Consider the following 105710-nt stretch of genomic DNA (forward strand, 5'->3'; position numbering starts at 1 on the left):
CACACACACACACACACACACACACACACACACGTACATCCTCTCTTCTGTCTGTCTCTTCTAGACCCAAATATGTCCCAACACACACACACACACACACACACACACACACACACACACACACTTCTTTTCTCTCTTCTGCCAAATGCCTTTCTCTTCTCACCACATAAACACATTCCTTTTCTCACTTGTGCTTTCTTTTTTCTCATCCCTCCTCACATACACATACCTCTCCCTTCTCCTCCCACAGACAGACACACACACATACACACACACACACACACACACACACACACACACACACACACACCAGATTTTCCACAACCCTGCCTTTTCTATGGTGCTCATTAAAAACCTAGACTCAAAGACCTTCCCTTGCACCCCAAACCATCTCACTGCACTGTTCCTATCTATGGTTAGACAACTCATTAGGACACAGCCCTCTACCCATGTCCCACTACTCCGCTCCTCCTGTGGGTCTACCTTGACCTTACAGTACATATGCTCTTGCTTACTATGGCCATACCATGACGGAAGCTCTCAGTGGGGAGGTAGTTACCATCTCCTTCCCAACCCAGTGGCCTTGTGTGACAGCAACCCCTGTAGAGCATATATGGATCCCAGTAGAAACACTGAATGAGACTGGCTAGTATCTGGGCAAGGCTGGATCAGTCCTTTGCCACTCTCAGCCCTTCAGCAGTCATCTCACAGGCTGGAGAGGAATTAGGTCCAACATGACCATGACCTATGGGGAACATATCTTTATCTTGCTGATCTCAATGAGTGGGACGCTAGTCTGCGGACCTGCATAGCATCCCAGAGATGCTCTGTTGCTGTGATAAGACACCTTGACTAATGCAATTTATATATACTTTAAAAAAAAGAGTTTAATTAGGATTTCAGTTTCAGAAGGTTGGCGTCTATGATGGCAGAATGAAGGCAATGATGGTGGGGCAGAGAGAGCACAGTGGGAATGGGGGTCTTTGTGAACCTCTAAGCCAGTAGCATACCTCCTCCAACAGAAAAGGAACTAATGCAGAAGCTGGTACTAAGGAGTGGACTACTGCCGTGACAGGCCTGACCATGCTGGGCTTGGGAGGAAAGTGGAAGACTTTGGGACTTGGAACTACGAGAAGTAGTCGAACACTCTAAGCAGAGCTCAATGGACAACCTCAGTAGGACCTTGGAAGGCTATATGCAGACTTTAGAGGCTGGCTAGAAGGGATCCAGAGGGGAACAGTAAAAGCAACTGGGCTAGAAAACATTCCTGCGATTTCGGCTAAGAATGTGGCTGCCTGCTGCCCGTTTCCTACGAGTTTTCCTGAGGTTAAATTGAAAAAGTGATGCGCTCACTTCTTTAGTGGAGGAAAAGAAAATGTTAAGAGCTCAATATTGACTCTATCACAGTGTTATTAGTAATCACTGCTAGTCAGGTCTACAATGAGAAGGAGCACACAAAGGAAAAAGAAACACAAAATACACACAGTCAGAAGATAAAAAAAAAAGGGCAACGGGAAATGTAATGTTGGACCCAAGACATGTGCTGGGAGAGACAAAGAGATTAAAGAGAGAGCTGACAGGAAATGGAATAAAGAGAAGGGTACCCCTTAAATCAAGACCCACCCAACGAAGCTTCCAGTTGTGAGAGGAAAAGGCCTAAGGAAGATTTGGCTCCTGAAAAGACTACAAAAACAAAGGCTGCTGCAAAGGGGGCTCAAGGGGTCTAGGTTCCACACCTGGTTGTCAGCCAAACCTGGTAGTGGTGTTCGCAAGGTTCTGGCTTTAGAATCATGACACTCCATGAGTAAAGGGTTATGGAAGCTTTCTCTAGGGCCAAGGAGAGCAACTTAAGCCAGGTGTGTAGAGGGGAGTCCCTGCAGGGAGACCCTGAGAGGCCATTTTGTGAACTGTGAAAGTGGAGCTTGGGTTGTGTTGGAGCCACACAAAATGCAGAAGGCCACAGGGCCATGGAATGTCTGCCCAAAAGAACTACACACAAGAAGTAGAATCAGCTTCGAGATGGAGAGATCTGTATTGCAGTCAGCAGAGCCGGAAGGGGAAAGGCATTACGCCCTTTGCCAGTGGATGTGGAGTCACAGAATTTGGAATTTGCCCCAATGGATTTGGGTCTTGCTTTCATCCAGTGTTTCCTTACTATGTGCCTCAACTCATCCCTTTTGGGATGGTAATATATGGTCTGTGCCATCTTATGTTGGATGTCATTTATTTTTTCACAAGGGGCTTACAATTAAAAGATTGCCTTGAATCTCAGAAGAGACTGAACTTTCAACTTTTAAACAATGCTGAAGCTGAAAGACTATGGGGGACTTTTGAACTTGGACTTAAGTGAATTTGGCATTGCAAGATGGCCACCAGCCTACAGGGGTCAGAAAGTGTAATGTGGCTGTTTGAATAAGAATGGCCAGGCCCAAAGGTTCACATGCTTACATACTAGGCCCTTGCCGGTTGTAGTGTTCAGGAAGAATTAGGAGGCGTGGTCTTATTGGAGGAGGAGTATCACTGGGGGCGGGCTTTGAGGTTTCCAAAGACGATGTCATTTCCAGTGTACTCTCTGCCTCCTGCTTGTGGATCAAGATGTGACCTTCTAGCTGCTCCAGCCACTTGCCACTGTGCCTTCACTCTACCATCATAGACCTATAGAACCGTAAGCCAAACTAAGCTCTTTCTTTTATAGATTTCCTTGGTTATGGTGCCTTCTCACAGCGATAGAAAAGAAAGTAAGACCTTATGCCTTAGGCCAAGTGCAACAAAAAGACCGTCTTTTCTTTCACAGTACTTTTCTACACTTGTGTTTGAGTGTGTGCATATAATATATGTACATGTTCACATGTGTATGCATATATTATGCAGACGTGTTCTTTCATATGTCCGTGTGTGGTGTCCAGAAATCAATGTCAGAAGTATTTTTCTACCACTTTCACCACCTAATTTTTTGAAGCAGGCTCTCTCTCTCTCTCTCTCTCTCTCTCTCTCTCTCTCTCTCTGTACCTCAAATTCATCAATTTGACTAGACTGGATGGCCAATGAACTCTAGCCTGACTTCACTCACACACACATACACAAACACACACACACACACACACACACACACACACACACACACACACACACACAGGGGTTACATCTACATAGGACCATGTCTGGCTATATATGTGGGAGCTCACATCTCAGGCTTGTGCAGTGGATACTCCACTAGCTGGGAGAACTCTCCCCCCTCCTTCTGTATGGCTTTTTCTTAATATTAGATTTTAAGGGCTGTGAAGGTAGAGAGCAAGGCAGCTGGGTTTACCAGAGTCCACAGGAAAGACATATGGAATTCATAGAACAGTAAGAGAGATTTTATGGAGTCAAGTCATGGAGAATGGAGACTCGTGTGGCTGCCAAGGGCCTCCCTGCAGTACTGCTGTGTCCTTCCCTGCTCCATAGGCCACCTCAGGGCTTTAACACACCTTTGAAATACACATCTTCAATTAATTAATCATCTCTTCCTTGCACCTGTTGCTGATTGCTGCTGAGGGCTTTGGGACAGTCAGAAAGTGATGCCTCAAGGTGGCCTAAAGACTGAGTTCACAAACAGAGGGACACCCTGTACAGTCCTTCAAGAGAGACAAGGAGTCCTTTCCTTCTCCCCCCATTCCCCCCTCCTGTAAGCTACGTCAAGTGCTCCTTCCCCACCCTACAGACTGCAGTGGGAAGATGAATCTGATATCTCACAGTCCAATGTCCCCATGGCTATTTTCCAGCTCTGGGCTTATCTTAACATTTTGAGCATCAGTTTTTCCATCTGAAAATGAGAAATGACTCCCATCCAGGAAGAAGTTACTTTATGAAATGGGAAGCGATCCCCCATCGTGGCAGCCATGCCTGTGCTAAACCCAGCCTTCTCTGAGGCATCCTACGTCCTCTTTTCTCCACTGTCCTGGGAGCACCTGCCTTGGCCCTCCTGCCTTTACTCTTTTAGTCGGGGAAGTTGCTGAAAGGGGGAAAGGAGCAGTGGAGGGTGGAGGGTGGAAGGAAGGCTACTCCCTCTTCTGTGCAGCGAAGAAGATGCCCTCGTGTCTGGCTGGAACCAGAACTGGCTCTGTCTTGTACCTGCATTGGTTTCATGTCTACAATATGAGATAATTGCACAGCACACAGCGCACAGCGCACAGCGCACAGCGCACAGCGCACAGCATGTGCCGTCCCTGTGCCGTATTTCACCCCTCACACAGCACTGATTGCTCTCTGGTGTCTGAAACGCCTGAACTTGCAATCCTCGAATAGGCTTTAAGCGCTGTGTTCATGGTTGGCTTTCCTTCTGCCATGCTCTTTTGGAAGGGTTTTCTAAAGAAAAATGAATCCATCAATGAATTTTAAACCTTTCATACCTTATTACCTAGTGATAAACATCACTAATGTGTTCTTAGGTAACCTGCCTGTATTTCATAGGAATTTATCACACACATCATTTTTTGTTTGTGTGTGTGTTTGTTTGTTTGTCTTGTTTTTCAAGACAAGGTTTCTCTGTGTAACAGCCCTGGCTGACCTAAACTCACTTTATAGACTTGGATGGCCTTGAACTCAGAGATCCACCTGCCTCTGCCTCCCTAGTGCTAGGATTAAAGACATGCATCACCATGCCCAGCTAACACACATCATTTTACAAGGGGGGGCAGGGCAAAAGGAGAGATGGCAGCACCTCCTTTTTCATTTGAAGCCATACAACAAATGTCTTCTTGTGTTATTAACCATCCTTGCACATGTTCTGACTGTTTCTACGAGTAGGCAGGATATATATCCAACTGCTGTAACAGAGGCCATAATGATGCTTAAACACAGCCGTTTATATCCCTCTAAAGTGGATGTCAAGGGCACCATAGCTCTGCTGTGCCCCGTGAGAATGTCAGATGACTCATCACCTTATTTCTCTACCATCCCTGAGGCAGAGCCACTATCCATATAGTCTAGGAGGTCACTCCCAGTTTGCATTCTAACCCTTGGAGAGATAGGAAAAGGGCCCCAAAAGACATAGCCATACTTAAAGGACACACCTTTCCAAGCCCTGGAGATGTGATCTCTGTTTTCATCCCATTAGTCACAACGATGACCACACCCCATTGCTAGGGAAGCTTAGAGACTGTGCCAGGGCATGCACATGCTCAGATAAAGATAGACAGACAGATCAGCAGTCCAAATGAGAGTTGCTGAGCATGCCCCTCCCCCAGTCCCTGATATATATATATATATATATATATATATATATACACACACACACAGAGAGAGAGAGAGAGAGAGACAGAGAGAGAGAGAGAGACAGAGAGAGAGACAGAGACGGAGACAGAGACAGACAGACAGACAAACAGAGAGAAAGAGAGAGAGAGAGAGAGAGAGAGAGAGAGAGAGAGAGAGAGAGAGATGCTGTCTGGGGAGGACCAGGAGTCAGCATTCACAAGGAGGCCAAAGGACTCCTAGTGGGGAGTTTGAAGGCTTTAGGACAAACACAGGGTCAAAGAGATTCCCAAGACCAAATACTATAGGAGGTAAGAGCCCACCCAGGCCACCTCTCCTTTAGCAAAAGCAAACGGCAAAGAGTACACCGTGGGCCTGTGAGCCCTCAGTGCCTTTCCTAGGACAAAGGGGCTGTTACCAGCAGATGGGGCTGTCTGCCTACAGTCCTAAAGACAGCTCCCTCGGTGCCCAGAGTTCTTGGGTAACTAGGCAGTAATGTAAACTCCACAAAATGTTAATTCAGAATAGCATCTAATGCCAAAGGAAGTGTGTGTGTGTGTGTGTGTGTGTGTGTGTGTGTGTGTGTGTGTGTGTGTATGTGTGGTGGGAGGGAGTGCAGTAATCTAGGCAACTTTATTCTGGGACACGGAGGCAGACAGTGATTTCTGCATCCCCAATGTTTTCACAGCTCCATGTGCCCAGATGGGACCTAGAGAAAGACAGGAATCAACAAACAAACAACACTGCAATCAGGAAGTCAGGGAGTCACCCAGCCCAGAATCACACCCACCTGTTTCATCCATAACCACTAGCTGCCACTAGATGGTACCAAACTGCAAAAGGGAGCTATATATATATATATATATATATATATATATATATATATATATATATATATTTTTTTTTTTATTTTTATTTTTTTTTTTTTTTTTTTTTAGGCAGAGGCCGCTTCAGGACAAGACAACAGCAGGTTTATCTGGGTCCCGGGACAGTGAAGCTCAGAAAAACTGCAAATGTCTGCTGACTGGAGAGGAGGGAAGGAGAAAAGGAGGGAAGGAGGAAGGGAGGGAGGAAAAGACAGAGGGAGGGAGCTCACCATGCTATTCATTACAGCCCCAGAACTAACTGGTTCTGCATACAAAGGGGCTAACAAGCCCCACTTCTCCCAACCCCAAGATTCTACCAACACCTACAGCACTGTCTGTGGTTGAGTGTGGCTTTTTTAAATACCAGAAGAAGCCAGCACACCTTCACAGTACACAAGCACATCCTGGTGACCCTACCAACCTTGAGGCCTGTAGTCTTCAGCCTCATTTCCTTACAATGGCTAGAATAAACAGACTAAATATAACTGTAGTTTCATTTTCTCCATTCAATGAGCCATAATGAAAGTAGACAAAAAGATGACCTTCATAGACACCTCCAGGGCCAGGGCCAATGGTGAGGGACCAGGCAGAGTCCCTGGTGATAGAAGCCTCAAGATTCAGATTTCATTAACTGTAATTCTGGCTGACTCTGCCCAGAAATCCCATCATTTATTCATTCCTTTGCCTTTGGCTCCGAGTCTGCCACCCTGGCCGGATAGTTGCCCTTCTAGAGAGCCACCAGGAGGAGCCCAGGGACACTGGAAATTTCCCAAGGGCCAGGTGCCTGGAGCTGTTGGCCATAGTCACAGAGACTATAGACAATTTTTAGAGTAAAGTCAGAAAGCCAACAAGCCATGTAAAAGGCACAGCCCTTCTTTCATTTTTTCCCCTCATTTTTATGGGTTTAGTCAGTTAGTTGTTTCTGTCATCTATATTTCTCTCTCTCTCTCTCTCTCTCTCTCTCTCTCTCTCTCTCTCTCTCTCTCCAAAATAGAGAGCCTTCTCATCCCCCCTTTTTTTTGGTTGGGGTCTTCACAGTGTGTAAGAGCTCCCCATGCAAATAAGGGGCTTAAAGATCCATAGATTTTTGACGGTTGTGAATATCTAGATACCAGACAGGTCCTGATGGGTAAATGCACGCAAATAAAACTACCGTGCACTGCCCCTGCAGTCACCCAGCACGTTGGTTTGCCTTCCCTTGCAGCCTCTTTTGTGATTTCTACACACTGTGGTGGCCCTGTTGTTTAGTGAGGGGAGGGCTGAAGGTGGGAGGCTTTTTTTTTTTTTGGCATCTGCCATCTAGAGAGATTTGTGGAGGCTGTACCAGCTGCAGAAAAAGTGGTTGAACCCTGGAGAACTGTGAGCTGTGGGTGACAATGGGCTCTGAGATGTCACTCACAGCTGATCCTAGAGAGCCCAAGTCCCAGAAGAAGAGCCAACCCCTCTGTGTGGATTTTTCTGGCTCATGAAAGATTGGAGGAGGTGTAGGTAAGCAGGGGACCTACCCGACTCCTACTAACAGCCAAGGGGCTATGGCACATGCGTCTAGCTACTGCATCTACAAGCTGTGATCACATCCAAGGGATGGAGATATGTCTAAGTATCTGCCAGGGTACCTCTGACATGGGTGGTAAGAGCCTATAGAAGGCTGCTAATGAAACTGTCCCCTTTGTGTGGTTGGGTACTTACTATGGAATAAAGAAGCTTCTCTCTGGGTACATTGGTAGCTGGCAGCCTGAGAACCTGTAGGCCAACAGCTCTGTCACTGAGCTCCACATACCTCCAGGCCCCACAGAAGGTAGGTGAGGCGGGTAAGCCCTAGCAATAGAAGGACAGTGCTGGGGTGAGGACCACTCATACCACTTCCACCCCAATCACCACCACCAGTTCCTGGATACATGCATGGAGATGACTGAGCTGAGGCTGTCAACTCAGGAGTTATGCCTCCAGGAGGGCCCTGTAGACACTGCTGGGAACCAGTGATGGAGAGAGAGAGAGAGAGGAGAGCTAGCCTACGGGAAAGTGGGAAGGGGCTGAGCCAAGCTCCTTCTCTATTGAGGCCAAAGGCCAGCACTACCATGCTTCGTACCTCCTGTTCATGCGACCTGCACCACCCTGCCCTCAACGTCCCTGGAAGACTTCTACTCTTTCCTAGACCAGCAACTCTCAGTTGGGAGAATTTGGTTGGCCAGTGAACACTCGACAGAGTCTGAGATGATTTTGTGTCTCCTGTGGGGTTAGGGAGGCAAAGACTGATGCCGGCATCTAGTAGACAGAGGGCAAGGATGCTGCCAGGCAATGAAGAATCATTGTCCACCCACCTGATGGGAAACCTGTCCCCAGGACCATTCATTCCCGCACATTGCCTGGATGCCAGCTCACAGGTCCCCTCTGCTACCTGCCTCCCCTGCCCCAGGTGCACACACAGGGTGGCTTCTCTCCCTTCTGACGACCCCTCAACTGCATCAAGTAGAATCCCTCCCCTAAATGCCAGCTCTCTGGTGGACCCGTCCGCAGAGCCACTGCTCCCGCCACATCATCTTCCTTACCACTGTTGATTCTTCCTTTGCTAGAGCTGAGGGTCACATCCCCTTCTGTTCGCTTGACAGCACCTTGCTCCTCTGTGAGCACCGAGAGATGCAGTATTTCACACTCTATACGGGCGATCTGCTTGTCACTCAGAGACACAAAGGAATTTCCCTGGTTGAAAGGGCTACAAGGAAGCTCAAACATGAGACTTTTTGACCTTGTCCTCGATGTAGCAGGTCCGAGACATCACTGTCTTCACTTATTGGGTCCTGAGGAAATTAAGATACAGTCTTCAAGTGGGTTAGTTTGGGAACCAGAAAATCAGAGTGGCCTTAGTGGCTTAAGTGAAAAACTCCCCCTAGGAACTGGTTGGACCTCCATTGCACTCTTTCCCTTTAAATTTGCACGTGCAATAAAGGAGTATTAGTAAGAATGAAAGCCTGTCGTCAGGTAGCCACACCGACAGAGCTGGAGGATTTTGTTTAGTGAAATAGGCCAGGCACAGAAAGCAAGCACTGTGTGTGCTCATCCATCTGTGAAAGCCAAAAAAGTCTGATTCCACAGAAGCAGAATAGCTGTCACCTGAGGCTGGAAGGGAAGGACAGGCGGAAGCTGGTGAATATAGCTGCATTAGAGGAAGCTGTCCCAGTGCACGGTGGGCGACCTGCGAGGGGACCTCAGCTCACGATTCACGGGGAAGCTTATAAAACATGTAGACATGAAGAGCTCACAGCTTCCCAAGCAAAAGGGAAGCATTACATACTCCGATTTGATCTGTACATACTATGCACCAAGGAGCCACACTGTAATGCACAACTATGATGATTACCATGCATTAGTTAAATTATCAAGATAGAAAGGGACACGTAAAAGGCCTTTAATAGCAGCCGGTCCTTCTTAAGGCAAACTGAACAGTGAGTGATGGTGCCCTGCCTCAGTGACGGAATGTGCACCTCGTCTTGGTGCATCAGTGATGCAGACGACCTTCTTGTGCTGCTCCAGCATACCTCTTCCCAAAACAGAAACCCAGGGCTCAGCACTCCTGGACACAATTACTGATGAGTTCCTGTAGCATCAAAGAGCCCTGTCTCACTGTGTGACCTGCGTGCCTCAGTTTCCCCATCTGTATGATAACCAAGTGTGCCGGTTAGCTTTTGTGAACTAGATGCAGACTAGAGGCACCTGGGAAGAGAGCAGCTCAGATGGGGGAACCGCCTCCTCCATCAGATTAGCTTGTGAACCTGTCTTGAGTAGTCATGGGTGTGGGAGGGCCCAACCCAAGATAGTCGGTGCCACCCCGGCCAGGTAGTTTTGATGTCTATAAGACACCAGGCTGGCTGAGCAAGCTGTGGAGAGCAAGCCACTAAACAGCATGCCTCCATGGTTTCGGCTTCAGTTCCTGCCTTGAGTCCTGGCCCCGACTTGTGTTAATGATGAACTGTACCTAGAAACCTACAAGAAGAACATTATGATGGGCGGATCTGGGCCCAGGAGTTCTGCTCAAGCTATGGCACCAACCAAGGACAATATTTGCAGTAAACATTGAACCCCTACCCAGATCTAGCCAATGAACAGGGCATTCTCCACAGATGAGTGAAGAGTGGGGACTGAGTTTCACATGAACTCTGGTGTTCCATATTTGACCACATCCCCTGGATGGGGAGGCCTGGTGGCACTCAGAGGAAGGATAGCAGGCTATTAAGAAGAGACTTGATACCCTATGATCATATACAGGAGGAGGAGGTCCCCCTCAGTCACAGTCATAGGGGAGGGGAATAGAGTGAAAGTGGGAGAGAGGGAGGAATGGGAGGATAGAAGGATGGGATAGCAATTTAGATGTACTATGAATGAATTAATAAATAGTAAAAAATTAACTTACTAAAAAGATACATAATTCAAAATATTTTAAATGTCATACACAGTTTACATTCTATACATTTATGTAAGATTTGTGATGTATTTTACACTTGTACACTGGGTTTTTACATTGCTGCTTATGTTGTATACATATATACACATATAGACACTTGTACATGGTACCTTGTAATGATTGTGAAATAGGCAATAAATAGAGTTGATATCATAAAAGAAATGATGAACTGTAGCCCATGAGCCAAATTAAGCCTTTCCTCCCCAAGTCCCTTTTGATTAGAGTGTTGTATCATATCAACAGAGCACCAACGAGGGTGGCAGTAATGATGCACACGCCTCATAGGCCTGTGGAGGGTACTAGACTCACATGAGATGGCAGAAATGGGCTAAATCTTTTGGTCCACGTCAGCTTTCCCAACAGCTAAACGTGTGCTGCTGTGAGAAGATACCAAAGTCCCTCTCTCTACTTTGGAGGAAAAAAAAAAAAAGAGTCCCGCAACACCAGGCCCACGGCTTCTATGGCATCTTATTTCCACTCTCAGACATCAATCATTTCTGCCCCGTCGTTGCAGTGTTTATTGCATCCAGGATCTACTACTGATTTCATGTTTTTCTTCCTTCCATTGGTCATCAAACATTTATCTTAAATGACAGATGCTTTATAACAAGATCGTAAACTCAGGATCCATTAGTTCATAAGGATAGACAGAAAATAAGCCCAGAAGTGATAGACCAATGGCAGCAAGTACACAGGGTGATGCTTTGGAACATCTTCCCCAACGAATTGGGAGCCAGCCTGGCAAAGGCTATACAAGTTCAAAATTATTCCAGAATAAACAGTTTAAAATGAGGAGGGGAAAGGACATGGGGAAGAGGAGGAGACATGACGCCTTAGAGAAATGACTGATGGCTGATTCCAGCTAAGGCAGCAAAGTACACAAGAAGCCAGTGCCAGGAAGGAAGGCAGTGGCCCAAACCATGGGGCACATCCAAGGCCACAGGGGCCAGCTCAGATCAGCCCTAGCCACAACTGGGTCTATCAGAACCTCAAAATAAAAACACCACCAATGGATTACAATCTCCCAAATGGTAAAAATGTTACAACTCCATTCTGATGTAAGTAAATAAATAATAGGGCCAGCTCTTCCTTCCAGTAAATGCCAATAAATGGTGAATGCGAGTCAAAGGGTCCTTTGGCAGGCACCGTGGCCATAATGGAGTTAGGAAAAAGCCATCAATGAAGGTTAAAGTTGTGGGTAAAGTTTGATGAGGAACAAAATAGTCATTTATTCTCAAAAAATATATTTTTTCCACATGTCACCTACTAAGCTCAGAGGGGACAAGAATGGCTGATGGCGAAAGAGCCCTGAGGAGTCCTACACAGGGCTCGACAGGAGCATCAGCAGTCCGGGGACAGAGGACACTAAACTGAAGGCATCATGCCAGGCCGGTTCACCCTGATGGCAAGGAGGTGGTCCAGCCTCATCCTGTGATGGGCACAGGGGTGAGGACCGTGGGTGCTGTCTTAGCCACAGGTAGCTGCAGACAGGAGACCAAGCACAGTGCTGTGGTTTTAGGCAGACAGCAGAGCATCTGCAGAGGACGGCGTCCATCCGGGTAGCCGGGGAAAGCTGACCGTGGCCATATCTCAGATGCTAGAGCTGCCTGCATTCTATGTGCTCCTTTGCTAAGCACTGTGGCCGTCTGAGAGACTGCCTTGTTCTTGAGGAAAATAAACAGCACTGAAATGTCATGGTGTGTCTGTATGGAGCCTATGACTTACTCTGCAGGACTCAGGGGAGTGGGCCGGGGAGAGAGGAAGAAAGAAAGGAGCAAGAGAAGGCAGAGACGGAGAAGCAGGAAGGGAGAGGAGAGGAGAGGAGAGACCTCCAAGAGAACAGTAAGGCAGAATCATCTGGCTCTTTTTTTTTTAATAGGGGGTATCTTTTATTACTTTTTGAAATTTCATCCACGTGTACAACGTATCTTGAGCATGTCTAAGCCGCATTTTTGCCTTCCCACTCCCCCCCCCCCACACCCACAAGCAGGTCCCCCTGCCTTCACACCATTTCTCTCTCCCTTTCTTCCTCTTAGCCTCCTCTATAGGTTTGTTTGTTTGTTTGTTTGTTTGTTTTTGCATTGAGTAATACCTTCTAATACAATAATTTAAGTCCACTTATGACTTTTCCACTGTGCCTCTGTCACTTTTATCTTAGTGGTTGTTCCAGGCCTTAGAACACACACACAAACCAGAATCGACAGCAAACCTGAACTGTTTTAACAGCCACACTATACAAGCGCGTCACTTCCGTAAAGATCTGTCTCCTCTTCCCCTTTTTAATGATACTATGGTTGGCGACGTTTCATCTACTTATGTTAAAAATGCAATACATGGTAACAATTACCTCATCAGTCATTATTTATTCAAACTAACCCACCTCCTCCCTGATGCTCTAGCAAACATATTAAACATACGGTGTGTGTATTGGAGGACAGCAATGCATCAGATACATGCTAGTTTGTGCGGCTCCCTTCAGAACAGTTTAGAGAGGAAAAAGCAAAGATACAATGTATAGCGCCCCCTATAGCTTCATACATTCATCTGCAGGTGTTCTCTGTGTGGCCTTGAATTGTCTCAGATGGGGTCCCCTGCCTTCAAGCCGGAGTGCCGCCTTTAGTTTTTCTTGCTACATCTACTAACAACCTCTGCTCCATTTTCTTTTCTTTTCTGGGAAAGCCTATTTCGGCTTCACAATAGGATAAAATCTCCCTGGACAATCTTCCTGGGTAGATCGTTGTTGTTTTCTTAGAGTGCTGTCTTCCGGCCTTCACCACTTCTTTCCCCCAAGAAGTTAGTAGTATTCATGTTACCGAAGGTGCCTTGTAAGTGGTTTGTTTAATTCACATTGTTTAATTCACTTCCGGTTGTCAGCATGGTCTCACTGTGCAGCCCAGACAGGCTTGGAACTTGCTATCCGAGCAAACTAAACTGACCTGGGAGTCCTAGTCCTCCCCCATGTCAGAGGTGCTGTAATTAAAGATGCACACACTGCATCTGCGGCCCCTTTCTTCCTCCTCCTCCTCTTTTTTATTTGTTTTGTTTTCTTTTTGTTTTTTCAAGACAGGGCTTTTTTGTATAACCTTGGTTGTCCTGGACTCCCTAGATAGACAGGCTGGCCTTAAACTTCTAGAGATCTGCCCGGCTCTGCCTCCCTGTGTACTTGGATTACAGGCATGTGCCACAGCACCTGGCTTCCTCTTCTTTTTTATAAGTGAAGACTTAGTCCAGGCATTAAGGGGAAAATATATCACCAATCCCAGGCCAACCCCGTTTAATGTTCAAACAGTCTTGCTAAGTGTCTCAAGTTGATTCCAAACTTGGAATCCTCCTGCCTCAGCTTTCCAAATAGTTAGGATTACAGATATGCTATACCACGTGTGGATTTTCTTTACCCTAAAAAAAAAAATTATGTGTGTGCTTGTGTGTGTACACATGTGTGAGTGGAGGACAGAAAGGGACATTGGGTCGCTGGGAGCTTGAGTTACATGCATCTGCAAGGATACCTGGCTTGTTAGATGGGTCCTGGGATCCAAACCCTAGTCTTCACGGTTGTGGCACAAGCACGCCTTACTGCTCAGCCATCGCAACATCTCACCAGCCTGTGGGATGATCTCTTTACTATGTGATTAATACATTTCCTGGCTGTTTCCCACCCTCCACCCTCTGCCAGGAAATCTAAGGAGTTTTCAGTCATTTCTTTGAATGTTTTTCTTTTCATCTCTCATTATTCCTACAAGCCCACGTTGGACACTTGTTTGATGGTGTGTGTCCTAATGGTGCCACAGTGTGGTAACTGTTTTGCTTCCCATTTTCCTTTCTATCTCTGGAGAGCATAACATTTGTCTACAAGTGGCAAAATCTTTCCTCCGTTGAGCCCTGACAGTGTTTTCTGACGTAAGGTCTCACTCTGTGGCTCAGGCCAGCCTCCTCCTTGCTATGTGGCCTAAGATGGCCTTGAACTCCTGACTCCTTTGCTTCTACTTCCTAAAGTACCAGGTCTACGGGTGTGTGCTACCATGCCCGGCTCTTATGTGAATTTTAACCAATCTTTAACTTTCTGAATTTTCTCCCTACAGCCTGGAGCTAGAAATGAGAAAAGTGGGCAGCCCACCCCTCCCACTGAGAGAACTCACCCCCCAACTGGAGTTGACGGGAAAGACTACTTTCTTGTTCTACCCGCGTGGACTACATTCTCAAGGGAAAACCTAAACAAACTTTTCAGCATCACCAACTCTCAGCTGTCTTAAACATCACTAATTTGGCAAATGGGGGTGTCACACAGGTTTGCAACATGGTGCTAGTCTCCAGCTAGCTTTGCAGCAGGTATTGCCTCTGCTGGCTGTGCCCTGGTTCTGCCTAAGTCACCTTGGGGGCACTTGAAGGCTGCTCTTGCTTTTGAAAACACTGCCTCACTCCCTGGGCTGGGAGGTGACTGACCAATCACAGAACAGAATGAAGACATGGGTATCTGTCTTCATACTGGGTCTGTCCTCTCTTCAGCTCTGCACATAGGCACGTTAGTCACTGAGACCATTTTAACCAAGATTGTAATAGTGTCCTTGACCCAAACTTGCCTTCTCTCTCTCTCTCTCTCTCTCTCTCTCTCTCTCTCTCTCTCTCTCTCTCTCTCTCTCTCTCTCTCTCTCTCTCCATTCCTGCTGGGTGTCTGTAACCCTTCCACCCACAGAGCTGAGAAAAACTCCGGCTTTACCCTTTGGCCACTGAATAGTCTTTCTTTCTCTCTGGCTGTGGACTGTTGGGCACTAGTTTTCATGTGGAAGAAGCCGAGTGCAGACATGACCCTGACAGCACCTAGCGTTCTGCCATCACACCGAGGAGGGGTAGAGACAGACGGGCTGTAGTTCACATCAGACTCTCTGTTCTCACTAAGAACTGATAGATCTGCTTGCGTGATATGCATTTTCTATATGCTCTAAAGACACGTTCCAAAGACATTACGTGGCTTTGCTTGGGCAGAGTTAGCATCCCAGTTCCATGTTATGGTTGATTTTTGGCCAGTACATCGTGCATCACCCCCATGCCACCTCCCAACTGACTGACGCTTAAGAGAAGTTTTGATGTTGGAAGACTTGACTGTGTACTTCACCAAACTAGGAGAGAGTATTAAAGAAGAAAACTGTCGATACAAGCTGGAGAAACATTTAATGAAACCCAGCACTGGATTTAAAACTGGGCAGACTATTCCCTTAGCCCAATTTAACCATCTATTAGAAAACAGCATCAACTGTAGGCTTTACAGCTTCTCGTCAAGGGCAAGAAAAAGAGATGCTAACCAGGGTGCCAACTGTGAGCATTTGTACTCCTTACCATAGAGTACAGATCTGAACAGCTCAAACAAAAGCTGATCTGAGGGTTACAGAACAATTTATAGATCATCATTATAAGGTCAGCAAAGTTACTAGAGGGATATACCATCAGTTAGCAAAGCCAACTTACAGAGGACCAAGAGACGAGCCTTGGTAAATGAGAATGTGTCCTTTATTATGGGAAAATAGGGTCAGGACACAGTCTAAGTTTTATACAACTCTGTTACAAAACGGGAGACAAATTATAATTATTCTTTATAAACAGATAGGAAAGATAAGCAACTGTGACTTATTCAGAGATACATGGAACCCAGCATCATAAATAACCCTCAACAAGTCTGCACATTCTTAGTAATCACAAAATCGAAATGTGACAAGATGATCCAATACATACAGAACAAAGAAGAGCCAAGACTTGTTCTATAATTTCTGACAACCAATTAGAAATCTACATGATTAAAAGTGGCTTATTGGAGCTGGGTGTGGTGGCGCACACCTTTAATCCCAGCACTCGGGAGGCAGAGGCAGGCAGATCTCTGTGAGTTCGAGGCCAGCCTGGTCTACAAAGTGAGTCCAGGAGAGACAAGGCCACACAGAGAAACTCTGTCTCACACTCCTCCCCATCCCCCCAAAAAAGGCTTATTGGTAAAGAAGAGTGGACAAAGTCTACAAAATATAGAGCCCAGAAATATCCCCGTAATTACATGGACATGGGACATAATGGTGGTGTGGAAGCTTTATAAATGTAAACATCAGGAGGGAGAGAGTGATCTGTTTTCCAAATGTTAAGAAAATAGCTGTGTCTATATAATTGTATCTAGTCATTTTCCTTATTGCTGACAAAAATACCAAAACAAAAGAAGCTAAGGAAAGAAGGGTTTATTTTTGGCTCACAGTTGCAGGTGATGCCGTCCCTCATGGCAGCTGCAGGAGGTCCACTGGTACACTGCATGGGCAGTCAGGAAGGAGCAGAGAGGGAACAGAAAGTGAAGGTGGACTACGAACCTCAGGACTCATGCTCAGGGATGCACTTCCTTCAGCAAGTCATTATGTCCGGTTTTACACAATATTCCACCGAGTGTCTCCAGCTAGAGACCATGTGTTTAAAGACATGAGACTACAGGTGGGACGTTTCACATTTAAACCACATTGGTATCTTGGGCTTAGGTTAAGGAGTGGCGTATTAAAGGAGACAAAATGAAAAAACTAATGTAGAAGCTTTAAAAGGAAAAGCTTCCCGGCAATAAGCAATACAGAGTTAACACAGGAATGTTCCAATTATCCAGATTTTTATATGAAAGTAAGATTTTTAACCTAAAATTCATAAAACAGCTAGAACAAAGCTAGTTTAAAATGTGAAGACCCTTGTGAGGAATGTTACCCAAGCATATAAAAGAGTTAAATAAAATGAGGCCTATCATAATACTAATGGGAAAATTATACTAATTATGAAGCCTATTATCCTCCAATTAATGAACAAATTAATGCAATCCCAGCCAAAAGAGCAAGACTTTAGTGGAACTTAATAAGCTAATTCTAGCATTTGCTTGGAACAGAAAATGCACAAAAATAAGACACAGAAGAGATTAAAAAAACAGACTTTCCTACAGGTGGCAAAACAGTGCAAAAACAAATGTCAGCGTGCAGCGAGTAAAGGAAAAAAATAGATATGGGTCTGACGTCAAGCTAGGCAGCACAAACAGTGGGATGAGTCAAAGGCAGCATTTGGAACAGATGGGGATGGACTATTCATTCCATAATGGCCTTTCATTTTTCCCTACTTCATAATAGCCTTTCAGTTCTGTCTACAAAACTAGGTGAATATGATGCAAGCAGGCAAGGTACAGCAAAGATGTGCAGGTAACCAGCAAACATGAAACTGTCTGGAGTTAAAGTAATCAGGGAAATTCAAGTTAAAATAAGGTTATTTTCAACCACAAAATTGACAATCTACCAAGATGGAAACTACCGGCTGTAGGCAAGTATGGGGAAACTGAGCCTGTAACGGGCTAAGAGTTCAGAGGTCCAGCGAAAGTAGAGCTCTATCATAGGAGGGGAAAGACCTATACACTGTGAAACTTACTTAGTTGGTGACAGGAAACTTTTATTGCATTAATGTTACATGCATTAAATAAGTCAGTGTTAAAACAGTCTCTAAAACAGTTGTAAGCAAGAATTCTTTTATTTCACTCCAGTAACAGGTCCAAGATAGCTGTTCCTGACTGGGAGACCAACCACTCGAACCTCAACACACACCTTTTCTTGAGACACTAAGGAGAGCCCTGAGGCTCTCGCAGACATCCTGGCCAGCAAAGGGGGACCTTTCAGGCGTGTGCACATCAAGACTACTCACGCTTCAGGCTGGAAGGACGTCTTCCATCTCCCTGCCTAGACGTGCCACGTGGCCACGTACCAGCTGAGCAGTCATGAGTCCAGGTGAAACTCAAGACTAGGAGCAGGCCACTGCACAGAGCTCTGAAGCTCTGTGTGGGGGTGTGGGGTGGACAGGCAGAGGCTGCGTGAAGGCTTTTAATAGTGATAATACAGTGAAAACCTGGCATTTTAAAAATCCTTTATTTGTAATTACATAACATATTTAATACATTAAATATATTTACACTGTACAAAGTATTTAATGTTCAAAAAATCAGATTGCAACCCAGTGTATACAGGTGCTGCATGTTATTAAAAACTATTCTAACTAGATGCACTGGTCTCTAAGGTTCTCCTGGGTTGGCTGGATGAGCGTGTCTACAGATCATTATTCTGAGAATCAACCTTCCCAGGATGGCAGAGCTGAGTGGCAGAGCTGGAGCGTGGGATGCTTTGCCTTACTGCACGTAGGTAACTTTCGACACCTAACTAGCTCAGTCTAACTCAGACATTTCCGGCACACTGCACTAATGCACAAGGGATGGGCCAGCTCAGTCTAACTCAGACATTTCCGGCACACTGCACTAATGCACAAGGGATGAGTCAGCTCAGGATGCGAGCCTGAGAACAAGGGCGACACCACTTCTTTGTAGGGTAGAAGAAAAAATAAGCAAAGAACCCTCAGAAGAAAAGAGGTGTTGTGACTTCCTTCAGAGCCAAGTGCTGAAGTTTAGCACTTAATGACTGTTTAAGTGAACGTCTGTAATCTTAGATAATGAAGACAGAACAGAAAACACTCTTCCTTCTTGATGCTTATGTATGAACCGGGTGGAACTTAGTGGTAGAGTACAGGCTCAGCATGTGCAAGGCACCAGAGTCTGTCTCCAGCACCATTTAAGACAAACAAAACCCAAACCCGCTAACTTAAAAGTACTGTAAATAACTACTGGTAGGTAACTGATGATTTGACAGATAAATCTCTGCACATGGCCAGTGGGACAGAAACATTGACACGTTCGGCATCAAGAAACTGAGGTTATAAGACACTAACGCAGTGAGTGACTAATGGGATAGGGTGGGATAAACAGGAGACCTGTCCCCAGCACCAGTAAAAAGAACTGAGACCTGTTCTTAAGTAGAATGTGCTCCCTGACAGGTTAGAAATGTATTTGCTCCGTTGAGTAACTGTTAGATCCTTGGTTTTATAACATAATTCCTAGTGCCACCAAAACAAAACAAAACAACCCAAAACCTCCGAGTATTTTCCTCTTCAAGTTTCAATCTTGAGGTAGATGACACAGTAAACACCAAATGCAGCCATGCCCTTACCCATGCATGCACACACACTCACGAATGCACACATACATACACATTCATATACGCATAGTCATGCATGCATGGGTACACACACACACACAGTCTCGCACACACAATCACTAGTCACAGGACCAGTGAGCCCAGATTCCTATTTGAAGGCGTCTGGGGAGCACCACTGTTCAGCAGTATTCTGGCTTCAGTTTCCACACCCCTTCACCGCCAGGAGTTCTATGGAAGTTGCACAGATTTCTCAATAGTTCTCGGAAGACACAGGACTGTGCCACGGACAGCTTGGATTCAAACTCCTGTAGGATCTCCTGAGTGCTGGCCTGGCCATCCACCTGGGCCTGGAAAGCAATGAAGTTCCTCATGTCCACCAGAAGGTCGTCATGTTCTGTGCAGGGAGGCAGGGCAGCGGCTTCAGCGAGGTGCTGGCTGTCGCTCTCCAAGCGCTCTGGCAGAATCAGGTGGTTTCTTGCACGCATCCTGGCCAACAGTGAAGAGGAACTGGGGGCTCCAGACAATGACACCCCATCTTCTTTGCCACTGAAGTGCTCAGAGGTTTGAGCTTTCCCCTCCTTTTTCACATTGTTCTGAAGAAAGCAGACCACACATTAGCAGGCTGGACTTCCAGATTATTCCGCTATTTCCTCAAAGCCTTCAAGGACCCACAGAATAACCCAAATACCATGTGATAAGACTAGGACCCCATCCAATGCCAAGGAAAAGGAGATGTGGGCAGGAGTCTACCATGTGTAAAGGGCATTTCCTGAAGAAATAAGCACTAAGGGAGAGAAACGAAGACATCTCCTGGACAGAAGAGCAGAAGAGCAGGGGAGCCGAGGAGGCCCTGCCCTGGAGGCACGGTGCCTAGGCAGGTCTTCTAGAGGCCGAGGGTAGCTTTCTGGAGCCAGGGACTAGTCCTGCTCTTTCTGCCGCACGCACCCTGACGCACACCGTGGGACCAGGAGCGGCTGTCACCTTCTCCACTTCTCAGCCTTCTTCCTTTCACACCCTGCGTCTCGGCTGTTTCCTTAAAAGAACAGATCTAACCTGGAAAGTGTCTCAAACTCCTGCTGCTAAAAGCATGGAACGCGGGAGACTAGAAAGGATCTGTTCCTTAAGGAGTTCACATGGATCTGAAACTGGGGTCTTAACCTGGGAGTTTTCAGGTTTGAGCAGTAACACAACCTTAGCAGACGGTGGTGTTTGCCCAGTTTTACCACTGCTGGAGCGTGACCAAAGAGGGGTGCTGTGCCCAGCATTCAAGAAGGCTCCCTGGTCCTTAGGTTTAGACAGCGTGTCTCTACAGCTGGCACATCTCCTCCAGAGAGGTGGCTGTGCATATTAATTTTCTAAGCACAGAACAAAAACTCTGCTAGAGATTTTGGCAACTCCGAGCCTACAAGTATCCGGTGTCACTATGTCAGTAACAACCATTTTCATCTTCACATCTGAATGCCATTCTCCTGACCATCTAAGCAAATCTCAAACATGAGAGGTAGGTAGCCAGGCTGCTGTGTTACCTGGCTCTTTTCTGTTAGCGATGAAGGACGCTGCACAGGAAGGCTGGAGTTCCTTTTCTGACCAAACCTATTCCTAAATAAGGAAGAGAATCAGGTGATAGGAGGTCAGGTGTGGTGACACAGAGGCCAGAGTACTTTGAACAACTAAACCTGAGCTGGGGAAACCCACACTCCTGCTCCACCCGCCTTGACTGTTACACTCTGCTCTTGTACAATGTGAGCACTTCCTCTCAGAGCGAAATCCACTCAGCACTGCACTTGACACTGGACATGAGAAAGCATCCTGGATAATAATTACATAATGATATGCTAATATGATAATTAGCATAATAGTTTCTGATGGCTCTAACCTGGCTAATTGTCTTACTAACATTTAGTCATTATTTATATTTCTCACTATTTTAAACATCATCTCACAAGCAAAGCTGATCATTTCTTCCCCTGGAAAGTGATCTCTAGAAAGCAGGAAATGAAAGGGAAAAAGGACAACAGTACATGCCCAAGTCACTTAAGCCTGGCCCACAGGATGCCTCCCTGAGTAAACCTCTTGTCCCACAGAGAACAAGCCTTGGCGGTGCAGCTAGCCTCAACCACTGGGGTTCCTCACAAGCATGACAAGGAGTGGTCTCTTACTTTATTCCTGCTGGTGCACCAGAAATACCCCTGTGGCCAGTCCAGGTGGGAACACCAGATGCTGCCCCCAGGCACTGCTGACGGGAAAGCCTCAGAGCTTTCAAGGCATCCTGAGCCACTCGGCTGGCTTCTGCCTCCACCAGCACGTAATCCGGACTGGTCCCCTCTATGATGGCATCATGCTTCACGACACTGTGCACTCCCACTAGCCAAAGTGAGGAAAGAACAGCAGTGATAACTTAGCCTACACACTCTAATACTAGTGTCACAGGGGAAAATCCACAATACTTTTAGTTATTTTCTGGGTGACAGTTATGACTCAGGAACTTCACAAATGCTTTCTATTCATGTTCACCACTACCTTACAAGGGACAGTTATGAATTATCCTGGCTTTAAAATACCTGCAACAAAATGCTTTAGTCATAATTTTAACATTAATCTCTTCCTATCTATACTATGAGAAAATTAAGATGTTAAATGTCTTCAAAGAGAGAAAAACAAAGCAGAAATATAAAATTTCAAACAAATTAATATTCATGAGAATGTTACATATCAGAACCAGCAAAATACACTTAATACAATAATCAATGCAACGTTCATTTCCCTGAGTATTCGCATCAGTAAAGATGAAGCAGCAATGCAAGGTGGTGCATGCCTACGGTCCCGGCACCTGAGCAGCTGCAGAAGGAGGACCAGAGATGATGCAAGGCCGATGTGGGATACACAGTGACATGCTCAATAAATAAATAAGTAAGAAAGATTACATAAAGTGAGGATAAAAATGAAATAAATTTCATACTAGACATAAATACAAGGAAATAATTATGTCCCCAAACTCACCAAAATGTAATATAATAATATATAAAAGCTCTAAAAGAAAATTATAAAATAAAATAATAAAGTATAGATCAACTATAGATCATTGTTAATAAATAAGAACCTTGAATTACTAGGAAAAAAAGTAGCAGAATGGATAAATCACTTAAAAGTTAAGAAAAAAATCTATGGATTAAAGTAAAAAGAAAAGGTATTTTTGGAAAAAAGCAAATCCTAAAGATCATTATAGGAATATTGTGTATGCTTTTGTGCCAATTTGAAAACCATACAAAATAAGTAATTTCCTACAAAAGCAGACAAGTACTGTATATAGAAAAAAATAAAAGTTCCTGACGATAAAGAAAACTATAAGCCAGCAAGTATCATTATGAACATCAGTGAGAAAATGCTACGAACAACACTAAAGACAGAAACTAATAGCAAAAAGGAGCACAGACAACTCAGGTAAGAGTCATGGGAATTCAAGGTTGGCGATGTTAAGAAATCCATTTTCTAAGAACCTTCATAATGCTCTTTTCAAATCCTTCATGGATGCCTCTACAGTGAAAATGCAAGCCATTCCCCAAACTGGGAATTTCCTTAATAAAACCCATGCCTTTCCCTAGCAGGTGATGCATAGTATTCTGCTCCCATTACTGGCTAGGAAATTAGTAATAATAGAAAAAGATGTGACAGAAAAATGAAGGCACAATTTTCCTTTCTTCCTTTCTTTATCTACTCCCTTCCTTTCCCTCTGTCCCTTCCTCCCTCCTTTCCCTCCAGGCTAGAGATGGGACGCAGTGTTTCATGTGTGCGAGGCAAGTGTTCTGCCATTGATCAATACAAGTGCAGTCCCTCTCTCTTCTGAAGTTTTTAATGGATACCAACCTAGAGGACTCTAGAGAATCAATGATAAAAACAAAGCAGTAAAACCATCCAGGAAAGAATACAAGAAAATAAAACCTCTATAACCTTCTAATTAACCAGCAGTTAAAGAATATAAAGAATCCATATACAGTAACAATGAACATAAAGCAGTTCACATAAGAAAAGAATGGATGCATTAATTTTGCTCAATTTCACTAATAAAATAAATGCAAATTAAAATAAAATGAGATGCCAGGGGGAGTTAGGATAGAAAGGAAGGAAACTTATGGAACAACAGACAAGAAAGGAGCCTCCCCACTGCTGCCTCTGACTGCTGCCTCTCTCCTGCTAAGAAGCAAGAATCCAGACAATCAACACTTGCTATAAAGGAATATTCCTTTGGTGCACATCTATTTTACGACAAATACCTCCCCCCACTTGAGGCCCGATGTGTAAGACCTCGTGGCTGGGGCTTCACTCCTCTCCCCAGACATCCTAGAGAATCTCAGACAAAACTGTTACCTTTGTTTACAGCAAAGAAGTCATCTAACCTTCATGTGCAGCAACTGTAACCCTGACAGCTGCCCTCAGGAGCCATCTGGGTGGTCACATTCAGGTTTCTGAACAGTTCTCTGAGGATAGTAAATTCAAACCCTGTCCAAATCCAACATAGAACTATTATTTAAGATGAGCCAGATGGCTGCAGCTACTTGAAGCCCACATCCATGTGGCCCAGGACCTTGCTTTCTTCTGAGCAACTCCCTACTTTTAACCCTCCTGCTTAAACCTAGAGTAAAATATCTTTATTAAATCCCAACTCTCCTTTATACTGGCTAGTACTCAAACTGTGTTTCATTGAAGTCACCAACTCAGCATAACCTGTGTCAAGGTCTCAAATGATTAAGAGAACCCCTCAGGCTGCTGTGGCTGCCAGACTGAAGCTGTACTTCCTGCCTTTGCTTCTCAGACACCAACTTCTATATGCCTGCCTGTCTTATCTATCTGCCCCTCAGACAATGACATCCAACCATCCATCCATCCACCCACCCATCAACCCACCCACCTACCCATCCATCCACCCACCCATCCATCCACCCACCCATCCATCCACCTATCCACCCACCCATCCATCCACCTATCCACCCACCCATCCATCCACCCACCCATCCATCCACCTATCCACCTACCCATCCATCCACCTATCCACCCACCCATCCATCCACCCACCCATCCATCCACCTATCCACCCACCCATCCATCCACCCACCCATCCATCCACCTATCCACCCACCCATCCATCCACCCACCCATCCATCCGAGACCACTCTCTGCAGCTCTGGCTGGCCTGGAACTCAAGAGTCCACTAGTCTTTGCCTCCCAAATGCTGGGATTAATGATGTGTGCCACAGTGCCTGGCTTCTCATATTTATTCTGGCATAAAGTAAAGTGTATCACACAGTCCTGGGCATATGAAGACAGACCGCTGAGGACAAAGGCTAATATAAATCTTTTTGGGGGGTGAGGGGTAGCATTATTTAAAAAACTAAATGTCGCTGGGCGGTGGTGGCGCACCCCTTTAATCCCAGCACTTGGGAGGCAGAGGCAGGCAGATCGCTGTGAGTTCGAAGCCAGCCTGGTCTACAAAGTGAGTCTAGGACAGACAAAGCTACACAGAAAGACCCTGTCTCGAAAAACCAAATAATAATAATAATAATAATAATAATAATAATAATAATAATAATAATAATAATATAATAAAAAAACTAAATGTGTCCTGTGTGTGTCTATCTTCTGCTATAGTGACCTCACTTGTAGGAATTTTCAAGAAGCTGTATGTCTAACAGCAGGATAATACATTGACACGAGGTTATTCATCACTACACTCTGACTGAAAAAAAAAACTTAGCAGTCTAAGTGCTTAATGTGAATAATCTATAGTGTGCCCATGTGAGCCACAGAAAGGGAGAAGGGTCTCTATGAACTAATCTGAAGGGACTATTATGATAGGCAAAGGCTTTTAAAACAGTGTTTGAAAATGTAAGTTCCCGTACACATTTGTAACCGGTAGGCAGCTTGACCTTTATGTGGGTCCCCTACTAAGTTGAGCGGGTGCTGTCTCTGACATGGATTCTGTTGCCTGGTTTTGATCACTTCTCTCTAACGGGGCTGCCTTGCCTGGACTCAATGGATAAGAATGAGCTCAGTCCTGATGTGACTTGACATGCTAGGGCAGGTTGGAGGCTCGCTTTCTCTGAGGAGAAGGGAGGGGAGACAGAGGGAAGGAGGTGGGAGGATGGGACCAGGGGAGGAGAGAAGGGAGGGGGCTACAATCAGGATGTAAAGTGAATATATGAGTTAAAAATCAATTTTTTAAAAAGGAGTAAAGAAAAAGAAAATATAAGTTATATATGTGCCTACTCTGACAAAAGGAAACACAGGAAGGAGACGCCATACGTTCTTGGGACAAACAAAAAGAGGGACTGGGGTAGCTGTTATGTCTTGACTTTTGTAAGATGTGTTACAGATGTAAAAAGGAAAATACAGTAACATGAAGAAGCATAAGGAAACCGGTGTGGTGGCGCACACCTGTAACCCCAGCACTTGGAGGCAGAGGCAGGTGGACTGCTGTGAGTTTGAGGCCAGCCTGGTCTACAAAGTGAGTCCAGCCAGGACAGCTAAGCTACACAGAGAAACCCTGCCTTGAAAAACAAAAACAAAAGAAGAAGAAGGAGGAGGAGGAGGAGGAGCAGCAGCAGCTGCAACATAAGGAAAATCAAAATAAATTCATCTAACTGTACTATGAAAGAGGGGGGGAAACAAGAAACTTTTGAATAGTGTTTTGATTAAAAACTTCAGGTTGGAGATAAAAAGGCATATAAATAAATATTAAACTTCTATTAGTGTGGTTTCCTTGTTGTGGTTTGTACACCGTCATGCATGGTATGACTGCACAAACATGTCACCATGCTGAGAACAATGATCAAGAACTCTCCCTCTGGAAAAAGAGAGTCTGATCCATGGGAAAAGCTCTACAGTGTGGATGCAAACTGGACAGAGTAGCATCAACTTCCTTGAGTACTAAAGTTCATGACGTACCATGAGGCACGCCTACTTAGCATGTACAACATGACAGGTTCTGACATGGATACGCCATGGAGCTACTACAGTCAAGGCAACGGTATCATGACTTGCAAAGCCTCTTCCTGCCCATGGGCACATCCTACCTGTAGCGAAGGCCAAGTGGATTCTGTCCTTCACTCTACTGGGGTGACTTGGCATCATCTTTATTGTCAAGGTTCACACCTTTCTCTTCCACTCTTCCGCACCGTGGCACTTCACATCTGTCTCTCTTTGCCATCTGCTCTGGCCAGGTTATTATCACAGTTTGGGTTGTTTTTATTTCATTTCCTGGCTTGGGTTGTATTAAGTTTCTTGACTGTGTGGGTATAAAGCTCTCATCTAACTTGGATTATTCTTTACTGGTTATTCTCGAGATCGATATACTCTCCTCATTCCTCTTCTTGTTTAGGGCCTCATTTACCTTAACAGGCTGCTGACGTCCCACAGTCTTTGCTTCTGTGAATTTACTGTGTTCCTTTTTGCATAGCTTTTCCTGCTCTGTATTCAAGTTCACTAACCTTTTCTTCTGCTATGTCTAATATGTCTTCGTCTCCTACCAAGCATTTTTCACATCAGATATTATATTTTTATATAAGCTCACTTTCAATGTATGAGTGCAGCTTTCATGTCTTTTTGAATATATAGAAGTTATAATTATTTAAGTCTGTGCTAATTCTACCACGTGTCAATTCCAATTTATTCCCTCATTGTGATTAACATCTCCCGGCCTATTTCTATGTCCAGTAATTTTTGTATTTGATGAAAAACATCATAAATTTTATCTTGTCCAGTGTTTACTATCTAAATAGTCCTAGAAGAGTTCAGGTAAAGCTGAAACAGTGCTAACTCTGCGGCAACACCATACTTTATTTTTTAATACAACAGGCTGCCTGGCAGCACAAGCATTGTCTCCAGCTATTGGTGGAGTGCTTTCTCTAATCCTTCTGAGTGATTCTTTCTGCAGGATGTGCTGATCAGCATCCAGCTGAGTTCCAAAAGAGCCCCTCTGCAGAAGAGCAGCAGCCCTTCCCTGTGCTGCTCTCACCTTCAACACTCTTGCATAAACTCCAGCACCTAGGTCTCCCTGGAACTGTCTGGCCAGGGCTCCATCTGGACAGTCTTTCATGTTTTTCAAGGCAGCAAGCGGCAAGCTGAGTTCACTTGTCTCCCATCTGAGTGCTCACCATCCTTTCGTGCCTTCTTGGCACCAGTGCTACATACACTGTTACATTTCAGCTGCTGCATCATGAGAGAGTAAACACTGTTCTACCATTATTAGAATTATGGTTCTTATCCAGAGATGTAGAAAGGGATAAAAAATGTGTGCATATTTATTTGTACACATGCATGCATATATGTATATCTGTAGTTATGTTTATTTTTGTATGTGAATGATGAAGCAAATGCTGAAAAATGTTAATGGTGATAAAGGCTACAACAGTGTCCGCATGCTCTTCATACTCATTTCTTTGAAGGACTTTTCTGAGCCAGGTGTAGTGGTGGTGCACTCTGGGAGACAGAGGCAGGTGTATCATTGTGAGTTTGAGGCCAGCCTGGTCTACAAAGTGAATCCAGGACAGCCAAGGCTACACAGAGAAACCCTGTCTTGAAATAAAAGACTTTTCTTCAGTAACACATAAACCCTTCTTCTCAGAGCACCCGACTCAGGTACCACAGCCATTACATTACACTGTATCTGTGGAAGCCACGGCCATTACACTGTAAACACAATGCGGCAAAGGACAAAGATGACACTTGGGAGATAGCAAAGCTGGCCAGGGCATGCCGACTCCCACTGTCTTCAGCAATCGTTAGTTGGTTTCTCGAATGCCTTCTCCGTCATCGTGGCCATCAGCCTCTCTTTCTGCCTGTCCTTAGCCGCAGTCCTGCCTCTCTCCCATGATCTGCTTCTCCACCCTCTTGTAGTGAGAAAAGCGTATAAATACAGCCTGTAAGGAAACTGCCTACCAACCAGCGTTCAGGCCATACACGCCTGTTAGAGGTATCTCATCTGCTGTAAGTGGTCATATATTAAGTATTATTGTTTCCTAAAGTTTCAATATTTCAGGTCTTCAAAATGTCAGCTCCATAGGTAAAGACTACCATGCTGGAAATGGCTCCCACATTTACTGTTCCTAGCTTCCAGGTGAGAGATGCATCAAAACCATTACCTGATTTTTTGAAAAGCTTTTCCAAAACGTAATCGTCACTGTTCTGCTCCTTGGCTTCACTTTCCTGCTCAGCGTTTTGCTGACGGTACCGCCTTTTCTTCACCAGGAACGGGACTCGAGTTCCCTCAAACTTGGCATCTCTACAGTGCTTGGAGCTCCTGGCCTTTTGCTTGGGCTTTGGACTTCTCTCTGGAGTCTCTTCCTCCGCCATATCATGTTTCCTCTTTGATTTGTGCTTACAAAAGTGCCCTCCTGTTTGTTCACTCCCCAAAACAGGTTCTGTCTGACCCTGGCAGGCTCCGCCTTTATAGGAAGAAGCCTGCTCCTCACTGGCGCTCGCGTCAGCAGATGGCCCGGACGGTTGGTCGACTGCTGGGGCATCTGAACACTCCCCATCTGCATTCATCACTGGGAGCTGCTCCAGCCTGGACCCTGCATCTGACTCTTCTCCACATGCAACCCTGCCGGTTCTCTTCTCACTCGTGTGATGGTCGCCTTTCAAAGGGCCACTTTCTCCAGAAGTTCCACTTCCTGCAGCTCCCACAGCCTTAGCGTTTTCTTCAGTCAGGGTGCCACCATTTGCAGATATGTCAGAACCAGGGATTTTCTTGAGATCTGTTCCTAAGGCTGGTGGAGTCTTTTTTTTAAGATGGCGTCTGAGTGTTTGAATATCGGAGCCAGTCCCTGCAACGGAGAAAACACAGCTAACGTTACACTGCAGCATTCTCATGCAACCGACTAACTTAAAGGACTTAATGTAATACCTGCAAAAATAGCACTTGTTTCAGTGCTCTGGGATGCGTTGGGACTAGACAGAGTGAACAGCTCATACAGATCATTGGACTTGAAAAAGCGCCTTTGTTTTGGGTCTTTTAGCACTCTGTTTGTCAAAAATTGCTTGAAGATTTGTCTGAAAAGATAAAATTACATTGGCATCAGACAATGGTTAGCTGTACCTCAAAATCCTAGTTAGAAAGTGCGAGATGGGGCTGTAGAGAGAGCACTGGCTGCTCTTCCAGAGGACCCAAGTTCAATTCCCAGCACCCACAGGCCAGCTCACAACAATTGTAACTCCAGTATCAGGTAATATAATGCCCTCCTCTAGACTCTGTAGGCACTGCATACACATGGTGCACAGACATACATGCATGCAGAACACCCACACATAAAAATAACTTAATTTTTTTAAGGTGTGAGAGAGATACTAACAGCAGATATATGAATAATTAAAAAGCCCCAAACTTTCAGTCCTGGAAAATCACAACTCAAGATGTACACAATGTATCAGGTGGTCTCATGAGTTTTATAAATCTTAAATTAGACACAGTACCTTATTATTTATGCCTAGTGAGTTTTGTTTGACCTCCAAAACCTATCACATTTCAAGCCACATCTTTCTACATTTATGTACCCTAACCTCCACAGGCCTAAGAAGCCAGTCAGCATCCCTCATTCATGGTCCAAGGCTGTCAGCAGTGGTGCACACCCTTAGTCCCAGCACTTGGTAGGCAGAGGCAGGGGGATCTCTATGTGTCTGAGGCCAGCCACGTCTACTGAGTGAGTTGTAGGCCAGCCAACGGCTACACAATGAGATCTTGTCTCAAAACAAAACAAACAAACAAAAAGAATAATGGATCAAATATATTTTAACAGCAACGAAAAAATAATAACACAAACGGTCAATGACATTGCTTACGTTAAAGTAATTCTTCTTCTAAGATGAAAGTATCTTTTAAACCAACACTTGGAAATAATAAAAACCCTTTTTTCCTGAAAGCTCAGGCTAGGAAGTTGAGGCTCAGCAGCCATCTGTACTGACCGGTGGTAGATCTTCTCCTCAATGGTGCCGGCCGTCAGAAGCCTATAGACAGTGACCTGCTTCTTCTGACCAATCCTCCACGCTCGCTCCCGGGCCTGTGGCAGAGAGAGATTTTAACCAGGGCCAACTAAGAGAAAGCGGTACCTGGTCACTGCTTTCTACCCCAGTCAGAATTCTGCCAATGAAGAAATGTACACTCAAGGCCAAAGCAAGCTGGTGCACAGTCATGTGACAAAAAGAAAACCAAGACAGTGTGACTGACTTTTTGTGAGCACTTTTCACACCATGGCTTGCAATGGATGCTGAGGATAAACAGCTGAGGACTCTCCCAGTCTGTATGACTGACCATGTGTTCTTTCGTGTGACAGGATGGGATATGACCAAAATGCAGACTGTACTTGAACATTAGAGCTACTGATGAAAGCTGCCATTAACAAGCTGTCCTTTTGAAGATACCTTCTCTTCATGGAAAAGACAGACCTGTGTGTCAGTGCTTGGGTTCCAGTCTGGGTCGTAGATGATGACTCTGTTGGCCCCGGTCAGGTTCACTCCTATGCCGCCCACCCGTGTGGTCAGAAGGAAGACAAAGATGGACGCATCCTACAGAAAAGATGCAGAACAGAGTGGGCACAGCTGAGAGCTGCTACAGCGCTGCACTGCCCGACACAGGTCCTGCCATGGGCCCTCTGCTGGTTACCAACACACCCACATTCTGTGTCCCAGAAGCCTCTCTGAATCAAGTTCTCATGCCAGAGCTCCTACTTTTATTAATTATACTGACAATTTTTAATAACTGTGGAAAGACACTCTCGCTGGCCATGCTTCAGCAGCTCCTTGGCATCTTCTCAAACATCAGCATCTCATTTCTTAATCTTACATGCCTACTTCTGAAGCCCTAAAGTGAACAGTCAAAGGCAAAATGCCACCATGTGTGGTAGCTCACACCTTTAATTCTAATCCTTGAGAGGCAGAGGCAGATGGAGCTCTGTGAATTCGAGGCCAGCCTAGTCTACATAGCAAGTTCCAGGATAGCCAGGGCTATACAGAGACACCCAAAAGGATAATGCCAGCCAGTCACAAAGACCTGTCACAGCCTGCGAGGGTGGACATGCTCACTCCTTTCCCTCCATAGCTGTAGTCCCTTTGGCCTCTTCTGTCACATCCCTTGTTACCTCATTGTATCTCGTAATCAGCGGCTGTCTTGATGCTATGGTAGTGGTCCCATCCATTTTGAGATAGGAATATTTATGGGCTCTCAGGAACACTTCCAGTATGTGTAGCATCTGTTGGGGGATGAGGAAAACAGTATGCAAACCACACGAGTACGTCTCCACCTATGTAAGCACTGTGCCTATACTGAAAGGGATTTCTTGCTTTGAGAAAGAGGAATAATACTGTCACAAAAGAATTTTTGCTAATTCCTCCTGATGTAGGCATCCCAGCCTCACCAGGATGCCAGATCCCACTGTGACTCTGTAGGAGCCAAGCGGCCATGCATGGCTCAGCAGCAGTGGCAGACCTCTCTTCAGGTGACGCCCTACCTTTTGCACTTGTGGTCACAAGTCTTGTTTGCTGGGTGCAGCTTGAGCACTCACCTGCCTCGACTGGGAAAACAGCAGTACCCGCTGACCCTGCTTTTGCCATATTTTCAGCAAAGACTCAACAACAATCATTTTCCCAGAGCGTTTCCAGTAACCAAACTGATCTTCCTCTAGTTCATCTTCTGGAAGACCGCTGAGATTCTTGGGGCCTCCAGTAAAGAGATCAGGGTGGTTGCAGATCTTCCTCAGAGCTACAAGTCCAGAGAAAATCTGTGATTAAAACAACAACACATATGACTCAGGTTACCCTGTGTAAGCAACAGGAGAGGGGGAAGGAGGAGACATGTTACATGGGTCACAGTCATCGTCACCAGCTTGTTGAGTTCTCAATGTCAACAATAAGGGAAATAGTCTGGATCTTGAACAGCTCACTGCAGGTTGTACATGTATTGAAGGCTTGGTCCCCATAGTGGCAGTGTCCAGATATGGGGCTTTGGGGGAAGTGATTGGGCTATGAAGGCTCTGACCTCATTAATAGACTGTTGCATTGATAGGTTTATAATTTCGTTGCCTACTAAAAGGTGGGAACTAGCTGAAGGAAGGGCTTTTGGAAGTAAGCCTTAGAAACTGTGTCTTGTCCCCAGCTCCCTTTCTCAGACCCCTCCTTTGCAGGCACCATGAGGTGAGCAGTTTTGTCCTCATATGTGCTTCCTGCAATGCTATTCAGCCCCACTAGGGGCCAGAAACAACAGCCAAGTGACCACAGGCTGAAAACCCTGGAACCATAAGCCTCCAAACTTTCCCTCCTTTCGGTTGATTTTTTTCAAGTATTTTGTTATAGTGATAGAAAACTGACTAACACAAGCTAGAAGAAATTAACTTTCATTCATTTCTTTCCCTGGTTAGACAACGTCTCTGGAGAAAAAAAAAAACTTTACTGGACTGAACATGTCCACAGAGGTCATAGTCAGATTGCTGATAATTCAAGTACCCTCACTAGAGAAAAGAACATTTAGTTCACAGCATTGTAAATCTGATATAAACAAACAAACAAACAAAAATCTAGCTTACTTAAAAACACGGGCAAGAAACACCATGCCAATCCCTGACTTAGCAAGTGTCTCCCAATCCTACATGTCTAAATAACCTAACACCCCATGTTTAGAGTGTGAGCCAGAGGCTGAAATCCCATTTCCTGCTACTACATCTGAGAGCATACATGCATGAAGAATGCATGAATGGGAGGATGTGCAGCTTGGACCATGCAATAGAGACGCACCAGGGGCGGGAGTTTGCTGCCCCCAAGCCCCAGGCCCCAGCCCCTGCCTCAGGGTGCTTGTCAAAGTTCAGTTGGGGTCCATACCATCCGTAACTCCAGTTCCAAGAGCTCTTACGCCCTCTTCTAATCTCCATAGGCACCAAGCATGCATGTATGTATGTATGCATGTGGTATGTGGTGAACCTACATACATGTAGGCCAGACACTCATGCATAAAATAAATATATCTTTAATTGGAGCTAGAGAGTTGGCTTGGCCATTAAGTGCACTGGTTGTTTTTTCAAACTACACAGGTTTAATTCTCATCCCCCACTGGCAGCTTACAACCTTCTAACTCCAGGTCCAAGTGATCTGACTCTCTCTTCCGGCTCCACGGCACTAGGCACACACTCTCTGAGAAGTTGATAAAACTTGCTAGTCTACATAACCAAATCCTGATAATATAATTTTGGTTATAATTTCCAAGAAAACTCTACAATGTACGAGACACCACCCCTGCCAGGTAGGAGCCTTAGGTGGTAGGACTTATGGTCACACCCCCTCCTTTGGTCCAGCTTCCTAGCTCAGGGCCCCACTCATCCCAGTGACCCTGCTCCTCGCTCCACACCTACCTCCACCTGTGCCTATGACTCAGTGGCCACTCCACAGATAATGGCAGGTGAGTGAGCAAAGGTGGCCGGACACAAGAAGCCTGGCACATTCTAAAGAGCAGTTTCTTCTCCTGCCCCACCCTCCTTGATACCAACTTATTTCTCTGGAGTCTGCTCTTTGGCTGACCTGATTGTCTCCATTGAGAATCCTGTAAACTTCCTTGGAATCAATGAAATTCTGGTAGACTTGATGCTGCTCATCAGTTAGGCGGCAAAATAAGACCTGGAAGAGAAAAAAGGAACGAAATAGTTTTAAAAATACTCTAACTTATCAATAAGATTCCCTTTTTTAAAAGGTGCAATGTACGTAATTTTAACAATGGTACATCTCTCAGCTAAGGAAAATTGTCCCTTTTCCATATCCATCCATCCCCTAATTCCAGCCCATCACCCCTTAGTCCCTCCAGACTGGCTTCCTGCTCACAGGCAGTCTCAGGACCCAGGTACACAGTCATGTGTCATTTCAGCCTTTCCCCCAGGCCTCTCACCTACACTGTGCTTGACTGACTTGGGAAGAAGCTTGACCTCACCTGGAACTCCCCCATACTCAGGGCTTACACGTTTCCCAGGCCCTAGAGCAACTCCTACCCTCCCAGCCCTCCAGTCAATTTCCATGCCATCACACCGCCCACTTCCTGCCTTTCAGTCCCTTCTCTCTAAGGCTACAACCTCTAAGTCCAATCTCAAGGCAGGATTTTCTTCACAGCCTTTATAATCAGTGTCCAGCTGCAGCCCTGTTCTGCAGCAGCCTATCACTGTCTGCCCTAAGAGACATCTCCCTACACATCCTGCCTAGCACTATCTAAAAGCCCCTAGTAGCTGTGCTGAGGCCTGAGGCTTCCTAAGCCACTCACCTACCAGCCATCTTTGTCTCAAAATCTAGTCATAAACATTCAAACAAATAAAAAACAACAAAAACCAAGCTTGAAGCTAGCAAGATCCATATCCTCAGGTGCTTGGTTCCCATCCCTAAGACGGTTCTAATTCTGCATCCGCTTCATGTAGGTGCACAGACTAGTCCAGGGCAGAACCTGAGACAATGCCTTAGCCTCTGCACTGGATCTCAACACCTGTCCTCCTCAGGACAGTCCCCTGCCCACTAGGCTCTCTACAGGAAAAAGGGGAACACCCTAAGAAAACATGAGGCAGCCCTCACCAGCCAGCTGCTTCCCAAGCCAGCACCTGGTGCGAGCCACTGAAAATTCCCCTAACCATCAGAGCTGACTTCAGAGCTGCCAAGTACACCAGGCTCTTCCCAGTTGAGCTACTTGCCCCTCAGTCGGCCAGCTCTGGCCCCACCGTCTTCCTAGCCCACTTCCTGGGCCTCCACAATCTCCACAGCTAGTTCCTCTTCTTCTGCCAAGGAGGGCAGCTGCTTCTTGGTCTCCACATGCTCTCTGGACAACCAATCTGTGCTCGGCAGTGTAACCTTACCAGCTCACTGTATTAGCTATGACCAGCCTAGAACCTCTTATGCAAGTGGATGCTATCCAAGTACTTCAACATGTCCTAAATTAAACTCATCAACTGGTTGTCCTCTGGAAGCCTCTATCACTGCAGATCCATCCTAGTGCCTAAGGGCTTTGGGAGGGCACAAAGGAAAAATGAGATGTGGGTCTAGAAAAGAAGCAGAGATGAAGTGGCCTTGGTGAAAGATGTGTGAGATCCTCCGACATACAAAATCAACAATGTGCTTAACTTGATGGCCCTGAGCATAAGATGTAATCATCAATTAAGATTACAGAACACCAAGGTGGATTCAATAGTATCCTTTTAACACCGACTCGGATGAGATCAACCCCTTTCATAGCCTATTCTTGTGAATATATTCTCTCTCTCTCTCTCTCTCTCTCTCTCTCTCTCTCTCTCTCTCTCTCTCTCTCTCACACACACACACACACACACACACACACACACACACACACACACACACACACACACACACACCAGGCCTTTCTTATGACCAATAGAACCCAAAATCTGGCCTCTAGATGGTCACATGACTGCCTCCTTAGCAACGTTTTTTTTTTTCTTGCTCCCAGCTGCAGCCACCCTGACACCCTTGCTGCCCACAGGTACCAACACGCTGCCCCGCCCATAACCTGTAATGCTCTCCCTCCAAATCCCAGCAACTCATTCTCTGACCTTCACAGCCTCCAGCATGATTAGCGGATCAAAGGCCTCTTCTGACCATCCCTTAGGGTTCAGCATGTCTTGTCCTCTGACTTGGTGAGAACACCTGGACAGCCCCACCACCTTACTTATTTGTGAACCTGTGAGGTTTATGATCGCAGGATCATTTGCTCACTGCTGTGTCGCAGAGCTTATTATACAACATGTGACAGGAATGACTGGGGGCTTAAGGAGGTGCTTTCGAGTAATTGTAGGGTCAGGCCTATGTGCTAACTAACGGAGGGAAGCCAAAGCCTGTGGCCTAGCGGGGAAATCCAGCCATGGGAAGATGCCACAGTGGGTACAGTCACCAGCAAACCAGCCTGCCCACAGTCCTAGGATAGAGCTGTAGGCCTAGTCAGTTACACACACACACTCATGCTTGAGAAATGCTTGGTCACCTCCCAGATTCACACACCTGTTCGTTCTTATCGGGCAAAGAAAGGCTCATCTTGACATCGGATTTCATTCTCCGCAGTAGGTACGGGTTAATGGTGTCTCTTAAGACGCACGCACACTTATAGGCAGTTTTAACCTTTAATGAAAAAAGAGAGAGAAACATTAGCTTAAGGGATACATTTGTTCTTCTCAGTTGATTCCATTTCTTAAAAATTAAAGAATGATCAACTGGTATATAAATTCAACTTAGAAACAATCCAAGTTCTGTATGCTCCCAGGGATGACACCTTTCATCAAAAAAAAAAAATGTACCTCATTAACCAAAACACAGGCTAGGAAAGCTGTTAAATCATGGTTTATCTCTTCTTCTACACTTGTTTTAATTATTACTGTACCATTTAGTTAAGCCTGAAAGTAGAGAGTTATCTGCTCACTGCCCATCCTCTAGGGGAAAAACTAGTTTCAAACAAATCCCCGTTTATAATCTTGTATTCTCCAGGAGGTACAAAGGGCCTGGGCCTTGTGAGGTTAGAGATCAAAAGCTAAGTGTGGGGAGAGCTGCGGCAGTGGGAGTCACCAGCTAATAAGGGGAGATTAGGCTCCAGGGAATAAGTTCAAGAGGAGCCCTGTGATCCCAGAAATCAAAGGTCACGCTGGCCTAAAGTGGAGCATATGGCTCCATAACAGACATGGCCACATGAGAGGGTATTAACTGTACACAGAAAACAAAGACCTGCAGCCTGGGAAGCCACGCCTTCTGCAGCTTGCTTATGGGCAAGCAGAGGCTTCCATTAATTATTGATACTTTTAAAAAAAAATTCTAAGTACATTTAACAATTTAGTAAATTATTATTCCATAGAATAAGAAAAATCCAAAATTTAAACATAAGAAATGTAGCTTTAAGAAAAGAGCTTGAGCATAATAAACACAGAAAAGTTCAGGGTAAACACACTGACATGTTAAAAAGAAAATATTAGGAAAGACCCTCAGTACTCCTCAATCATGTCTGCATCATGTCTGCACACTTGTCTGTATGAAGGTGCTATGTCAACGGGTGTATATAACTACAAAGCACAGGCAGCCCCTGGACTACCAACAGGCTAAACTTTAACGACTTCTAGTTACATCTACCCAGTAAGTTTATCCCTGGGACAATGATAAAAGTTGCCCATAAGGATATGAGGTACAGATGACTTACAATGCTAAGATGTTATATTTCACAGCTGGTCAACCCAGCCCACCGAGAAAGCAAGCACTCTGGTGTTCTAGGTAAGCACTTCCCATCTCCCTGCTGCTGCTTTGGACACTACACCAGGGCTCTGCTGAGGTGTGGTCAGTCTCCAGCTCCCCCTGTCTTCGGCATGGCATTTCTAAGGAAGTGATCTGGTACTTCATGCCCACCTGGTCTCCAGGTCTGTCTCTATTAGTAAAAATACAGGGATGGGGGACAGTTATACCCCTCCTCTTACTCCTAATCCTGATGAGACAAAAGACACCCGCTGAGACTGACAGTAGAGAGGCAGCCCAGCCCAGCCCTGCCTCTGCAGAACGGGCAGACCTTCAGCAAGAAAAGCACAGGTTTCCTGGACCTCAGTGAGGAGGTTCCAGAAGTTGCCTGCCTAGGTTCTTTTTGGTTCTAAAGCTGCATCCTTCTTACAGGCTGGGGTGGCTTGCCCTCAGCTCCTCAGCCTTTGGGGTTGGCCTGGCTCCCTGTCCTCTAGGAGGCTTTCTGGTCTCAGGGCTGGATGTGGACATCTGTAGTTTCAGGCCTCATGGCCCTCTTCTACATGTCCCTTTGCCACAGTCACCTAGCTTACCCAGCTGGGTTCCTAGGGAGGCTTTGGTACTCAGCCGCCTCCCATCACATGAGCCCCAGGCTGACCCAGTAATTACCTGTGGGCAAACTATCTTCACATGATTCAACAACATGTGGCAAATGTGGCCTTAAGTAAAAAGAACAAAGGAAAGCGATGCCCCTCTCACAAGACTTGTCATCCAGAACTAAGTAAATACGCTCAACGGTTTCGTCTTACCAGTTTTGCTTCACAGATACTACATGGAAAATTATAGAATGAAACAGCTCACTAGTTGTGTGTTGTTTCTGTAGTATAATAAAATCTGTACAGCTCTGTTCCATCCAAGACACAAAGCATTCCTTTGCCCAGTGCATCCTCCTGTGTATGGTACCCACCTATTAGTCACAAGCAGTGGATTCAGTTATCAGGCCTGCCTGTCTTAAAGCACAAGGCTCATCTCCACAATGGCAGCATCTGCCAGTGTCTCAGAGCGTACCTCCTACACACAAGGAGGAACTATACACACACATTTCTGAGACAAGGACTTCAAGAAACACACTGTCTGTCCTTTTTCTCAAGATAAGCTTCTCACAAATGACCTGTTAATGCCCGAAGAGAAATGTTAAATCCAGAGTTTAGAAATCTGGGCCAGACAACGTTGCCTAGCAATCCTTGGTAACAGGACAAAGCAACAGGCTCTGCATACTGAGAAAATGCCATGTTCATGATGCTCCTGCCACAAATATGTAGTCTGGGTGTAATGTGGAAGCCATGTGAGACAAATCTTATTTTTGGTTTTAAATTATTCTAAAATGGAAAAATAAAATAACAACAAAGGACAGAGCAAGGATTCAGAGATGGGAGCACTTACAAGTTTATTGATAACCATTTAATCACAAAAGATAAAGCGATTAATATTGGTTTTGACAAGCCTCTGGTTTTAAAGGTATGAAACTGTTTTAATAATAGTTTTCCAAAACATGAGATCACCTTTGGAGGAGGACATTAGCTTGGCTCAGCCAGGACCCAGGAGGGGCATCCCCACCTGAACAGGGAGGCCAATGCCCTACTCACCCCAAGGCTGGGGTCTGCTCCCATAGGTCATGGAATGCCCTCAAGGGAACTCCACCCTCTGAAATTATATAATAACCCCGAACTACCTGTGGCCCAGGCCTAAGGCGTCAGTTGGGTACAGCAAGCTCAACCCTGTTTCCTTTATTCTATCAGCATCTACATCTTGCTTATCCTGACTAAAATGTCGCCTAGATCTCCTATCCCTACTGTGCTATTCTCAGACCACACTACCTTTGTCTTGGTCTGGCTCCTCACTTCCCCCTCAAAAGCCCCAGGTCTTTTAATGTCAGCCTCTTTGTGACTACTTGCAGCCCAAACAACCCAAAGACCTGCCACCTTCCACCTGTTGCCTCACATACCTTCTTGGTGTCCCTCAGCAAGGCCCCGAGTCCCAGCTTCCCCACACCATGTCCCGCACAGTCCAACAGGTTCTTGCGCTGCTCCAGCCACAGAGCACAGCTGTGCTCACAGCCACAGCCCTGACCCTGAATGCCTGCATGCTCTGTGGCCTGTCTTCCCAGGGCCAGGTTAGAGCAGCGGCTCACTGTGTTCTTCCTAGCTTCCCATCTACCCCTTCACACTGTAAAAGGCACACTACCCTGGTTGGCACAGACTGGCTCAGTTTTTTTCAGGATTTCTCACTGCTCTTATGACCACTTCCAATTTTTTTTTCCAAAATTATTTTTAATTTAATATTTGAGTGGCACTTCCCAAGAAAAACCAACACTGAAACTATTCCTTTCCTCTTGTGAAAAGAGAAGTTTTGTCCTAGTGTTTTCCTTACATGATTTTTTTTTTAAATCTTATCTATAAAAATACATTCTACTGAGTAGGGACAATTTCTGACTTTCATCAGCCACCAATTTCTAAGCCTGGCCACTTTCCTTAGCTACAAAGTGCACTGTCTGGGGAACTGTCTAGCATATTACCTGCACAGGGGAAGCATTGGAATATCCTCCCATGGTGATGGGGACGGAGAACTGTTCCATGAACACAGGTAATGTGCCTAGCTTTCCTGGGAAGATGAAGTCGAAGAGCGACCACAGCTCTCGGAGGTTATTCTGCATCGGTGAGCCAGACAAGATGATCCGATGAGGCGTGCGGAACTATGTGGCGAGAAGAGACATCCTTTTATGAAATGCTATCCAACCCCAAAACACTCCCACATAACAGTTGATTAACACGTTTAATAATCATTTTTGTTTGTCCATTATTTTGGTCCTCTCCAAAATGTGCATATTTTGTCCAATTTTCTAACTGCATGTGGATGAAAACACTGGGAAGATATCTCTCTTAGTTCAAGTTAAACAGAACTTGATTCAAGTTAAACAGAACTTAGTTCAAGTTAAACAGAACCTAACAGGATGTTAGGTTACATCCTAACAGCTGACCCTTATCACAAAGGACCGGCATCAAGAATGTTCTACCTTAAGATAAAATTTAATACATGTATCATAAAGCAAATAGTCTATTCTAATATTAAATATCCCTATGCACATGAAACCCCCCCCTGTAAACAGCCATACCTGTTTGCAAGCAAGAGTGACGGCGGCATTTGGATTTCGAATTTTGTGCCCCTCGTCTAAGATGACATAGTGCCAGTCATGTCTGCTGATGTCATCTTGCATCAGTCGAATGTAGGAATAAGAAGTTATCAACACTCCGTGACAATGAGCAATGTCTCGAATCAGCCTCTCCTATAACCACAATAACACCACGAGGGCAGATGTAAGGAAGAAGCAAACAACAAAACAAACAAACAAAAAAAAAAACCCAAACCAAGCAGGGCGTAAACTGACAATCTGAAGGTTAGCCACGGTTGATCATGAGACCACCAAAAGCACACTATAAAAATATAGAAACAACACACACACACAGAGAAAATGTCTGGGCATGTGACAAAAGGTAAAGTTTTCCTTCAAGCATCAAAAATAACTAATTTTTCTGAAAAGAAATGCATAATTCTTAGCAGGGAAAGGCCAAAACCTGTAATCCTGCTTGATCAGGGCTTCAGTCAGCCAATGACTCAAAAAATAAGCTCCCTGGAAGCTGGCCGGGCACACTGGTGGGTGCAGGTGAGGCAGTCCCACAGAAAGCCGCTGGGGCGGCGGGGCCAGAGCGAGGCTCCCTCCACAGAGCATGCTAACATCAACTCCTGGAGCAAGGCCAGAGTGACCACCGGCAACTCCCCCTCTGCACGTGGAAGCTTCCCTGGATCAGGTCCTGGAGCTGGCGAGTGGCGGAGTCGGGACTCAAAGGCAAAAGGACAGCCCGCGCCAAAGCTACAATCATCCAGTACTGGGTTACACTGCTGCTCACAACGTTACAGAAGAAAGTGTAACAGTGAAAATTCTGTGTAGCTTGCATACCATTTCTTTAAAATCCTATTAAACATGAAGTGTACTTCATGTTTAAAAATATGAAATACTTTTAAATAATGAATAGGGGTTTTTTTTAAAAGTATTACTAGAATTTCTGTTTAATTAATAAAACCTGGAGGGAAACCAGGGTAATGAATATGAAAGTGGACCCAAACCTCCACCTTCTCCAGACACTCTCCCCCGCCCTTGTGTGTGTGTGTGTGTGTGTGTGCACGCGCGCGTGCGGCGTTTGTGCTCATATGAATGTGGAAGCCAGAAAACAACTTCCAGTGTTGTTCCTCGGGTTCTGTCTATCTTTTCTTTAAAGAAAGTCTTGGGCTAGTTAGGCCACTCAGTGAGTAAAGGTACTTGCCACCGAGTCTGGTGACTTGAGTGCAACCCTGTAACTCCTGCATGGTGGAAGAAGAGCTCATTCTCACAAGTTATTCTCTGATCTCCCCGTACCTCTCACGCATGAGCACACATGAGGAAGGAAGATAAAACAGCCTTGAGCTTAAAGGACACCTGAACCAGATTGACATGAAGCGCTGACCTGGGAATTAGTGAAGATACCAAGAATTTGCAATGCAAATGGCAGATGTATTTTATTTTGTATTTATTTATGTTTTAAAATGGAATGACACATTAAAAAAGAAAAAAAGACCACAAATCTTCACCTATTTAAGATACTATAACAAACATGGGTAAAGCCCCCAAAGCAATCAGGATAGCTCCAGGCACAGGGCCAGGGAGCTTCTCATGGACAAGGAATGAGACAAGCAAACAGAAGTTTCAAACTGAGGACACAGGACCTGAGCATGCTGTCGGGGCTCCTTCTCACAGCTAGCAGTATGGCTCAGACATAGGGTACTCACTCCTTTACATGCACACACACTCAGATGCACAGACAACCCAGTGGGCAAGGGAGGAAAAAGGGCAGAACTAACAAGAGACAAAGCCAGTCAATCTTAGAGAAAAACCTGCAGGGACAGAGCAAGCCTGTGTGTGACAGCATGCACCCATATCCCAACACTCAGAACGCAGAGAAGTTCCAGGCTAGCCAGGGCTACAGAATCAGATCCTGTCTCAAAGAAAGCCAAAATAATAACAGGCAGCACAAACATAAAAGTAACTCTGAGATTCTTTGACCATAAGACAGGTTAACTCCTGGCAACACCCAGCCTACCTCAGAAGATGATGAGCATCAAAGAACCTCCTTATGGAGATGGCTTTGAATGTGGCAAACAAGCCACTGGCCAAAATGCCCTCGGTTCTGCCACAGACAGAATTCTGCCTAAAAACGGGTAAGCTTGGATGGAGACAGAGTCAGCAGCCAAACTCTGCCAAAACAGGGTAGGAAAGTCCTCAATAGGTCCTGCCTCACAAATATGACCATCAGATATACTGGGCCAGAAGGCTAAAGATGATGCTCCAACGTTAGAGAGAGTTCTGGATGGCTGTTCAGGCATCAAACCGTTTCTGTCATTTTTTCATTTTGGAAGGTACTAACCTGTACTTCTGGTTTACTCAAGTAATTAATTTTTATTCCTTCTCAAATCTCTGATAGGGCTGAAAACCATATAGTTTAGTTTTACAATTAAACTTAGTTGTGTAGGAATTAAGATTTAGGTCTAGATAAATGTTTTAAGTTGATACAGATGAGATATGATAGATATTGATTTACATTCAGAATTTTAGATGCACCAAGATAGGAAAGATGTTTTCTTCAAGGTTGCCAAATACAAATAGCCAAAACACTATGGATATAACATTTATATAACTCCTCACTGTTTCGAGGTTCTTCTTGCTATATGTAGCTTATTGAACATATATGTAATAATACAAATGTATATGTAAAAAAAAGAAAAACAATAAAATAAAATAAATAAGAAAAAAAGTAACTCTTGAAAAGACAAACCAAAGAACTCAGTGTGTACTTTGAAAACTCTCAGTTATGGAAACAATGTAACACTGGTAACACTGCATAGCAGAAACCTTCAACATTTGAGAGAAATAAGTGACAAAAATTAATTATTCAAGCCGAGCAGTGGTGGTGCATGTCTTTAATCCCAGCACTCAGGAGGCAGAGGCAGGTGGAACTCTGTGAGACCAGCCTGATCTACAGAGAGTTCCAGGACAGCCAAGGCTACACACACAGAAACCCTGTCTCAAAAAACAACAATTAATTATTCAAAAGAGAATGAGCACAGGAAAAAAATCAGACTAACTGGGGAGCAAAAGGACTAGAAAAGGGTGTCATGTTCTTCCTAGTGAGAGTGACATCACAAAGGGCATCCTGAGAGCCACAGGGTCCTTCCAACTGTTCCAAGTAATCAGCCAGCACAACTCAGCCTGCTAATCTGAAAGAACTGCATACACACTCCCAGCTCCCACTTTACAGATAAAAGATAAACCCAGCACTATGCGCACCTCATGGGGTTTCTCACCGGAATACAAAAGTAGCTAAGGATGAAAAAGCCTAATAATGCTCACACATTGTTTATAATTCAAAAATCTCCAAAAAGTCATAATTTTATTAATATATCTTAAGAAACTGGGACTTTACTTTTTTTTTCTTTTTTAGGCCAGGCATAGTGGTACATACCTGTAACTCTTAACATTTAGGAGGCTGAGGCAGCAGGCTTACATCAAGTTCTGCCTGCATCATACAGCAAAGTCCTAGCTCAAAGAAGGGGCTGGGGTGGGGTGAGGGGGGGTGTAAAGGCGCTTGCTACTAAGCTTGACAACCTGCGGTGACCTCCCGAAGTCCACAAGGTAGAAAGAGAGAACAACTCCCACAAAGTTGTGCTCATCTCCACATGGCTCCTAAGCTCACTGTCTCACACATACACACACACACACACACACTCACACACACACTCACACATACACAAATACACACACACATACACACATACTCACATACACACACACACACAAATAAAAAATAATAATGTGAGTTGGGCAAGTAGCTTGCTGGCAGGTGCTTGCCTAACACACACGAAACCCTGAGATCAATTCCCAGAACTGAATAAACTGGGCTTGGCTGGTGCACACTCGTGATGTCAGCACTGGGGGAACAGAGGCTGGAGGATCAGAGGTTTCAAGGTCGTCCTCAGCTACACGGTGAGACACCGTCTTAAAACAAGGTGAGCAGACAATGCAGATAGGTGTGCATACGTATCTCGGTGTGGATTCAATAAAGTGTAAAAGGGTACAAAGAGGGCTGAAGGAAACCTGAAGTGGGAAACTGTCTGCTCATGCACCACAGCACACAAGGCATTCAAGGAGCTAAAACAATTGCTTTGCAGACTACACACCAAAGACACAGCAAAGGCTCAATGAGCGTGAACTGTGTTATTGTAGTGGCTACTCTTGAGACGTTCAATGTCCAATGCATAGTACTATACTAATAGCTACTGTGGTGCAAAGCCTGGCAAACATGGCCAGAGAATTAAGACTCACCTCAGTCCACCTCCCTGACAGAGCCCACTCCTTCAGCTGCTGGGGCTCAGTGCAGAGAAGAACCATCTGAAGGAGCGGGCTCCGCTCCCCAGCCTCACCCGTCACCCCGGAACTCTGAGCGACCAGAGCTAATTCCCCCAGTTCTTCCACATCGACATTTTCTACCAAGACTCTAGGCAGGCAGCACCCCGGCTCTTCCCATTTCCTTCCAGGAGATCAGGGGCACCCCACAGCCATGCCAGTAGGTAGAGCATAAAGTGACAGCCACGGAATACTCCACGACTGAGTGCTCTCCAGGTGTCAGCCATATGCACACTGAGAGACGGAAGGAGAACAAGTGTGGTTGCCTGGGGCTTGAAATGAGAGCGGAAGTTAAACCACCACTCACAGTTACGAAGTACTCATCCACTGTGTTTGGCCAAGCCCTGCAAATGCGGGTTCACTTGACTTGCTCATGGACCCTGGGACTTTCAACTGTTGCACAGGTTCACCATGGTCACCGCACTTAGCCCTAAGGTGCCCACTTACCCAAAATGAGTTCTTAAACTCACTTGACATAGCAAGAAGCTTTACCATAGTTAAGCTAACAAGACACTGACCCGCTAACCGTATGCCACTGGTGCAATGTGTAGCGTCTTGTGATTGCCTAAGAACCAAAGCTTATTAGGGCATTCTGCAATGTTAACTATAGAACCACAGAATTCCTGTTTCTACTCTGTTCAAAAAGATGTACAGTGATTATAAAGAACTTTAAAAGATGCTTTACAGAAAGAATAAGAAGTTGTACAAAATGTTCACAATGAAAATTTATTCTCTCCTGGGTAACAACCCATCTATGACTACTGATGTTCACCTGCCTCCATCTCAGAATTCTGTAACTGCCTGGACTGGAGTTTCAATAATAGTGAAGTGTTGAATATTATGGACGTCTCAATCCAAACACTTAAGACAAATCATCTCGGGCGGTTTCAAATTAAAAGCTTGTAAAATATGTAACCTCTCCTAGTTTTTGCAATTAATAGGGTACATCTGCAATTAGCCTGACTTACTGAATGTAGTGCTGTTGTCATTAAAAGATGTCTGAGGAAGTGCCGGCGTTATTATGGAGGCTCAGGAGACCAATCCCTCCTAGAGGGCAAACAGTGGACTGGTAGAAAACAACAGCCATAAATCACACTGTCAGGCAGCGGGGAGAGCCAGTGAAGCACAGGCACATGAAGGCCATTCACAGCAAACACGCGCGGCAGCTTCCCAGGCAGGATTTACTGCACCTGTAATTAATTAAAATTTCCTTCAAGCTAAATCTTTAATAAACAAGGATTTGTGCTGACAATGAAGAAAAAAGGGCTCCAGCAACGTAATTTTACAGTATGCCTTACAGAACAAACAGAACATCTATGGCTTCTTGTATCGGGTGCACATAGCAACTCTGGGCTAATACAAAATACAACACTTTGCTTTATAAATGTGTGCTTAGAATGGGTCTGAATGCTTGAAGGAGCATATGGCTACCCTTTTTATTCTCACTTGTTGTTTTTATTTTTTCCCTCTCTCTCTCAGTTAATATGTATTACATTTATTTATGATTCTCTGCAAGAGAGAGAGAGACAGAGAGAGAGTGTGTGTGTGGGGTCTGTCTGTCTGTCTGTCTGTCTGTCTGTCTAGTTGAATGTGTTGCCACACCATGCATATGGCAAAAGAGGACAACTCTCTGAAGTACGTTTTCTCCTGCCACCTTGTGAGATCCAGGAATCAAACTCGGATCACTAAGCCCATGTGGAAACACTTTTAACCCACTGAGCTATCTCACCAGCCTACGTGCTTTTTAAGAAGTCAAGTGTCTAGCTCCTGTTCAGAAAGTGGGCCTTTTTAAAGAATCAAGACGGAATTCATCAGATGGCCAAGTACTGTTGTGATCTGCTCTTCAACCCTCCTCTGACCTTGCACTTTCCAAAAAGAACTGTAATGCTCCAATTCATTCTTTCCATTTAGGACATGAGAAAAAAGATCTAGACACTGGCATGAACATTTTGTTAAGAGGTATGAACTTTTCTATGTAGAATGTATAATGGTTTGGGGCCATCTTTCTCAACTACTAAGATCAAAGCCTGTGATATGCTAGGTTGCTATCAAGAAATTAAGTGGGTAAGTGTTATCTATCAGGGAACATACAATGTTCTCCATACATGTGCTCAATGCATGTACTCAACAAACCTTCACACAACCATCACATCTCTCAATGATGATCTACACACCATCAAACAAGGCTCAGAGAACCCAGTAAACCAGCAGTTTCAAAATCCATGACACCAGACACATGTGCGCCTCAAACCCTGTTGCAGTAAACAGTGTCCTGAGACTCCAGGCAATGGGTGATTTTTTTTTTCTAGGATGACAGTTGAATTGATCAAAATGATACAAAACTCCTCGGATTATCTAAAATGTCCACAGAATCACCAGATCCTACATATCAGGAAAAGGTGAGAGACAGTGACAGTTATTTCAGAATACAAGCAATCTCTCACTATACATCTTCTGGCAAACTGAAAGGAGAGTTCTTAACCGTTAAATAAGCTTTTCCACACAGTGCTAATGACGCCACCACCCACTGTGCGTTGGTGGGTAAGCACCACAAACTGCCTTTCATTACCTTTTTGTATGTTCTTTCTTTAAGAAGAGCTAATTAACAACATCACACTCTCTTTCTTCCTGAGGCCTAACAATATGAAACACCTGGACTATAGCATTTATACTTGTTCTACAAATAAGTATTAATCAACTCATATACATCTTTTTTTCTGTGAGGGAAAGCAAACAAACAAACTGTAATGACAAGCACTGAGGGAAAGAGACCAGCTGTGTGCATGCATGTGCGTGTAGGCAAAACTCCCTTAGCAGGGGGTCACAAGTTCAAAGCCAGCCAAGGCTACAGAACAAGACTCTCTCAAAAAACACACCACCACAAATGAAAGCAGCAAAAACAAAAAACAAAACAAACAAACAAAAAGCTGGAACTACCAGAAGCCAAAGTGAGACATTATTCCTTAAGGTTTTGCTGTCCCGCCAAGTAAGGGTCCCAAGTTCTTCCAAGAGACTCCCTGTCAGCTGTCTTCCCCCTAGTTAGTCAAGGAAGACTTCTCTTTACATGAGTTTGCGACATGAAGCATGAAGAAATGTCAGGAAGTAGTCAAATGAAAACAGAATGGGAAATGTCTCACATGGGCGATAGACTCTAAGGACAAAAACAACCTGAACCATTACTACTTTCAAACTACTAGAAATCACTTCTTTTAAAGCACAGTATTTGCTCTACTTTGCTAATTGTCTCAATTTGATTGGTTTTCTACTTGTCCTGGGCAAAGGCTTTAGTAAGCAGGGCTCCAACTCACCTGATTTGAGTGATGTATCATAGATACTTCTGATCTACTTCTAGTACACTCTGCGTACCCAAAGTCATGAGGGCACGGGAATTTGCAGGAAAAAGAACACAGAGCAAAATTAGAGACCCAGTAGTTCAGTGGCTGCCGAGTGGCTCTCAAGTGAGGAGAAACCCTGGAGACCGTCATGGCCAGCCTGTATGTCTCACTCAGGGGCTGAGCAGACTCAGGAAATAATGAACATGGACACACTGCCATCTGACAGGACTCTTACTGTAAGCCTGTAAAGTTGGACTGTTGTTTATACTATTTAGTAGCCAAATATTTGTTGGCTTGAGATACACAGTATCTATTCTACAGTGTAGAGACAGATGAGAAGGAAAAGGCAGCCTGGTATAACACAGCTACAGAATTTAGGAGCAAAGGGAAGCCTCCTTCTTGGAAAATCTATCTGTGACTGGGTGTGGCAGCACACGTCTTCAGTCCCAGCACTTGAGACGCAGAGGCAGGTAGTCCTCTGTGAGTTTGAGGACAGCCAGGGCTATGTAGAGACTCTGTCTCAAAACAAAACAACAAAAGATAGATTTGATAGATAGACAGACAGACAGACAGACAGACAGACAGACAGACAGACAGACAGAAGACAGACAAATAAGGAGGAGGTAGTGGTAGCAGCATAGACCTTTGAGCCTAGCACTCAGGAGACAGAGGCAGGTCAATCTCTGTGAATTTGAGGCCAGCCTGGACTACAGAGTGAGTTCCAGGATAGCCAAAACTACAGAGAGAGAGAGAGAGAGAGAGAGAGAGAGAGAGAGAGGAGGGAGGGAGGGAGGGAGGGAGGGAGGGAGGGAGAGAGAGAGAGAGAGAGAGAGAGAGAGAGAGAGAGAGAGAGAGAGCGCAAGCCAAGCAAGGAAACTAAACTACTGGTATCTAGGAAAACCTCGAAGTAGCACGCTGTTTCTCCTGCATCAGAAACATATTTGAAAAGCATAACTACATGTGCACTTATTACTTAATGTTAAATATTCCTTATTCAGAACACGTACATCAGACTTTGAAGTATTTGCATATAGTGCTAAGGTGCCTTGGAACTAGCACCCAGCCTAAACACAAGATCCCTATGTCTCATACGTATCTACAGGTTGCCTGCTGGTAGTTTGTATACAGATAGTTTTGGTGTGCCTGCATTTTCACTGTGACCTGTCACATGAATCATGTATGGACTCTTTATTGCGCAAAGTTTCAGATTTTGGAACATTTTCGATTTCTGATTAGGGATGCTCAATCCGTACGTTACTTTCAAACCCACTCTTTTGCAATTGTTTAAAGCTGCTTATGTGAAACGTCCCTCCAGTCAACAGCCATGCAGACCACCTGATTTGTGACCCCATGAGCACAATCAGCCTTGTGGTCCTCTGTCTGTGGCTAGCTATGTTTTGTCGGACATCAAAACATCATACTACTAGACTATTAGAACAAGAAAGCCTTTGTTCATATCTGTTTGAACAAAGTCTTTGACTTGAACAAAGACTTGAATAGAGCTTCAAGTCAACAATAAATTAAAGTGAAAGAAACATAGATAGGCACATTTTTTTAAAAAGCCAAATATGTGGTGTAGAGGCCAAACAAAAGCAGGCAAGCACTCTAACGTTACCTTTTTGTGGGCATAGGAACCTGTTTCATGCAGAATCGCCACTCTGAACGGAGGCCACCATGTGTGGAACTCTTTCACCCACTGATGCATCACTGTGGTTGGGCAGACAATTATGGTGGGGCCCAGTCCCTCGAACCTGCACCCAAAAGTCCAAGAAGAAAACACAGCCATGAAAGACAGTAGAGAAAGTAGCCAGTAGCCAAAAACAAAAACCCTGAATGGTTCTGAAAGGAAAATAAGGTATGAAAATTTATTGATTCTTTAAGGAAAAAAGCTACTTAAGTTGAAAACAGTAAGGAAAATCTGTGTGAATCCATTCATCACTCAGCAGCTGAAGGACTTAAGAACAAACAAATAAATGGTACACTTGGAAGCCAACATCTAAAGCTAAGAAAAAAATCACTACACAACAGGATACTTTCTCCCTCCCTCCATTTCTTATCAGTCCAGATAACACACAGTGTATCCCAACCTAAGAGACACAGCAGCATCTTCCATCTGTATGAGGCTTTCCAGTCTACCAGACTTCAGCCAGTGGTATTCCAATACATCTTTACTGCTCTAGAAAGCACGCACGACAGACATAGTTCAGAAGCTTGGAAGACTATGTGTCCAGGGTGACATGGCCACTAAGGCTTGGAAGGATGCCTGGAAGCTGGCCGGCTCTGGTTGCTGTGGCCTCCTCTTGCTATGACTGATGGTTGCTGCCTACTTCCTATGCAATGGCAACACAGTGGAGGAGCACCCCAGAGATTTCTCTCCCTAGGGAAGTGCTGGGGTGCTCACTGGGTCACTGCAGAAGGTAGATATGATGTAAAAATGCATGGACAAGGGAGAGTTGAAATATATCCCACACGATACAAACCAGTTATGGACACCATCTGGGCCTGAACACAGCTCTGTACAATCCCAGGCATATATTTAACATTTCTGAACCTCAGTTTCTCATCATAAAGTAAGCTAATAATAGCACTGAATTTACAGTTACTATTGACAGCTAACATCTGTGAGATGCTTACAATAGTGTCATTCAGTGAACACTAAAAGGATTTGTTGAATAAGACAGAGTATCATATAACCGTTAAAACAGTTTTTTGAAGAATATTTAATAGCTAAGAAAGCGCTTATAATAAACTTAAAAAAAAAGAAAGAAAGAAAAAGAAAAACCCTTTTTCCTAACATGCAGGAGCTGGGAGGCTGGTGGAGGCACCTCCCCAGTCTTCCCCCCTCCTGCCTTGCTTCCCTGAGCTCCACTGGGAACAGACATAACTAGCTCCGGGAGACATCTATTTTATGGGGTCCTAGCACTGGTATGCCATGAAGCGAGGATCCCCTCTGTCCACAGGCCAGCAGCACAGCATGCCCCTGAAACTCCCACAGGAAGAACTGCCTGGCTTAGGAAGGAAGAACTCCCACTCCAGGTCAGGGAAGCCACTTTTCTTTCTCTATCCTGCTGTGTGTAATGGAAGTACAAGTCAAAACTCAATAGTGACGTCCCCCTGAGATGCATGCCACCTCTCCCTAATGGCTTTCCAACCCAAAGGACAGAACTGCAGAGCACCAGACCGCAAGTCCAGATGTTGTTCTCTGCTCTATCTTCTTGCTTGCCACCATAAGACACCTGTACAAATTTACATCTCTTCTATCCCCTAAGTCTCCCCACAGGCCACCATCTTTTTCTCCCTGTACAATGTCACTATTCCAATTGTAGCCACTACCATCTCATCTACATCTGGCAGAAAGCAAAATCTGACTGTCTCGTTCCCTCTCTTCAAGGCCTCCAGTGGCTGCACACTGCTCCTGGAAGAGCATCTATATCCTGCTCTGGCCTATGAGACCACACAAATCTGGCTCCTGACCCCCCTGGCTTACTGCTAATACTGTTAGCACCAGAGCCTGACCTCTGCCAGCCTGCAGGCTCCTCAGACCCTAGGTAGCACACACTGTCTTCTAGACAGTCACTTCCTTCCGCTTTCCCTCGTGTCCATCCTGCCACCACTACCTTCTCCTTGACAAAACGGGCCCTTCTCCTCAGACACGTAGATGAGCTTCCTCGGTGTAGCTGCACTAACCCTGCCATAATGCCTATCTTCAGCTCTATAAAAGCCTGGACAATCTCTTCATGGTATGCCCTTGGGACCTGGTCCACAGTCTAGAAAGGATGAATAGGTCAACATTTAGTTAAAGACTAGGAGGAAATGTAGAGATGTGAAAGATTATTTTAAGGTGAAAAATGATGCATAACTTTTATATTCTTGTTATAATGTAGGAAACAATTACTGAACTTAAAATGGTTAAGATTTCAATGCAAGCCACACAGAGCTTGACATTTTAAAAAGTATCATCTACACAACTAAAAATAATTGGCCTAGCAGAAAAATAAGATACTGACCAAATCTGACTAAAAGCTTTACCTCTATATCCCAACATGACGAGACACCTCAGCCCACTTACGACCCTTCACCTCCTGATGTATATGATCATTGGACCCTGGTGCTTGGGTGGAGAAGAGAATTCAGAGGTCATAACAAACTCAACCCTCCCCACAGAATGTCCAAGCCATACTGTCACCAAAGGCAGGTCTGAGACAGGTGTCTCCCATTCTCCCCAGGGAGAACAGGACTCTGCCCTGGTCCCTGACCCCTAACCCCTACCATGACAGTATTCCTTTTAAAGTGATTAAATATGCCACCTTCTTATATCCTCCAGTGAGAAGAAAAGGGAGTTGTCATCAATATGTGCTTGGTGGGGATTAGGAAACAGCCAATCGACAGCTGTCTAATGTAGTCTAAAACAAGCTCACCTTCAAACACACTTCAATGGATATATATGCCTTTTCAGACTGTACAGCATTTTCCTCTCCTTTATAATATGCCATCTATAAACTGCTATGTTGATGACATACTTGCTCACTCAAGCCTACTACTTAATCCCAGCTGAACTGTTATGTGGGATGCTGTGTCCTTTAATTTCTATCATTCTCCCACTGTTAGAAGAATAGGGAGGTTTTCATGCAGAGTTGAAAGCCTACAGTCCAGGCAGGCTATTCCTGGACCGTAGAGGGGGCAATCAAATCCAGTAACAGGCAAGTGAACCACTTTCCCAGCCTCAATACCAGTGAGATGATACAAAATGGCTAAATGTACTACAGTGATTAGCATCAATTACCAAACATACTACAGCTCCTTTCATCTTTGATTATCATTGATTACTTAATGAATTTAGGGCTAGTCAATAGTTCCATGGTCAAATAATACTTCAGCGTACGAGTGGGAAGCCTACTAGTTATGGCCTAGAACTTATTGGGAATTAGAAAGTGTAATGTTGACACTTCAAAGTTTGTTAACTTTTTTAGGACATTAACTCTTCATTAGAAATTAGTTAAACGACAACCAGGTCAAGTATTAACTGAAATGTGAGAGGTAAGTGATTTACATCTTCTCTGTTATAAAATTCAGAGGGCCCATCACGATAAGAATGCTCAAGTAAAAAGCCAGGGTATTCACTGTACACTGGGAATGTAGCTGACAGTAGTCACTTATTCATGTAATATGCTTCATTCTCTTCCAAAAACAAAGTTGTACAACATCCATCAAAACATCAACTAACACAACAAACTACTTTTAATAAAAGTGTCTTGCTATCACAGAGACTTGCAGTTTCATGGTGTTCACAGACTTTAAAATTAGGTCATCATTTTCATAAATTGGACCCCACCATCTCTAGCCAACAATGCAACACTGGCTTACACAGATATTCCTATTGCTTTAAGGGCTATTTTTCTTTAAGACATAAGTTCGCCTAGTACAGGAGAAGGACACGTTACACAATCGTTCTTCACAGAGCTCCTCAGCTAGCCCTGTACGGTGGCTACACTGCCACATCCTCAGACGCCAGTTCTACCAACACTATTTTAATAAAGACGATCCGGGCACTAGTCCAGTATGCCACACCATTTCACTATGGAAAGAGAATATGAGCATTGATAGTTAACTGACTGCAGCCGAGGCTCACTGAAGCCCTAACTTCCCTCCTGCTAGGACTGTCCCCACTCAAGAGAACGTGTTTTAATTTTTATATCAACACTACGCTGCAGGGATGAGCTGAGGTCTCCTCCGCCTGGAATGTTAAAACGCCACACAAGGTTCATGATAATAGGATGGAAGCAGAAGAAATGGTGAAATGAGAGGATTCCAGAAACCACTTATGGGCAGAAAGCCCCAGCAGCATCAGGGACAGTCAAGACATCCTCACTATCAGAAAACCTCAAAGGAGCCAAAGAGACCAGGCCTGTTTGGAGCAGAAAAAGTCATTTTTAGATGCTAAGTAACAGTCACAGACAGGAATGTCTCAGATGCTCATTATCAGCTGACTTATTTCTTAGGCTGCAATGTTTTCATGTTCTCAGGCAAAATATATCCTACATCTAAACAAGTATTCTGATAGCTCCGCAAACTCTCCAGCTTCAATACGACTTCCCTGTAACAACTGCCAGATGGTTAAGGATTTTTGTTTGTTTGTTTTTAGTTTTTGTTGAGATAGGGTTTCTCTGTGTAGCCTTGGCTGTCCTGGATTTGCTTTGTAGACCAGGCTGGGCTCAAACTCATATCAATCCGCCTGCCTCTGGCTCCCAAGTGCTGGGATTAAAAGCATGTGCCACCATGCTCGGTAAGATGTTTAATTTTTAAAATCATCTTAACACAATTCCTCCTCCTCCAGGGAACTTTGAAAAATATCTAGGGTGAGAGATGGCTCAGTGATTAAAAACAAACACTGCTTTTACAGGGGGCCTGAGTTCAGTTCCCAGCACCCACTTACACAGTCCACAGCCTCCACTCCAGGGGACCAACGTCATCTTCTGTACTCCACAGGTGCCTGCAGTCATATGTACATACCCCCAACACACATGCACAGGCACATGCACAAACAAACATACTAAAAATAAATCTCTTTTTAACACATGTAAAAACTTGAAACTTTCGCCACAAGAAGTGCTGACCTGCTAACTAAGCAAAGGAGTGCTGCATTTTTAAAACAGTAACAAACAAAAGCAGACCAGGGTCCTTGGGAGACTCGGTCAGTCTTTCGTCAGGGTCCCGCTCCACATCTGGCTCTACTGCACAATTCTGCGCCGCTTCCTTAGAATGTGGCCACAATGTTCTGCAGTTGCTGACACTGCACACATCAAGGCTGTTTTAAAGCCATCTGCAAACTGCATGCAACGAGTGCCTCAAGTCACAGACACAGACCACTGGATACCCCACCTCTGCTACTCGTGTCCGAGATGAAACATCCTACGGAATTGATCTGCCAACATTTTTACCAATACAGAGATCCATGGAGCTAATTTACAACGTAAACAGGGCAACGCTCACAGCTCTTTACTACAAGAACAAACACTCCAGTGCTCCCTCCAAACAGACTAGACTGCATGCTTATTCTTTCAGACTCCCACCGCTTCAGTGGTGTGTTAGACAACAAGCAGAAACAGACGAAAATTACTTCCTACACTTTCTGGAAGTCATTTAGGTGCGGACCTTAGGAGAGGAGTGTAAAACATACTGAGCAGATTAAGAAGACTCTTCACTCCAAAAGAGTGAGCACGCCCCTAAATGCTATCAGGCACACAGACTCCAGAGGAAAGCAGAGAGAACGGCGTCTTCAAAGCTCCAACTTCGCCCGTGAGCACACTCGTACTTACTGTAATGCTCACCTGGTCTCCTGCCAGAACAAATATTTTAATGTAAAATTTAATAAATGGGACTAAAGGTATTACGTCTAATTTAAAATTCCATATTGTGTAAACTATTGATATTAACATAATTGAGTTTGTAAACAATCCATTTGCAAGAGCTAACCTTAGACATCGTATTGACCCAAAATATCTAGTGGGGCCCATCTGCAAAATGAAGCATCAACGCCTGGAATTCATTACAAGTGTTACATGTTTAATTTCTCCTGCCCTACAGCGCCATTGTCTCGTAAAATTTTTCCTTTGATGTCCCCCACTAAAAGAATTAAAGGAATATTGTAATTGAAATGTCATCAATAATTCACAAGACCCTCCTCCACAGCAATACGTCTGATGAAATATTAATTGAGCGCCACAGACTGACAGTCTGCAGAGGAGCACTTGCCTGTAATTTGAACCGCGAGTCCTGATCTTGCTGTAGCTCAGACCTGCCAAGAAGGCAATTATCTGGATGGTCTTGCCCAATCCCATCTCGTCTCCCAGAATTCCTCCTGCCTGCTGGCAGTGCAATTCCCACAGCCACCTAACACCTGTCTGCTGATACCTACAACAACAAACACCAACAAGAAAAGAGAAAATGGCAAATGGTGGGTAATACAGGCGGTAACAGAACGTACTCATGAATTAATGATTCCGTTAGGTTCTAGTCCAGTCAGAGAAGCGTGCTGGATGCGTAGTTTATATGACTGTTATATTTATAAGGTCATACATTTTTGATCACTTAGGCATAAAAATCATAATTTTTGTTATAGAATGTTAACACATTTCTAATTAAACTGATAGATGGAGTAATTAAGGACTATTTTACTTCTTTTCCAACATTAGATATAGCTTGATAAACAAGTATAAACTTACTAGCTTTGATTCGCTTTATGGAAAATAAGAATCTCAAATATTCTAAGTATATAAAGTTCCGTAAGTTTTTCTTAACAAAGAATCGGTACACCTTTTTTCAATCTAAATAGTATCAAAAAAGCAGGGCAGAGAACACCACAATTTATAGCTTATATAGTTGTAAAGCCACTTTGTAATCATATTATCTTTTTATAGGAAAAATTAAATTAAATTTTAAGCCCATAAACAAGTCTGAGTAATAGACCTGTTCTAAAAAATCAGTGTATGACAGATGATTCTACTACACAGATGTAAGAAAGAACTGTTTATAAATACCAAACAGCACAATAAGTCTTTTTGTATTTTAAAGTACAAACCGATTAAAGGATTTTAACAAAAGTTACAGAGTTATTAAAATTTTAAATAAGTAGTTGAAGTAAAAAAGAAACAGTGTTCCCCTCACCCCTCTTTCTTCTCCAATCACACGTGCAACTCTATAAACCTCTAAGATTTGGTTTGTGTTTAAATAAAGCAAAAATATTTTGAGGAGTGAGCAATGACCTGATATGATGGAATGGTGTGAAGATTATACGCCACATTTAACAACTTAAAGCAAAACCGGCTTATGATAAAAAGCCAAATGATAACCTCACCCAAAGAAAACATCAGGGCTAAGGGACCCACACACACACAGTAAGAGAGGTGGGTTCAACATCCCTGCCTTCCTGCCCCAGAACTGACTGCACAGTTCTGCTCTGCCTAATAAAATCTTGTTCAGTGCCAGGCATGGTAGCTCCTGTCTATAATTCAGTAGTTGGGAGGCTATAGCAGAAGAATTCCAGGAGTCCCAGGTCTGTCTTGAAAGAAGGAAGGAGGAAATGAGGGAGGGAGATAAGTAACAGACACAGAGACAGGCAGAGACAAGCTCATCTCATTGCAGACCTTGGCTCCTGGTGAGCTGCTATTTAACTTCCTTTAGGGAGATGTACCATAATTGACTTTCTCTCAGTATTCTGTAAGCCAATTTTATTTTAAAAGTGTGACTCTAGGTGGTGACATCATTTGATCATGTGTAAGAAAAAACTTGAGACTGCTTATTAGTTTGGCTAATTATAATATATATTTGCATATGCACTTTGGAGAAAAGGATTAAAAAAATCAAAACCCAATGAAGTACAAAATAACATTGATTAATTTGAGAATAAAGACAAGTCCCATAAAAGCATCGCATTCCCTTGGAGAACAATGCCTCCCACCAAACAAACCTATTTGCTGGAAGACTCTGGACCAGACTCTGGACAGAACCTCACAAGCAACCTGTGGGTTTAGTGGCATATTTCATAGGCAGGAAGCAAAGGCCGGGGAAAAGAAGAGAAGGGGAGGGGAGGAGAAAAGGGGGAAAGGAGGAAGAAGGGAAAGGGAGAGGAGGGGAGGGACTGGTACACAAGCAAACAAGAATACAAGCGAGCAAAACTCAAGTCCAGAATTGCATGGCTCCAATGCAATCCCACTTTGGAAATAATCTAGAACAGCAGCTGGATAGTTTGCTCCCTTGGGCCAGTTGGCATTATCTACAAACACTTTTTGTTTTTCAAGTGGAAAAGAACAAGTGGGCAGAAGGCAGAGATGCTATTCATCCTACAATGCTGTGGGCAGTCCCTACAGAAAATTTTTTGGCCCAACATGTCAAGTGTGCCAAGGCAGAGGCAGTCCTGACTTGGAAGACAATCTGGTTCCTGAACTGGCCTCACACATCTATAATCCCAACACACAAGAGGTTAAGGCAGGAAGGAGGCTTTCAAGCTTGAGGCCATCCCAGGCTACATGATAATACCATCTCAAAAGAATAAAAATTAAAAATAAAACAGAATAGACTGTTTGCATTCACGGTCCAGAATAGCTGGAGTCTGGCCACTGGCCTTCTCCTACCAAAACACAGAAGCCATAAGAATAACTCCAAGCAAGCCCAGAACCTCCTGGTGACCACTCTGAAACCAACCCAACACAGGGCCAACATTCCTCTTTGGTTAAAGCCTAAACTTAATTAAAATGGTAAGAAGTTAGAAAAGGAACACGTATCATTTTGGGGTCTTTCAGAAATAATCAGGATGTGAACTGGACACTGGACTCCATGCGACCCTGGAGAATCAGCAACAATGGGCCAGATGTTTTGACATCTACCCTAAAACTCCAAGGGTTTTCACTGGGCACACAGTGGGATGTTTACACAAAAGTGAGAAGCACTACAGAAATAATTCAAGGAGAAAGACTGATGGGGCAGTCCAGGAACCACATCGCAATAGCCGGAGATTGTACAAAGCCTGGGTAAGGGGGCTAGCTCCGCCACCAAACCATTAACAGGCCCTCAGACTTCAGCTGAAGAATATTCACTGATAATGGAAAACCACCACCACCCTGGTCAGCAGGGGTGTATGGTGAGTAAGGAATGTCAGGCCTGGGCTCTGGCTCCACTGGAACTAGTAAATGCTCTGAGTGTTATTATTGCTTTCCGTACTGAACAGTAAATACTATAAAACAACTACACAGTTAAAATGAAAATCGAGTATAGAATCTAGTTTTCAAAATCCTTGAGAAGCACATAAAATTTACTCTTTAGAACATTAAAGGGTCTTCTAAATTACTATACAACCGTAAGGAAATTACTAAACTGTTATCCCGTGGGACCAAAGCATCAGAAAATAACCACATGTAATTGTTGGATCTTGGCATCATCACACTAACCCAAGACTGCATTTACTAGTTTGGTGGAAGGTAAGGTCAAAACAAATTGAAGTTTGCCATGAGGCTGTTAAATTATACAGATGAATACATTTGCTGGGCAAACTTTCAAAACTGAAATTTAGAAGTTAAACATTATCTTGCAGAAAATAGCACTTAAATGGAAAACTGTGCCTTCTAACTCCCTGGGGTGCAACTATACCCTGTTAATTCAATTCCACTGAGTGTAGTAAATAGAATAAAAATATATCCACAACTTACAAGTAAACTGGCTTGGCTAAAACTTAATCATAAAAAAAGTAGAGATTAGAGGCTGGAGAGAGAGCTCAGCGGTTAGGAGCACTTGCTGCTCTTGCAGGAGCTGGGTGTGGTTTTCAGCACCTATACAGCAGCTCACACCCAGCTCTAATTCCAGTTCCAGGCACCTGGCGCCCTCTTCTGGCCTCTGTGGGCACTGTATGCACATGGTATACATACACATAAAATAAACTTTAAAAACTGAGATTCTATTCATTCTTTTTCTTAAAATAGAAAATATGAAGTCTAATACCATTTAGTATTTTAAGTTAATTTTGTAGATATAAAACAAAATACTTTCTAGAAAGGCATAATAAGATAAATTTAAAATGCTAACAAGCATGAACCTATGTTGATGATAATAAAGTTCGTAGCCAATATACTGACTCTTACATATGTTTAGTGTAGCAAAGTTTGGTTCTGTTAACTGTGAAACTTCTTTGCTAGAAAATCTGATGCTTATACAAAACTATGCACTCAGCCTGACTCCTGAGGACATTTGCCAGATCAATCACCGAACATGCAGAAGAGGCCTGTCCTTGTTAAATCAACTTAACGTATAATTTGGGCATTTCTTTTTGCCAGTACAACATAGACACTATTTTAGTTGTTCCTTAGTAAACAATTACTTCAGAGAAAATAAAAAGAAATGCCAATAAATGTAGTCTTTATTTATTTTTTTATAGTTAATTTTCATTAGGGAGTAGCAATAAACAAACCATTTGCCTTTCTGGGCTATGACCTGACTTCTCTGCAGAAATGACGAGATATGTAGATTCTAACCTAGTTAGGCCACCCAGCCCTGCCAGTTCAGCTAGGACTTGGTTTTGCTATGTGTTTAATGGAGAAATATTTCCTCGTTGCTCTCTCGCCCCAAATGTCTCTAGTGCAAGTCAAATGATAGCATAAAGCTATCCCGTGAGGAGTGTGCAGCTGAGCGGTGAGCAAAGCCCTGGGTTCCACACCCAGCACAGAAGTCAAGTAAATAACTATGATCTGCAGGCCTTCATCTCGCCTGCTGTCTCTCGGTAGGACAGTGCGTGCCATGTGCATATGCACCCTACACACATAAATAAAATCTGAGGATACATGCAAAGAGAATGCTATTTTTAAGTACATCTCTTCCATAAGATTAGGGCATGGCTGACAGTTGAATCTATAAAGGACATTAAACTTCATTATTTCACAGAAAGAAGTTTGCACCCTGCTCTATGAATTCATGATATAAACAGGAAAGATGCTACCTAATAGTTTAACTTCCTCTACAGGTCTAAAGATGCCTTCCCAAAGCATCGTTAAGTAAATCCACAAGTGAAGAGACTGATAATATCCCTCGGTGTTAATTCATCATGGGGATCCTATGCAGTCACACAGACCAAGCATGCATCCATCAGGCAGCTTCTGAGCACCACAGCACTCGGCCCCTTACACAAAGAACTTAAGCCAGCTTCCAACATAATCCTTGAGGTGTTGTCTGTGTCTAATCTTTTGACATTATGTGGAAAGACATCCACATAAAATATTTAGATGCACATTTGGTCAGCTCAAAAATACTATACCCTTAGGTATGATATAGGATCTTCAGAAAACAATCAACAGTTTCTGTTTCCACACAGAAGTAAAAACAAAAAAACAAAAAACCTCCCCAAGGTTTGATTTTAATATATATAGCTCCTCGTGTTGATTTTAATATACAAATCTTCTGAAATACAATAATCTAATTTTTAAAATGAGAAGTTTGGTGCCTTAAAATTACTAAGAACAAAAACATAATTTGATGCAGAGGCATTTAAGTGTGTTGCTTTTAGTCTGCTGAGACAAGTCCACACAGATTCATCAGTTTACAAACATACCCAATGCGCACCTTAGTCAATTTATTATCATCTAATTTTAATAAACAGCATGTGGCTAAAATTTCATTTGACAGTATCTGGATTTGCAATAAATTGCTGCAAGTACCTTAAGGGCCCACAGGTAACTATTGTGTAATTTCTAAATGTTAATTTGTACACAATGGCTCGATGACAAACATAAAGGACAGAACAAATGGCACATACTTAAAGAGCTTTCTGAACAGAAAACCTGGCACTTTGAAACCTTCATCAAATTCGGCGTCACTTTCCTCAGAATCATCTTCAAGCTTCAGGCTTTTCTCTTTGTCCTGCAGCCTCAGTTTATTCCACCTCCTAGGGTGAGACAGAAATCACATTTCCATTACTTTGATTATAAGACAGATTAAAAGAGACAGCTCTAGATTATGGACTGGAAAGAAGCTGGCAAATCAGAATGGCCCTTCAGGCTCCTGCTACCTTCACTCCCCAACACTGACAGTCTACAAAAAACCAGCTCTCTCCTGCCCCTCAAGTCAATTCTTACTTCAAGTATTTCAGCTACTCTAGAAAGATTCCTGCATCTCTCATTTCATTATCAAAACCACTTATTCCTCTGCAGCATACCCTAAGGGGCTTCTCTGCCAGCTCCTCAGACACATGCCCTTCATCCCAGAACAGCCTCAGGAAATCTGAATAGAACTGAGCATTTCCCAAACAGTATACAGTTTAACAAGAGAATATTTTATTTAGAACTGGCATTTATATGCTGAAAATAATAGCCGTGGGATAAAAGAAAACAAATTTTTGTCCAAAATTTGCTGTTTCGGTTATTTTTTCTAATTACTCAACTGAAGAGGATCAACAGTGCCACTGTACTGACAATCACAGGACTCAGAAAGCAGGTGCTACAGATAAACCTAAATATAAAGAAAAGATGAACATTTGTATTTCAGAAGCATGATGCCAGTTTGTTTTACAGTGACAAGCTATGAAGGTCCTGCAACACACCACAGCTGCACAGAGGAGGCAGTCATTTAACTAAAAGGCATTTAACTAAATTAACTAAACTAATTTTACATTTCCACAACTATAATGAGCTCTGATTCTGTGACCAAAAAGAAAAGCAGTTACCATAGTAAATAACGCTGGATTCCGTTATTTAAAACAAGAAAGTATGACCTTCTTTGTATGTATACGATTGACATTCTAAATGTTACAAAGTGGTAGAAATGGGAAAAAGTGTGAGTACTGATAAACGCCTGGAACTAAAAGCTCACAGGAAGACAACAGCAGCACACAAGGGCTTCTAACTTCCACTGAGTAGCAGAGCATGTCTGAGGGAAGGCAGAGAAAGAGACAGGATAAGATGGGCTGGACACCCCATCTGAAAAGCTGCACAGAGGCCACAGGCCAGAGTGATGGGCAGCCAACCCTCCCAGGAAGAAAATCATTCAAAATTAGCTCTTCAAAGTGAGTAATGCTTACTCAGTAAGAAAGCACTAGATGGTGATGTGGAGCTGTTCTGCAATACAGTGGGAACTTAGGAGAAAGGGCACCAAATCCTGTCAGTAGTCTCCAGAGAAGAGCAGCAAACAGAAGACGCACACTGAGCCAAGCCTAGAGGAACAGCTGTCACACAACTCTAAGGTCTACTGTGGCACAAGACACTTCCAAAGACCACCTCTTCTTCCCTGTAGCAGCTGTCTTCCTCAGATAGTACCTCCATGCAACTGGCCAAGTGAGTTCTCTGGGTGACTTCAACAGTCTGCTGTTCTTCCAATTTTTGTGTCATTTACAAATTTAGCCTAGTGCTATGGTGTGCCTCAGTGGTTCTCAACGGGGACAACTGTGCCCCTCGTCATCTGCACCCAGAGCAAGCTGACATGCCTAGAGACATGTCTGGTCATTACCGGGGCCTCCTGCTGTCCTCCTGGAAGTCCAAAGTTGCTAGCCACGCTACCACACATGGTCTCCCCAGGAGCCCAGCGACTACTCTTGCCTATCCTAAAGGTGGCTGGGGTTCAATTCTTAGACAAGGAGACTACAGGTAAGTTTAAGCCATGGTGGCAGACTTAGGACAGCGCCATCCTCTATTAAAAATGTTACCTAGCCTCTCATATCAAGAACTCCAAGAAAGCCTTGGAATTGCAGCCACTGTCCAGCAGAGAACACACTGGAAAGGGATAGTTTTTCTCCTGATGCACATATCTGAATGTGCTGCAGTTTCAGGTGCTGAGATGATCTTTGGTACCCAAGCCCGGAGCATCAGACCGATAAAGTAAGATGCCTCTACTCAGCAAAATCTGTGGGTAAGGTAACACTCCAAGAATCACAAATGCTGTCACTTCATTTGGCATTTTTCTTCAATAATTCTGCAAGGTGGGAATGGAAATCCCACAACGTGCCGGCTTTAGCAGCTAGGCACTACAAGATGAACAAGAGCTTTTCCACGTTATACAGTACATTTCACTCACAGATGACAGCTATTTCCTTGGACTCTACCGCTCTGTGTTTGTGGCTGTTAAAGTTCCCACCACATCATCCTGCATTGACAAGACTGCATCTTCTTGTCTTGCCTTCCTCTCTCTGCCCTAAACTATACAGGCATCATGTTGCCACAGAACTCAGCACCTAGGAAACCACATAAGCCACCACAGGAATGATTACATCCCAGAGCTTTCCGCTTCATAAAGAAAGATGAGAGCGTTTAACGTTCATTCAGTTTGGCCAAACAATGAGTAAAGGTGGTGGGGCTAAATCATTACGGTCAACAACACCCAAACCATTGTGAAGACAAATCGTCCCAGAAGAATCTAAAAGACAGAAAATACAACCTCATGCACATGTGGCTGGGGCTATGGACAGCAATACTTCCTTGTGTAAATCGGGGCTTACCATCTAAGATGTACACCCAAGAAAGACATGGCATACCCAGGAAAGGGAGGAGAGCTGAAGCCACCCAGTTCTCTCTTTCCACCATTACATGGGTTCAAGTGTCAAACACAGAAGGTCAGACTATCACAAGCAGTTTTACTTCCTGACCCATCCCACCAGCCCAAGCATCTTCTTAAGGGTGCCCTTTTTAACATGAGCCTTAGAATCCCACTTATCCTGTGCCTAGCAGACTGAGCAATCTGTCTGACAGGCAGATACATAGGGGCTAACTGCGCTATGACTACCCTGTACAGGAAGAGAGAGAAGCCCAGGCCCCCACACACAGCCTGGGTACAGACTGGCTAGAAGTAAACCCTGCTGCATTTATTAGCTGTGTTAGTCACCTTTCTGTCATCGTGTCAGAAATACCTGAGAAAAACCAACTTAAAAGAGGGAGACTTATCTTGATTCATGGCTTCAAAGTTCACATCATAGTCACCTGGCTCCACTGTTTCTGGAAAAGGCATAGTAGCATGAAGCCCAAGAGGGGCTAAAACTACACATCTCATGGTGAAGCAGGAGAAAAGGAAGCAGAGAAAAGACAGGAAGGAACCAGGAATAAGGCATGGCTTATTCCTTTCAACTAGGTCCCATCTCCTAGGTTCCTATCAATGACCCATCAAAATGTGACCATCAGGGGATAAATGGGTGAGGTCAGAGCCACTTTCCCAGAGCCCCACCTCTGAACACTCTGATAGGGTGTCAAGCTTCTAAATACATGAACCTCTGGAGAACATTCCAGATCCAAATCATGACAAGCACCCTTAACCCTCAGCAAGAAACCTAACCTTACAATTAAGTGTTCCCGAAGAGCCTTGGGAAGAACAGTGACACCTGCGTCACTGGGTTGCATGAAGGACTGACTGAGGTGCCACAGGCAAAGCCGCCACATAGGAGCGAGAATTTAAGTGCTTAACTAAGACAGACTTGTGTGTGATCATGCACGTGTGTTGAAATCGCCATGCTCGCCCTGTAACAGGAACTACCACTAGTTTAAAGAGGGAAGGCGAGGCAGTATGCACTTCCACGCAGTCTAGGTGCAGTAATGCAGTGGCCCTCAATGGCTTCATAGAACTTCTAGAAGGAATGAATGTCAGCGACAAGAAGAAGAATTGATTAAATGGATGTACGGCGAGTCGTTATCGATGATGTGACCACACAAAGGCACCTGCCCTTCGGAAGACACCTGCTGATATGTAAAGTAAAACCTTTTGCTATGGACTAGGAATGTAGCTCAGTGACAGAGCACATTCTTAGAATGTACAAGGCTCTGGACTCAATCTCCAGCACCAAAGACAGAAATAAAAATTTGACCATAAATGTGTATACTGTCTGAATTATGGCTGACTTTTATATGATAGTACCAAAAGGCACATCCAGAATTACTTAAAAATTGGCTGGTGGCAGTAAATGGTCCAGCATGTAAGGTTTGTGTTTTGTTTTGTTTTGTTTTCAGAAAAGAATAACTTTTTCATGTTCTCCATCCTCTCATTTAAAAAACTCCACACATGTAATAGTCACAGCTGCAGCCACATAAAGTGAAAGTGCCTGGTGTTCCCTGGCAGAGCTTCTCACTCCTCACACAACTGCCACGTACAGCCGGCTGCCGACTCCCTGTCAGCCACTTAGAGGGGAAGCCAGAGATGAATATAAACTTAAATTCCCATCAGATGCAGACACAGAAAACACTCCTTGGCTTCCCTGTATGCCTGCAGGATGAGGCCCTGGCCCAGGCTCTGGGGTCTGGGGTTGATGCCACACTCAGAATAACCAGTTGAACTACATACACCAAGGCTCTTGTAAGCTACTGGGGTGCTTTGTCAATGGAACCCTAAGATCATACCTGCAAGCTAAGTGACACCATTTACTGTTTGTTTTAGAATTTCTAGCATTCCAAAGGAGAATCCAACTATGTAAATGGAGAAACACAGCTGGCTGTGTTATACTATACCTTGCATGTGGCCTTGATTCTCTTCAACTACAAATGCAGTCCCCATCCTACGTCCCTCCAACAGGCACATCTTCACTCTTGGCAGACCCTTCAGGTACCGTGCTCCTTTCCCCCAGAGGAAATAGCTTCCTAACCCTATGACATCCTAGACATAACTAGGCTTCTCATAGTGCCCATAGTGTCAGCATGTAGTGAGAGCCTTATCTGTCTCCCAATTTAAGTGGGAGCTATCAGAGACCAGAGGCGAGCATGATGCCTTAGAGCTCACACAGACACTCGAAAATGCTGAGCAATGACCATGTTCATAATTCACTCAGAATTGAGCTTGAAATAAGAAAGACAGATGCGTAAGAAGCATGGTTTGAAATGACATAAGTGGGTCATCCAGAAATGTTTCTAGAAGCTTCCTGTTCTACCTCATTTAGAGACTCTCTTGCTTACTACCACCTGGCCCTAAGGCCCCATACCTTACTTTGCCTACTGCTAAGCATGGTTACAGTCTGGGACAAAGAATGACCCACGGAAGACAGCAGCTAGCTACAATGCCAGAGAAATTCTTAACACGGAATCTTAGAATAATAACTTTTAAAAAGGTAAAGGAGTTTGGGGCCAGCCTGGTCTACAGAATGAGTTCTAGGTAGCCAGGTCTGTTATACAGAGAAACCCTATCTTGAAAAAACAAAAGAAATAAGCAAACCAAAAAAATAAAGAGAAGCTCATTACTTTGAACAATTAAAAACAAAATACAAAATGTTTCTTATTCTCAAAACTGAACTCCATTTTTTTTGATTTTCCAAGGCATCCACTTGGTAACAAACAAACTGGCTTCTGTATCCTAGCCGCAGGATGAATCAGAGGCCCAATGTTGGTTCTAAGTTTGTCTGTGATCAATTAAAAAGGACAAGTAAGTATTGCACAAGCTAGAAAAGAGTTCTTCTTGGGAAAGGCGTGGCGTTGCTGACTCTAACCTGAATTTCTGTCACTAGGTCTCATCCTCATGCTCTCCTTTATGTCAGCCTTGTAACCCTGCAGCTGCTAACTGGCAATGTAAGCATCGGATTCTCTTGGAGCGGGCCTACCTCCTGAGAGCCCTGGCAGACTCCAGCAGCAGCCATGGGAGTAGAGCTCACTGAGATAAGTAAGCACTGAGAAGAGAAAGCCAGAAGCAGACAGCCAGGCGTTAGAGGCTTTTCACTGGGAAGGGGGAGCCTGCACTCCAAAACGGTCATTCTCCTCTGCTGTGCCTATGTCCTTGACCATAAAGAGCCAAAAAGGGGTCTGCTACAGAGACCAAAAGACAGACTAGGATATGCACAACACGTTAAACAAACTACACACATACTAAGTGGCATCTGATACGTCTACTGGAGAGAAGGCTCTTGCAGGGGATCTGGGTTCAGCTCCCAAAACCTGCCCGGTGGCTCACAATCCTTGGCAACTCTCGTTCCAGGGTACGGTACCTCCAGGGACACCAGGAACGCACGTGACGCACATGTATTTATTCAGCCAAAAAACACTCATATACAAACAACAAACCTTTTTTAAAGTTTTTAATTTAGTTTCTTAGACCTTTACTTATTTACCTTTATTTTAATTTAATTTCATTTTCTATGCATGGGTGTTCTGCCCACCGTCTGCACCACTTGCACGCCACGTGCCCACAGAGGCCAGAAGAGGGTGTGAGAAGGTGCTAGGCCTCCTACAACTAGAGTTCTAGACAACTGCACAAGCCCCAGCAGGTGCTAGGAATTCAATCTAGGTACTCTGAAAGATCAGCAATTGCTCTTCTGCCAGACCATCCAGCCCATTTTTAACCAAATAATAAAAAAGGAAAATCAAGCAATATTAGTTAAACATGAGTAACAAACATTCAAAGCATCCACTGCAGCCAGGATCACAGCCGAGGCCTACAGGCCCAGCACTTAGGAGGCCAAGCAGGGAGGATCAGGAGTTCAAGGTACCCTCAAATACGGTTTGAGGCCAGTCTGCGCCACATGAGATGGTCTCAAAAGAGAAATGAAAAAAATTTAAAGAATAAGTAAACAAATAACAAAAACTATGCAATACAAGCATGGGCCAGTAGAATTTCAACCTGGCTGCTGAGCATGGAAGACTGGCCCGCTACTCCACCCCATCGCAGCCTGTCCAGATGAACAGGACATTGTAGATATGCCATCCTACAGCAACGGGTCTGGAAGTCAAGCCACGGAAGACCACAGAAGAGCCTCAAGGGAGGCTCCCGCAGAGCAGTGCTGTGGGGGCTCACAGTATATCCTCCCTAGTGTTTGCAAAGGAGAAACAACCACTAGTAACGGTGCTCGCTCTCACAATCAAATTAACAAGTACAAAAGATACAAAAAAGCCTTACAACAATAAAACTACGTTTTGACAGGTGATATTTACCCATACATACTAGCACCAATTGTTAAGCTACCTTTACTTATGTCATGTGTACAGTGTCTGTAAGAGCTTCACGGCTCTGCACAGAGACGCTTTTCAAGGTTCTTCCTGGTTTGACAGAATCTTTGCCCTTAGTTTCTGCCTGTGGTTTGAGAACTCAGCAACAGCCAACAGTTACAAGCTCTTACTTGTAGTCTGGGCTGTCGTACTCTTGTCACCCGTGGGGAGTGCACTACTCCAATTCCTGTTCATCTCGAGGCTGCCAGTTGAGAGTCTGACGCTCTGACTTCACGGCCTATGACTTCCAGCTGAGATGTGAGAGCTAGTTGGCTTTGGACAAGTTTTCTTTTGAAGCGATAGGACTGGGTTTCCCCTGAGGAGTGTGGTATGAACCACCTTCAGGAGTTGGCTCCCTCCTTCCACCCTGGTGAGGACTTGCCTTACGGTTACTGCCACTGTGTGGGCAGCAGACCCCAGGCTATCCAGGCTGGGAGCTTCTGGGAGCTTCTCCTGCCTTACCACCCATTTCACGGTGCGAATGGCTACGTCACAGGTGCGAGTGGCTAGGTCGTCACAGGTGTGAGTGGCTAGGTCACAGGTGCGAGTGGCTAGGTCACAGGTGCGAGTGGCTAGGTCACAGGTGCGAGTGGCTAGGTCACAGGTGCGAGTGGCTAGGTCACAGGTGCGAGTGGCTAGGTCACAGGTGCGAGTGGCTAGGTCACAGGTGCGAGTGGCTAGGTCACAGGTGTGAGTGGCTAGGTCACAGGTGCGAGTGGCTAGGTCACAGGTGCGAGTGGCTAGGTCACAGGTGTGCAGCATCACATCCAGCTTCTCACTGGGAACTAAATTCTGGTTATCAGGTTTGTATGATAAGAGCTTTTTACCCAGTGAGCCTTCTCCCAGCCCCCTGAACAAATTTTGAGATTATATGTACATTTTACATACCTAAAATACTTATATATTTTTAAAAATATTTCTATAGTTTTAAATTTAGAATCAGAAGATGATGAGCAATAGTGACTAAGGTAACTGATATTCACTGTATTCCAGGCACTAGCCTAAGTAGTTCACATTTATTAAGTTCCTTAATCTAACAGGACAGATATTTCACTTTCGGAAATGGTGGGGGAATACCAGCCCTCAGGCAGGCTCCCCACTCTACCCTCTCAGTGAGTGTTTTCCAAACTTGCAGGCAAAGGGTCAGTGATGACCTTTGTAAGGAGGGCAGACCAAATCTCACACCTTCAACTTCCATCATAACAGCAGATTTTTATTTCTGGGAACTAAGTACAGCTAGATGTACAGACTTTGGGCCTGGTTAAATTCTGTGTGCAAAAAAATATTTACAAGATCTTACAATAAAGTCTGTTATCTAAAAAAATTAGCAATGCTAGCTACAGATTGCTTCTGTGCTTCTGTGCAGAAGCTGAGGGCAGGGGAGCTGAGCTGGGGTGGGGGTGTCGTTACAACCCACTGTCACCCGACACCTACAGACTCTTCCAAATAACAGAAAAGCTGCTTGGCAGTTCTGACCATAGATGATCTGAGCTGAACCATCCCACGAGACACACTTAACACCAGACAAATCAATGGACACAATGGCCCATACCAACCCACTAACAGGACAAAGTACGCCTATTAACGGGAACTGGCAAACACGAGGAGGCCGGAGTCGTACAGTCAAAACATGAGCATGCCCCTCCCCAACTCCACTGTCCCCACTGCCCTGGTCTCTACACAGCTTTTACACTGAGAAGATCACTGGGCCCAGCACAACCGAAGACTGGAAGTGGGGAAAGCACATACTAGACAGTCAAATCACTGAACTCTCAGCCAAATACAATGAAATTTCAAACTCGGTATCATTCTCCACTCATTGCAATTTCCAGAAAGGAAACTCTACAACAGCAGCACAAGTACAATGTGATTTTAAGAAGTGTATCCAGACACCAAGCTGAGTCTTTAACACAGTCTGCATTTGTGTACTGCAGTAGGTTTTCTATCCCAGACAGCTAAGAGTCCCTTGCAGATTAGCCTCATTTGCTAAATTGAGATACTCAGTGTTTCACTTTTCTTATCTCCCTTTTTATGGTCTATCTGGGTGGACTTAATTGGCACATCTGAGCAGATGAAATACCCTCAGTTAGGAGTCCAGATCTCACAGAGTAAATTAAGACTGATGTAGACAATTATGCCCCGAGCCGAGAATAAAAGGTGTGCACGGAGCAGGAAATGGAATTAGTCTTCATTTGTGTCTTGATTTTGTCATTTTAAAGCCAGCACGCTCTCTAAAAAAAAAAAAAAAAAAAAAATGCTTGGGGGTGGGGAGTGGGGGGTGGGGGGTGGGGGGGTGGGTATCTTTTCGCTTTAAAATCTAGATTCCTATGAAGAAAGTAAAAAAGAATGGCTTATTTCCTTGACAAAGAACTGAGCTCCTAGAAACTCGTTAAGAGCAATCTTCAAATTATTATTTAGGTATTAGACCAAATCTAGATTATTAGGGCTTTTTAAAAGGTACAAATAAATCAATTTGGCTTTTGTTTAAGTATGTACAGTCTAAAACTGCTGAGTGTCCATCCCATCCAAGCAAGGATCCATCCCAGGAACAGAAACAATCCAGCATAAACTGGATGTTGGCAAGAGGGAGAAAGAGGCTACACAGTGCCAACACTGGGGAGCAGGCCTTCTGAGAGCACGGTCTCCAGCAGGAACTGGATCCAGACATCTCCTGACAACTCCCCTTTCCCCCAGTGAAGAGAGTCCATCTTAGAGACAAGGCTGCCAGCCCTCAGCAGCAGACTGAGCCATGAAAAGAGGCAGGCAGCTATGTGCTGCTTCTTGGCACCATCTTGTGGTCACACACGGACACTGCCCTGTCTACCAGTCCACCAATGGAAGGAAATAGTTCCAACATTCCCCAACTACAAGCTTCAGCTCTGACTCTGGGCAAGTTGATTATAACAAATTTGTGAGGGCCACTATACCCATGCAAGACAAAACAGGTATGCATAAACACAAAGTCAGGAATAATGATGAAAAATATGTAAAGACTTTTCTCATCTCAATACTGCTATATACTTACAATTAAAAACAAGTGGAGGAAGGCAGAAAGTCTGTAACCCTGGGACAAGGACCAACTGTAACCAACTCCAGGCTGAAGCCCCAGCACGCAGCCCAGTTTGCCAGATGGGACCAGGCACTCGGGACAGCGGTTTCTGATCTCCTAACGGACTGGAGAGGAGGAGTGGATGAGCCTTAGCTCAAAAGCAACACCAAGCATTTTAGGGCCGAATAGAGAAAGCACTGCACCTCAAACCCCAACATCCGGAGCAATTTTTTCCAATGGCCTCAAAGACCATGACTCTCCTCGACCCCAGCCCTCTCTTAAGTAAGAACAGTTATCAAGGCAAACAAGGGAAGACTTAGAGAAACCAAATCGGCCAAAAGCCATGGTCTCAGAAAGGAAACAGTAACCAACATACACATGTGGGCGGTTTGCAACTCAGGGAGAGCCACAGCATGCCAGCTCAGATAAGCTAGCTTTTGGGTGGAATTTCCAGGCTAGACCCGCACAGTCATCCCGGGACCCCAGTCTGTGTGTTTATAGTTTATAGTACTGCCCCTTACTCAGGACACTCAGCAGCTCAAACCACAGCTGGCTGGACCTACAAGTATAGCTTTGGGGTATGAATTAACGCTAAATGGCAAGTGCTAACCTCTTCCTGCCTCTCAGCCCGATCCAAACAGTGCTGCCTTGTGCTGGGAAAGGAGGCCAGAGCCAAGGATATCTCTGTTTTATCATCTCCAGTAAGTAGCTGGTAGGAACATTGTTTATGTCCCCTTGCCCCACCCACTGGAGCCAGGCTGGACATCACTGAGGGACTCTGGTCTTCTTTCCAGAGAAAGCCTGGATCTCCTGGAAAATAGACCACCACTTCCAGAAACTGGAGCTAGCAGGTCCAGCTGATGCTAAGTTTCCTTCCTAATGTGGAAGGCATGGATGCCAAGCCTCTCTACCGATCACCACCATCACCATCATCTCTAAGGCAACACAAATCAGACCCCTGAGGAATTGCTGGCCTCTGAAGCTCAAAATGAGATGGAATAAAAAGGAAAAAAAAAGTCCAGGGACATGGGAAAGCAAAAAAGGCCTGCAGCCTAGGAGCTCAGCTGTCTCCCCACTAGTTGACAGTCAAGAAACTTCAACACTCTGACAGAACTGAGAGAACCTACAGAGAAAACTCTAGGCTTCCTAAAGGCGCTAAGGGGATGTAAAAACAGCAAACAAGCCACGCTTACTCAAGACCAGGATACTGATAACCTTGAGTTAACTGTTTCAGCACTCCTCTCTCATCCTTAAACACAAACAGCACACTTCATAAAACCACTGCACGCTTTCATTTACAATTGAAATTCTTTACAACAAATAAGTAAGCCAATTCACATATTTTTAAGCCACTTAATCTTTAATCCTTATAGATTATATCCTTTGAGCAACATATTTTAGAAAGCCACAAAATCACATACATAAAAACCATAAAGACATCTAGGTGCCCCTCTCTACTGAGAAGCCTAACCCCATGGCTTAGGTACACATCCCTTATCTTTCCTCTCAACATGCTAACTTTGAGTCACTGACTTGTCCTTAAAGGTTCTTCTGTGGTGTCATCAGGGTCTGGCTTAAATGAGCGAGGTCCCTGAGGTTGGACAGCATCTCCTGTCCTTGCTGTCATGAATATTTCCTTCCCAGTGTCACACTTGAGGCTCAGAGGCAAATTTAACACGTACTACCTGGCCCATACCAACATACATGAGCTGGTGAATAGGCAAGGCCCTGCACTGGAATGCACTTCCCCCAGGAAGGCTCCTCCATACCTCATCTGCATTCATTGCCCCCTTCATACTATATAGGGTCCACTAACAAACAGCCCATGGACTGACTTCTTACCAGCAATCCTCAAAGCCAGGCCCAGGATGCAGACATGCACTGGTCTTGGAAGCAAAGACCAAGCAACAGAGCTGGCCTTGCATCACAACTGGGAAATGAGTACACCTCACACAGGCACTGGTACACTGACTAGACCACCATGCTGGGAAAGTTAGTATTCTGTCCTACTGTCCAGCCTTGACTAGGCAAGTAGACCTGTGTCTTGCCAAGACTCAGATAACTCAAAGCATGGGTGTGTTGGAAATCTCTGGAACACCAGCATTATGTTAGGAAAGCCAGTCCTAATGGATACCTGTGTACCTCCAGCAAGAGTAAGAGCCCACAAACATCTGCTTCTCAGCACAGCTCCTGCTTAGGATAGTCAGAGATCTGATCTGCAGAAGTTCCTGGGGCCTACCTGAGGACTGGAGTGCATGGAAGGAGTAAGAAAGACAGGGGAGGGGACAGTATAGGCACAGCCTGCAAGTGGTTAGAGCATCCTAGACTGAGCTGAGAGCTTGGGGCTCGTCAGAGAAAGAAGGATTCTAACCGCTGGTGTCCAGTTCTAAAGAAGGTATGCTTAAACTTTAACCAGTTTGTTGTTGTTTTTTCTAATGTTTTCTACACTGTAAACTACAGATTTATTCTGACCATTCTCATCAGTCTGTGATCAGCAACCTGAGGCTCTTTTCAGTCCAAGGACTACCGCCACAGCTCAATCTGTCTGCAAAGAGCAGCAATGAGGAACAGAATTCGATGACAGGCAAATTTCAAACATTAATATGCTTCTCAGTTCTTAGCACTCTACTTTCACATCCCCCAATCAAAAGAGCACCAAAGGAGATGTAATATAAACATTTCAATGTGTATATCTACCGCTTAACAGCCTTAATAACTAGCTATAAAATTTTAAGAGCCATCGTATTTTGGTGGCAATTAAGAATTATTGATATTTCTGAAATTCATTTGAGATTTTACTGTAACTTTAGCAAAAAATGGATTACGATATGGCTTTGGAAATAATAAATTGTTTTACAATCTTAACATTATTAAAGAAAACTTATTGCCATGAAATTAAACTATACCCATATTTAAAATTCAATCAAAATAAATTGCTATGTTTAAAATATATTTAATATTGACCCAGTTTAATGAGAAGACTATATATTGCTCCATTTAAAATCAATATGTTATGATTAACATTTTTATTAATTTTCTACAGTAAAGACTGACACTATTGACTCTTCTAAGAGTGCTGAACAGTAGTCCTCAAGCACGCAGCTATTAGGTGTGCACACTAACGAAGGCTGCAGTGGGAAGTGACAAACATAAGCCCCTTCCTATCAATGTACTACCACACAGGAGCTAATAGAATGGCAGTCCCACTGGGCCGCCAGTTACTTTTAAGAAAATGTATGTGGAGTTTGGACTAGGTTATGGCAGATCTGAAGTAAAGAAAATCAACAGGTCAACTTTCCCAGGAAGGCCTATGGAAATCTACTTTAAACACTATCAACTAGCTTTCTTCTCATTGCGAAATAAAAGCACTGTTGAGAATTGGCCAAAGCCATCCAAAGAGTAAATAATCTAAAAGTACCATGGTTCTTTTTCTCCTCTGACCGAAGCAGAATTCCTACAGAGCCCTGTGCCTACAGTGTATGAGGTGCTTTCCTGGCTCACAGAAACTACGCAGCCATGGTGACTAACTCCGTGTGAAAGCTCACTGCCTCTCATCTCACACCAAGTGCTGACAAAGGCCTCAGGGTAAAAGCCAACTCAGTCTCAGCAATGGCAAAGGCAGCAAGGGAGACGTGCTGTGTACACAGTGTATCTTCAGCATTATGGTGATCTACAATTCTGTAGACAACTATTTCCTCACAATCAAGAGAGGAGGGATTGGAGAAAAAGCATATTCTCTCATACAAAACACAAGCTTTAGCTCTTTTTCTGAAGGTAATTTATCTAAAGTAACTATCATACCTCATTAAAAAGCAAAAACAAAACCAAGGGACAGTACCGCCTTTTCCTTCCACAACACTTCCTGCAGGAGTAAGACCATGCAACTCGAGGCTAGAGAGATGGCTCAGCGGTTAAAAGCACTGACTTCTTCCAGAGGTCATGAGTTCAATTCCCAGCAACCACATGGTGGCTCACAACCATCTACAATGTGATCTGATGCCCTCCTCTGGCCTGCAGATGTACATGTAGGCAGAGCACTGTATATGTAATAAATATTTTTTTAAAAAAAAAAGACCATGCAACTCAGGTCAGGCCTCTCAGCTCTTCCCCATGGCTCTTCATGCCAGCCCTGCCTCTGAAGTCTTTGGGGCCAGCTCCACTAAGGACTCCATGACCAGGCTCCTGGGAGCTGAGGCAGCAAGCTCAGCTCCTGCACACCCAGGGGTCTAGTACAAGATGGATCTAGAATGCTAACATCTTTAAAAGGCCTCACATGCAGTGAGTAGCACAAGCCTGCACACTGACCTTAACCGCTGCTTATAAGAATCCTCATCTCCGTCGTCCCGGCACCTCGCTACCTTGCGACCTCCTCCTTTTCCTTCCATAGCTTCATCTTCCTCCCCAGAACTCGGGAAGAAGTCATCATCATCCTCCTGCACCGGGACTTTCTTCTGGTATTTCTGGCCCTTCCGAAGAGGCTTCAGTTCATAGCTGATGTCATCGGAGGATAGGCTGGCTACCCCTTCCTCCTCCTCCTCCTGTTCTTCCTCCTCCTCCCCATAGGTGGGAAAGGACCCTGACGCCTCACTCTCGGTGTCTCCCTCAGCCTCTGGCCTCACCTCAGGCTCCAGAGGTTTCTTCCCCCTTGGCAATCCCACTTTCCCCTGGAACTGCAGTGCCCTCTTCTGGAGTTTCCTGATGTGCTTCTTCAAGCGCCTATCTGCCTGAGAGAAGGCCTGGCCTCCCGGCTTTGGCTTGCTTCCGTCTGGTCCTGGGTGTGGCTCAGATTTGGCCATGGCTTTTTTAGCTGCTCTTTTGTTAGCAGCTTGTTTCTTCCTTTCAAACGACAGTTGTGCTTGGTCTGCCAAGTATTTTTCAAAGCCTGATACTTCATTGAGCATTATTTTTCTAGGCTTTTTCTCCTCTTTCTGAGGGGCTGGGGTACCAAATGGTGTCATCTGGCCAGTGCGGATAAGCTCTTCCCAGGCGGTCTCCTGGGCAGGCATGAGCATACTGCCAAGACATGATGGCCCTGGCTCTGAAAGGGAAACAATGAAGACTTGGGTAAAACTCTCCAAGAGTACACAGGAAACATCACTCATTCACAGAGAGTAAGTCTTTCCAATAGCTTCCAAAATAAAGTTTATTGCGGCATTTACATCCCACGTGTAACATATTCCTGTTTAAAAAGATGATTTCTCAGTAACTTGTCCTCAAAACATGACACTTGTGTGGAACACATACACCACAGAACACTATGCAGCCATTCTTTAAAAGGATGACAATACTACACCTACAAAAGAACTGAAGATTATGTGAAGTGAAACAAGCCAGGCAGAGAAAGACAAGTACTGTGTGCTCTCCCCCATGTGTGGACTGGAGAAGAGCGGATCTTCACAAAGTCAAGGGCTGAGAAGAACTTCAGGGAGGAAAGAGAAGGCTGATCCGTGTACTACGTCCCAGCTGAATACAAGCAGCAAGTCTGTGGTACCATTCCACAGTAGGAGGGGTGCAGACAGCAACATGCATGTGGGTTTCAATAGCTGGAGTAAGGGTTTTAGATGTTTTTAATCATATAAAAATGTTAAATGTTTGAGAAGACAAATGTTTAACCTAATTTACATACTACATAATATATATGCATTGAAATATCACATGACAGCTGGACATGGTGGCTCGGGAGGCAAAGGCAGGTGGATCTTCATGAGTTTGAGGCCAGTGTGGTCTACAAAGTGAGTCCAGGCAGGCAGAGCTACCACACTATTACACAGAAAAACCCTGTCTCAAAAAACAAAAAACACTTGACACTCCATAAATACACTAAATGTTTACTTTACTATATATTAGTTCTTTTGTCTAACTTTGAGTTTAAATAAAAATGTATCACATTATAGTCATATTGTGTGTACAAAGGCAGGCTTATCTATGTATTACTGGTTATAAATAACAAGCTTAGCTGTGTCTCCTTATCAATTAAGAAGTAGGCCATGAGAAGGGATCCCCCACATTCCATGCCACTGCTTTGCCCTTCAGATGGCCCTTAGCTGCCTAAGGAATCAGCGTGCCTATCTAAAACAGACATCAAGTGCTAGCTCTGCGCTTGCCGCACTTGGTCACTACCAGTCACTTCTAACAGACTGTCTAACCTTTCAACAGTGCCACCAGACACTGTCAACCAGTTGGGCTGCATTTCCAGCTATCTAGGGATACATGTGGCCCAGGACACAGGTGTGACATGCCTGGTGCAACTTCAAATATGAGGAAACTGAATTCCATGGCTGGGATACGGTGAGTGCTCAATAGCTGGATGTGACAATGGTCAGAATACTGAGCAGCAAAGAGTGTTCCTCTCAAGGCAGACAGGTCGACCAGAGAGCTGGGAAGATGGCTTTTCTCTGAAAATATAAGGACCTAAGTTTAAATCCTTAGTACCCATGTAAAGCCAGGCATGGTCACAGTACTGTAACCCTCACATCAGGGGCAGAGGCAAGTGGACCCTGAAGGCTCACTGGCTAGCCAGCCTCCCTGAGACAGCCTCCCTGAGACAGCAAGCCCTGGGTTCGACAAGAAACCCTATCTCGAGATATAAGGTAAAGAACCACAGAGGAAAACTCCTGATATCCTCTTCTGGTCCCCACACTCACACGTGCACACTCACACATGCACACTCACATGTGCACACACACACACACACACACACACACACACCTACTAGATAACACCATGATAGATATGTGATATGAATAATGAAATGAACTAAACATGAAGATACACCAAGTACAGTCACCCAGAAACACCCCCTTCCTAACCGAAGCTGACCTCCAGAAAGACACTTTATCATGTCATAGGAAAGCAATAAGCCACCATCACTACAGCCAGTTTTCACCAACCTTGCACTGAAATACAATATACATCAGAGTACACAAATCATAAGCTCCACGAATATTCAGAAGCAAAACCAAGAAGCTATATTTACACTTCAGCATCTACATCAAGTAATAGAAATTACTAGTGTTCCCATGCACCCTCCACACCACCTCCTCAGCCTCCAGCCTCCCCTCAGATACTGACAGGCCTGACTCTAAGGATGACTCCTGCACAGCTCGGTGTTCCTGCCTGCCTGCTATGCCTGGCATGTGAGATCCAGCTGAAAGTCATTAACTGACTGATAATAGTATTCTGTGGCTCTGCCATTTTCTCTTTCCACTATTAATGTAGTTTAGGTGGCTTCGAGGTTTGGCTGGGTTTTAGAAGAGGCTGCCATGAGTACGCCGGTATACATCCTTCAATAGGAGCATGCATCTGATATTTAGAGTGTTAAGCTTTAGTAGACACTGATGATAAGATTTGCAAAGTGTCACCAGCCAAAGTTTCAATAGTGTTTGAAAGTTCAGATCGGTTTAGTCTATGTCACCCCATGGTTTTCTGATTCCCAGTGAAAAAAGAGGGCCTCTCAGATCCACAGGTCTATGGACAACTGCTTTGTATACAGTCTTGTTCTTAGTCTGTCTTAGTCTTTTACTAGTTTTCATACATTACAAATTCAAGTCCAGGCGGACGTGGTGGCACGTGCCTTTTAATCCCAGCACTCAGGGAAGGATAGGCAGGCAGACTGCTCAGAGTTCGAGGCCAGCCTGGTCTACAAAGAGAGTCCAGGACAGCCAAGGCTACCCAGAGAAACCTTGTCTCAAAAAAACAAAACAAAACAAAAACAACGCCCAAATTCAAGTCCTTTGCATGTTCTACAGCTGTCGTCTCCTACCTACTCTGCAGCCCCCTTCCCCCAGTCTAAGGCCCAGGCAGACACTTGGCTGTCATTAGAGTCCACTTAACAAACTATTTTCTTCCGTATGCACATTTTTGGTCTTGCTTCAGTCTTTGCCTCCCCTGCCCCCCAGGATCAAAAATGTTTTCCCTGTGTTATGTTCTCAAAGTTTTTTTTTTAATATATCAATATTTATTTATTTATTTATTTATTTATTTATTATTTACGTATAGTGTTCTGCCTGCATGTACACCTGCATGGCACAAGAGGGCACCAGATCTTATTAAGATGGCTGTGAGCCACCATGTGGTTGCTGGGAATTGAACTCAGGACCTCTGGAAGAGCAGCCAGTGCCCTTAACCTCTGAGCCATCTCTGCAGCCTGTTATCAAAGTTTTTTTATCATTAACATCAGACCTATGATCTGCTTGAGATATATTTTGTACACAATTTAATGGTTCAAGATTCATTTTCTTTTCATATTAGTATGAAATTTCACAATAATTCAGATTAGTATTATTCATCAAAAGACTTCATCATAGGTGGGCCTGCTTCCCGAGTCTTCTATTCCATCCACCACCCTGCCTGAGCATCCTTATGCCAATACCACACTGTCTTAATCACTCACTACAGTTTTATACCACTTGTTGGCATTTTGTTCTTTTCTTTTATTGGGTAAAGAGTGGTAAAACAGGCTCAAATCTGTATTGGGGTAGTACTGAAATTACAACAGGCTAGAAATGACATTTTTATAATACTGCATCACCCAACCTCAACCATAATAAATCTCTCCACTTACCTGAGCAGGCTTTTTTTTTAGTGAATAACATTTTGCAGTTTTTAAATCTATAAAACATTGCCAAACTACTTTTTTTTTAACTAAAATTTATTTCTAAGTATCTGGATTACAACTGGCATCTTTATTAAGTTTTATTTTACCTGGCATACAAAAACTACTAATTTTATGTAGTATATATCCAACACTATCACTAAAATCATCATACAGCTGTGAATAATGATGGACTCTTTACTTCCTACCTTTCTCTTTGGGCTTTCTTCTATTCCTACAGTACCTCGTACCCTGCTAAACAGCGTGGGTGAGCGTACATGCCTGCTGCCCTGCCGATCACACTGGCAAGCCAGATCTCAGTGCTTGCGATCTGTCTTCATCCCACCTACATGCAGCAAAGGGCTGCCGCATAATCACCATGTGGAAAGCAGTGAAGCGTGTCCTCAGAAAAGCATGTGAGCAGCAGAGGGCTTCAGATGGGCTGAGAGGGCCACATCCACAGTACAGAGCTGGGCCCCCAAGGCCTGGCTGCTCTGGCACTCAGCTCTATGGCCTCTGCAGACAGAGAAAGGGAAAAAGAAAAAGGACAAAGAGAGAACCCAGTCTCCAGTGATGGTTAGTGGTCAGATAGAAAAGTATCCTGGGAAGCAAGAGTTCAGAAGAAAAGGAGGGCTACAGGATTGTAAGATGTCAGATCCTAAGTGGTTACAAAACCCACAGGAAATGGATGAGATACTCAGAGAGGAAACAACACGAGCACTGACAAGTCTTAAGCAGTATCAGCATTTAAGATACTACCGGATAAGCTAAGCAAAAATAACTACCCAGAACCAGAGGACAGAAAGGATGAAGGAGACAGGGGTGTAATATGCTCTCAAGGCGCAGGCAGTATCAGCTGCTATCAGCAGCCTCAACTCCGCAGAGGTGGAAGGAGGCTGCAGGATTCGGGGAGGTCTCTGTGAACTCTGCACAAAACTCTACCAAAGCACCAGGAGCACTAAGAACAGCTTTAGACAACGGCCAGGGATGGATCTCCTTATCAGTGAGCAATCCAGGGCCCAAGACAGCGCTGATGGCAGGACTAATGGATCACATGACAATGAACTTAAAAAGCAAATCTAAAGCCAGGGGTCAGGACACACACCTGATGCTGAAAGAGCACCATTTCAGACCAGCCTGGGCTATACAGTAAGATCTTGCTAAGGGGGGGGGGGGGAAGGAATAGCACATTTCCCCCCACCCCCCCACTGTTACATTCCTCATACCAATCTGCTTGTCTATATGAAAAAAAGTTCCAGGAGCTAGTGGAGAATATTTGCCTGGTCAGCCAAACTCTAAGACACTTTCAGCTTTAATCTATATTCCACCCAGGAACTGGCCAAGCAATAACCAACAGTGTGTAAATACAGACACAAAAAAAGAAACATTTAGCTCCGGAGCATATATGTTTTTCCAAGAGATTTTCCAAAGCATAGCCACCCCAAAGAGGACTTTATATGAAATCCTGGCCATGATATAACGTTAATGTCTTTCCTTAACAGAATGAGTGCTTAGAAGGCCCACCATGCTCATTAAAGTAAGAACAATCCTACAGACGCTAACTGAGGATGCTGGACACAGAGAACAATCCTACAGACGCTAACTGAGGATGCTGGACACAGAGAACAATCCTACAGACGCTAACTGAGGATGCCGGACACAGAACAATCCTACAGACGCTAACTGAGGATGCCGGACACAGAACAATCCTACAGACGCTAACTGAGGATGCCGGACACAGAACAATCCTACAGACGCTAACTGAGGATGCCGGACACAGAACAATCCTACAGACGCTGAGGATGCTGGACACAGAACAATCCTACAGACGCTAACTGAGAATGTCGGACACAGAACAATCCTACAGATGCTAACTGAGGATGCCGGACACTGAGAACAATCCTACAGACGCTAACTGAGGATGCCGGACACAGAACAATCCTACAGACGCTAACTGAGGATGCCGGACACTGAGAACAATCCTACAGACGCTAACAGAGAATGCCGGACACAGAACAATCCTACAGACGCTAACTGAGGATGCCAGACACAGAACAATCCTACAGACGCCAACTGAGGATGCCGGATACTGAGAACAATCCTTCAGACGCTAACTGAGGATGCCGGACACAGAGAACAATCCTACAGATGCTAACTGAGGATGCCGGACACAGAGAACAATCCTACAGGTGCTGACACAAGATGCTAGGGTTACAAAATGGACCCAATCAAGATGCTCATTCTCTTCATCAAGTTGCATATATTCAAATGTCTAAATTTTTTATTTGTTAAGCCTAACACTAAATGTGCATCAGTAGCCACTAAAGAACCAGGTTAACATTTTTTTTTCAGTCTCTAAACAGCATGTGTCATTTAAGAGCTCAAGGTCCACAGGAGAATAAGATTTCCCCAGACCTACCTACAAAGCTATTGCTATTCCCAAAACTGAGAAAAATACTCACAAGACACTTCCCCTGAACCAGGCATTAATTAAGAGCACGGCCAGCTGCCCCAGCATCCTCACCTGCATCGTCCTCCTCCAGGCTGGCATGATCCAGTTCCAGTTGGGCCCCAGCCCCTCCGAGGATGGCCTGAAGACGTTTCTGTTTTGCAGTTATCTTCTTTAGCTGTTGTTCCTTAAATTGTAAACCCCAAATACAAGATATACAACACAGTGGTTTATTGTTATCTATGAACGCTTGCACAAAATTTTAAAATTTTAATTAAGAGTAAACTAAAAGTGAAACAGAAAGCCCACATGGTAGCATCACTAGAGAGCCCTATTGGAGCAGCTTCCACTTCCCTGCAGCATCGCAGCCTTGAGCAGGCCTGCACAGCCAGCCATGCCCAAACCTGCCCACATGCTTGGGCCTGAGCACTGAGGCCACAGGTACTGACTTAAGAGGTGAAAATGTTCTCTGGGTTCCCTCTATACACTCTGGTTACATCACTAAACTCTGTTTCTGACCTTGGCAGCCAACAGGCTACAGCAGGCAACAAGCTGGAGTGATAAACAAAAATACAAAAGCTTAACATGTTAAAGAGTCATGCCCATTGAGAACTGGCAGTGAATAGCATCCTATGTAGTATTCTGCCCCGTCAGAAACTTTGAAAGACATTTTGCTATGCCTTTCCCCCCAAGTACCTCTGGCTCCCTTTTTGTCTCCCTTGACATTATCAGAACTCAGGCGTGTGGGCTTCCTACAGCCTCTCAACTAACCAGACCTCAAGGGCTTCCACTGTCTTCATGGAGAGGAGTCTTGCCTCGTGCATCAAGGGCTGGCTCTCTAGCCTCAGGGTGAGGGCAAAGGCAAGCACATGCAGTGTGCTACCATGACTTGCAGTTGGTTGTTTTCTCAGTCTTCTCCGCAATCCAACTTATAAAACACTTTCCCTCTAAAAATCCTAAACACTAAGGTCTAGCTAAAGAAACACAGGGAACCTAAAAAATAAATAAATAAACCAGGAGGCAGAGGCCGGTGAATCTCTGTGAGTTCAAGGCCAGCCTAGTCTACAAAGTGAGTCCAGGACAGCAAGGGCTACACAGAGAAACCCTGTCTCAAAAAAACGAAAGAAAGAAAGAAAGAAAGAAAGAAAGAAAGAAAGAAAGAAAGAAAGAAAGGGAAAGATAATTAGGTTAGACCAGTCACTTAAAGTTTGGTCCTCTCCACCTTAAGATCCCAGCCCACAAGAAGCCATGTCCCCTTGCTGATTTATAAAGGCTCCACCCACACTGAACTACTGCTGGCTCAGACATCTGGGCTGCAACTGTAGAGATGAAGAGCTGGGTGAGACAATGGGCTGTACAGGGAAATAAAGGGAAGGCCGAATGCACTGAGTCCACACACAGCCCTCATTATCATAATAGAGAGGCACAAGTATTCCACACGCTGCCGTGAGGCAACTGCAAGCACAAGGACACATACTGCTATCAGAACTGAAACCATCAACACAGGTCATTCCCAGATACTGGCATGAATCAGTACAAGGTGGTATACAAATCCCCCCAAAAATGTTTCAAACTTCAGAAAGCTGTATATAAATCCCATTCTTAAAAGCCTCAGAAGAGCAGTATTAGGTCACAGTTCCTTTCAGCCTTGAGCTCCCTGCCTCTGAGGGCAGCCCCGTGAGGCTATGCTACCTAGACCCAAAGCAGAGAGGGAGCACGTGAGCCGTGACGCTGTATCTACAGGACACAAGGAGACGGCAAGGGGTAAGCGAGACTTGAGCAAGACAGCCAGGTCTGGACACAACAAAGGCACTGAGAGAGAGGCCAGATCCCAAGCTGAAGTGGTAAAGTGGTGACAGGGAAGACCATGAGAGAAGTGAGAAAGCATGCAAAACCACACAAGAACTACTACTCTCCCATGTGGATGGATGGAGGCATGGCATGCAGGCATGTAAATATACTACATAGCAGAGCTGACAGATCACACATATAAAATGCACCCCAAATTTTTCTATTGTGGGACTAGAGAGGTAGCTCAGAAGTTAAGAGCAATTTACTACTTTTACAGATGTCCTGGGTTCAGTTGCTAGCACCCACATGGTAGCTCACAGCTATCTGTAACTCCAGTTACAAGAGAGCGGGTGCCTTTTTCTGGCCTCTGCAGACACCAGGCATGCACACGGTGCACATACATAAATGCAGGCAAAACACTCATACGCTTAAAAATAAATCCTTTTAAGAACTGTTTTTCTACTATGACACTGTCTCACATAACATGCACTCCCAGCAGACTTCCTAAGCTCTGGAACGGCCTTAAGTCGTGACTTTCTTTGCTGCAGCACTCAGTAGGTTGCTCGGCATCACCTTGTTATACTTCTGCCGTTTCACGGAATCCAGCTTCCTGTTGATAGCCCTGTTGGTGGCAGCCTGAGGGCTAAGTTGCTCAATAATTTTATTGATTTGCCTCAGGGATGTTGTACATGACCTGAAAAATAAGAATTGTCTGTTGTTCTCCATGGTAACAGTTTCATAGCATGAAGTAGAGAAAACTGTTAAAAATGTCCATTTTACTTCTTATGAGCTAAAATACAAACAAAACTAAAGTAGAATGCGTTGATGGCCACAAATAGATTAGAGATGTAAAGTAAATAACAGAACTAGTCTCTTCTTTGGGAGGTTTAAATCAGCCCATGCCTGTTTGGAAACTGACTCGTTTCTTCTACAAGCATTTTTTCTAGTTGTCTACTCTATTCAAGACAGTGGGATAAGGACAGAACTCAACCCAAGTCTCCTTTTATATGTGAAAAAATAAATAAATAAACTGATACACGTCACAGAAGCTCCCAAAGTTTGAAAAAGTGCTAAAAATGCTTAATGATTTTCTTAGCTAAATCACTTGTCTATGAAAATATTTTCCCTTCACAGAACTGGAAATTCCTCTACTGTAACAGTAAACTTCATGATGTAAAGAGAAAACAATTGGAAATTAGTTGCTCCTAAAATGCTACAAAATTGCTGCTTCTAATTTTTAAAAGAAAAAACTCAATCTCATAATTTGCTGTTTGTATTCTTTGCAGATTTCAGGGCAACAATGCAAGTCACTGGCTATCTAAGGCAGTAACTCCATAGCATTCTCCTCTGACACCTCTATAGAAAGTGGACATAGTTCCAAGGTCAACCAATCATAGAAGGCCACCGCGCAGAAACACAGAAGGTTTCAAAACACTTAAGCAAAAAGATGTGCTACTCAAGGGCCAAAACCCGATAATAATAATAATAATGATTCCAATTTTTTTAAAAAATCAAACAATTAGAAACAACAACAACAAAAAAAACCTATCAAGGAACTGTTAACAGAAAACATGTCCTTTGAGCATCTATAGAAACTTAGACACAGCCCCTCCAACGGGGTAACACGTCCAGCTCTATGCTGACTCACCTGCCTCCCTCCCCAGCCATGCACTGAGGTTGCCCCTTCCTTCACCCAGGCAAGTCTAGTTGCTTTCTTTTAGGTCTGACCTAGACATCACACAGGAGTGAGTACCATACATCACTGCCTCCCTGCCTTAGCCTCTCTCTCTCTCAGCTGACCTACACCTTCCCACATCACTGCCTCCCTGCCTTGGCCTCTCTCTCTCTCTCAGCTGGCCTACACCTTCCCACATCACTGCCTCCCTGCCTTGGCCTCTCTCTCAGCTGACCTACACCTTCCTCACGTCACTTCCTCCCTGCCTTGGCCTCTCTCTCTCTCAGCTGGCCTACACCTTCCCCACCAAAATATTTCACCCAGCAGAACCCATGTCTCTCTTCTCTTCAGCACAAATGAAGTCTCCACAAGACTGAATCTCTCTTTACAGCCAAAAATAGGACACAAAAAATTGAAGAACAGGGAATTGATTCTCAATATTTTTATAAATTAAAGTCTGAAAAATTGCCAAAAGAATAAAAACATTGTTTGGGAACAGCAAACTACAAACCATAGGAGAGAGAAAAAGGCGATGATGGGTGAAAAGTGTTCCCTGTATTTCAAAATGAAACTCCCAGAACTCACTCCTAAGAGCACTCAGCATGTGCATTCAGGACAGCCTTTGTCTTCAGGGCCCTAGGCAAGGGCAGGCTTTCAGCAGCTGATCTGCCCCTACCTATAGGCACTATTCCTGAAGGGAGGGGCAGGAGCTCAGAAGGCAAAATGACAACTGGCTTAACCAATGTTTCCCAAGTGAGAGGTTCTATGGAGCTCAGCTTCCTATTACCCGAATTTTCCTGTCATATTTCAATACAAACTCACATGAGGTCGTCCAGGACTGACTGATACTCCTTCTCTGCATCGGCAATCTGGGCCGCGTGGCTGGCCTCGTGCATCGCACTGTCCACCTGCTGAAGCACGCCTTGCTCCAGTGTGGCCTGGTCATAGACGTCCACACCCAGACCCTGCAACTCCAGGGCCTGAGCACTGGGCTCCACGGCAGGGATCTGATGCCGATCAATGTGGAGCAGGGCTGGCCCTCGCCTTGTGGCTGCCAACACACAAGCTTCATCGGATGTGGACGGCCCGAAATCACAGGAAGCAGAGGAGAGGCACTCCCCGGCCTCCAACACCCCACCACTCTCCAGCCCAACTGGTGTGTCTCTGTTAGCACTGACATGCTGAGTTGAGTTGGGGGTTTCCTTGTGAGGCATCCTCTACAAACTATCTAAAAGGAAAAGAAAAACACTGATGAGACTTTTGGTTATATAAAATTGATCATTATACATTTTCTTAAATATGTTAAATGCATAAACGTCTCAAAACATCAATAACCTTCCAGTTAAATAAATTCAAGTTTCTAAGTACTAAGTTCTTTAAAGAGTACAAATGATAATAAGCAAGAAAAGCTAACCAAGATAACCACAGTAACAGCAACAACGGGCATATGGGCAGCCACCTGAGCGCCAGTCACAGAATGTTCTAAGACAGGTGAAATGGACCAGTTGCTGTCTTGCCAATTAGCATCTTCGCTGCACAAATGCTTTATGTTGGAGTAGCATGGCCAACTGCATAGCACAGTATCAGTGATGTAAGAATTCCTATAGGAACCACACTTGAGACTTCTGAGCTGTACACCCATCCGATAACTGGAGCACATCAGAACTTCAAAGATTAAGTTTAAAATCCTCAGACGAGAACTCCATGTCAGATGTCTTTATCAAATCTCTACCCTCAAAGCCTGGGATCTATATGGACAAAGTGGGGGAAAGACTGTATGGGTCAGAGGGCATGGATGACTCCAAGGAAACAGTGTCTTCTAAGCACAACAGGTCAGACACACATAGGAACTCAGGCTGACGCATGTGCAAGACCTGCACAGGTTAAAACCAGACAAAATCCCAGCTCTGAGAAGGGGCAGAAGATGCGCGCCCAGCCCTAACCAACAAGCTATGTGCAGCAATACCTGCTAGGAAAGGGAGAATCAGTGTCCCTGGGGATATCAGCCACACTCCAGGGCAGGCCCTATGCCCAGGAGTAGCTGGCCAACACAAAACAGACTCTGTATTGTTTGTGTGTCCTTCTGTTTTCTCTTGTCATTATCTTTTTTTTTTTAAGTTTGTCTATTTTGATTCTTGTTTTCTGTTGGTTTTTCTTGGTTTTAATTTTGAGAAAGAGAAAAAGAACCTGAAGCTGGGTGGGTAGGGGGGTGGGAATAATCTGGAGGCGTTAAAAGAGGAGAAAATTAATATCAAAATAAACAGTAACAAAAAAAAAACCCTCCATCTCAATGCACAATAATTTCTCACCTGTCAGGTTGGCAGGTCAGACAGACACTAAGATAAGAAAGAAGAATTCACTCCACATGCAGTTGGTGGGAACATAAATTAGTACAACCCCTTTCAGAGACAATGTAGAAATATTAATCCAAAACTAAATGATGTAACCTTTGCCCAGAAATTCCAGCTGTAGACATTTATCTCAGAGAAACACACAACACTGTTTCCAGTGTGTTTCAACTAGTGACAGCTGTTCACCTCGTGGCCACCTGACTCACTGGGAGATGCAGCACCCTGCCACTGCCCATCGTCCTCAAGCGACAACTGGACCATTCACCACAAGCTCGAGAAGAAGCAAATTCAAAGTGCAGTTTCATCTAAACACGCTCTGCTTTTACCCCACCATTACATCAAAGGTGAGTTCAAGGCCAGCCTGGCCACACAGTTACCGTTTGAAAACAAGTAACAAGAACTGAAGGGTGTGAGAAGTGACTGAATGAAAGAATCAGGGAAGCAAGCGACACAAAAACTACAAAGCAGATGAGGCCAGCAGGCAGCAAGGCAAAGGATGACAAGGTGGGCAACCTACCTCTTTAAACCCTGGCTACAGAAGGGGGAAAAAAAAAACAGTGATAAATAACCCGAGGTTTTGTTGGAAAGCGAAGAGAAAAAAATACAGATGACAAGAAAACAATATAATGTCATAAGGAGATGACTTGAACAGAAAATTGTGGAGCAACCAGGGAAGGTCCAGATAGAAGTGACCAGAAGGCACAGCACATGTTTCTCTGCCTCTGACTGAAGAGTGATTGCTAGTGTTCACAGATGAAAGGGAAGTTGAGGTGGACTACAGAGAAGATGACTCCATAAGGAAGAACCCTGGGCGCTTCCTAAGTCAGGCAAAGTTGGGGGCGGGGGGAGGGGGGAGAATCTGGAACAAATGTCATTAAGAACAGATGATGATGAGAAATGAATACAGCAGGAGTGTGCTTTCCAAAATTATGCATTGCCCACACTCCCCCACTGTCCAGTTCCCTCCCCCTGTAATGAGCAGGCCTTACAGAAATGTCATTCCTTAGGATGGTCAAAGAAGTGGTAGAACAAAGGAATAAGAATTGAAGGCGTTAAGAAGGGGAGTTAGAGGGCTGGAGAGGTGGCTCAGCGGTTAGGAGCACTGACTGCTCTTCCAGAGGTCCTGAGTTCAATTCCCAGCACCCACATGGTCGTCCATAACCATCTATAATGAGATCTGGTGCCCTCTTCTGGCATGTAGGGGTACATGCAAGCAAAGCATTGTATATATAATAAATAAATAAATCTTTTTTTTTTTTAAGGGAGGATTTAAAGTGACAGCTCAGAGTTCATGGTAGGGCGGGGTTTTTATTTTATTTTATTTTTTAGTCAGAAAGGAACCAGAAGAGGGCAAAAAGCCTTTGAGCTTCTAGCTAAAGCCAGAAAAGGGGGGGGGGGGAGGGTAAACTTGAAGGCTCTGATCAAACTGTTAAAATTTCAGAGGTGGAATAAATCGCGAATTTTAACAAGTTGTTACTGACTCAATTCCACCAGGCATTAGGCACACTAGTTCCTCTGTGCACAGAGTTTAGTCCTTAGGGAGGCCAGGAATTTAAAAGTTGACAACAGTATAGATACACATTAGTACAACTGAGGTGATGGCCATAAAAACAAAGTACACAGTAAGAGAGAGACCTAGGTGAAACTGTGAAGGTAGGCAGGCATGAAGCGGAGGTGGACTCTGACACAAAGTAACATTCCAAAGGCTTTATGGGATTTCATCAAGGTCAAAAGCTGACTTAGTATCTTGCTGCAATTGAGATAATGGAGAAAGGCTAGAACACCGTGAGAACTTATTTGTAACCAAATTAAAGAGCTGGTTACAGTCTCCTTCGCTGTGCAAATCTCACAGAATGCTTCAGATACATCCCAAGACTTTACAAGGATGGGAAAACAAACTTGAGGCTTCTGGTAGTGTCGAGCTACCTGTATGTAAGCACCGTTTTGAGAACGGGCAGGCAAGAAGGGTCAAGTCACACAAGTCTGTAAAAAAAAAAGCTTGTTCTTAGACTGTATTTCACTGAAACGGCTCTCAAACAGTTTTAAGACGGATGACAACACCAGGACCCAATAAATACTCGTAAAAGACCTGTTGGACCACTGTATGAGTAATAAAGAAAAAGCAACGCAGGCGGTGGCCTGGCAGAAACAGCTATTAGGACGTAGTCGGGAGGAAAATAACGAGAGCTTGGAAGAGGACGACACTACGAGGGATCCCAGGTTACAGCATTCAACGCCTCAATTCTACCCACTCAACTTAGCATCAGTGAGAATGGCGCTGGACATGCACCACACAGACTCCCCCTCTCAAAGCACGCCATTGTCGTAACCAGACCCAAGAGTGCACGGCACGCCCGTCCCCATTCACAAACCCAGAAGCAGGCGCCAGAGGCTGATCCGGCTCCGCGACAGCCCCCCGCGCAGGTGAGAGCATGCGCCACGCGCCACTTCCGGCTTCAGGTGCGCCAGCCGGAAGACACCCGGCCCGTGGGTGGGAGAAACTACCGCTCGCTCAGATGGGCTCCGCGGTAAGGGGGCTAGAAGCCCACGGCGCGGAGGCACGGCCACACGGGCAGCCCGAGGCGCAGGCACCTCCACCGGGCCTTCAGTCCGGCTGCTGAACACTCACCCAGGGTCACGCGGCTGCCCAGACAAAATCTTAGTCGCCACAACCGTCGCGGGGCGCTGATAGAGTCCTTAGCGCATGCGCCCCAGGTCTGTGATAAGCTCCACCTCTGAAGGCGGCACGGCCAGGAGCGCATGCGCTTTGCCTTGCCGTTTGTTTGTAAGCAAGGGCGTCCCACGTGCGTTGACTAAAGTAAATCGCGGGCGGTGGCCTTTGTCCCCTGGCTAGGTTGGACTTTGCGGTCCGGCTGTAGCTATTTGAGTGGCTTGGATCGCTCTCAACAAACGTTATCTCGTTTATGAGTTAAAAGATATTTTTAAGGAAAGAAACAAGGGATATGCCAATGAATGACTAGCCGCCGTAGGTGTGCAAATCAGTTGCCTTGCCGGACTCACCACCTTAGTGATCTGGCAACTTTAACCAAAAGAGTAAAAAGCGCCCTATCACTGCTCATCAACGAGACACGTACACACACGTGCGCACACACCTGGACAAGGCACCTTGGTGCATGCACTGCGGGCGGTGGATCTACATAAATGATGTGATTGGATAGTCGCTTAATATTTGCTAATATTAACTATCGAAGCCTGATAGTAGAAGTCTTTACCTAACCAAAAATTGTAACTTGGAGAACTTGGTGAGAATGTAGGAAGAGAAAGCCTGGCTTCCCGTGAAGTAGCTATGTTAAACTGGGAATGCCAACAATAAAGAAGGTGGCACTGGAAAGGTCCTTGCACACAGTCCTGTATGAATGTCACCGAGACTGAGAAAGGGATGTTTGGGACTGGGCGGTGTCTGCAGTGGGAGGCTCCACACTGCCATCCTCAGCAGCCCAAGGAATTTCAAGACTAGCCAGTTTATGAAGAAGAGCTGAAAGAATTTATTAAAGACATTTTTAAAAGGGCTTAGCCTCGAGGGTTAAGAAGAGGCTCTCGGGAGAAAATAAGACACATTAGGGTATGAATGAGCTTCTTGAAGAGCCACTGTCTTAGCATTAACCATATAAATATTACATCCCAAAAGATTCCTACAAATTACACCACCACGCCTTCCCTTTTTCTCTTCCTCTTAGTAAGAGAGATTATAGGGTAACTCCGGAGATGCCTTGGATAGAATCTTAAAGTAAAAATAAGCTGTCGCTGGCCAGGTAGCCATCAAACCTTAGGACCTGATTTCTGTCTCCAGGACCCACATGGTAGAAAGAGAGAACCAGTTTCCACAACTTGTCCTCTGACCTCCACACATTAAAACAACCTTTGTTTTCCTCCTCCTGGTCTCTCTCTGCCTAGGGCTTGTAATGCTAAGCTATATGAGCTCCTGCCTGCCTTTGGAGGGATGGAATCATTTCCGGTGCTCAGCGGGCTCCAGTTCCGCTTTCCCCTGACTCCTCTCTTGTCTGTACTCCTTGGGTCTTTACCTAGGTGCCAGTCAAGGCTGTCCTTTGCCAACTGCACCTGGGTATTAGCACAAAGGGGACCACTGATGCACCAGTGAGGTTCCTTAGATGGGTCTGATGGAGGCTAGCCTAACTGCATCACCTATGACCAACACTACCCAGCATTCAAAGCCAGATATGAGCCAGGCATAGTGGTGCACACCTTTAATTCCAGCACTTGGGAGGCAGAGGCAAGTGGGATCTCCGAGTCCAAGGCCAGGCTGGTCTACAGACCGAGTTCCAAGACAGTCAGGGCTACACAGAGAAACCCTATCTGGAAAAACCAAGAAGTTGGGGACGGGTGGTTTATGGTAAGAGGAAGACTATCCCTACCCACCTGAGTACCACAGACACTTATCTTTGTAACCAGAATTTGGTTTGTGCTACCTGTCACTTATGAAAGCCAATGAGCAGAGACAAGCACTTAATCTTAAAGCTGGGCTTCATTCAGAGAGCCTAGGCTAAAAGCCAGAAATACCCTTGGTCCTGTCAGTAGCTTCATCCTTGTTAGAGACCAAAGATGCTGCAATTATTTAAGCAAAACTACCTATGGTCGGCCTGGCCAGAAGTCAGAACTCTAAGAAGGAAGGCTGGGGGTTTGTTGGTTTGTTTGTTTTTCTTGTTTCTCTTCTCTGAACACAGTGCGCCTTCCTGGAGGCACTATGCAAGGATATGACTGAAACTACAATGCAGACACCTGTTGTTTAGGTAAACTTTGAAAGGGGACCTCTGGATTTGCAACTTCGAAAATGGAGTCCATCCTGATCTGCTCCAAAAACTAGACCTTGACTTGTCTTCTACCTTAAGAATTAATCCAGCTCTGCCTGTCAATCACCTAGCCAAGAAACTAGTCCTTGGGAAGGCTGATTCACCAAGTGAGGAGATGGGGTCAATAATTATCTCCTTTCTAAGATTATATGCTTAGACTTCGGGGACACCCTCCTCCCGTCAGTCACTCACAGAGTTTCCACCAGTGTGGCCTGTACACTTGTTTGAGTAACTCAGAAAAAATAAAACTTTTCCTTTTTTTCTTCTTATCTTTTTCTTTTGAAACTGGCCAAAGCCTGGTCATGCTTTCCCTGACACTCTGGGCTTTGTCATGCCTCCCTCCTCTCACCCCACCTGAGCCAGGTGGGGAGTTGTGGGTTTACACTGCAAACCGATGGCAGAAAGCAGAACTCTTCTTCACCGTCTCCCTTCTGACAGCAGTGGGTGAAGTTACCAGCTTCCCTGCCCTGTCGCTTTAAATTGTCTTCAAGCTTCCTTTGTAGTTTGTTTCAAAATAAATTTGTTTGTTTAGGTTTTTCTAGACAGGGTTTCTCTGTGTAGCTTTGGCTGGCCTCGAAATCACTCTAAAGACCAAGCTGGCCTTGAACTCACAGAGATCCCACTGCCTCTGCCTCCTGGGTGCCAGGATTAAAGGCTAGGTTCAAAATTACTTTATTAACATGACTAAGAGCCATAGAAAGGGAACCCCGAAACCCCTAGTGACGTATCTTGTTTCAGATAGTGATGTGCACATTCCTCACTTTGAACCCCACAGGAGGAAGAAAAGAGTTGGGAAGGTGCCTTAATGGTCCTCAGGGCCCCAGGGACCTTGGTCTGAAGTCCTTGTGACTTCCCAGTCCTAAAACATTCACGCAGAACATAGTTAACTGCAGTGCAAAGCAGAGAACGCAGTCAAGGAGTGAGAGCGGACAGTGGCCAAAGGGACTGCTGCGCCAGGCTGCATTTCAGGCAGGCTTTATACTATTTCTCACGTCTCCACTCAGCTTTCCTGGGGGTCTTTATCAATGTCCAGGTGGCTGACAGTCCTTTTTGGTTTAACTCTTTCATGACATCTTCTATAAACAAGTTAGATATTTACTAATGATCGGGATATCAGTCTTCTCCTAGGGTCAGAGAGACAGCTCTGGTCCCGTTCTTCTGACCAGTCATTAGAGTCCTTTGGAGGATGCAGGAGTTCTGAAGGGTAAATGACCTAAAAGCCGACGGCTAGCTGGGAAACTCCTGACAGAAAAGTTGACCGGCTGATAACATCGGCATGTAGGCAGCTAGGGTCTGGAAAGCTCCCAACAGGTCAACACGTCAGGGGAACAGATCTCCAGGCAGAATATTCTACCACTAAAGTTGCCTTTTCTGCCCTACAAAACCCTCAAGGCCCCTGTGCCTGCATGTACAGTCGCCACTTCTGAGCAGCCAGCTTCCCTTCATTGTTCTGATAAAAGGACAATGTGCTTTGAGTTGAAGAGAGTTGAAGTGACTCTCTTACTTTTATCTCCACATTGCCAAGATCAGTGGTTCTCAGCCTCCAGAATGCTGCAACCCTTTAATGCGGTGCCACAAACGGTTGGAGTCACTTGTCCATAAAATTGTTTTCATTGCTTCTTCATCACTCTAATTTTGCTTCTGTTAGAAATCGTAACATAAATTTCTGATATGCAGGATATCCGATATACAACCCCTGTGAAATGATTATTTGGCCCCCAAAGAGATGGAGACCCACAGGTGAGAAACACTGGCCTACATCAATCCTGCTAATAGAGTCTAGCACCAATGTCCTCCAAGCTAAAGCCGCTGCCTAAAAATACCTAACAATTTCACTTCCCCCACCATACATCTATGGTTGATCATCCCCCAGGAATATATAACGTGTTTTTAAAAAAAAGTAAGAATTCTAATCTCTTCAAAAAATATTGAGAGAATGTGATGATTGGTGAATAAAGCATGACCTTAAGATTAAATCCCTATACAGACTCATAATGGCACAAGCCTTTAATCCCAGCACATGGGAAGCAGAGGCAGGCGGATCTCTGTGAGATCAAGACCAGCCTGGTCTACAAAGCGAGTCCAGGACAGCCAAGGCTGCACAAACAAGCAAACTCACAAAACATAACAAAAGATTAAGTTCCTGTTTTGGCTCATTGTAAGTGACAGGTAACACAAGCCAAATTCTGATCACAAAAACAGGTGTCTGTAGTAGTCAGGCGGGCACAGGATCATCCAGTCCGACTTCGCACTGCTTATGGAACCTACAGTTACTCTCAGGCTAGTCAGGGCAGCAGAAACAGGGCTTAGAGTAAGCAAGTGTAAAAATTTTTTTTTTAACTGAATGTAAATCCGTTTAAAAAGCTTTACCGAATGTGACTTTGCTTTTCCTGAGGTACTGGGATGTTGAAAGGATAGTACATTTGAATAGGGAATAATGTGTATTTTCTGCTTAGGGCCCTGGGCCCGCTCCCCTCTCCTCCCCACCCACCTCTGTGTTCTAGAGACTTGACCTAAATCACCTGGCACCAACAGGTGTGGCCCTTCAGTTGGTTTGGACAATGAGAGGCTGAGCGAATGAAATTGTGGAGCTAGCAGTTATGACCTTGGATTTGACAGTGGATTTTAGATACGATACTTCAGTATGAGCAGCGAAAGGAAACCAGATCAATTGTACTTTATTAAAAAAACCTGTTAGGGGGTGCTAGAGAGATAGCTCAGGGGTTAAGAACACTAGCTGTTCTTCCAGAGGACCCAGGTTCAATTCCCAGCATTCACACGGCAGCTCATAACTGTCTGTAACTCCACTTCCAAGGGATCTGACACCCTCATACAGGCATACATGCAGGCAAAACACCGATGCACATAAAATAAAAATACTTTTTTTAAAAAAAAAGATTAAAAACGTGTTAGGGCTTGCTCATGTGACTGTCTCTCAATCCCTTCCGTCACCCAACTGGGAACCACACTTGCATATGGCTGGATTTAAACTTCCCAGTTCAGCCCCTTCCGTTCTCTTGTTCATTTTTCTTTCCTTAGTGTCTAGAGCTAGCACTGTGCCTGTGCCTCAGAGAGTGAAGAGATAGATGTGTGACTGATTGCTCACTTTCATCCAGCCAGCTTGTCGGTCTGCAATCCTCTGAGTCTTCCACGGTTCAGCTCCTGATGGCTCACCTTTTGGAAGCTTTCCAATGCCTTCAGGCTGTTGGAAGTCTTCCTTGCTTTCTGTTTAAAACTCCATCTTAGCGCTTAGCTGTGCTGTCGTGGAGGCCCTCCGCAGCCCCCCTCCTTCCTGTAAGGTTTGTGGTTAGAGACCCACAGATTCCTCAAGGTACTTTTTAAGGCTTCCTGTTCTGTACTGGCAAATTGTTAATCAGTTTGTGGCAGCATAAATAAAATTAGAGGCTTTAATTAAAACTAATGAACGAGTGAGCGGAGACCAGCCTGGCCGCTCTGCTCTCCAAGCCTCAGAGCTGTAAATAATGAAAGTGTCACACATCAAGTGATGTGTTTTAGCAAAGTGTAAGGGCAGCAGAAAGGAGACCACAGAGCACTCCTCCTCCTGGGTGTAATTTGCAAGCTAGCGAAACCCCCATTTTAATGTTTCTTAGTAATTCTGCAGGAACGATTCCAGTTTGCTGGTTGCTCTTTGTTTTGTGCTGCTGAAACAGAATGCCACAAATGGGGTGACGTATAATGAACAGACATTTGTCTCCTACAGTTCGGGAGGCTGGTCCATCCAGTCCAAAATCAGTGTCTGGCATCTTGGCAGTGGCTCTCTGTTGCCAAACTCACTTGTATCATAAACCTACTTTGGCTATACCTAACCCTCTCTTCTAACTCCAGCATCAGTCCATGAACAAGAGAAAGGATAGCACTGATGGTGTTCTTTGCCTTACAGAAACTTTTCAGTTTCATGAGGTCCTATTTATTAGTAGTTGACCTTAGAGCCTGAGCTGTTGGTGTTCTGTTCAGGAAGTTGTCTCCTGTGCCAATGTGTCTCTCTTCTATCAGGTTCAGTGTCTCTGGTTTTATGTTGAGGCCTTTCATCTACTTGGTCTTGAGTTTAGTGCAGGGTAATAGACAGCAGCCCAAAGAATGGGAAAAGATTTTTGCCAACTCCACATCTGACAGAGGAATAATACCCAAAATATATAAAGAGCTTAAGAAACTAGGCACCACCAAACCAAATAATCCATTTAAAAAATGGAATACAGATCCAAACAGAGAGTTCTCAACAGAGGAATCTCAAATGGTGAGAAACACTTAAAGAAATGTTCAACATCCTTAACCATCAAGGAAATATAAATCAAAACAACTCTGAGACTCCATCTTACACCATCAGAATGGCTAAGATCAAAAACTCAATTGACAGCAGATGCTAGTGATGATGTGGAGGAATGGAAACACTCCTCCAGTGCTGGTTGGAGTGCAAACTTGTATCACTACTTTGGAAATTATTCTGGTGACTTCTCAGAAAATTAGGAATTGATCTACCTCAAGACGCAGCTATACCACTCCTGGGCATATACCCAAAAGATGCTCCACCATACCACAGCCTGCTGTCTCAACTATGTTCACATCAGCTTTACTCATAATAGCCAGAAACTGGAAACATCTTAAATATCCCTCAAACAAAAAAATGGATAAAAGAAAATGTGGCACATTTACACAACTCAGCTGTTAAAAACAGTGGCATCATAACATTTTCAGGCAAATGGATGAAACTAGAAAAGATCATCCTGAGTGAGGTAACCCAGACCCAGAAAGACAAACATGGTATGTACTTACTTATAAGTGGATATTAGCCATAAAGTAAAAGATAATTATGCTACAATCCATAGGCCCAGAGAGGCTAAGTAAGGAGGAGGGCCCAAAGGAGGACATAAGGATCTTCCTGGGAAGGGGAAATAGAATAGATGTCACCAGTGGACTGGGGACAGATGGGATTGGGAACAGAAGGAATGAAGAGTGGAGAAAACACTGGGAGAAATGACTGGCATTGCGGGGAGGTGCATTTTGGGGGTGAGGCTGAAACCAAATGTTAGGGTTGCAATCATGTGCCACCACTGGCATCATTTTTAAACCACATCTGCAATGGTAGCATCCTAGTGTGCAGAGCTCCTTATTTCTACCAGTCTACATTGGAGCTTGTCAACCTCAGTATAACTCTAAACACAGATACATTCAACTTGTTACTCATTTTGTCACTGAATGTGGGCCTTTGCAAGCATGTATGTGTTGAAATTAATATTTTTATAAGCTGCTTCTCTCTTATTTTCTTCAGCCAAGTCATCATATTGATATTGCATTCTCTAGCTCTTCCACCCCCTGTGTCCCTGTGAGTGTGAGTGTGTGTGTGAGTGTGTGTGTGTGTGTGTGTGTGTGTGTGTGTGTGTGCGCGCGCACACACTTGTTATATCAATAAGTACATTGGGCAGAAGATGAGTTTGAATATCACTGCCCATCCCAAATGTTGCCATGAAGATTATACATATAAAGTCACTATATAGACCAGGCTGGCTTCACAGTCATAGAGATCTACCTGCTTCTGACTCCCAGGCATCTGTGTATATACATATATATGTATATGTATATATCTATGTGTGTGTATGCATATATACACACACACGTATATATCTGTGTGTGTTATGGCACTTAAAGAACTGCTGGATCTTGATCATCAGATCTAGTTTGCATAATTTTGTCAATGAGGCAGAAAAGCAGAGTTGATACAGCTTTGAGAGGACCATGTAAGCATGTATATTATTGACCCTGGAATTTAACAGCTAACCATTACTGGTGATCCCAATAAATAGACACATTCGTAAGCTTCACATTGTTGCCGCAGTGCAGTACATGTGGCCACTGAGGAAGCATATCATCAGTTCAATTTGAGAGGCTGAAGGGCCCTGCATCTGCTAGTTCCTGTGAGGACCATATGAAAGTGGCAGGAGCACGTGTCAGAACAAGAGGTTCCACCTTGAGCAAGAACACAAAGGAAGACCAGTGGGGATTCCACAGTGCCTTTAAGATGTTGCTTTTTATGACCAAGAACCTCCTGAGGGCCTGGATGCCTGCCAGTAGCACCACTCTGGGCAAGAAAACTTCCGCAAAGACATTTTGGGACAATCAAACTATAGACAAATCATAGCAACAGATATGGGGTCAAAGGTACTAGTTAGGTTGACAGTTGTAGAGCAACCAGGTGCTGCTCTTGTCTAGCAGAAACGTACATCTAGGGGAAACTGCATTAATCTATCTATAATTTGTAATAATCCACTACATCCACTTTCCAGATCATTCTATTGTTTTCTTCAAATAGAATCTAGTTGTCACTGGCTAGTCACTCCAACTGGCCTTTCTATGCCCGTGCTGTCCTGCAGCCCACAGTCATCCCGCCCCAGCCTCTGGAATGCTGACACTGTAGGCATGTGCCACCACACCCAGCTGGCTCCTTTCGACTTTTTCTAGCTCAAACTGATGAGTTTCATGGGCCTGTGAGAACCATATTACTCCTGTTTCTCTTAAATTTGATGTAATGTCCTCAATCTCTAAAGGTTTCCCAAGGGTGTAGTGTTGCTTCCAGCTTACGATCTTTTTTCCTACTCATAACATCCTTTCTAATTTCTATTTGGCATACGACGTAACAGGTTTCCTTATGGCATTCTCATACACCTTTCTGGCTGATGTGCTCCATCTCTCATCTTCTCTTCCCTACCTGCCTGTCCCCACTGTCCCCACTGTCCCCTGCTGCCTCTAGTAGCCCAACTTCCACTTTCTTATCATACTTGTTCAATTATTCTTCTACTCCCTCCCTTATATATTGAGGGTTCTTTCTAGTTCCCTGGCCTCTAACCACACTTACTCCCACTTAAATATATAAACATAGCCATTAGAAAGAAGGATCTACAGATGAGACAGAGCAAGCGGCATTTGTTTTTCTAAGTCTGTATTATTTCACTTAATATAATATTTACCATTTCCTGTAATTTTCATCTTTCTTTACAAGCGAATAAAATTTCTTGGTATATGCACCATATTTTCAGTTTCCATCTGCTGATAGACACCTAGGTGGATTGCATTGCCTTACTATCGTGAAGACAGAAGCAATAAGCATGAGTGTGCGGGTGTCCCTGTGGGAAGCGATAGAGTCCTCTGGGTATATAGCACACACTAGTTTACCACTGTGAAGAGATTGGTCAACAATCCTGGCCTACTGGTCTTCACCTCACAGCCAGAGGAGCTTTGTGAGGATTCTCAGGTGCTGTGTGTTTTAGTTGCAATTATCCATGCAGGAAATGGGGACTGTTAGAGTTGGGGTCTGTGGATTCACCAGCCCCACTCTGAGTCACACTCGGGCTCAGATCCCACCTCCTGGTTACCATCAACCCTCATCCTGACTGGGTATCTTGGGTCCCAGGAATCAAAGCCAACTCAGAATTATGTCTAGTAATCTTGGATAGGCCTAAAAACTTCCTCATTTCAAATGCCGCCACTCTAATAAATAGGACCTTTTGGAGGACTGGCATAAGATTTACAGTGCATGTTTGTGACAGTGATGCAGGGAACACACACACACACACACACACACACACACACACACACACACACACACTTGATACTTTTTCATTCAACAGACTCTGAGCTTGTGTGTTGCCTTCCTTGAAACAGTGTCAAAAGCCATGGCTCCGGTCAGACTCTGAGTAACATGTCTTAGAATATGTTATATCACCATATCAAATAATAATATAGCAACTGGGCTGCCCATTTGTTTTCTAGGAATACCATGAAGAACTGGCCACTTCCAAAGACCTCCTTGGAGCAGGAAACTGTGACTGCCTGAGGATCCTTGCTGCTCTGACAGGCTCTTGGCTGCTACCGTTCTGGACTCTTACTTAGGTGAAAACCGTGAGCTCGTTGCAGTGTTAGCATCCCCTATGGATATAGCTGACCTACAAAGAGAAGGAGCACACATCTGCTCGGGAGGGCGGGTACCATGTTCACTAACGCATGCCTTTGTGAAGGATGTGCCTTCTGGGTCCTTCACTGGGACCCAGTGATGTTACAGTTTGCACATGATAAACCTTATCTCTCCAGCCTTTGCATTTCCAACTTCCTATCAGGCTTGGTAAGCTATAGGACTCTATCTTCATTAAATGTAGGGGAGCACTATGTCCCTGTCTCAGGCTGCTAAAGAGAGAAGCTGGGAGAAAGACTCTCTGGTAAGTATCACGCTCCTTGCTGTGCAGCTGTGTCCATGGATTAGAGTTCCTCTAGTGCTTGGTCCCCCTCCTTGGGCTAACATCTGCAGGGTCCACTCGCACCAGGCCTCTGATGATACACATTATCAAAATCTTGGAATTCCTTCAGTGCGTAAGCTATTTGGGGATGAGAATATTGTGGTTGGAATGTAAAATGATCCCCCACAGGCTCACATGTTGAAACACTTGGTTCTCAGAAGGTGGCGCTGTTTTGAGAGGTCATGGGGCCGTTGGGTAGAGGAAGGTTGCTAGAGGTGACCACTGGAGGATGACAACCTGACCCCACTACCAGCCCCATCTCTGCTTCCTGGTTTGGCAAGATATGGTGGAAGGTCATAACTGACCCTATCGCACATCAAGCTTCTTTGACTACCTTTCCTTCCATGAGCACCTGCCTCCCCAGACACCAGGAACTGAAATGAATCCTTCCCCATCTAAGCGTCTTCCATCAGGTGTGTTGTCACAGAGATGCGAGGAGCAGCTCATAACAGAGGCTGCATAGCTGGAGTGTGCTGCGATTTGAAGTTAGCTCTGCATCCAGAGGCAACAGCGGGTGGTTTGGCTTTTGAGGAGGGTGGGGGACTGCCTTTTTACGCACCTGCTTCAAGTACGGCAGCAGATCCAGGCATAGGCAGGCTGGTGTTTTCAGGTGGGAGAACCAATTGGAGGCCCAACCCTGACATTTGCTTCTGGGCCTAACCATATGTCCCGATCCAGTTTCCAGAACCACAGCCTTTCACAGCCAGACTTCAGATTTCAAGTGCAGTGCAGCAAAAACCAACGAATTAATTTTGCATTTGACTTTCAGTGGTACCCAGTCCAGCTACAATAAATAATCTTCATTTACTATTATAATTTATTTATCTATTTTATCAAACTCTCTGGTTTCCAGATAGGGCAGAGCTATGCTTCCCATTTGCTCTTGGCAAGTGCTCAACTATCTTTCAAAAGAAAGCCAGCCTCACATTCATCAGGCGAAGATGGATAAAGAGGAGCTGGAGAACCAGCTGAGCAGTTGCACCAAGCACCGGCTGCTCTTCCAAGGGACCAGAGTTCAATTGCCAGCCTCTCATAGCGCAGCTCACGGCCATCTTTAACTGCACTGCCAGGGGATCTGATGTTCTCCTCTGACCTCCACAGTACGAGACACTCGTGTGGCACGCAGACATGCACACAGATGAAACACCTATACATACAAAACAGTAAAAGTTTCAAAAGAATGGATAAAGAAAATGTGATTTAGTTTCATCTACCTGTGGACTACATGAAAGCAAAGACTGCTGGAAATACAATACCCAGAAAACCTGTCTTCTCAGTGCAGGAGAAACTAAGCACGGTGCAGCTGATTGACAGAGCTTAACCCTGAAATGGGAACACCCCAGTGACTCACATTTTATCACCGTGAGCAACACTGGCAACCTTGAATAAAGACACGGTTGAGTCAGACCTTGCTTCCAACCCAGAGAAAGAGGAGAAGCATCCAGAATATAATAAGGAACTTGAATGCTGCGTGAGAAGCTGCAGGCCACCAAGGATGGTTGACTAAGATGAACATGAAAAAGGCATTTTCAACCACGGAATTTGTGAACCAGAAATCTACCATTGCCAGAAATAGAGGCTCCATCTGTATCACATATAGCCTACAGTCTTTTTTTTTTTTTTAACAAGATCTCTGATGCAGAGCTGTCACACACTGAACTGCAACCTCATCTGTCCATGTGGCTGTACCAGCTCTGTATAGAGAGTCACAGCAAGCTGCAGCTGGAGAGAGCTGCTCAAAACAAAGCACTGGACGGTGACTGCCCAGGCACCCTGCCTCTGGGCTCCAGACCTTTGGCTGGATAGTCATTTTGGTCCAGCCTCTCTGAGTCCTGCTGTGGCTTTCCTCCGCTTCTGCCTAGCCCCACAGGTAGAAAAGTTGCCAGTCATGAGCACCCCTGAGTGAAGTCAATGAGGACCTGGGAGGAACAGCTTGGGGGCGCGGTGTCTCGTTTTTTTAAACCAAGAGCACTTTACAACATGTTGTATCAATGCAGACAATGCTGAGTTTCCTGTTTTTATTTTGTACCCATTGACCTTCTGTGTGTGTGTGTGTGTGTGTGTGTGTGTGTGTGTGTGTGTGTGTTGCCAGGTCAAACCCAGACTTTCACACAAGCTATGCATTCAATAAAGAGCCCTTCCTGCCCCAACAGCACACACACACACGCACACACACACACACACACACACACACACACACACACACACACACACGCATGCATAAACAAATAATAAATCTTTTTTTTTTTTTTTTTTTTTTTTGGTTTTTCAAGACAGGGTTTCTCTGTGTAGCCTTGGCTGTCCTGGACTAACTTTGTAGACCAGACTGGCCTCAAACTCACAGTGATCTGCCTACCTCTGCCTCCTGAGTGCTGGGATTAAAGGCATGCAGCACTACCACCTGGCAATAAATCTTTACTAAAAGATTTTTTTTAAGAAAAGAAAATATTTTTTGCATACACAGTGTAATTTTTTAGTCATAAAGAAGGGTATACTGTTTGAAGGAAAATGGATTAACTGGGAATAATAATTTTAAATGTATTAAGTCAGTTTCAGAGAGGCAAATATTGCATTTTTTCTTATTTGCAAATTATATACAGGCTATCCTGTATGTATATTTGACACCAAAGTAGAAACAAAACTATCTTGGGGAACAAAAGGGACTAATGGGGGATAGAAAAGGGAGAGAGGAAGAGATGCTCAAAGTACATCCTATACTTTTCTATTTTTGCATAAAAATGTTCCTTTGAAACCCAGTACCATGCACAATGAATATATGCTCATCAATGAATTTTTTAAAAATTCAGAAAGAAAATACTAAACAGGATGACCACCAAAAATTTACTTTCTATTTTGTCAATTTAAATCAATGTAAAAGAATTTTTATTTCTTTACTTATACTATTTTTGGTTGGTTGGTTGGTTTTTGAGATAGGGTTTCTCTGTGTAGCCTTGACTATCCTGGACTCCCTTTGTAGATCAGGCTGGCCTCAAACTCACATCAACATGCTTGCCTCTGCCTCCTCGAGAGGGATTACAGGTGTGCACCACCACACCCAGCTTAAAATAATTTTTTAAAAGGAAATAAATGATGAAACAAGATATGGCCATTGAGATAGCCACTCTGTAAGCCCCTTTCAGGGTTTGCCATGATCTGCACATGAGATGTCTTCAGATACAACCTTAACACAGCCTCCCTCCATAACACTGTCCAGCATGTTCTAAATTTACCTGATTGCAGAATTGTGTTTTTATTTTACTTTTTTTATAATTTATTCAGATCACATCCTGATTGTTATCTGCTTGCTTGTATCTTCCCATTCCCACCCTCCTTCAGTTTTTTGGTTTTTTGTTTTCCAAGACAGGGTTGCTCTATGTAGCCTTGGCTGTCCTGGACTCTCACTGTAGACCAGGCTGGCCTCGAACTCACAGCGATCCACCTGGCTCTGCCTCCCGAGTGCTGGGATTAAAGGCGTGCGCCACCACCACCTGGCCCTCCTTCGGTTTTTAACAGCTAGCACCTATTGTTTTCTCAGGAACGCACATATCATACTGTGCATAATTTAAAAGATATGCT

General features: G+C 44.5%; 1 protein-coding gene across 1 annotated transcript; it reads right to left on the reverse strand.

The window, feature by feature from the left end:
* Positions 1 to 18441: 18441 nt before the first annotated feature.
* ERCC6 (ERCC excision repair 6, chromatin remodeling factor) lies at positions 18442 to 91744 on the reverse strand. The gene is made up of 21 exons (XM_084794824.1): positions 91632 to 91744; positions 87474 to 87879; positions 85550 to 85670; positions 83261 to 83372; positions 76449 to 77181; positions 61978 to 62106; positions 56436 to 56594; positions 50299 to 50434; positions 40969 to 41139; positions 40372 to 40548; positions 36591 to 36707; positions 34128 to 34223; positions 32126 to 32341; positions 31703 to 31813; positions 31011 to 31130; positions 30531 to 30625; positions 29476 to 29621; positions 28712 to 29395; positions 21737 to 21941; positions 21104 to 21176; positions 18442 to 20170 (listed from the first exon to the last, which is right to left on the reverse strand). The coding sequence occupies exons 2-21, from the start codon at positions 87863 to 87865 to the stop codon at positions 19757 to 19759; spliced, it is 4407 nt and encodes a 1468-aa protein (XP_084650950.1). The 5' UTR covers positions 87866 to 87879; positions 91632 to 91744; the 3' UTR covers positions 18442 to 19756.
* Positions 91745 to 105710: the final 13966 nt, after the last annotated feature.

This window comes from Acomys minous (genome assembly GCF_964271855.1).
Source record: "Acomys minous genome assembly, chromosome: 9".
Classification (NCBI taxonomy): domain Eukaryota; kingdom Metazoa; phylum Chordata; class Mammalia; order Rodentia; family Muridae; genus Acomys; species Acomys minous.

Bases quoted from the DNA above. Each gene is read 5' to 3' on its own strand.
- ERCC6 (XM_084794824.1), bottom strand. From the start codon at position 87,865: ATGCCTCACAAGGAAACCCCCAACTCAACTCAGCATGTCAGTGCTAAC. The intron at 62,107-76,448 runs GTCAGTGTGCAG...GTCTCACCCTAG, and splicing joins TCTTATAAGCAGCGGTTAAG to GAGGTGGAATAAACTGAGGC. The intron at 36,708-40,371 runs GTAATATGCTAG...TTTTCATTAAAG, and splicing joins CCAATGCTTCCCCTGTGCAG to GTTAAAACTGCCTATAAGTG.